This window comes from Rhineura floridana, chromosome 4, assembly GCF_030035675.1.
Source record: "Rhineura floridana isolate rRhiFlo1 chromosome 4, rRhiFlo1.hap2, whole genome shotgun sequence".
NCBI classification, from domain to species: domain Eukaryota; kingdom Metazoa; phylum Chordata; class Lepidosauria; order Squamata; family Rhineuridae; genus Rhineura; species Rhineura floridana.
This window is the reverse complement of record NC_084483.1, coordinates 151,944,569-152,088,404: the sequence shown is the minus strand read 5'-3', so window position 1 is coordinate 152,088,404 and position 143,836 is coordinate 151,944,569. Positions and strand designations below refer to the sequence as shown.

General features: G+C 43.6%; 4 protein-coding genes across 9 annotated transcripts in view; 2 read left to right on the top strand and 2 right to left on the bottom strand.

Annotated features, from left to right (window-relative positions):
* TMEM151B (transmembrane protein 151B) overlaps nt 1-13,178 on the bottom strand; it is a 23,080-nt gene extending 9,902 nt beyond the window's left edge. Inside the window, exon 1 of the mRNA XM_061626418.1 lies at nt 12,447-13,178. Within this exon, the coding sequence (XP_061482402.1) occupies nt 12,447-12,542 (96 nt within the window). The 5' untranslated portion in view covers nt 12,543-13,178. The remainder of the gene's footprint in view (nt 1-12,446) is intronic.
* A 33,599-nt stretch (nt 13,179-46,777) lies between these two features.
* Nucleotides 46,778-92,600, top strand: NFKBIE (NFKB inhibitor epsilon). Of its 4 annotated transcripts, none has more exons than XM_061624853.1 (8): nt 46,809-46,969; nt 53,109-53,196; nt 59,102-59,658; nt 86,521-86,623; nt 87,707-87,938; nt 88,041-88,129; nt 89,036-89,275; nt 90,744-92,600. In XM_061624853.1, exons 3-8 carry the CDS (start codon nt 59,264-59,266, stop codon nt 90,807-90,809), a joined length of 1,125 nt encoding a protein of 374 aa, XP_061480837.1. In that variant the 5' UTR covers nt 46,809-46,969; nt 53,109-53,196; nt 59,102-59,263; the 3' UTR covers nt 90,810-92,600. The 4 variants fall into 4 exon arrangements, with proteins under 4 accessions (XP_061480841.1, XP_061480837.1, XP_061480838.1 ...); XM_061624854.1 differs by lacking the exon at nt 46,809-46,969 and adding an exon at nt 47,135-47,218; XM_061624857.1 differs by lacking the exons at nt 53,109-53,196; nt 59,102-59,658 and adding an exon at nt 46,778-46,799 and having other exon boundaries at nt 46,897-46,969.
* Nucleotides 92,601-97,764: 5,164 nt separating this feature from the next.
* On the top strand, nt 97,765-122,194 carry SLC35B2 (solute carrier family 35 member B2). Of its 3 annotated transcripts, XM_061624850.1 has the most exons (4): nt 97,890-97,983; nt 111,169-111,362; nt 112,134-112,294; nt 116,080-122,194. In XM_061624850.1, exons 1-4 carry the CDS (start codon nt 97,973-97,975, stop codon nt 117,013-117,015), a joined length of 1,302 nt encoding a protein of 433 aa, XP_061480834.1. In that variant the 5' UTR covers nt 97,890-97,972; the 3' UTR covers nt 117,016-122,194. The 3 variants fall into 3 exon arrangements, with proteins under 3 accessions (XP_061480836.1, XP_061480834.1, XP_061480835.1); XM_061624852.1 differs by lacking the exons at nt 111,169-111,362; nt 112,134-112,294 and having other exon boundaries at nt 97,765-97,983; XM_061624851.1 differs by lacking the exons at nt 97,890-97,983; nt 111,169-111,362 and having other exon boundaries at nt 112,218-112,305.
* Nucleotides 122,195-122,320: 126 nt separating this feature from the next.
* Nucleotides 122,321-141,989, bottom strand: HSP90AB1 (heat shock protein 90 alpha family class B member 1). Its single transcript, XM_061624849.1, has 12 exons — nt 141,880-141,989; nt 140,438-140,584; nt 136,656-136,862; nt 135,433-135,592; nt 133,569-133,702; nt 131,707-132,018; nt 130,688-130,853; nt 129,324-129,514; nt 125,572-125,719; nt 124,198-124,466; nt 123,750-124,083; nt 122,321-122,526 (listed from the first exon to the last, which is right to left on the bottom strand). The coding sequence occupies exons 2-12, from the start codon at nt 140,582-140,584 to the stop codon at nt 122,417-122,419; spliced, it is 2,178 nt and encodes a 725-aa protein (XP_061480833.1). The 5' UTR covers nt 141,880-141,989; the 3' UTR covers nt 122,321-122,416.
* Nucleotides 141,990-143,836: the final 1,847 nt, after the last annotated feature.

Here is a 143,836-nt window from a genome sequence, read left to right as displayed (position 1 = left end):
TAATTCTTGTCTTTGCCCTGTCCGTTTCTCGCGGTGGCGAGAACGGGGAGACAGGGGACGCGCCTCCAACTGCTCATCCGAAGACACCTGCTCCCGAGCAACAGGCTCGAGGTCAGGAGGCGGTGCCACACTGGAATCCTCCTGGGAACTGCTTGGAAAAGGAGGGACTGGCACTGACTCTGAAGCTTCCTCCCACAAGTTCTCTGCATCAACTGGGGGCAGTGCGGGCGGCTCCTCGGAAAGGGCATTACTCATGGGAACTGGCTGGAGAGAAGGCTGCCCCCCTCCCGTACGCTCCTGCTCAGACACAACAATCCCTAACTCTGCTTCTTCTGACTGTGAAGGAGCTTGAAACTCATGCCTCCCCCCTTCCTGTCTCTTCTGAGTTGGCTGCAGCGCAACAGTCGAGCCAGCTGGCCCCCACTGACCCCGAGCATATCCAGCATCTCCATAGCCTCATGGCAGCTAAGGAACCTGAGCAAGAGGTGAACGAGAGGGGCAGAGTGCGGGGGTGGAGGGCACTGCACAACATGCTCACCAGGATGCCTCATGGCTTCAACAGCAAAGATGTGTTTTGTTTCCATGCCAAAGCTGATCCATCCGTGAGCTGTTTCATCACCCCTGCTGAACGACTAGCTGTCCTTGCCCTCCCCAATAGCCACCATGCTATCAGGCTACCTGCTTCCATTCCATCTGGTCATGATAAGAACTGTAATTTAAGAACTGGTGCCTGAGCATGCTTTTCTCCTTGTTCTTCCCTGTCCCTTTTCCCTCATGTGTCGTGCATCTTACACTGTTAGCCTAAGAGCAGTTATTTAACTTTTGTAAATTGTATTTTGTAAATTGTATTTTGTAAATTGTATTATTTTATTGTTGTATTTTATATTGTATTTTTATATTTGTGTTTTTTGTAAGCCGCCTTGAGGGCCTTTGGCCAGAGGGCGGGGTATAAATTAATAACAACAAACCACAGTTCCCAGGATTCTTTTGGGGAAGTCATGTCCTTTAAATATATGGTGTGTACGCAGCCTCAGAGAGCTGAGGTTTGGGGCTCTGAAAGCTCAAAGAAAGGTCTTCTTGAGTAGCTGCCTCTGGAGATCTGGTGTGGGGCAGTGAATTTAGCTGTCTGTTGGACTATTATTTTAAGCTGCGCTTCTATCCAACAAAAATACATTAGACATGAGAATAATGATAGCTCAGTATAAACACTCCCAGTTTCCCTGGGTCTCCATATTTCTAGTGTTGTTCGGTTTTTAAAGTATAGAAGGTATCCAGTGCAAGCCAGATTGCCAGGTCTCAGGGCCATTATCATCCCTCAGTATCAACACAAAATAAGATCAGTCTCTTGGGTTGAGTTAATTATGTCTCCAGGCAACATCTCACTCTCAGAAAGCAAGTGGTTGGCTCTGTGGCTGATGAAGACTTGCTTCGCACCAGAAAGAGCATTGAAAGAGAAAATCAAGCAGATGGAAAAGGCAAAAGAGCACTTAGTAAGAGTGGCTGAGCAGATCTGTGCTGAGTAGTGCTGACTGGCTCAGGCCACCTACAGTATCAAATATAGCCTACCAGTTTAAAAGAGTAAACATAGCTAGGCTTGACTCCTCCTCTCATCACCACGGGAGGCTAAACAACAGTGCTGCTGACTTCCTTTGGCTTTCCTGCTCCTGTGCTTTTGAGAAAAGTGCTCTCCAATTTGGAGACTCTCAACTGGATTCCTAGGGAAGCGCAATAGGGACATTACAACTGCATATACATTCTGGCTAAGGTACGCAGCTCGTATTTCTCAGACACTAGTTGCAAGCTCTGCCTGATACACAATAGTAATTCCCTGCTATTCTTGTTTGCCCAGCTCAGAACTACATCTTGTTTCTCTAGCCCAGCAATATCAAGGAACTGGCTCTTCTGTCATTCAAATTTACAGGAATATTCCTGCTGCAAAATTAAGACTACAGGACCAGGTCACTGTGAATCTCAAGATATAGGAGATGACATTCTTTGTATGCTGTACCTCATAACGGCAGAATAAAAAATAACAATGCATGACCAGTGTGTGTTGAAGGCTTGGAAATCCAAGGGGGCCTTGATCAAGACTTCTATGCTCAGGATCCTGGATCTCTGTGCCTTGCAAACTTCTCTGTCCTAAAACACAATCACAAATCTCTGCTCTCTAGTGCCCTCCTCCTCTTCTAACTCCTGTGTTTAGTCTTCGCAAAACCATTCTATATTCTGAAACAAAAATCTAAATATTGCAATGAAGCTAATGATGCCTACTTTGCTATTATGATCATTTCTAAAACAATTTTCAGACTACAAAATGCAAATAATCAAGTATTTATTACTAGAAGTCACCACTCTGCACTGGCCTGTGCTTATGCATTATTTGCAAAATTTATTCAAGTACTTGAGTATTGCCATATACGCATGGCCCTTGAAAGTACAATTTGCAACAACCTCTTTCCAAGAGAAACAATATGCATTATCTACTAAGAAACAGTCTTCAGGCCCCTACAAAAAATTAGGAAACATAGCATATCTGTTGAAAGTACTTTTCATTTATTCAAATATTATCCAACAAATCATTGCAGCACTGAGACACTAGATTTCAATCCTGACTTCCTAAGCCATTTGGGGGTACGGAAAGGTAAGCATTAAGCACCACACTCATCAACCAACAGTTTGTTGTCATTTAGTAAAGAGTGCCTATTTGTTCTGAAGAGCTTGCCCAGTTCAGGCTGCCCAAACGGTATCCACTGTAGTTTCTTGCAGAAACCCGTCCCTAACAGCAACAGATCAGTGCAACAACCCACGTTTGACATAATAATCATAAGCATAGTGAAATTCCAGTAGAGTGATTAATCAATTACTAATCTCTTGTCATTACGTGCTTATACAACGCAAACCTTTATGGGGACTGATTTATCCTTCCTTCACGTTTGGGAACTTGGGTGTTACTAGAACTTTCCAGTGCCAGAATTTCCCTTCTTAACAATGGAACAGAAACTGGCTGAACTTTTAAGTAAACTGCAACATCCATATAAGGCCAAAGTTTAAAGTCTAATCCCACTAGGGACTACAGTAACTTGCTCTCCTGTCTCGTAGAATCATAGAATAGTAGAGTTGGAAGGCCATCAAGTTCAATCCCCTGCTCAATGCAGGAATCCAAATGTCTCAAATGTGCAAATTATTCCCTGCCCAAGAAACGACAGATATCTCAAATATATCAGAAAGATACTGAGGAAGACCTCTTAGTTTAAGCATTTACTCAGGAGGAGATAAAAGGCATGAAGAATCACAAAACAAGCAAAGCTTAAGAGGCATATATAGTGGGAAACATGTAGACTGCATTCCGTACCAAGAACTGCTTCACTAGGTAGGTTGGAGGGACCAAAGCTCAGTGGCAGAGCACATATTTGCATGCAGAAGATCACAAGTTCAATCCGTGGCATCTCTAGGTGGGGCTGATAAAGACTCTTGTCTGAAACACTGGAGATCTGTAGCTACTCACTACAATTCACTAACAGGCAACCCCCTTCGCAGTTTCAGACCTACAAATATTTCTATCAATCTTTAAAAAGCAGGGAAATTGGGCAGCTATAGTGAATGCACCAGGGGAGCAGGAGACCTGACCTCTTCTCTGAGATATTGTACTGCCCTACAAATATGTAAAAATGCAAACACAATTTGGGTTGGTCTTTCACAGTCCAATCCACTTCCTGTGTAGCTTGGAAGAATTTGATAACATTTGCCTCTGAGCATATAGCTTTTTAATTCTGGAGTTGAAAGGGGATCCTGTGCAAGTCTGCTGAGAATGAATTGATCATTTGCATGTTTCTTGAGTTCAATGGGATTTATTCCCCCTCCCCCCCAATCACGCTTAAGAGAGCCAGTGTGGTGTAGTGGTTGTTGGACTATGACCTGGGAGACCAGGGTTCGAATCGCCACATAGCCATGAAGCTCACTGGGTGACCTTGGGCCAGTCACTGCCTCTCATGAAAAACCTATTCATAGGGTCGCCTAAGTCCAAATAAACTTGAAGGCAGTACATTTACATTTTAATCATGCTTAGGATAGGTGAAACTGACCAGAGAGGAGGGAGGGCAGGGAGAAGGGGAGGGAAGAGGGAGAGCAAGGGGGAACAGGAGGAGGAAGGGAGGGGACCAGGTGGGAAGGGAGGGGACGTTTGATCATTTGCAGGCTTATTGAGTTCAGTGGAATTTACTCCCTTGCAATCATGGGTAGGACAGGTGAAACTGATCACCGAGGAGGGAGAGGAGGAAAAGGGGGAGGGGGAGGAAAGGAGGAGGAGGGAGGAAGCAGATATCAGGGAGGAGGAGGGGGCAGTCAGGTTTGATAATTTATATGCTTACTAAATTCAATGGGATTTATTCCTGTGCAATAATCCTTAGGACAGGTGAAACTGCCCTTGGGGAGGGATAGGGAGCAGGACTGGCACCAGGCATGCTGGGACTCTTGGATACCACCCTGACTCAGGCCCTGGCACTTGCACACACACCCCCACCTACCTCTCCATGAAGGGCCTCTCCTTAGGGTGGGTGGGTAACGTTTCCTTCCGCGATCCACGCACACATCCCTGCCATCAACCAAGATGGCAGCAGAGGCATTAGGTCCTTAGGGAAACCTCGGCCACCATCTTGGTTGATGGCAGGCTTGCGCCCAGTGCAACAAGCTCCGACATGCCTGGCCCTGGCCCTGGCCCTGGCGACCAGCATTTACATCAGGGAAGAGGTAGGTGGAGCATGTTGCAGGCAGCCATTGCGGACCTATGCAGCAGTGGGGGGATGCCTGGGAGCTCCCTCCCATGATCTGCGCCACGAATCACAGAAGGGAGCGCTACTCACCCTAAGGAGGGGCCCTAATTTAAACCAAAGCTGACCCTGATCAGCCAAGCCAAACATCAGTTAGAATGTTTTTTAGAACACTGACAGTTAGTTCTTACTGAGCATGCTTGCGCTATCATAGACTCCAATGTTAAATTTCTTAAATTAATTAAAAATCAGTCAGGCATTTTTTTAACTTTTAAACTGCAGAAGATGAAGGTCAGAGTAAGGGGCAAGGTCAGTAACAAGATTACAGGTACTCTGTGAATATGGCTGATTTTAACTAATTTCAACAAATTATGAGACCTTTGACGGAAAAAAGTCCAACAGGGGTCTGGATTATTTTACTCCTGTTTCATTACTTTAAACTCTGGGCCTTTTCTTCTTGCCTTAGCCACATCCACTGCAAATCTTTCATAGTATTCTCAGGAAACTAAGGAAATATATTTTTAAAAAAGACCAACAACTTCTGTCCCCAATTGAGCTAGCACTCTCAAGTAGTGTAACTGATTCTCTTTTCCCCTTTAACTACTGGCTTGCTAGGCAATCTGAAGGGTAATTCAAACACGCACCTCCTGAAATGGTACACTTTCCCAGGGGACTGTACTGCATCTGTTTTCACAGGGGAGGGAGAGGTCACTGGTCTGAAAGGGCTCCCAAGTCAAAATAGCATACACCTCATGTGAAATGCTTACAAGTCAGGTGCAATCAACTTTCCTTCGTTTCTGGATTATGACCACTGGGGATCTACTTACACGATGCTGTGCTTGAAAATCTCATTTTATAAATAAGCAAGATGCTGAGAGATTAAGATATTCCCACAAACAGGGGAGTAACGGGCTGCTTCTCTGAAACAGAAGCAACAGTGGGTTGCAAGTTAATGCACTGACAGACATGTTCAAGTGGTACTTTCCAGAGTTCTGACTTACGTAGGGGGCTGCTTTATATACCAAACTAGGCCATTGCTCCATATACGTTCAGAACTGTCTACACTCAATGCTGGTGGCTTTCTGAGTCTGGAGTTGTAAGGAATTGAACCTGGGACCTTCCACATACACAGCATTTGCTTTACCACTAAACTACGGCCCTTGTCCTTCCACATTCATTTGGAGAAGGGAAAAACATAATATGTTCCATTTTTCCCCTTCAGTAACAAAACATCAGACTGGGCACATATCAAAGTGGGCACATAACAGGTTCACCTTTTCCTTAAATAAGCCCTAGGAAAAGACAACACTTTCTGTAGGCTTGTAAACACTTGATCTGTTGTGTCTTATCTAAGGAAATTACATCACATCAATGGTCCCCAAAGGTAATGCCTACTTCATTCCAAACTGGTGCTTCTAACTGTATGAGGAAAAAAAAGCATGAGCTGCCGAGCCTCTGTTGGAGATGAGGAATACCTCTGGCTCAGAGACTGTCAGTTCTACTCATGGCCCACTTTGCACAGGAGAAATTAAAAGTACACTAACCAAGAGACAGTGTGTGAATCAATGGATTATTTGATTATGTGTTCTGGATATGGCACTTGGAACTAGATTTAAATTAGACATGGATTGTCTTGTGGCCTTTGGCATCAACCTCAGTTCCTCATATGTAAAATGAAAATAATGGTGATCTACATCGCAGGGTTATTGTTGGGACTAGCAAAGCCCTCTGTACATAAAGTGTGCAAAAGGATTTTAAATTAAAATAAAGTTAAAGTAATATTTAAGGGAAAGGCTGAAGCTCAGAGGTAGAGCACATACTTTACAGGCCCTATGTTCAATACCTGTCATCTCCAGACAGAGTGAGGAAAATCTCCTAAATGAAACCCCCAGAGTTGCTACCAGTCACTAGAGAATACAAAGCTAGATGGATCAATGGCCTCACTCTGTATGAGACAATTTCTAGGTTCCTGTTTTTAAACCCACAGCTCATTCCTAGTTTCTGTTATTACCAGGAACAGCAGAATGAGTTTCGGGGGGGGGGGGAATTAATCTCAGCTCCTTCTCACTAGCCTAAGGAGAGGCACTGAAGTGCAGAATCAGTGCTTATGTACCCGTGGCAGGCGTTAGAAAGAAAAAGTGGACTATGCTTTGGAGTGGCATCTTGTCTGGCCTTCTTTGTGGCAATGCAATGGCTCAGACACAGTAGGGCCCCGCTTTTACAGCAGTTTTCAATTAGAGTAAGGCCCCACTCATATGGCGCTTGTTCCGCTTTTACGGCGTTTTTCGGGCGTCAGGCATCATTTTATTGACAGAGTTCCACTTTTCGGCAGGTTTTGCTTTTAGGCACCTCCCAGAATATCAGAGTGACAGCAGCTTCCCTTCAGATTCATCTTCTTATTTTCCAATTTCATAATGTTATTTTTCAGTGCCTCCCTGTAGGTTTTGACCATGAGGGACTCCAACCCTCGTTACTACAACACTGACTTAAGCAGCTTTCCCTGTAAAGCCCAAAGGAAATGAGAATGCTTAGGAACTGTCTTGAACAGAGGCAACACTGCAGGGAGAATGAGGACATCTCAACTAGGTGAGTTTCCCCCCACTATTCATAACATTGAGGTTTTATTCCTGTACCCAATTACTCGTGCATCTTGCACTGAAGTTAATGGGATTTGTGCAATGCACAACAGATTTGAAGAACTGCATGTTTATTTAATTCCAAAAATGGAGTGCTCTGTACCTCCATGCTTCGCAAATAGGAACTCACTTGGAACCTGCTGTGAAGCCCCAACACCCTCTCAACTACCCCAGGCCAGTATTTTATGTGTCTGGGTGGAATCTTTCCTCTTTCAAGTCCACATCTCAAGGACTACGGGACAAGACCTCCAGCCAGCACCTAAGCCATCTTTCCTTATTTTGTGTTATATTTGAGCAGGTTCACACTTCTTTTTTTCTTAAGCAAAGATACTCCTTCACAAAATAATTCCTATGCTTTATATTAGCATGACCTAAATTCAATTCCATCTCAGCAAGGAAAAAAATGATGGACTATCTCTGCATAGTCTATCCAACACTGCAATCAGATAAGACTGACCTGGGAGTAAGCCTCATTGAACTCAATGAGGCTTACTTCTGTGTAGTCATGTACAGGATTGTACTGTAAAACACATTAACATTGAATTGTGAACCTAGTGCACATTGCCCCAATTGCAGGTTGTCTGTCCTGAGGGTTTTAAATGAGAACCTTTTCACCAGGCACATTTATCTGAAAATAGAACTGAATAGTAAAAATCATTCAGCCAGGAATCTGGGTTTTTTCCCTGAGGTAGTCACACTAGGTGACTTTGTCATCTGCAGAACTGGCAGTCACATACTGTTCAGGTCAAAGGAGGTCAAGATCTTGCCTCAACCTTAGAGTAAGCATTAGCCTACATTACACATTGATCCCCATAATTTAGCTCAGTGTTTCTGACTTTTAACCCATGCCCCCCTTTAGCTGACATAAACATCCCACACATTCCTTCAAACCTAGCTCCCCCAATTATTTTATTTAAATGTTCAGAAGGATTGAACTATTGTAACTTTCAATTATAAATAAAAGTTTAGGCTTAATAATAAAAATCAAAGTACTTATAATTTTTTTTTTTAAATTGCATGCTACTCAACTAAAAGGTTGTGCTAACACAGTGGGATTCCCCCCCCACATGCTGCCTTGCAGCATTCCAAATCTGCTTTGGAGGTTTGGGGGGAAACCCAGTACAGATTTAGGGGGCACGCGGGGGAGTAGAGGGGATCATTCCATTGTGCAAGGATAAATCCTTGTGCTGATGGAACAATCTGCTTGGAGCTACATTGAATACAACCCCTTAATTCAAATTTTACTTATATTGTACATATTTCTGGAAACACACGTCCCTCATGAGATGGTCATATGCCCCCCTGGGGGGATACTCCACCAGTTGAAACACCAATTTAGCTGGGGGGAAGCAGTGTCTTTTCTGGAGAGGCCAAAGTCTTACACCTCAATCCTATGCAACATATAACTGATTCGAATGGATTTAGGAATGCCTAACACTGCACAGGATTACACTGTTAAAAGTAGAATTGGCCAAGGCCAAGTAGTGGTGTTCAACTCCCAAGTAGTGGTCATCTCCGACCTTAACAACTGCAATCTTTTTTCTCTTTGTCCTTCCCTTCTCAAACCCTGGATCCTCTTTACCTCTGTTCAAAAAGGCAAAATAAGTTCTCTCCCCCATTGCTCAATCCATGTGATGTTGCTTCTATTCCCTACCCTGTTTTTCTGCTCCCTTTCGTATCCAGCAAATTTGCCTTCTTACCTGGAAAGCTCTCCATTGCTTTATTCCACCTGATCTTTCTGCCATTATTTTCCATTATCTTTGCCAGTCACCTTCAGCCGTCCATTTCTACCAAGCAGCTGGACAGCTACCTGTTGGTTATGCTTTAAATTGGATTGAGCATGGAGCAGGGGGTTGGACTTGGTGGTCCAACTCTACTATTCTATGATTATACCTTTGGCCCTCCAGATGTTGTTGGACTACAACTGCCATCATCCCTGACCATTGGTCACAACATCAGGGGTTGATGTAAGCTGGAGTCCAACATTTGGAGGGCCACAAATTCCCCATCCCTGTGCTATGCTTTTGATGCCCTCCTAGAATACCCAACAAGGTACAACTTCTCTCATCTTCAAACCCTACTCAAAACCCACCATTTCTGTGAGGACCTTGTCTTAACCTTTTGGTCTTTATCCTTAACTGAGTTGTGTAGTGTGCAAGTGCCTGTAACTACATGTGCCCACATTCATCCTGGTTCACCCTTGCTTCTTCCCTCTCTTGTCATCTCCCACACTGTCTAAAGTTAGATTGTAAACTCCTTAGGTCAGAATAAGGAGCAGCGTCAAAGCTTCGTAAAAAGATCACTAGTGGAATGGCACTGGAGGGAAAACACTGGTCAGTTCTGTAAGTGAATAGCTGAGTTAGATGAGAAGGAGGCTTACAGCGCTATGCATGAAATACCAAGTAGCCATGTGTGTGTGTGCTGGAGAAGTCTAATGAAATAACTGCTTGTGAGAAGTCCAAGACCAAATGAGTACAGGCAATAAATATACATTGAAGAGTTATGGGAACAGGTGAAGGACAAGTCTAGATTAACAGAGACTTGGATGGAGATGGACTATGTGTATAGTTTCAATTAATGAATCTACTAGATTGAAAAATTAACTCGGTAGTAGATGCTCATATCAAACCTTCACTATAAATAATAGCTGGAGGCGATCCACTAGCAACAGCAGCCATCCCCATGTACATACAGTTGTGCTATGGCCTGACACATGCGTCTTACTAAAGTAGGAAAGCAATCCCAACTGCACTATTTCTGAGACTTCCCTTTCACCTTTCTTGGGAACGATTCCCATGGAAAAAACTCTCACAATCCTATCCCAATTATTTCATAATCAACATCACTGCCATTGAGTAGGGGGTTGGACTCAATTGCCTTCCAACTATACTATTCTATGATCATATATTAACTATCCTGGAGTGTTCTAATGATCATTGAAGTAGATGAGATGAGAACTTCTGTCCCACAGTTTAAATATCTTTCTTATTTTTAAAGGGTGAACAAAATTCCACCATTTAACTGTTTTTAATGTATGAAGGGCTCCTGCTGGGAGGGAGGGCGGGATATAAATGAAATAATAAATAAATAAATAATGTCAAATCAGTTAGAGCAGCCTTTCCCAACCAGTGTGCCTCCAGATGTTGCTGGACTACAATTCCCATCTTTCCTGACCGTTGGCAATGCTGGCTAAGGCTGATGGGAGTTGTGGTCCGACAACATCTGGAGGCACAGTGGTTGGGAAAGGCTGAGTTAGAGCATCATAACTAAGCCTGCTTAAATTATCATGAGAATGATTCAGAAATCCTGAAAGTTGGTGAGCTGTTATCGTATAGTGTTTTTCTCCCACTGCCACAGATACATAAAATACATAAAACATGGTGACACAACCATCAGTAATCACTAACTAGCTGCATCTATGCATACAAGTGCTGCCCCAACTATCTATGATGCATGGAAAGGAAGAAGAAAAAGAGGTCCAAGGAGACATGCGTGGTTTCCTTCCTCATTCCAGTGAACAAAGGAATGCTGACAAGATACTCACCATTATAACTGTTCTCATGCATACTCAATAGCACAGGGATGCTGGAAAACACCCACTGCCACCTGATACTGTGGTGTATACCCGCCATCTATCTTGCCACAAACCTTCTCCTGATATTTGCACTGGAACTGAGGAGAAAGTTCTAAGGAATGGTTAGGGAAATACACAGTTGTTCAGTGGTAGAACCCATGTTTTGCATGCAGAAGGTTCCAGGTCCAATCCCAGGCATCTCCAGCTAAAAACAATCCAGTAGCACATGATGTGATGAGAAAGTCAGTGTTATTTTTGCCAGAAACATACATGTGGACCCCCTCAAGACAGTCACACCCCTCACTTCCTAGGTCTCAGTTTTTGCAGCACCAACTTAGCTTTACCTAAGCCTCAAGGTTTGTTCGCAGTTACAGATACACTTTGTGGTTTCTGTTTAGCATATTAACCTGTTGCAGTTTTATAACAACAACAAAGTACTTCAACATGCTTATAGATGGCTGAGGGTTGATCACTGCAATATGTATTACTGGTGATGCTAGTACTGTGGAGATCACTAACATTTGTAGTATGTGAACAGTGCAAGAAAGTGTCTTAATACCATAACATTCCAAACTCTGTGTATCCACTCCTAGAAACATATGAAGAAGCCACCTCAGGGTTGCCTCTGGCTCCTTTTATACTCTTTTGCTGCCAGAGCCCTGGATCCCTGGCTTCTACAACTCTCATCAAGAAGAAACACAATCATAACCTCTCAGTAAACAGATTGCCTGCTCCAGATCTGTTTAGTTACTTCTTTTTACATCTCAGCTATCCTTTTGTAGATAAATTCACTGTTGTGCAAACCCACACACAAATCATAACCTTTTACCCCAGATTAATTATATCTAGAATCATAATTTATCATTCCCAGGGTTGAAAATCCCCAGTTCTCTCATATGCATGTAGTGGAAATGGTGGGACAAATCCATCTTTTCAGCGGTCAAAGTATGTCAAGAGGTAATTTAATCTGTGCCGGGCAATTCCTAGAAAGACAGAAGGTTGGGATAGTCCAGTGCCCCACCGCCACTACCAAGCTTTGCTGCTTGACAAAGTGAATATTCTGATCTGTTAGCAACTGCCAGGACAAGACCGAAGGGCACAGTATTCCGGATGAGTTAATCTTGAGCAGACAAATGAGACAAGGCATAACAAATACCTCCACCACCCCCTCCCTCGGTCTACAAGGAACGAGATGAGGAGCGCCTGCTCTGCTCCCGGGAGGGGGATGAGGATCCCCGGCTGAGGCGGCGGACAGAGGGCAACGGTGCGAGCGAAAGATTGCGTACCTGTGTATGCAAAGCGCATTGGCCCGGTTAGAGCCGGGGTGCAAGCCAAGCCCCGTGCCGGAGCGGAGGGAGCCTCATCGCGATGCAATGAGCGTGCCATGCAAAGCCGGTCACATGCAGACGGTTACAACGTGTTTTGTTAAGGGCCGCCCGGGGAGGGCAGGTAGCTCCGCTCTGTCCTCACCTCTTCTCGGCCCACCTCCGCCTCCTCCTGAGGCACCGAGGTGCTGCTGCCTCTTTCGCTGCTGCTGGCCGCGGCCGCCGAGGCTGGGGGGGACATGGCGGAGACTCGGGGCCTCTCGGATGGGCGACCAGCAGGCGCGGCGGTGGCGGCAGCGACGACAGCACATCATCCCGCCACGGAGAACCGACGAGCGCCACCCGCCCAGCTACGCCGGGGCAAGAACCTGAAAGCCCCCGGCATGGCGTCCTCCAAAGCCCGGCGCACGCCGGCTGGGGAAGGAGGCTGGCGGACGGGCACGACGTGGAAGAGCCAAGCAGCACCGCAACCCTCCACGGCACGCAGGCTCCTACTGCTGAAGTGCCGGCGAACGCCTCCTGAGGAGCCGGTGGTGGCTTCGCGCCTGGCGGACTCTTGGCCGAGCCGGAGCAAACCTCACGCAGCCCGCCGGGCGCGCACGCACGGAGCGAGGACGGGCAGGGTGGGTAAAGGGGGCGGGAAGCCGAGAGGGCTGGTTGGGGACAGTCGGGTTGCGAGGCGCGGCAGCTGCTCGGTTGCAAGGCGGAGAAGCCGAGGGGCGCGGAGTGGGGGAGAAGAAGAGGGCAGGACTGGGAAGGGGTACTCGGTGCTGGAGGAGGGCGGCTTCGTTCCCGCGCGCCTTTTCTCTCTCCTCCTTTCCTAGGGAGGGGAGCGAGTGACCTTGAGGCTGCAGAGCTCCCTCATTCTCCCTCTCTCGCCCCCTTTGTCTGCCCGGCTCTGCATGGTAGGCGAGCAGCAGCAGCCAGTCGCTCGCGCTTCGTTCCTCTGCTCCCTCCCCCTCCAGCCGCCGCAGCACACCCTCGCACCTCCCACTCCCGCATTCGGATCCGCGAAAAAAGTGGAACTCCCTTCCAGGCACACCAACAAAACAGCTCTTCACACCAAGAGCAGCGCGGGAAGATACACCTTCGCTTCTGAAACCACAAAGCCTTCTGGGAAGGAAGAATGAAGGAGAGGGCTGAGCAAAGACGACGCTTCAGTTGTTCCGGCAACAGAAAGAGCTCAAAACTTGCTTTTATTCTATTTCTGTATGGAGCTGATCAGTTCCACGCACCGGTCAAATATGCGGGTTAGAGTTTCCGAGTAAGTTCCAAGGATAAGCACAAAGACCGTCAAGCCACACAGTCAGAGCAAGCCTTATCCCATAGAATTAGCTGATATGCTAAATCAACGTCTCCTACTCTCTGCAGACAATTAAAGTTCCTGTCAAGAAGATGAGAAGATACTCTCTAAGGCTCCATTAGTGGTCAAGATGAATAGCTGTAATGCCCAGATGTAAATACACACAGCACATACATACAACAAGCAACTAGTACATATAAAAAAATACTGTACACACGGGTGGAAGTCGGAGGAGTTCAGGCGAGAGTATTTTAGAAGGACTTCAGGACATTTAAAATAATTGTTCCATTGGGCTTCCAATCTTTGAAATGATTTGGCCAAGCTTGACTTTTGTACTTTCATTGAAACCAAAATCTCATGGCTGGGATTCTTCTCCAGAGCTTTCCAAACTCTACTTCTTAGATATGTGGATATTAATTAACTAGGGGCTCAGCCCCAGTTTGCTTTGCTCGCCAACCCTGCCTACTGTTACCAACCTCCCCTCTTTCCCACCACCTGTCGCCAGTGCTCCCCCTTCCCTCCCCCCGAGTTGCCAGTGCTCTCCTCATCCCCCATGGGTCCCCAGCGCTCCCCCCACAGGTTGCCAGTGTTCCCACTCCCCCTCATGGGTCCCCAGCACTCCCCCCTTCCTGCCGGCTCACCAGCACTCCCTCCCCCATGGGTTGCCACTTCTCCCCCTCCCCCCACTGATCACCAGCACTCACCCTTCCCCCCCAGGTCACCAGTGCTCCCCCTCCCCCCCATCCCCAGGCGATTCAGCCAGCATGGCCTTCACCTCCCCCTGCATGACCTCCACTGCCATCCCTGCCGCTTCTGCCCTTCTTGCTGCTGCCCTCCCCCTCACTGCTCTTGCTGCTGCCACCAGCATTGCCACCTTGGCCTGCCTCACCTCTAAACATTTACAGGTAGCGTGACACTTAGAAAAATATTATATAGGAATACAACATCAGGGCACAAATCCTGCTGTGGAGTCTTTTCCTTAATTTAGTGGTCAATTTAGTGGTCAATTTATCTTTTCTTTAACTGTCCTGTACATTATTCATTTAAAACAAAAAAAGAGTAATGCATGGCCTATAAGTCATATACAACATTGTTGTATCTTATTAGAACATTCCAGCTTCTGTTTAAAATCAGAAGCAAGTTTATAGTTCTCATGGCTGCAGAGATAAATTTGAATATTTTATGATGAAAAATGCTGAAAGATTAAAGGAAAGTGTTCTGAGACAGGTTTACCATCCCTTTTCTGCGAGAGGACTAAGAGGACCTGTGTTCCAATTTTACTGAGCTATGAAGCTCACTGGTGTCCTTCTGCAAACCACCATCTTTCAGTCTGACCTATATCACAGGTTGTAAGGATGGGGAAAGAAGAATATATGCTGTCCTGAGCTCCTTGGAAGAAGGGCAGGATAGAAATAAATAAATCCATATCACATTTTCCAAGCACAAAATCAATTGCTTTATATTAAAATATAACATTTTCGGAGGATATGTGTGTATATATGTCTAATGTAATCTATACCATATAACATTTTTGTAAGCCGTCACACTTTCATGTGTGGAGGTGGGGCACAGCAGCAGGATGGCAGGCAAGCGAGGCAAGGGAGTGAGGGAAGCAAGGATGGTGGGTGATGAGCAAGGGGAGCAAACGAGTGGGGGCAAGCGGGTGGCAGTGACAGTGCAGGAGGTGGAGCGATGGCGGCAGCCTGGGCAGATGGGAGGCCAGTAAGCTGCCTGAAGGGGGGGGCAACAAGTGCCTGGGGGAACATTGTGAGAGTTACCTGGGGGGTGGGCACTTGCTGCCACCCTGTTTAGCCAGCTTACTAGCTTCCCATCTGCCTAGGCTGCTGCCACCACCTCACCTCAACCACTCGCCTGCCTCCCATGTTGTTGTTCCTGCCCACTCGCCTCCCCTGCTGCCTGCTTGCTCACCCCCCTGCCTACCGATCTGGTCCTCTGGCCCTCCATTTGTCTGCCATCTGCCCCCCCCTACCTGCCATCCATGCAGAAGCACAGGCTGGAAGTTTTTTCTACTACTTATACAGTCATGCCATGAATAGCTTCACCTGTTTAATTTCTGCATGTCAGGCTGCTGTTAAAGGTACAAAAGGGGAACCTGTAGAAAAAGTGGGAGGAAAGTGGCTTCACCTATTGTTGGCTCCAGGTATTTTAATCCCTACTAGCTCCCTCTACTATTCGCTGTCCTGCTCACTGCCCCATCAGACTGAGTAGGGACCAACTACCTGTTTGTGTGTCTCTATGTGGGTGTGGGTGTATTTGTGTGTGCGTGTGTAGAACCACATTAGGGCAATCAAAATGTCAAAAAAATAGTCTGCAAGCTTTTGAGTTCTCCAGAACTCTTCTTCAAGCTACATGGTAAACAGAATGCTGGGAGAGGAAGAGAGGGAAAGACAAAACATTTTGGCTGACGTTAAAGTCACAGAGTCTGCATATCTGGTCATGGTCACAGTCTTAAAATGAAATATGGGAAGAGGTAGCAGACATTCAAATGAGGCTCTTTTAGGTGCTATGCAAGTATCAAGTTGCATTAAGAACTGCAGGGAACAAGAAGCATAGCAACGGATGATTACCCATCTCTGGAAACACAAGAACTGGGCTGTAACCCAGGTCTGTCTCCGTTCTTGAGTGAGACACACAGGTTCCTTGATATGTGGAAAACGGGAATAAAGAGAAACTACGCAGCCCTCATATTGACAGAGCTGGGAATTGATTTTAGGCAGTGTGTCAGGCAAAAATGGAAAATAATTTTATGGCCAACACAGCTACCTTTACTTTTTGTATACCTTACAAGAAGTAGTCCTATCCAGAAAGTGATGAGGGCAATCAGGGATGACTTGCCCCAGGTCCCACTTATATAGAAGTCCTATTGAGCTTACTAGAGTCAGTAAGCAAACACTGAAAGAGCAGGGACTTGCACTAATAAACGGAAGGAGCGTGAATTCAGCAGGCTATACCTAAAGGCCCAGCATTCACCTTTTCAACCAGCACCTTTTATTATCCTAGATGAAATCAAGAAGTTCCCCTCATCATATCATTTTCATTGCCCCTGAAAGAATCTGGCCAAGCACAGTTGCATTGGCCCTTAGCTCAGAGTGGTCGCTTTTTCATCTGCTTAACCAGGCAAGTAAAGATTCCTAAGTAACACAATAGCAAACCAGTCCAATGGTCCTGATAAGCCAACAGCTGGTTTATACCTGCATAAGACAGCATCCCATGTACCCCCAGCAGAAAAATGACAGCACTGACAACTCCAGAGAATGCAATGACTGACAGCTACTTTCCAGCATGCATAGGGCAATGCAGCCAGCATCAAGGAATGGCATGCTGATGATATCTCTGCATCACACATGGTTCCCAGACACATGGAAGGACTGTATGCTTTCTGCTTTCTGGCAGGCTTACTGGTTGGCACATATTCACCTGAAGTCAGGTGATTGACAGATGGGTGGGTCCACACAACTGTCAAAAGTGGCTCATGAGAAGCCGGCCACTTTTGGATCTGGCCTGACAGACCAAAGTGGTTTCCCACCCCTGCAATACATACATAAGAATCAGGGGCACAGAACTTTATCTGGAATCCTATGTTTTGTTGCAGCTCTGTGGGCAGAGGGTAGTTTTAGTTTTCAGATCTCCATTTACTTCAGTGCAAGTGCTTTACTTTTCCCCTTCTCTTTTGCAGGCATAATGTTGACATGGGCTGTGAACAGGGTCTGGGGGAAGTTTCAGATTCCAACTCATTTTTCCCTGCTGCACCCCCAACCCCACCCATTTCAGCCCCTTCTGCTAGCTGTGTGCCATACTGGTGGCAGCGTAATCCCAAGGTCTGGTGGTGGAGCAGGGGACAAAGTCAGAATCCTAAAGCTTTGCAGCTGGCATAGTTTGGAGGATAGGATCCTCTGCAAGAGTACTGTATTTTGAATTGGCTGAAGGTTCATAAAAAGGCATTTTGATCCCTCTATTCCTTCCTTGTGTGCATGTGCGCATGCCTTCTCTCTGTCTCTAGAATCCTCAGTTCTCCTGACTCCTGTGGTCTCCCATTTTCTCCCCTGCCACTTCATTTTCTCCTCCCCTCCCCCCCCCCGACTCTCCCAGATTGCTCTCCCTTCTCTCTTCCCCTCTCAGTTGCTTTGCTGCCTGTTCAGCTGCTCAGGTGCTGGTATGAACCTTGAAAAGTACATAGAGCTGAAAGAGGAAAACAGGAAAGAGCATCACTCTTCAGATGTCTTCCTTCAACTCTATGTGCTTTTCATTATGAGGTTAAGAAAGAGATAGTGAAGGGAGGGTCTCAGAGACTTCGCATTCACCAGGTAAGTCATCAAGGACACCATTTTCATGCGCACTGTGTTGGTGACCCCCAGATATAGATCATATCAGTTTTACTTTTGTTTGAGTTCATTACATTTCTCTACCTAGGGCTGGTTCAAGTTTTCTTTTTTGCTGGCCCAGCTAAATTAAAATGTTGCAGTCTATCCCCACAGCACAGTGCTTTATTGTATACTGAGCAGCATAATAATTGTTGTTTATTGTTATGTGCCTTCAAGTCGAGTTTAACTTATGGTGACCCTATGAATCAGCAACCTCCAATAGCATCTGTTGTAAACCACCCTATTCAGATATTATAAGTTCAGGTCTGTGGCTTCCTTTATGGAATCAATCCATCTCTTGTTTGGTCTTCCTCTTTTTCTACTCCCTTGTATTTCCCAGCATTATTGGCTTCCCTAGTGAATCATGTCTTCTCATTATGTATCCAAAGTATGATAACCTCAGTTTCATCATTTTAGCTTCTAGTGATAGTTCTGGTTTAATTTGTTCTAACACCCAATTGTTTGTCTTTTTTGCAGTCCATGGTATGTGCAAAGCTCTCCTCCAACACCACATTTCAAATGAGTTGATTTTTCTCTTATCTGCTTTTTTCACTGTCCAACTTTCACATCCATACATAGAGATCGGGAATACCATGGTTTCAATGATCTTGACTTTAGCGTTCAGTGATACATCTTTGCATTTGAGGACCTTTTCTAGTTCTCTCATAGCAGCCCTCCCCAGTCCTAGCCTTCTTCTGATTTCTTGACTATTGTCTCCATTTGGGTTAATGACTGTGCCAAGGTATTGATAATCCTTGACAAATTCAATGTCCTCATTGTCAACTTTAAAGTTACATAAATCTTCTGTTGTCATTACTTTAGTCTTGACGTTCAGCTGTAGTCCTGCTTTTGTGCTTTCCTCTTTAACTTTCATCAGCATTTGTTTCAAATCCTTACTGGTTTCTTCTAGTAGTATGGTATCGTCTGCATATCTTAAATTATTGATATTTCTCCCTCCAATTTTCACACCTCCTTCATCATGGTCCAGTCTCGTTTTCCGTATGAAGCATAATAATAGTGTATTAAATTATGAAGAGTTGACTGTGATATTACTTTCCTAGCTTCATTTTTAACATCTATAACTTCTTCATGTCCCCTTCTGTATAAGTGTGTGTTTGTCCTGAGCACCTGTTAGAGATCAAAAGGCTCTCTCAATCATGTGCCCTGGAATGCAAGGGATATAACTTTCCTCCATGAGCTGCTAATCTGTTTCTGTACACCTTCTCCAAAACTGCAGGCAGCAGTTCTCTCTTCGAGACATAGCTCAAGCAGAAGCCTATCAAATTTTGGTCCCCCAGACAGTTGCTTTCTTTGCTCTATGGTTAGGCAGGCTGGTCCTGAGACCCTGTTTATCTGGATATTAATACGTGGTAGAGCCATAGCAACTACAGTTGAGGCTAGTCCATTAGGGAAGATGAGGCACTGCCCCTCCAACCTCAGTCTACCTTCAGCCAGCCTCCTGCTTGCCTGCCTTTTTACCAGTCTAAGGGGTGGCATTGGCTGTAGGCCTCCTCCTCCTTTGTCTCAGTGTTGCCGTTGTAGAGCTCAGCAGGGAGGAGGATGGGGCAAAAATTAGAATTAGTTGGTTCTATATGTCATTCGCTCTGGCTCCACCTACTGCTGGGCAGCTTTCCTTCTGTCCTCCCAGTCCCAATGGACATCAGGCAGCACTCCTGCTTTGACATGAGCACTTGAAAATTGATTAGTTTAAAGAAGCTTAGAACAGTAGCTTAGTGTGAGGGGAAAGGATGCACCAATTCTCTGCCCTTCCTGTCCACCTTGCACGTCTCCCAATATATTCCAGACTTTACGTCATTGTAGAGCAACACAAAGAGTTGGGTTCTTGAGTATCCTGCTGCATGTATCATGCAGTACTGTAGTTAGGTAATTTTAGACTCTGGACTTAATGATCTTAAGGGGGATCCCTATTTTAAAGGAGAATGAGTATTACTTCACTTACTTCAAGATATAGTCAGCAGAACCCACTGCTGCATTTGGTGGTCCTCCTGCTAATTCTGCTGAGTGGAGCCCTGGACTTGTGCCCCCAAATCCTGTCATGACAGCACTACTGGCATCATGTAATGTCCAGATTTGCCCTAGTATTTCTTAAGAAGTGCTGAGCCCAAACTGGAGTGGTTTGCGTTTTGTGAACGTTTCCTCCTCCATGAAATAAGTCTCCCGCCCTATTTCACCATTTCCCGTTTATGCATCTGGTTGGCCACTTTGTATACAGAATGCTGGACTAGATGGGCCTTTGGTTTGATTGAGAAGGGTTCTTCCTATATCCTTAGTTTTATTTTTCACACCTCCTTGGTGAAAATGTGCACTGCTAAGTTGTTTGCAAGAGGCCTGGAGTTGGGAAGGAGACTGGGAACCAGGGTACATCTGCATGCAGATACTGTTCCCCAGCATAGTACTGCTTTCAATTGAATGTTCATCCCAGTGTGAGGGAGTGTCAATCCAGTTGCCCCAGCAACAGGGAGGAGTCATTTCTCTTTCCCCTCCCCAACAGTGGCCCCAGATCTTTTGTACTGCTCACAAACGAACCCACTTTGTTTGCAAAGAGCTTCCAGAATCACCATTTCAGGATTGCCACAGATGGCAGATGGGGCTTCCACCATGCCCTACCCTAGCACCATCTTTTTTTCTCACTCAGCTTTTGTTTCTTTTTATTTTTTTAAACAGGAATACTGAGGAATAGAGTTCTGTGAAGCTCAAAAGCTAGCTCACTGTTTTTGAGATTCTTAGCTGATTGCAATAAACACTGTTCCTGTTCAGATTTTCTTCTTCTTCTAATCAACCAGTGTAACTGCCTACATTTTTGTCTACTTTACAGGCTTTCTCACCATTATAGGGAAGGTGGGGCTGGATTTCATCTCTGCCTTTCCAGGGTTTCCATGGGAACAGGGGCAAACTGGAGAAACCTATTCCGAGATTCACAGTCTGACACAAAGCCACTTCCCCTCACCAACGCAGATGTAGCCTGGATCCTCTAAGAGAAAGAGGGACATGCTTTGTCCTTGAGCACCCTGAAATGAAGTGTGCAAACTAAAAATGAGAAATGAAGACAGACAGGCAAGGTTCATTTGCTAAGCATGATATGCTTGTATAGAATCTGCATATTTTAAATAATTCACACGTGCATGTGTTTTAAATGGATGAATTTTTATGAAAGTGTACCATTTCACTTTGGGTGGCGGCCTGTGGAAGGGTGTTTGCTGTGAAGGCACAGCAAAAGCAGAAGTGTCATTGTGTTTACCTATAACACCAATAGTTCTGTGGTGTGAAGATGCTACTGCCCATTCATCTCAGGCACAGGAATTCTTAATGGATAGGGAAGCTGTGGTCTTCAGATATTGTTGAACTCTTAACTCCTGCCAGCCCAGGCCAGCATGGTAATTGTCAGGGATGATGGGAGTTGTAGTCCAACATCTGGAGGGCCACAGGTTCCTATCCCTGCTTTAGACATGACAGTAGCAGCCTGAGAGCCATCTCCCAAAAGGTTCATCCCATGGCATTGCTCTAAACATCAGTGTTATGGAATGAACTTATGGGAAAGAAGCTCCACTACTACTTCTATAACATCTACAGGGTGCTCTAGCTGACCTACTCACAATAGAAACTATTTTCAGTTTCCTCCACCACAGATAACTTTAGCCTAGCTATCCCTGGCATTCCTAGGGGAGGGGATGTGGGTTAACCTGGCTTCCAAGTGAGAGGTGGAATTCTGGGGACCTGTGTCTGTGGAGATAGCATGAACGCAGCTCATGAATGTGATTAGTGGGTATTTGCTGATTTGCTATTTTATACTGTTTTGAATGATTTGTTGTACTTTTATTGTATTTTTTGTATTCATATGCTGTTCACTGCTTGGGGGGGCTTTGGGTAAAAAAAATGCAAATAGACCATAACATAACATTTAATTTTCATGGTGCTACTGCAGCATTTCTGAGACTGGCTGACTGTGTCTTAGTCCCACACCAATCTTTTGCTCTCATGTACATCAATGATGTAAAAATATATAGTCTTGAGATGATACCAGAAGCATATAGCCTGAGACAATAGGTGATAAGGCAAGAGCACACCTAAATGTTACAAAATATTACATCACCTAACAGTAATTACAGTACTTGGGATATAATGTGAGTAGCAGGAAGTTCTGACATCTTAATTGACAAAAATGCAGTTGTTAACATCTCTATCATTTCCTTAGGCCTGGAGACCTGCTTGACAATTTCTCAGGTTGGCCAGTTATAATTATGGCTGTTTCGTTCCACATTCTGCCATGCAGTGGAGAATGCCCCATTAGGGCCAAAGGAGCATTGCCCCAACAACCTCAATCTGCACTCAGCCAGTTCCACCTGTCTCTCTGCTTACTTACAACCAGTCCAGGTAATGGCACTGGCTGTCAGCTTCCTCCTCCTTAGTCTCAGAGTTTCCTTGTATAACTCAGCAGGGAGAAGGACGGGGACAAAACTAGAATTAGTTGGCTTTGCCTGTCTGGCTTCATCTAATGTTGGTTACAGTTTTAATAGTGCTTTCTTTGCTAACAGAAGACAGAAACCTGCTTGCTATAACTAAAGCTTTATTAAGAGAATGCTTACAAGATCTACCATGCATGCTCAGGCTCCTTCCACCTGACCTTTACACTAGAACTCAGCCTACAGATCTCCATGGCAGTCTCCCTGCAGTTCCCTCTGCTGGTGGAACTGCTACCTATTATAACATCCCCAATGTCATATTTGTTATAAGAACATACAAACAACATAAGTATAACTTCTCAAACTAAACAATTAACTTGAAAGTAGCCCTGGTTCTGAATGACTGATAATTAAACTGCCTATCAGTCATCCAATACAAAATCTGTGTATCATTTAGGTGGCTTGATATGATTGCGGGTATGTGTGCTCTTGACACGGTCACTGTTCAGTGTTGATACAGTTACATGTGTCTCTTTATTTTGTGGTTCAGGGCCTGGAGTATGGTGTGCATCTTCATGAGCGCATGGAATGGTGGAATTATCCTGTATATCATCATCCACCACACCTGAGGTGTCTTTAAGTTCCTGAGGACTCATTAGGTGAATGAACTTAAGATTCCGTCAATATGAGCGCCTATTGACTTCAACAATGTAAGTCCAGGGATTTATTTGTCCCATGCATGTTCCTTTTGTGCAAGGACGTGTCTTGTCTTGAGGAAATAATTGGACACATACAGAATCTCCAGTGTGCAGAGGTGGTAGCTCTTTTGAATCCCTGTCATAATAGCTTTTAGTTTCATTGCATTTGTGTTGCAGCTGATCTGTGTGCAGTTTTGGGTTTCAATAATGCAAGAGCTGTAGGTAGAAAGGATCATGTGCGTCTGGACATAAGTCTTTGCACTGGGCTGCTATTCATGCCAGCAGCTGGAGTATTTCTCCACTCCAGGATAGCTTGCCATATGTTTTCTTTATTTCTTGCTGTTTTCTTTAATAGAGTTCTTACAATTTTGATGGCTGATTCAGCTTTGCCATTAGACTGACTGTTGTAGGGAGATGACGTTATGTGGTGAAATTCCCAGTCTTTTGAAAATGTGGCAAATTATTTGGAAGTGAACTGTGGTCCACCATCTGAAATCACACAGTCAGGTATGCCAAGTCTGCTGAAGTGGTTCATGATTCTTTCTATTACAGTTGCTGATGTATCTGGCAGTTTATCCATTTCCCAGAAGTTTGAATAGTAGTCTACCAGAATGAGATAACTGCTGCCATTTTCTGTGAAAAGGTCCATCCCTACCTTACTCCATGGTCTGTTAGGAATGCCGTGTATCACCAATGGTTCTTTTTGCTGACTGGCTTGGAACTCAGCACACACATCACAGTTGTGCACAAGGTCTCTGATGTCATTAGTAATGTTTGGCCAGTATACCACATCTCTAGCTTTCCACAAACATGCTTCTATTCCAGAATGACTGCGATGTATTCTTGATAATATGTCTTTTCTCATGGTCTTTGGAATGAGTATTCGGTGTCCTTTGAATATGATGCCATCTTGGACACTTAATTTATCACAATAGTTCCAGTATTCTTGAGTAGACACTGGAGCTTTGTCCTGGGTGTCTGGCTAACCTGCTAAGACAACAGAGATCAATACTTGCAGCTCTTTGTCCTGTAAAGTATGTTCCTGGACTTTTTGAAGTCCTTGATGTGAGATGGGCATATAAGCAGCTTGATTAATGCTTTCTAATTCCTTTTGTCTGGCTTGCGCTTCAAGGGAATTGAGTATCTCATAGTATTGCTTGTCAGTGTGCCTGTCATGTGGCAAGGGTGCTCTGGATAGGAGATCCACTATGTACATCTCAGCTCCTTTTTTATACTGTACTTTCAAGGGATAGCATTGTAGCCTAAGAAGCATGCGTTGGAGGCGTTTTGGAGCTGATAGCAATGACTTCTTAAAAATAACTTCTAGAGGCTTATGATCGCTGTCAACCTTAATGCATTTCTGACCTCATATATATTGGTCAAATTTTTCACAAGCAAATACAGTAGTACCTCGCATTAACGTACTCAATGGGACCAGAGCAAGTACGTAAACCGAAAATGTCCTTAAAGTGAAGCACTACCTTTTAAAACTTTTTTTACCTCTCCTTCATGCGGAGCCTCAAAGCCCGGCGCTAAAGCCTCTGCTGCTGCGCTGCCGCGCCTCTCAGCTGATCATGATCCCACCTCCCAGCTGATTTGCTGTCTATTTCCACCCCACTCTAAAGCCTCTGCTGCTGCGCTGCTGCGCCTCCCAGCTGATTGTGATCACACCTCGCAGCTGATTTGCGGTGGCGCATCGCGTCTATTTCCACCCCCAAGTGCTAAAGCCTGTGCTGCTGTGCTGCGTTTCTGAAGAAATACAGGCATATGGAGCGTGTACGTTATAGCGAGGCGACGTTAAGTGAAACAACGTTAAGCGGGGTATGCCTGTACTATTGCTAAGCATTCTTTTTCAATTTGGGCATAATGTCCTGCAGTCTGTGATAAAGACCTTGATGCAAAAACAACAGGCTGTTCTTTTTTGCAAAAGTACAGCACCCAGGCCGGTTTAACTGGCTTCACATTGGATGGTGACATCTTCATGCATATCATAATACTTCAACACGGGATGTCTAGTAACCAAGTCTTTGATCTGTTGGAGGGCTGCATCATGTTGAGGTAGCCACACCCAAGTTGCACCCGTGTCCAATAGTCATCTGAGAGGCTCACAAACATCGGAAAGGCAAGGAAGACATTTAATCAGATAATTAACAAATCCCAGTAACTGCTGAAGAGATTTGGTATTGGATGGTTTAGGCATCTGCCGGATATCACCTTTTCTGGATCTGGTTGTAAGCCTTGAGATGTTAGGAGGTGTCCCATATAGGGTACTGCTGTCAGTCGTAGCCTCATCTTATTTTTGAGTTTCAGATTGACTTTTCTCACCCTTTCCAGGAGAGATATGAGGTTGCGATCATGGTCAGCTATGGCATTCGCCATTGAATCTCCACAGCCATATACCAAAATGTCATCTGCAATTACACTGATTCCATTAAGACCTGCCAGTGCATCTTGTTGGCGGCGCTGATATTCTTCTGCTGCTGGCTTTATTCCAAAGGGCATTCTCAGCCACCTATAACGTCCTTCCAGGATCCAAAATGTAGTAAGGTGGCTGCTTTCTTCATCTAATAAGATTTGCCAATACCCATCCTTTGCATCTAAGACAGAGAATATTTTTGCCTTGGCAAGGTCTGGTAAGATTTCTTCTATGGTGGGCATCTGGTAGTGAGCTCATAATGCCTTGTTTAAATTACTTGGATCTATACAGATGCAAAGTTTACCAGGTTTCTCTATGGCTACCATGCTGCTTATCCACTTGGTAGGTTCTGTCACTTTGGCAATTATTCCATCTTTTTCCATTTGTCTTATTGCAGTTATGATTTTTTCTTTTAATGTGACAGGGACTTTATGTGGCATATGTAGCACTGATTGCACAATGTCATCCACTTTGAAATGTAAGGTGCCTGGAAGACAGCCAAGTCCCTCAAAGACATCATGGTAATTTGTAAGAATTTGTGCCTTTGCTATGCCACCTTGTACTTGTCCCATAGCCAAGGTACTGTTGGCTTCAAGTCTGAGTGTATGGATGTCTTGTGTAGTATTTAATGTTACCAGTTTCATACGTTCACTAGTGCTTGCTGAGAGGAGGGGCTTTTGCCTGGAATTCACAATCTGGAATTCTAGCTGATATCTTTTTCCTTGATATTCTCCCTGCAGCACACATTGACCTAGTGGTGTGAGAATTGTGCCATCATATAGTCTCAGCTTAGCTTTGCTTGGTGATGTCTTTGTCTCTCCATCTTGCATGATATTGAGATAATCTCTGTAACCCATTACATTTACAGATGCACCACTGTCTATTTGACATTCAGTGTCTTGCTTGAGCCAGGACTGCAAAGCCAGGTGCTAATACAAGTTTGACAAACCTCTTTTTTGTCTTAGTATGCACTGTTTTGATGTCATGCATGTAGAAAATATCACTGTCTGATTTACTGTATAGATCATCATTGCCTATCTGTTTCACATGCTGTGCAGATTTTTTCTGTTTAGATTGTTTGCAAACTCTTGAATAATGATTTCTTTTCCCACAGCTTTTGCAAATAGTTCCAAATGATGGGCATTTGCCAGGATCATGAATTTTGCCACAGTATCCACAACTCTCACTTTGAAATCTTCTGGGCTCAGCACTGTTTTTGCATGATGGCGTATGCATGTTAGAATGTTTATTTTTGCTGATATAATGCATGCTATGAGCTTCTGAAGGGTGCATTTCTTGCATTCACACAAGGGTTTGTTCACTAGCCTTGCATATGTCTATGGCTTCCTGCAGAATCAAGGCAGGCCTTCGGAGCATTCTCATCTGTGCTGTCTTGTCCTTAATGCCTATAACCAATCTGTCTCTAATCAATTCTTCTTTCAAAGTGCTATATGCACATGAATCTGCCTTTTGGTGTAATTTAGTAACATATTGATCTGTAGTTTCGTCAGGTTCTCGGGCACATTTGTTAAAGAGATATCATTCATATATAACATTTCTAGTAGGTCCAAAATGCCTTTGAAGTGCTTCTAGCAATTTGCAAAGATCTTGTTTGTCTGCTGTTGTAATATCAAGGTGCTGCTGGAGCAAATGACATTCTTTTCCCATCACTGATAGCCGTGTTGGAACCCTAATCTTTTTATCTTTGCTATCCAATCCTGTTGCTATTTCAAAATTCTCCCATTGTGCTTTGAAAAACATCCAGTTATTAAAAATATCACCTGCCATGTCCATGGGCCCTGGAACTGGAATCATGCTAGCTGCCATTGCCAAAGTGTCTTCTTCTACCACCAGTGTGCTTGTTGCCTTTGCAAGCAGTGGTGCTTGAGCCCTCCTTTTCTTCAGAAAAGTAGATTCAATTCTGATACCATGTTTTAATAGTGCTTTCTTTGCTGACGGAAGACAGAAACCTCCTTGCTGTAACTAAAGCTTTATTAAGAGAATGCTTACAAGATCTACTGTGCTTGCTCAGGCTCCTCCCACCTGACCTTTACACTAGAGCTCAGCCTTCAGAACTCCATGGCAGTCTCCCTGCAGTTCCCTCTGCTGGAAGGAACTGCTACCTATTATATGTACTGCCTTCAAGTCAATTCCGACTTATGGCGACCCTATGAATAGGGTTTTCATGAGGCTGAGAGGCAGTGACTAGCCCAAGGTCACCCAGTGAGCTTCATGGCTATGTGGGAATTTGAATACTGGCCATACCTATTATAACAGTTAGCTTGTCTTTCATCCCCACCAGCCCCAATGGGCACCAGCCACCACTGCTAGCCATGTTGGTGTTCCCACAACAAATCTGTGTAAGGTCACCCTGGAGCCCATGATTTGGTCATGGGAATTCAGACAGCACTTTGAATGGATATCAGTCCTATATCTGAGTTGATGCTGAAGAAGACAGACTACATTATTTCCCCCCTACAAACAAATGCCTTACCATGATCCCTTTTAGAAAGATAAAACAGCTGCCCTGAATATGTGTGTCTTACATGCTGTAATATGAAACAGGCTTTATATTGGAATTGTTGCATGATTTCCTTAGTAACACTGTCACCCATGTTCTCATAGGATTACGATATGTTCCAGTACTTTAACAGATGCATCTCACCCATTGTTGCTGATCTGTACTTGCAAGTTTGAAGCCATTTGTTACATCATTGTGCAAACAGACACTCAAAATGTAATTGCATCTTGAGCTTTGTAGATGGGCATCTTTGTTGGTAGCAATAATCTTATAATAGCTGCTAGCTAGCTAGATTCTTGAGTTACAGATTAGGGCACACCCAGTATATAGGAATTTCTACCAATCACTTCTACAAAATTTAAGTTATGAGGAAATCACAATTACAATTACCAGATGCTGCTGGTTCAAACTAGCCTTTAAATCTATCAGCAAAATAATAATAATAATAATTCACCCTAAAGTCCCAGGGTGGGTTACAACAACTTTAAAATACAATCTCAAAAACAATTTAAAAACAATCTAAAATTCCAAAATAGAGAGGGTCCTAAAAGTAACAAAAGGATGGGAGGGCTAACAGTGAGTTACCCACAAACACCATAATCAGAGGGATTGCCCCTTTCCAAATCTGCCTGCCTGTCTCCTCTCCTGGCATCTCCACAGCTAATAGCAACATTGGGAGAGTGATTTAAATTAGAGAAATAGGAGAGAAGAAAAGGGTTAACCACCTTCTCCTAGCACTGATACAAATCCCCCCTCCCCCATGGCTGCTCTTGATCAAAGGTGCTGGGAGATTCAGTCATGGATCCCATGTTTGGCTGTAAAGTGGCCTGACTGGTTTTTAAATAAGCAGATTTGAGGCAATCCAAGCAAACCACCATAGCCCATAGAGGAGGCTGGTGTTTTGGGTGTGGGTTGGTAAGCAAAAAATGGCTTCCATCCACTTTACTTTTAAAGATGGATGTGAAGTGAGGCTTGCTTCTTTGTAGTTATCCTAAACAGAACAACTGGGGTGGGTGGAGGCTATGGAATTGTAATGCATCCAGATGAAGGTGATAAAGCATGTGAAGGGCCTGCAGACCAAGCCCCTGGAGGAAAGGCTGAGAGTTGGACACGTTTAAGCCTGGAGAAGAGATTATTAAGAAGCAATACGATAGACATCTTCAAATAGCTGAAGGGCTGGCATATAGATGATGAAGCAAACTTATTTTCCATGGCTCCAGAAGGCAGAACCCAAACCAATGGGTACAAATTGCAAGAAAAAGGATTTCAGCTAAACACCAGGAGGAACCTTCTGACAGTAGGCACCGTCTAACAGTGGAACAGGCTGCCTCAGAGTGTGTTGGATTTTCCTTTCTAATGCTGCATACAAACCATACATTTAAAGCGCATTAGTTTCCCCAAAGCATCCCGGGAACTGTGGCAACCGTACCTCTGTATAGACAGCCACAAATTGGATTTGCCAAGGACCTACATGTAAAGTCCAATGTTTGTAGAACTGAATATCCTGGTTGTGCCCCAAATTCTTTTTTGTTTGATTTTTAGGTTAATCTTTTTTATGATTCCAAACCTGGGTTCCCTCCTCCAGTTCAAAACTGGGAGCTGACAGGCTGGAGAGAAACTTTTTAATTTGTTTATTCTTTATCAATATCATCTTTATATCCATTCCACCTTTCCTCCAAGAAGCTCAAGGTGGCATTCCTGGGCCTCCTCTTCCCCATGTTACACTCAGAGCAACCTTGTGAGGTAGGTTATGCTGAGAGACGGTGACTGGCCAAAAATCACACAATGAGCTTAATGGCTGGTTTTAGCCCTGATCTCTCAGGTCCTAGTCCACTTTATACTCCTCTACCTTATTCCACATTCTGGAAAAAAGACATAGAAATTAATAAGCTGGGGGAGGGGAATAATATTTTCCCATAGGTCTGGAAATTTATGGGGGCCTTGTTAACACACAGGTGACTGTGACACCTTTAAGATTAATCTGACTCCTTTAAGATTAACCAATTCAGGCTGCAATCCTCTACATACCTATCAGGAAGCAATCCCCATGGAATTCAGTGGGGCGTAGTTCCCAGTAATATACAGATTTTTTTATTTGAATCCACACTGGAAATGATGATAGCAGAGACCCCTTCTGAACCAAGACACAAGTGCTAAGAACTAATAAAACAGCAATGTTTAAGTGTCCACTGTCTCTTTACAAAGGAGGCCACACCACTTTTGTCCCAGCAGAGAAGCAACAGTTATAACGGGGACTCTTCTGAACCAAAGTAAGACACTTTTCAGTTTAGGTAGGTGCTACTTAGGGTTGCCAGGTCTCCAGTTTTCACCCGGAGACTCCAGATTTTTGGGGTGCTCTCCAGGTCTCCCAATGAGTTACCTTAATCTCCAGACTCTCAGTTTTCATTTAAAAAAAGTTTCTAGGTGGTCTGGTTCCCAAGATATACACCAAAATGTCACCCCCTCCACAACTTCAGTTAAATGAGCTCATCACTGGCTGCTCTAATCCCGCCCTTTCAGGTTTGTAGCCAATAAGTGAAGTCAGGGCTGTGATTGACAAGGCATATCTACCTTTGCAAGTCAGAAGACGTTTCCCCCCCTACTTTTTTGAAAATCTCGTCAATTGAGTAAGTATATAGCTTGCAGTCTTTTTCTCTCTTGTTAAGTTTAATTTTTTCTGGGCCTTTGAAGAGGACACTTCTTTGAAAACCATCCCAATATGAAGGTTTAATCCAGTACTTGCTTTTCTGGGAATAAAGCTGCAATGCTAATCCCACATACCCAGAATAAACCCCATTGAATTCAATAGGACTTACTTTTGAGTAGACATGGTTAGGATTTTACAAAAACTCAAACTAACAAAATTATAGCATTTCTAAAAAGCATCAACAGCTATCCAAAAGCATTCATCTTGTATGGAGTCTTTCCAACAACCCTGTGAGGTAGGGTTGCAGACTGGAAACCAAGGCACCTCACAATAAGAAATAAATCCCTTTAAAATCCAATAACCATAACAACAAGTATAAACAGTTGCAAAACAGCTTAAAGTGGCATGGTTCTGAATTTTGGGTTGGGTGAATTAATTTCCTTATCATTTGAGGTTGCAGTTCTGTGCATGCTTCCCTGTTTGAGTAAGCCCCACTGAATACATTGGGACTTGCTTCTGAGTAAACAAACACAGGATTGTACTATAAATATCTTTACAGGTTGTGTAAATAATAAATATATTTCATAGTCATGCTTATATAAATATTTCTTCCTTCTATGTCCCAATAAGTATCTGAGTTCACACTATGGTTGTACAGTATTATTTCCTCTACATTTTCAATGTGCCCTTCTTCCTTGGGGTGTTCATGTTTCCCCTCTGTTGTTTTCATCCTGAGGGGAAGATTAGGCTGAGAGATGGTGAATAGCCCATAGCTGATTTCCATTTTAAAAAATAATTAAAACAATTTACATGCAGGCAAAGTTTATTAAGTAGATCCACACAACACATTTAAAGCATATCCAATTTGCATTTAAAGCACATGACTTCCCCTAAAGAATCCTGGGAAATGTAGTTTCCCCCTCACAGTTATGGTTCCCACCACCTTTAACAAACTACAGTTCCCATTATTCTGTGGTGTCATTCATATGCTTCAAATATGTGTTAAATGTGCTTTAAATTAATGGTGTGGATCTGCACTAGGTATGATGTGCATTCATTAATGAATTGAAAAGAACAATAGCAAAATATATATTTTTAAACAGGAGAAGGGTTGTAGCTCAGTGGTAGGGTATATGCTTTGCATGCAAAGGGACCAAATGCAATATCTGGAAAAGACTATTGCCTGGAATCCTGGAATGCCAATGCTAGTTCATGACATCGGTACTCAGCCAGATGGCATCAAAGGGCCTGAGCGGTATAAGGCAGATTTCTTTGTTCCTAAAAATGGAAAGAGACCCAAGGGCCACAGTAACTCTAAAATTTGTTTATGTATTTTAATTACAACATTTATATACCAATTTATTGTAAAAAAAATCTCAAAGCAATTTTTAAAAAGAATTAAAACAATAAAATTATTGGCAAAAACAGTTAAAGACAGGTATTTAAAATATTCAAAATAATAAAACCAACAATGAGTTAAAAATAGGTAAAAACATAATAGCTTCTACATGCCTGGGTAGGCTTACCTAAACAAAAATGTTTTTAGCAGGTGCCAAAAAGAGTACAATGAAGGCACCTGCTAATGTCAATAGGCACGGAGTTCCAAAGCGTAGGTGCTGCCACACTAAAGGATTGATTTCTTACAAGAGCAGAACAAGTACTATGTGGCACCCATAAGGTGGAAAGCACACCTTGAACTTGGCCTGGTAGCAAATCAGCAACCAGTGCAGATTTCAGAGCAGAGATATTATGTGCTGATAGGGTCTCACTCTTGTCAGCAATCGTGCCACAGCATTCTGCACTAACAGCAGCCCCCAAGTCAGGTTGTCCAGCATGAGGATTTCTGTGACCTTGGCTAACTGGCTGCTAGGATTTTGTTAGTTTTGGTTTTTGGTTAGGAATCCTGACTGGTTGTGGGATGCTGAGTTTTCTGCCTTATTCATAGGAATCTTGTTGTGGTTGGTATGGTATTGCATTTAGGAAATCATCACTGTCTTTTGTTTTTTTTCTTTTGTTTGCATTTCATTTACCTTTATCCTCACTCCTTTCATCCATAGAAGCAGCAACAGTGGTTCCATGTGCTCTGCCCAACCCCCTTCAACCCACTGATGATACACCTTGTTGTTTGTTTCTTGCCCAATAGTGCTAAAAGAGAATTCACATACTGGGCAGCATGACTGCAGTTGTTGTTGTTCTCCAGCTGCTGTTCATGAAGGTAGGCAAAAAACCATGTGTTTTCTCTCTGTTAATTATTATTCACTGGAATTGGGTTAGCTGTCAAAGTGAGTTTATAGTAGCCCACAGGGTAGACAGAAAAGAGTAGAGAATCATCTTACTCTTACTCATTTCTCAGAGACCTCTTTCTGAAGTGAAGGGGCAAATCTGTAAAGAAATTTGGAGTAGCCATGTTAAAAGATAGGAGCAGGGCATTACAGGCAGGGGGTTGCCAGCCCTACTTGGATGTGGATATCTTTGCACAGGATCCCTAGTCCAGCTTTACCAACAACACAATCCAAACCATATCTACTGAGAAGTAAGTCCTACTGAGTTCTATGGGGCTTAGTCCCTTAGTAAGTGTGTTTAGAATTGCAGCCCTTTGGGGGCATCCATCTTTATTTCTGAGTGCTCCCATCTAACTGTTGGTGCGTGTGGAATTGCGTGTCCGGCACTGTACAGGTGAACAGCGAAACGTTCAAGAAATCCAAGCACAGACAGAGATCTTGGTTTAAGAGTCCTTTACTGTGGAAATTAAGGCAGCAATACAGCATACAAGACTTCTCTCTCATGATTACAACACCTAGCAAGAACTGCTTCCCCCACAGAGCTTCTTTTGGTTTCTCTCCAGCCTTTTGTAGATAAGATTGGTCTCGCTGGGCACAGCTGCCTGCCAACGTCCTTGGTGCTCACCCTGGCTGGATTAACCCCATAACTACAGTTTTTGCTCTCTTACTCATGTGAGGCACATATGCACATACACACATATCCAACAGCCCCCACCTGTGTCTCACATGTACATAATAATAACATATGGGTTTTATCATGCATTTCTACAACTAATCATAACATTCAACTTTCAATATTAGTTGCAGCCACTCCAAGCTTTATTTATTCACTGAATTTTGGTTGTACACATGTTGCATATAATGTTTCTGTGTCCATTTCACGTTCAATGTATGCACGCGGGCCGCTGACTATACCCACTGTGAATCTGTCCGGCGGCCTCCCTATGTTAGACCTCTCGGAGCGCCTCAAGGGAACTGGAGCTTCGGCTCCCACTGTACCACCATTATCTGTACTTGTACCTGGCATGGCTTGTTCAGGTGCAGTCAGATCATCAGCTTTTCTTTTCTTAGTTTTACGTTTGCCCCATATTAATTCATTTAGAGCATCTTTCAACGGTATTTGAGTCTCTTCTGTTTTCACCCCTTGCATTGGTGCATTGTCTGACCCATTTAGGACAACAGACTGGTTTTGGTCCCATGGCTTGACTGAGATCTTTATGCTCCTACTCAGTACGACTTGCTGTGTCTTAGGAACCCAAACCCTGTAAAAAGCATGTTGGAAACCCAGCACAAATGCTTCCTGTGCTCTGGGAGCCAGTTTTCCATGCCTTTTTCCCTTTGGAATATGTACCCAGCACCTAGCCCCGAACCGCTGAATGTGTTGCACCCTCAGCTTTCTTCCCATGAGTTTCTCATAGGGTGACATACCAATGACACTGTGTAACACCCTGTTGTGTATGTATGTTGCATACAAGATGCACTCTCTCCAAAATGAGCCTGCTAGGCTGGAATCTCCCAACATGGCTCTCATCGATTCCTGAGGGCTCTATTTTTTTCTCTCTGCCACCCCGTTAGAAAACGGAGAAAATGGAGCTGTGAAGTTTTGATCTATTCCCTTGCTTTCCAGGAATTCATGCAATGCTCTGCCCGTGAATTCCCCCCCCCCGATCTGAGCATATACGTTTCACTGTAATGCCATGCTGTGTTTCAATCCTCCTGATAAACAGATGTAGCTTTTGTTCTGCCTCATCTTTTCTTTTCAGTAAATAAACATGACAGTACTTCGTAAAGTCATCAACCACGACCATAAAGTATTTAGCACCCCCTCGTGAACTTTGTATCGGCCCTGACAGATCAACATGTATCGGTTGGTAGGGAGCGGTTGTGGTGCATTCCACCTCTTTATTGATGGGTGCAACTGTAGCCTTCGCTTTACAACAGGCATCACAACCCATCAGTTGCCCACACTCTGTCAGTTTCATGTTTTCACTATGTGTAGGGGTTTTCTTAATAGTCTCATAGTTGGCATGTCCTAACCTTCTGTGCCAATCATGCACACAACCGTTATGTGTCTGCCTCTCTGCACTCAACGCAGCACACCCTGCATTATTGCTTTGTATTATGAACTGTGAATCTGTTAGGCACCCTTACATGCAGACCTCATCCCCCCTTTGCACAATACATTTCTCTTTATCAAAGGTTACAGTATAACCTATATTAACTAACTTCTTCACAGATAGAATATTGCTAGCTAACTGGGGTACATACAAAACGTTTGTCAGAATACCCAGCTTACTCAATTTCACTGTGCCTCGTGCCAGAACGTCCCTCCTGGATCCGTCCGCCAACAACACAGAGTCTTTTACTGCTCTCGACGTGTGAAATAAACTTAGGTCCTTCAAAAGACAATGGGAAGCACCGCTGTCACACACCCATTGCGTAGCGATGGTTTGAGGTTTTTCTGCACTTACAAAGTTCACACTTGACTGCTTCCAGCCACTGTCTCTGCTTTTCCGCCTGGCTGCACAGTTCCTTTGTATATGACCCCGTGCTCCACAAAAATAACAGGTTTTCAGCCCCTGCTGCTCCTTGAAGTTAGACTGCCTGCTTTTGACAGCTTCCTTCAGCTCAGTTCTTTTCGTCTCCTGTCTTCTTTGCCATTCTTGGTTCAGTTTTTTCTCCACAAAGTCCAAATTCAGATCTCCATCTGGCATAGCCTCCATGGACATCACAAGATTATTCCAGGTTTCGTCAAGTGAAGACAAAACTAAGTACACCTTTTGAAGATTGCTGTGCTCAATCCCTCTGTCCTCCAATTCTGCAAACAAACGTCTGAACTCTGTTAGATGCTCAGTCATGGTGCTTTCCTCAGTTAGACGCATCTGGTACAGTTTCCTCACCAAGCAAAGTTTGCTCCCCGCTGTCTGTTGCACATGTACAGTTTGCAACACATCCCACATCTGTTTCGCCGTGGGTTCGTCTCTCACATAGAGCAATTGAGAGTCAGAGAGTGCCAACGTAATAAAAGCCTGTGCCTTCTCATCCTTACACGTCCAGGCCGCCTGAGGGACTGCCGGTGGGGTGGTGTCGATAACTTCAAACAAGTCTTCTTTAATCAGGAACGCTCTCATCCATAGCTTCCAGCTGGCGTAGTTAGTCTCCGTGAGACGTTCCATAGGCATGCCTGCAGACATATTTACTGCCATTCTTGCTCACCTCTTCAAGGCATGATCAAGCTGCCTTCCGGAGCACTGACTTGGATCAGAACGGATTTCACTGCACTGTAAAGTGCGCCGGATCTGGGCCCATAACCCTGTTGGTTCATGTGGAATTGCGTGTCCAGCACTGTACAGGTGAACAGCGAAACGTTCAAGAAATCCAAGCACAGACAGAGATCTTGGTTTAAGAGTCCTTTACTGTGGACATTAAGGTAGCAATACAGCATACAAGACTTCTCTCTCACGATTACAACACCTAGCAAGAACTGCTTCCCCCACAGAGCTTCTTTTGGTTTCTCTCCAGCCTTTTGTAAATAAGATTGGCCTCGCTGGGCACAGCTGCCTGCCAACGTCCTTGGTGCTCACCCTGGCTGGATTAACCCCATAACTACAGTTTTTGCTCTCTTACTCATGTGAGGCACATATGCACGTACACACATATCCAACACTAACATCTCCACAACATTAGGCTCCTTTCTTCCTACAATGGCCCTCTGGTGACTGGCCTGGCCTGAGGACACTTAAACCCTTTTTGCCAGAAGCAAGTTGGCTAGATGAAATATTTCCTACCCAGGCTCCATCTTTCAGCTAAGATTTTTATCTTAATTTACAATCAGATAATTTTTTTGTTTGAACTGTATGCACCAGTCAGGTGTGGTTGAAGCTTAATGTATCATGCTTAATGACATAACTTGGGCCCACCCCATGACATAACGCAGGCACTCCCCTATGACATCACTAGGGCTCACCTCCAAAACCTCAGGGTTTCGGATGATTCTGACCTGACAACCCTAATGCTTTTGTGAAATTGTAATGGTTGAGTGTCCACAGTAGCTTTGCACAAAAAAACAGGGAGAAAACCAGAACAACTTGGCCATACCCCTATGACCACCATTGGCCATGACTTCCTAGCAGCCATACCAGATCTAGTGGGCACCAACTGTCACTGAATATTGTTATTTATTGATTTTAATGGCTTTAGATGTATTGTGAACCATGTTGAAATTTATAAATTTATAAAGGAAAAGCAGTATGTAAGTTTTAAAAACAAATATATATATAAATAAACATATTGTAATATTGAAGTTTTGGACAGGAAAGGGTTAATTGAGTTCAAAGTACTGTTGGAGACTGCCTTAATGTCCCTGGCAAAGTTGACAAGCATCTCATTTGCTAGATGGCCCACAATGATTTAAAAATAGCTTGAGACACCTTTGAAAGGTGAGAGCCAGATGTGAATAGGGTCTTCAGCTTCAGTCAGACACGGAAGGAATGATAGAAAGCTGTGTTTAGGCCCTGTAAGTCTCTTTGTAGATCTGATGTGGGTCCAGTGGACTTTGGCTGTTTTAAGCTACACCTTCACCTACACTCAAACTGTATATTTGTAAATAAACACAAATATTGCAAAACACTAAATCTTCAGTGACGTCCTTCCAAAGTTAACCAAACCTAGCTAAGCGCTGTTTCCTGGAACTTCTCACTGCTCAGAGAAGTAGGGTAAGTATCACAGTATCAAATCTGATGCCTTATCTAAATCGTCCTGGCAAGAGATTTCTGAAGTTAGGGGGCCACAACCAAAAAGGCCCCATCTCTGCTCACTATCTGCTTCATCTGTGACAGCAGTAAGACTCAGAATAGGACGTTTGAGGATTCTTAATTTATGGGGCAGGCTCATGTGGAAGAAGGAGGTCTTTAAGGCACCTAGGTCCCAAGCTGTTAGCACCACCTACATGGATGGTGCATGAGTGATCCACAAACACAATGTTACTGAGTCCCCACAGCTGAGCTGCATATAACATGAAATAAATATATTGAGGCGGCCTCGTTCCATCTCCAGTGCAGTCAGCAAAAAAGAAGAAGAAATATATTGGTGAAAAAAACACCAGTGCTGAAAGGCCTTTAAATGGCATTAGCTCCAGGAACAGCCGGTTACCTGGGCAACACAGCACAGTTCATCACTTATTAATGGCACTTTGGTGTGGCTGTGCTTTGGAGCCTTTGCCTAGCACAGTCCTTTATCTCTAGGGATAACTACCCACCATCTTCACAGCTTATTTGTTTTCATCTGTTTATTGTTTAAAGAAGCAGATGTGTCTTCCTTTCTTTTCTGAACCAGTATCTTCAGTCTGGAGCTACATTCTTCTGGTTGCTTTATATTTCCTGACCCTTTACTGAGGTCCAGAGCCAATACTGAGAATTTCCCATGGTTTTTTTAAGGAAAGAACCAAATATATGGGACATCTGGGGATGGTAGGTGAAGATGGGATATAGCTACTAAAGATAAACCCATCAAGTGTTTAGACTGTATGCATTTTTGGACAGGGACTTGTTTTTATTGTTTTCTTTTATGTATAGTGCCATGTGCATCTGATGGTGCTATATAAATAAATAAATGATGATGATGATGGTAAGTATTGAATCCATGGAGTGTGTCTATTTTGTCAGCTATGGTAGATGATTATTTAGTGGGATTCTTTGCTTTGCAATAAAGTTTGCTGACAAGAGGCTGAGAATGCCACATGAGCCATAAGGTATACTCCAGGATCCTGTGCAACATCAAAGATCCAAGGCAGCTATTGGCTGATGCCAAGGACACAGTGCACAATCCAAAAATTATGTCGCAAGATACTTTTGACATCACAGGCAATTTGCAGTTGCAACTCATTTGCTACTGCTGTACATATTGCAATAGGTGTGCTCTAGCATTCTGTGATGTCAGAAAGGGCCCTAGAGCTTGCTTTTCAGATTGTGTGCTGTTTCACTGGTGGTGGTTGCATGCAAGCTGAAAGAGGCACCCCAGTATCCTCTGTGACAGAACAGAGGATTTGGGGACACAACTGTTAGGTGACACATTTTCACTTCTCTTAGCTACCTCACCCCGAAGGATGATCATACCAAGGATGGGGTAGTTCTTCAAAGCCATAATGGCTAGGCTGAAAATGCTTTTGATTCTAGTTTGTGTAAAGCACATTCTGGTGGTAACTTCCCACTTGAAAAACCCACATTGGATTGACTGCAAAGCCTGCAAGGATACCATGCCAGTTTCTGTTAGCTGTTCAGTAAAGTGACACATGTGAACACCTTGAATATCAACAACTGTAGGGATTAGGAGTGCTGTAGTGATAGGTGTGTCGGGAAAGTGGCTCTGCCCTACTACACCAGCAGCTCTGGCAAAGGCCTAACCCAACCAGTTGTCTATAGGAGGCCAACAAGGAACACTTGAGCACATCACTTCCCTGATTGTGATTCCCAGCAACTGGTATTCAGTAGCATATTGCCTCTGATTATACTTAAGATAATATAGCCATCATGACTAGGAGCCATTGATAGTGTTATCTTTATAAATGTATCTAATCACCTTTTAAAGCAGTCCAGGTTGTTCTTGCTATGTGCCTTCAAGTTGATTGCGACTTATGGCAACCCTATGAATCGGCGACCTCCAATAGCATCTGTTATAAACAACCCTGTTCAGATCTTGTAAGTTCAGGTCTGTGGCTTCCTTTATGAAATCCATCCATCTCTTGTTTGGCCTTCCTCTTTTTCTACTCCCTTCTGTTTTTCCCAGCATTATGGTCTTTTCTAGTGAATCATGTCTTATTGTGTGTCCAAAGTATAATAACCTGAGTTTCATCATTTTAGCTTCTAGTGACAGTTCTGGTTTAATTTGTTCTGCCACCCAATTATTTCAATCAATCAATCAATCAGTTTATTCGACCGGTTGGTCAGCATGAAACATGATAAAATAAACAATACATGTCAAATAAATATTAGATGACAATTTTAATACCATCAATAAGTTTAAATTTAAAATAGGTGTAAAATAGATATAAAACAACAAGATTATAAATTTTTTAATTTAGTTTAATTTTTACGGCTCAAACATAGGTTATACTTTAATAATAATGTTCATCAAGATAAAATCCAAGCAATCTCAGTTAAAAGATTTTTTTAGAATGTTGCATCTTAGGTTTTGAGCAGCGGCACTAAACTTAGCTACTTGGGCAGTTATTTTTGAAGATGTATCACCTAAGAGATATTCCGACCAAAAATGTTCAGATGCGTGTGGAAAAGAGGACAGCAGAAGAATGATTAGTTGATGCCTTAAGGTCCTATAGAGAGGACAATAAAGGAGTACATGTATATTATTCTCAACTACATCTTCCCCACAAAGACACACTCGATCTTTATATGGTATTTTGGAAAACCTGCCATCCATAACAGCTGAAGGTAAGACGTCCAATCGATTCCGAGAGAAGGTTTTACGGTATTTGGGGATTTCTAAATTCAATAGATATGACATTGGGGTAAAGAATTTAGAATTGTGCCTTTGGTTTTTAATTAATAATAACTGATGTTGGTAATCAATGTCTTTCAGACGCTGACGTATGTTAACTAAGGCTGCTTCAGGTCCCATAGAAGAAATAAGTTGAGAGGAGAAGCCTATCTTTAAAAGTTTATCTATCACTAGTTCCGCCCAAGGAGAATGGAAGTTATCATTTAAAATATCAGGAGCAAGACCGATAGGGTTAAAAGTAAGTTTTAACCAGGTATTAATCCTTAGGAGCCATATCTTAGTTTCTACTGATTGGACTCCGGCTTCCAATCTAAGAATATTATTGGAAACACATGTGGGGATTGCCATGATATATCTCAAGAAAGTGGTCTGAATTGATTCAAACTCATTAAATTTCAGATTCTTATTTACTTGAGAGCCGAAGATCAGCTGAGATATTATTTTGGCATTAAAAATTTTGATGGCTGGTAGGAAAGCTTGTCCTCCTTTGGAGAAGTAGAACTCCAATAATGCTTTCATCGTTCTCCTTGCATTGAGAATCATAAGTTTATTATGGATCTGATGGTTACCTGACGCTTGAAAAACATATCCCAAATATTTTAAAGAATTAACTTGTTCGATTTTATGTCCCTGAATCTGCCAATGATGGTTAGTTTTTTTACGGGTAAAAGCTATTATTTTAGTTTTCTGATAATTTATCGTCAGTATTTTCGTAAAGCAGTAGGTTGCTAATTTGGTTAGAAGGCGTTTCAGGTCAATTGGGGTTCTTGAGAGTAAAGCTACATCATCCGCATATAGTAGGATGTTTCTCGGTTTCTTGGCTAAAATAGGAGAATGTGCAGCTACTGATGATAGGTTATGTACAATATCGTTAATATAGATATTGAATAGTGCAGGAGCTAATACACAGCCCTGCTTAACTCCTTTTGATGTTGGAACAGGATTAGATAGATGGCCATTAGTACTGCATCTTATTTGCAGAGAGGTATTATTATAGAGGCCTTGGATTAAGGCAATAAGGCGTCTGTCCATACCAAGATGATTTAGTTTCGACCAGAGGCGGGGGCGGGATATTGAGTCGAATGCAGATTTCAGATCTACAAATGCCGCATAGAGAGTTCCTCCTTTTCTGCCCGCATATTTGTCGATTAAATGATGAAGTACTAATATATGATCAAAAATTGATCTTTTTGGGCGAAAGCCTGCTTGTTCAATCGCTAGTACATCATTCTGGTCAATCCAATCAGTTAATTTTATGTGAAGGTGGGCTGCATATAATTTGCTAATTATATTTATTAAACTGATCGGCCTATAATTAATCGGATCATTAGCGGGACCTTTTTTGTAAATAGGAACAATTGTGGCCAATCCCCAGTCCTTTGGTATTTCTAAAGAAGAATCAGTATGCGTAAACAGTGAAGCTAGGACAGGAGCCCACCAATTTACATTAGTTTTAAAAACTTCTGGGGGGATATTGTCTGGCCCAGGGGCTTTGTTAGGTTTCAGTTTAGAAATTAAATAAATGCTTTCATGTTTATTAACTGGGGGCCAATCCTGAGTACTCTCATTTACTGAATAAAGTACTGGGCTTAAGTCCGTTCGATCCAGGTATAAGTTGTAAAAATATGATTCCCAGATATGAGCTGGAACGTTTGCGGAATTTTGGAATTGGGGTTTTGGCCAGTAAGACGTAACAAGGCGCCAAAAAATATTGGTATTTCTTGATTTTGCAGCTTCGAGTAAGTTCTGCCAAGAGATGTTTCTTTCTTGTTGTTTTTTGTTCTTAATTAAAGATTTGTATTTTTTCTTTGTTTCACAGTATTCTTGTAAGTCTTCTTGGGACCCTGTGGCATTGGCTCTCTGGTAAGTATCCATCATTTGTCGTTTGATCGTTACACATTCACTATCAAACCACATCTTGGATTTTAAACGATAAGGGATAGTACAGGGACGTGTATTTTTTATAATGATTGTTTGTAGATCTGTCATAAGTTTTTGAAAAATAAGGAGTGAGTTGGTGGCAGGGGTGGGTTCTAACAGTTCCTCTTTGATTTTAACGATGGGCGGAGAGATTAATACATTAGATATCTCAGTACTGAGCTTAGGTAACCATTTAACCCTAGTTGGACGTATTTCTATTTCATTATTAGTGAATGTCCTGTGAGATAGATGCACGTCAGTTAAGTTAAAATTAATATCTGTGATGACTGGCAAATGGTCACTTTCCGGGCGATTCTCAATATGAAATTTATTTATCAAAAAGAAAAGTTCTATTGAAACAAAAACAAAGTCAATTAGGGATGAACCATTGCATGAGTGATAGGTGAGATCCCCTTTGATGTCTCCAGGGGTTCGACCATTCAGCAATATTAGGTTTACTTCCATACACATCTTCATTAGCGATAATCCGGCATAATTTATACCACTATCTTTGGAGGAGCGAGAAGGTATATTTGTAATCTCCATTGATAGTAGGGGCAATTGATGATACTTTTGGAATAGAGCCGTGTCTGAAACACCAATTCGAGCATTAAAGTCGCCATGTAAAATCAGTTTTTTTTCAGGATTTTCAGTCATCAGCTTAGTGATAAAAACCTCAAGTGAAGAAATTCTTTTGTTGGCTATATTATTGCTTCGTGCAGGAGGTAAATATACATTAATAAGTATTATTGAAAGTTGAGTGAATTCCAGAATGAGAGCAATGGCTAGATCTTGTAAAATCCCGGAAACTGTAGTTTTGGCCTTCAGGGAAGTTGAGATGAAAGTGCAGACCCCACCTTTAGGCCTGCCTCCCCTTTCACTAGGAGTTGCTTGGAGGTGGAAAGATGTGTAGCCATCAAGAGTTGGCTCATTTAAAGTCCAAGTTTCTTGGAGAGATAGTATATCGTGAGAAGTCAAGAAATCTATCGTATCCTGATTAATAGAATTGCTATTCCATCCAGCAATGTTCCATGATAGTATTTGTAGTTCTTTCATTTTTGACTTGGGTTTCAGTCAGTTTGATGAGGAGTGCAAAGTTATGTGTCGCTGTGACATCATTTCTCTATGCTCGCTTTCCCTGGTTATAAGAGGTTGAGGCCTCTTAGTTGTGTTATCATCTGGGGATCGGGTAGCAGAGATAAAAGAGATAGCTGGTAGAGGAGGATTTGAAGGGCTAGTGTATAATGATTGTATCATAGTAGAGTCATGTAATGAATTTGCATCGTCCCGTGCATTTGGTATAATTAGGGATTTGTGTGATTCAGGTAATGTGGGCAGTTTCCTTGCATTCTCCAAGGTCTGTATTAAATTTTTCAATCTGCTGATAGTCTCCAGCTGCTCTTCGGAGTTAAAGTCAGGATACGAATCGAGGAGCAACAATTCTTCCAGGAGAATGTTCAATATCTTAGACTTATTGTGCATAGTTGTCGAATGTATATTAGAATCTTTTGTCATAAGGTGTTGGTCTTCTGACACCGTAAGGGGGTTGTTATCCCTCTCTTTCTGTTGAGCCTTCGTTGTTGGTTTTGATTGCGTGCGTAAGTTCATATGTGACGGTGGAAAATTGAGAAGGCTTTGTGGCGAAGCATAATTTTCAAAGTATCTTGTTATCCATAGTTGGTGGCACGCGAATTTCTCCTTGTTTTTGTAAAAGAGATTTGTAGTCCTCGTATCTTGAAAAGTAACAATTGCTCTGGCCGAGGTGTAATTATAAAAAAGATATTGCACCGCTGTGATTGAATTTATATTGATGAGACCGGGAATGATTCTCTCAAGTAGTTCCCATAAATGATGTCTACGTTCAGTTTGCGGCAGCCATCCCTTAATTTTGGGAAAATTTAAAAGTACCAGTTTCCTTGGATTTAGAATCAATTCCCAATGTTGTTTCTGTGTTTGGTTTGCTATCACCTCATTGTTGTTTTTGTATTCCGATTGGATCTGCTTAGGTATGTTATAATTCAGCTTTTCTATCTTCTGGATTGTAGTCTCTTGAGGTAAATTTTGCGTCAGTGTGGCGATGTTTGGTTCTCGGGAGAGTTCAACCTCTCGAGGATTCACAGATTGCTTCTTTTCAATTGCTCTCCTTTTCCTTTTTTTCTTTTTTGTAGCTCGTCGCGGAGGGTCTAGTAGCTTATATAGATTTCCAAAGTTCATATGCAACTTCCTGATTAGTTTGGAGTTTTTTATATTTTTGCTTTTTTTGCCTCGTTGCACTGGTTGTGATTTCGTATGGACCTTATTCTTTATGACGGCCTCCCAATCCTTAATCCTAGTTTGGCAAGCTTGTGATCTATGTATTGGGTTGCCTTTTACAGGGTTGGTTTGTAAGTCTATTTATGTAGTAAGTGTTGACGTGTGTGCGTTGTTGTGTGAAACAGCATACATTACGTTGGAGTTAAGTTGAGCAAGAAACTTCTTCAGAGCATTAGATCATGTTAAGAGTCTTTATTAAGACATTACGGCCAAAGGCTTAAGAGTAAATACATGTAGAATTTCTTCAGTCACCCCCCTTCTGGTACATCTCTCTCCAAAGGTAAACACAGAAGAGAACCTCTCCGTTCAGAGGCAATACACAGAAGACACAGCTTAACACAGATAGCTGCTAGAACTTTCCCCAGTCTATCGCGATGGTTACCATAGCAACGGCCTTGGCAGTCCGTTCCCAGACTGGGCAAAGACATAACTCCCCCTAGTTACAGTTTTTCAGACTTGATGGAAAAACAGACTCAGTGACAGTGCGGTTCAATGGTCAACAATCCCCCCTTTTCCCCATCATGTCTGTAACTCATTACAACAATAACAATAATACATTTCTACAATACACCTTGCAATACAGTTCCAAATTACATCTCAGTACATTACAGTACATTTCAGAACATCTCTGTACATTTAGCTAGAACTTTATTCAATCAAATTTCAACTCATTCCAAGCCTTGTCACCAGTTTGCCAAATTTCTCCTCACACAAAGGCTTGGTCATTATGTCAGCCACCATGTTGTTAGTGTCACAAAATGTTAGGTTAACAAACCCCTGCTGCACACAATCCCTTACGTGAAAGTATCTGACACTAATATGTTTTGTTCTTTTGGTATGAGCTTCTGATGTGGCTATCTTGATGCAGGTCTGATTGTCTTCATATACAGTAATCGGAAATTGCATATCAATGCCTATCTCCTGCATGAGCATTGCGAACCATTGTAGCTCATTACAGGCCTGTGATAGAGCCACATACTCTGCTTCTGCACTTGAGGTTGCCACCACATTTTGTTCCTTGCTGCTCCAGTCAATGCATGACCCGTGCCACATCACAACTATGCCAGAGGTTGACTTACGACTGCTCAGTTCCCCTGCATGATCTGCATCCACAAAACATTCAAGACCTCCTGTCTTTGCTCCTGACAAAACCAGACTCTTTGTCTTCGTGCCTTTCAGATTTATGTCAAGATCTGGTTTAAATGTTTGTGCTTGTGTTTCTGGACACCAAACTCTCACATATGCATTCTCTTGTGCTCTAGGTGCACGTTTGCCACGTCTCTTACCCTGAGGCTTGTAAACTCGGCTGCGATGCACTCTTTCAGGCATCAGCCTGACTGCATTACATGAATACTGTGGCTGTGTGCTTTTAACAGCTGTCTTCTTACAGCTCTGACCGTCATTCTCTTTCCGCCCCATTAAACTCAAGGCATCAGCACACTTCACACCCACGGTCATTCTAAACTGCCCCTGTGTCATGAATCCCTGACAGACAACTTTGCCTCTTCTTTGCACAAAACATTTTCCTCTATTAGTGTTGTTAATAGAGAGCTTAGTTCGGCAACATATGTAACAATTTGTGAAAAGTATTGTGTGACTGCTGAGATCCATTCTGCCATTGGTGCATTGTTCCCCCACTTGCCTTGTGTCACATGAGTTGTGATGCTTTCGCACAAGTTGTGTGACTCATCGTTATTTGCTTTTTCTTGCTCTTTATATATAGCATCAATGAAGTCTGTAAAGTCACAAATGCTAAGATCAGGATATTCTGAAGAATTCCTTTTTAATGGAGGGGCCAGGAGTGATGTTAGAGTTTCCGTGCTTCTAGATGTCAATGGCTCCGATGTTACCTCTCTGTAGGAGGATTCTAGTGAGGGCATAGAGCTAGCGGTAGATCAATTAACTGCAGATTCTTTTGGACGTAGGGCAGAAGAAACGATGGGAACATCACATTGCTCCGCTTGCTTTAATTCTTCGGCTAAGTTTGGACAGGATGAGTCCTCCCACTTCTGAGCCAGCACTTCTGTATTGCTTAAAGAGATATCGAGATCATTCCTATCAGCCCCTGACATAGGAATGGAATGTAAGTCCGGTATTGTTAGTTCATTACTTTTCTCTCTTTCATTTCCCCTATTTTTCTTTTTGTAATACTGAGTAATTTCTGTTTGTTTATGTTTGAGATGAGATTTTCTGGAGGAAGGTGTCGGCAATTCAAGTACGGGAGAAATACCCAGCATTTTATAGCCATTCCTGGTAAGAACCATTCCTATTTGACTTGAAATTCTTATAAAAGGAGTTTTATTCGCCTTAACTGTTTTTGAAGTAGAGTGAAGTAGAATGAAATGGTGCTCTAAGATTAGCTTCACGTCCTTGAAGTTACTTACAGTTGGCAGGTTAAATCACAGCAATGACTCAGCGTCTCCGTCAACCCTGGAGTTAATTAAGCTTTGAAGTTGTATCATAAAACAGAAGTAAGCCAGCCATTGAGGTCAATCATCACGGGTAAGAAGTAACTGTTATGTAGTTATATAGTTCTTAAGAGAGATGAATGAACAATCTTAACCTTAGAGTGAAAGTCTTTGGTCAATTATCTGCAGAGGTCCAAACTTAGCGTCTTTCTAATTCGCCATCTTGCCATGCCATGACATTATTTGTCTTTTTTGCAGTCCATGGTATCTGCAAAGTTATCCTCCAACACAACATTTCAAATGAGTTGATTTTTCTCTTATCTGCTTTTTTCACTGTCCAACTTTCACATCCATACATAAAGATAAGGAATACCATAGTCTGAATGATCCTGACTTTAGTGTTCAGTGATACATCTTTGCATCTTTTCTAGTTCTCTCATAGCTGTCCTCCCCAGTCCTAGCCTTCTTCTAATTTCTTGACTATTGTCTCCATTTTGGTTAATAACTGTGCCAACGTATGAGAAGTTTAATGTCCCCATTGTCAACTTTAAGGTTACATAAATCTTCTGTTGTCATTACTTTAGTCTTCTTGATGTTCAGTTGTAGTCTGCTTTTGTACTTTCCTCTTTAACCTTTATCAATGAGTTCAAATTGGCAGGGACCGATAAACGGCATCCTAGAGTATTGAAGGAACTGGCTAAAGAACTCTCCGAAGCACTATTATCTTTGCAAAATCATGGAGGACTGGTGAAGTGCCGGATGACTTGAGGACAGCTAATGTCCCTATCTTCAGAAAGGGCAAAAAGGAGGAACCGGGAGAACTACAGACCAGTGAGCCTAACATCAATCCCTGGAAAAACTCTGGAGTAGATTATAAAGCAGTCATTCTGTAAACACCTTGAAAGCAATGCAGTGATTACTAGGAGCCAACATGGATTTATGAAGTACAAATCCTGCCAAACTAATCTTATCTTGTTTTTTGATTGGGTAACCTCCCTGATAGACTGTGGCAATGCTGTGGACATAATATATCTCGACTTCAGCAAAGCTTTTGACAAAGAGGCCCAAGATATTCTGATTAGCAAGCTAGCTAAATGTGGGCTGGATGGAACAACTATTATTTATTTATTTATTATTTGATTTATATCCCGCTCTTCCTCCCAGCCCAGAACTATCAGGTGGATCCACAGTTGGCTCCAGAATTGTACTCAAAGAGTGCTTATCAATGGTTCCTTCTCAAAGTGGGTGGAAGTAACGAGTGGGGTACCACAGGGCTCGGTCCTGGGCCCAGTGCACTTCAACATTTTTATTAACGACTTGGATGAGGAGGCACAGAGCATGCTTATCAAATTTGCAGATGATACAAAATTGGGGGGCACAGCTAATACCGTGGAAGACAGAAACAAAATTCAAAGAGACCTTGATAGGCTGGAGTATTGGGCTGAAAACAACTGAATGAAATTCAACAGGGATAAATGCAAAGTTCTACACTTAGGAAAAAGAAACCAAATGCACAGTTATAAGATGGGGTATACTTGGCTCAGCAATACGATATGTGAGAAGGATCTTGCAATTGTCGTTGATCACAAGCTGAATATGAGCCAACAGTGTGTTGTGGCTGCAAAAAAGGCAAATGCTATATTAGGCTGCATTACCAGAAGTATAGTTTCCAAGTCATGTGAAGTATTAGTTCCCCTCTATTCAGCACTGGTTAGGCCTCATCTTGAGTACTGCGTCCAGTTCTGGTCTCCGCACTTCAAGAAGGATGCAGACAAACTGGAACAGGTTCAGAGGAGGGCAACAAGGATGATCAGGGGACTGGAAACGAAGCCCTATGAGGAGAGACTGAAAGAACTGGGCATGTTTAACCTGGAGAAGAGAAGGCTGAGGGGAGATATGATAGCACTCTTCAAGTACATGAAAGGTTGTCACACAGAGGAGGGCTGGGATCTCTTCTCGATCGTCCCAGAGTGCAGGACACGGCATAATGGGCTCAAGTTGCAGGAAGCCAGATTTCGACTGAACATCAGGAAAAACTTCCTAACTGTTAGAGCCATACGACAATGGAACCAATTACCTAGAGAGGTAGTGGGCTCTCCAGCACTGGAGGCATTCAAGAGGTAGGTGGACAGCCATCTGCTGGGAATGCTTTGATTTGGATTCCTGCATTGAGCAGGGGGGGGGTTGGACTTGATGGCGTTATAGGCACTTTCCAACTCTACTATTCTATGATTCAGCATTTGTTTCAGATCATTACTGGTTTCTGCTAGTAGTATGGTATTGTCTGCATATCTTAAATTATTGATATTTCTCCCTCCAGTTTTCACACCTCCTTCATCTTAGTCCAATACTGCTTTCCATATGATATGTTCTGCATATAGATTAAACAAATAGGGTAATAAAATACTCCTAGAGCTTGGAAGTTATTCATTACAAGTAATTCATTACTTTTTTGAGCAACGAGTGGGTAATTCCTTTATATTTTGATTGTAATAGAAATAGGAGTAATTTTATTACTTTTGTGGAGTAATTGTAATGTTTCCAGCATTACCTTTGGGCATTACTGGGGGGGGGAAGGAGCAGGGCCAGATTAAGCTGAGGAGGACTCCTAGGCTGATTGGTGTTTGGGGGGCCCTTCTCCCCTGGGCCCCTCCGCTCCCCTTCCATGATTCACGGAAACAGCCACAGGAGGGATCGCAGGACAGGAGCTTCTGAGCCGCCCACTGTCCCATCCCATCCCCCCGCTTCACCTACCTTTCCGCTTTTTTTGTGGCTGCACGCACTGCATGCGCAGGTTTGCCATGAATCAAGATGGCAGCAGAGGCTTCAGCCCCTTAGGGAAACCTCGGCCGCCATCTTGATTCATGGCAAACCACAAAAAACAGCGGAGAAAAAGGTAAGTGAAGTGGGGGGATGGCAGGTGGTTTGGAAGCTCTATATTAAAAAAAAAATTAGCTTATGCAGTGGCCCCCAAGAGCTCCGGGCCGCTAGGCTTCAGCCTACTAAGCCTAATGGATAATCCGGCCCTGGGAAGCAGGGGAAGTCTACTGCTCCTCTGATTTGTGGATGAAAATCATGTGCCTCAAACTGGGCTTCTGTGCAGCTTCGCTCTTCCCTCATTCTCTGTGGGTGTGTAGGAGGCAATGAGGGAGAACGTGGAGAGTGAGACAGGGAGGAGTGGAGAAAACAATTCTTTAAAAAATGGATGGTGGTGGTGAAGAATGAATGGAGTGAAGGAAAAAAGGATCCGGAGGGCAAGAACATGGATAAAAGAAGGCAGCAGCAGCATGGAGATAAAGAACTGTGGAGGTGAAAGATGACATAGTGTGTGTGTGTGTGAATTCTGTGTTTGCACTTGGCGCACAAAGTGGCCTCCACCACTACTGGCTACTGTGCTGCATTTGCAGTATTTTAACTTTTTTGCATCTCAGAAGAAAATGTTAGCTTGGATGAGTGTTCCTTAGTTGGTGGCAGGGCTGAGTCTGGGAGGTGGTTAAGTGAGAGAGATTATGCTTGCTGGCTGAGTGGGGGAGGGGGTTGCACTTGGTTTGACGTGGAAAGATCTGAGTAATGGCCTCTGCCTCCCTCCCCACCTCCCTTACCAGCAGAGAGACTATCATTGCTATCTTGTGGATAAAAAATATTATTCTACTACCTCTATTTGTGTGTGTTTATTTTTAATGTTGTTTTAGGTTACTTAGATGTGCAGCAGCCAAGGCCAGCACCTTGTGGGCATTTTTTTAAAGTAACTGAAATGTAATTGTAGAGATTACTTTTGAGAAAAAGTAATCAGTTACTTTCAGAGCAGTTGTAATTGCTATGGTAATTACTACATTTTTGTGCCATGTAATTGTAACTATAATTTATTACTTTTTAAAAGTAATCTTCCATGCTCTTTCCGATGGGGAACCAGTTGGTTTCTCCATATTCTTGTCCAGAGTATAGGTTGACATCAGGACAATCAGATGCTGTGACACCCCCCATTTCTTTTAAAGCATCCCATAGTTTTTCATGATCTACACAATCAAAGACTTTGCTGCAACCTATAAAGCACTGGGTGATTTTCTTCTGAAATTCCTTGGTCTGTTCCAGCCTTTCCCAACCAGTGTGCCTCCAGATGATGTTGGACTACAACTCCCATCAGCCTCAGCCAGCATTGCCAATGGTCAGGAAAGATGGGAATTGTGGTCCAACAACATCTGGAGGCACACTGGTTGGGAAAGGCTGGTCTGTTCAATTCCAATGTATGTTTGTGATATGTTCTCTGGTACCTCTTCCTTTTCTAAATCCAGCTTGGACATCTGGCATTTCTCGCTTCATATATAGTAAGATCCTTTATTGTAGAATCTTGAGCATTACTTTACTTGCATGGGATATTAAGGCAATAGTTCGATAATTACTAGTGACCATCAAATTCCACAGTTTATGTACTGATTGAAGAAGTATTTATTTTTGTCTGTCTTGAATCTTCCAACATTCAACTTCATTGGATGACCCCCAGCTCTAATATGAGGAATAAAAACTTATCTCTATCTACTTTCTCCAACCATGCATAACTCTTTACACTTCTGTCGTGTCCCCCTTTTTTCTAAACTAAAAAACCTCAGGCATTGCAATCTTTTCTGATAGGGGAGTTGCTCTGGTCCCATCAGTTTGGTTGCACTTTTCTGCTACTTTTCCAGTTCTACAACATCCATGTTGAGCTGTGGTGACCAGAACTGTACACAGTATTCCAAGTGTGGATTTGTATAAAGTTATTATGATGTTGGTGGTTATTTTCTCACCCATTCCCTACCAGCAGGAACAACAGCCAGCGGAAAAATACATACTCACAGATCAGAGGAACCAGCTGCAGGGAGGTTGTTTCCCCCTCCATCCCACAAAAATTACTACTCTTAGCTTACTACAAATGCAGCTAAACAAAACCTGAAACCCTGGCAGACCTTTGTGTATATTATTTGCATGATCTCCTTACTGCCAAAGGTATATGAATACATGTAGTGATTTGGTCATAGGAACGCTCCGTCCCTGGATAATAATATTTTAACAGCTGTGTTGTTTGAATATATATATAAAAAACTTATGATGATAGTAATGCATATATATGTACCTATGTTCTAGTTACTGCCAAACAAATGGCCACTTACAGTACATCAACCAGGCAGCTTTTGCTCTGTGCAGTGATGGTGTGAAGGTTAAGGGTATTTGTGGATTTGTCTCCCACCCTTGTGTCCTAGGATGAGGTGCCATCTACTGGGCCATTTGTCTCCCACCCTTGTGTTCTAGGATGGGGCGCCATCTACCAGGCTATATCTAGTAGAAAGTTCATTACAACATTTTCATTCTATAAAAAGAAAAAAATGTGTGGAAGGTAAAAAAATGTAAATGTACTGCCTTCAAGTCGATTGCGACTTATGGCGACTCTATGAATAGGGTTTTCATGAGGGCAAAAGGCAGTGACTGGCCCAAGGTGACCCAGTGAGCTTCATGGCTATGTGGGGATTCGAACCTTAGTCTCCCAGGTCATAGTCCAACACCTTAACCGCTACACCACACTGGCTCTGTGTGGAAGGTAGGCCCCTATTATTTACATTTTACAGATCAGGAAGGGGAACTGAGATTGCCTATAGTAACTAGCCCTAGGCTGGTGGAGTCAGAACTTTAACTCAGTTCTAACTTTAACCCAGTTAATAATAAACCATGATGTTTGAAGAACCAATTGAACAGAGAAAGCTGCCTTTATGCCAAGTCAGACCATTGGTCCCATCTAGCTCAGTATTATTGACATAGACTTATAGCAGCTTTCCAGGGTTTCAGACAGCTGTCTTGCTTAGCCCTAAATGGAGATGTCAGGAATTGAACCTGGGACCTTTTGTATGTAAAGCATGTGCTCTGCCACTGAGCTACAGCCCTTCCCTACAATTCTTGGTGTTTATACATATTGCACAAATTGCATGCGCTATTTTATTTTTATTTTTATCCAGACAAGGCCTTCTGAAAGCAGGAAGGTATGGTAGTTTCCTTGAAGTAGCAGCTTATTTGGACAATGGCCACACTGGAAAAAAACTGAAGGTAACCAATGTTCTTTAATATTGCACTCCCCTCCCCTCCAGGACAAGTTAACTTAAGGAGAGGATACTAATAGAAAATATTATAAGTCTGCTTTACATGACATACTTTTCTGCCTATAATTAAGTATATATTTTATCTATGTATTTTTTATTTTTGACATTTAAATTATTTCTTAAAGTGTATTTCTTTAAAAAAAGGAAGCAGTCTAATGCTTACAACCATGCAGACATATTTCAAATGCTTCCATCAGTAAACCACTGAGAAAGCAGGAGAGGGAAATGCAGCCCAGAACAATTAATCACTTTTAGCGGTAGGGATGAATGTTTCTCTGGAAGGAGAGGTGAATATGACACCATGAGATTGGATCATCCCATATTAAGTGTGAATTGGTCTTCTTGGAGATGCCCCATTTTTTATTTTATTTATCTAACAAAATTTATATACTGCTTACTTGACAAAAAGCCTTCAAGTGATTTTACAATGCAGATTCAAGTTAGGTCACATCCACACCAGACCTTTATTTCCCTTTGGACAGTCATGGCTTCTCTCAAAAAATCCTGGGAAATGTAGTTAGTGAAGGGTGTTGAGAGTTGGGAGATGCCCTGTTCCCCTCACAGAGCTTCAATCAGAGCAGCTGACTGTTAAACCACTCTGGCCACTAGAGCTCTCTCAGGGGAATAGGAGTCTCCTCTGAGCACCCTTCAGAAACTACACTTCCCAGAATTCTCTGCGGTAAGCCATGACTGTCTCAGGTGAAATCAAAGTCTGGTGTTGGTGTGGCCCCCTGACTAGGCAAGCCAAGCAGCTGTGAGTCTGGCTTTAGAACACTGACAGTTGGTTCTTACTGAGCATGCCCGACATTATCATGCAGTTCAATGCAAAATTTATTAAATTAATTAAAAATCAGCCAGGCATTTTTTTTAACTTTTAAATTGCAGAAAACGAAGGTCAGAGTATGGGGCAAGGTCAGTAACAGGATTACAGGTCCTCTGTGAACATGGCTGATTTTTAATGAATTTCAACAGATTATGAGAACTCAGAGAAAAAAGTACAAAAGGGGTCTGGTTTCCCCCCCCCTCTCTTTAGACTTTGGACTCTCGATGCTTTCTGACTGTTTTGTTTATCGCCATTAAAATTGAGAGGGTTGTTAAGCATTTCTGAGTTCAGGACTATAAGTTTTGTAAGGTTTTGTTTTGAAATGAGTTTATGGGAAGCATCAGAATGGCATGGGGGTTATTTTCAATTTAACATTGCGGAATGTGAAAAATCCACCCTGGCTATAGCATATAGCCACTCTTGTGGCTGTATAATAATAGTGGAATAAATGTATGGTGTGAATGTGGCCTTAGGCTGCAATCAAATACACACTTACCTGGAAGTAAGTCCCACTGAACCCAATGGAACTTACTTCTGAGTAGACATGTATTGGATTGCAGCCTTAGTCTTACTGAATGCAGTTATGACACTGCAGTCTGAGAGTGAGGAAAAACTGCATATTGAAAGCATGTTCATGGTGACTTAAGCCCTAATTCAGGGATTTGGTACCCATGTGAGTACTGAACATGCAGAGGGAATGTGTTAGCTGCTGGGTTAGCTCTGCTCCCTGGATGCCAACTTGCATGCAGGCCAGCTATGCCCCACTCCACTCGACCCAACTCGACCCTATCCCACCCCATGTGCATTCAGCTTTAATCTGAAAGGACCCTACTACGCAACAAAAGATGTATGCATGTACGACTAACTCCAAGAGGGTGGGACCCCTGTTAGGCCCCAGCTCCGCTAAAGAGTCTGCTTTAGTAGCAGTATTATTAGATTTATATATCACTTATATGCCAAAATGGCTAGTACGTGCACGAGGTCCCAGTTTCAATCCCTGGTATCTCCAGGTAGAGTTGGGAATGTTCCTTGTTTGAAACCCTGGACGGAGACTGCCAGTCAGTGTAGACAATACTCAGCTAGAAGGAGCATTGGTCCGACTCAGTATAAGGCAGGTCCCTATGTTCCTACATACCCTCTTCCGCATTACTGTTAAAGGTGCAGGAACTTTGTCTGCTTTTGCATCTAACTACTCAAGTTCTTCTCATCTCTTCCCATCCATCATATGTACTTGCATGTGATTCTGTATGTTATGTGCCTTCAAGTAGAATATGACTTATGGCAACCCTATGAATCAGCTGTTGGAATGTATGGGGTTCAACTCCAACTTGGTAGGTTGAGGCTGCATGGGGTTAAAAAGGGTAGCTAGGGAGGAGACCCCTTTGTTGCTAGGCTATACCTGTCCTTTGATCCTTGGTCTCTCCCCCTCCTGCTAGACTGATATGCAAAGCATGTTGATCCCAGTTCCTTCCCGCCTTCCCAGTTCCTTCTTCTCTCTCGAGAGGGGAGCAGACATCTTTCCTTGTCTCTCCCTCTCAAACAGCATGAGAGCTGCACTGGGACCAGTGCAGACTGCTCCAACATAGTTAGTTAGCTAGATGTAAGGACTCTTTCCTATCAAGCATGTACTTCCAGAATAAAGTAGTTGTTCCTTATTTTACAGCTTAAAGTCTCTGTCTGACTAATTTGCAGGGAAGGTAGAATCTTAGCAAAGATTCAAACACACACACACATAAGCTTGCTCAATACTCTCCGCTCTGCTATGCAACTCAGTAGAATTCCAACATCAGCAACCTCCAGGAGCATCTGTTGTGAACCACCCTGTTCAGATCTTGCAAGTTCAGATCTCTGGCTTCCTTTATGGAATCAATCCATCTCCTGTTTGGTCTTCCTCTTTTTCTACTCCCTACTGTTTTTCCCAGCATTATTGTCTGTTCCAGTGAATCATGTGTTCTCATTATGTGTCCAAAGTATGATAACCTCAGTTTCATCATTTTAGCTTCTAGTGATAGTTCTGGTTTAATTTGTTCTAACATCCAGTTATTTGTCTTTTACGGGATCCATGGTATCCACAAATCTCCAACACCACATTTCAAATGAGTTGATTTTTCTCTTATCCACTTTTTTCACTGTCCAACTTTCACATCCATACATAGAGACCCGGAATATCATGGACTGAATGATCCTGACTTTAGTGTTTAGTGATACATCTTTACATTTGAGGATCTTTTCTAGTTTTATCATGGCTGCCCTCCCCAGTCCTAGCCTTTTTCTGATTTCTTGACTATTGTCTCCATTTTGCTTAATGACTGTGCCAAGGTATTGATAATTCTTGACAAGTTCAATGTCCCAATTATCAACTTTGAAGTTACATAAATCTTCTGTCGTCATTACTTTAGTCTTCTTGACGTTCAGCTGAAGTCCTGCTTTTGTGCTTTCCTCTTTAACTATCAGCATTCGTTTCAGATCATTACTGGTTTCTGCTAGTACATAAGAACATAAGAAGAGCCTGCTGGATCAGGCCAGTGGCCCATCTAGTCCAGCATCCTGTTCTCACAGTGGCCAACCAGGTGCCTGGGGGAAGCCCGCAAGCAGGACCCGAGTGCAAGAACACTCTCCCCTCCTGAGGCTTCCGGCAACTGGTTTTCAGAAACATACTGCCTCTGACTAGGGCGGCAGAGCACAGCCATCATGGCTAGTAGCCATTGATAGCCCTGTCCTCCATGAATTTGTCTAATCTTCTTTTAAAGACATCCAAACTGGTGGCCATTACTGCGTCTTGTGGGAGCAAATTCCATAGTTTAACTATGCGCTGAGTAAAGAAGTACTTCCTTTTGTCTGTCCTGAATCTTCCAACATTCAGCTTCTTTGAATGTCTATGAGTTCTAGTATTATGAGACAGGGAGAAAAACTTTTCTCTATCCACTTTCTCAATGCCATGAATAATTTTATACACTTCTATCATGTCTCCTCTGACCCGCCTTTTCTCTAAACTAAAAAGCCCCAAATGCTGCAACCTTTCCTCATAAGGGAGTCACTCCATCCCCTTGATCATTCTGGTTGCCCTCTTCTGAACCTAATAGTAGTATGGTATTGTCGGCATATCTTAAATTATTGGTATTTCTCCCTCTGATTTTCACACCTCCTTCATCTTGGCCCAATCCTGCTTTCTGTATGATATGTTCTCAGGGCCGGCCCCAGGCATGCCTGGGGCCCTTGGACACTAGCCTGCCCTGGGCCCCTCCGCTCCCCTTCCGCGATCCGCAGAAGCAACCGCGGCTTGCCAGATGGGAGATTCCAAGCTGCCCGCCATCCCTACTTCACCTACCTTTCTCTCTGCTGTTTTTTGTGGCTGCGCGCACTGCGTGTGCAGGTTTGCCATCAATCAAGATGGCGGCCAAGGTTTCCCTAAGGGGCTGAAGCTCTGCCACCATCTTGGTTGATGGCAGCAATGGGCGCGTGTCACACGCTTGCGTGCCATCAACCAAGATGGCGGCAGAGGCTTCAGCCCCTTAGGGAAACCTCAGCTGCCATCTTGAAAAACAGCAAAACAGCAAAAAAACAGTGGAGAGAAAGGTAGGTGAACCGGGGGGATGGTGGGCGGCTCAGAAGCTCCTGTCTGGCGAGTGGAGGGGCCTCTGTAGCTCCAGGGGCCCTCAGGCCAGTGCCCCACCTGGCCACCCTTTAGAACCAGCCCTGTATGTTCTGCATATAGATTAAACAAATAGGGTGATAAAATACACCCTTGACTCACAGCCTTTCCATGACTCACACCCTTTCCAATTGGGAACCAGTCTGTTTCTCCATATTCTGTTCTTACAGTAGCCTCTTGTCCAGAATATAGGTTGTACATCAGAATAATCAGATGCTGTGGCACCCCCATTTCTTTTAAAGCATTCCATAGTTTTTCATGATCTACACAATCAAAGGCTTTGCTGTAATCTATAAAACACAGGGTGGAAGTCTCTCTCCTACTTCATTCCTATCTCCTAAGCCCCATTTCCCCACAATTTCTAGTTCTTCTTTGTTCCCTACTTTTGCATTCCAGTCCCTCATGATTATCAGAGCATCCCGTTTTGGTGTGCAATCAATTTCTTCCTGTACTTCTGCATACAATCTCTCCATTTCCTCTTATTCTGTGTTTGCTGTTGGAGCATGGACTTGGATGATGGTTATGTCGATAGGTTTCCCATTAAGTCTCATTGATATCACTCGCTGACCTTACGTTATAGCTCCAAATTGCTTTTGCTACATCACTTCTCACTATTAAAGCAACCCTGTTTCTTCTTAATTTGTCATTTCCTGCATAAAATATTTTGTAGTTGGCTGACTAAAAGTGTCCCATTTCTGTCTAGTTTAATTCACTCATGCCAAGTATTAATATTAATATGTTCCATTTCTTGTTTGACAATTTCTAACTTTCCCTGGTTCATGCTTCTCACATTCCATGTTCCTATTGTCTATGTAGTACTACTGCGGACTTTCTGTTTGCATCTGTGCCCTTCAGCCTCGGGACTTCCTTTCGGCTTTGACGCAGTGGCGTCGTTAGTCACAGTGCTGTTCTTCCCCAGTAACTCAGTGAGTACCATCTGACCTGGGGTCTCATCTTCCAGCACTATACCACTACTATACCACTAACAGTACTTGCGTATGCCCCTCCAAACTGAAGCAGAAAGCCAGGCAGTAGGGGGCGTGGCCCGTATGTGTGTCGGCGTCTTAGGCCTTTCACTCAGTTTCAGTACCTACAGGTTCAAAATCCAGAACATAGCTTTAGTGTTGATTCCTCTTGTTTATGCGTACAGATAGTGTTAAGGCCTGTACAGGACTACTTTTACACATGAACGTGACCGTACGAGTACGCCAGACACATTGCTTCGGAGCGAGGGAAGATTAATTTTTCACAGCTTTGTAGCTGGGTGGCGCCTGTGGGCTCAGTCCCCAGGCAGAAGGAGGCGGGTTATACTTCGACGGAGATGGGAGGAGCCCAGCTAGTTAAGGCTCGGCATAGCTCATTTCGCTTCTCTTTCAGACGCTCCGGATTGACCTCTTTCGGCATGCGACCTCCGCGGGGTTTCCCTGCTGCGTTTTCTAGGATGCTACTTGCCTCGAGCCTCTAAACACCAGTAACCGAACTTTTATTAGCCTCGCATTGTGGAGGAAAGGCTCCCGGCCCTCCCCGTGCTGCATTACCATGTCGGATAGACGGAACTACGATGGAAAGAAAGAGGCACAGGTGGAAAGGGGCGGCTCGTATCTGGAAGAAGGGCAGTGCGACTCGGGCATAGGTTCTATCCGCTCCTTGCATGGCCAGCTTGCGGAAAGCGAGCCCCAGTTGTCGGCAGCCCGAGGGGTCCCGTTGGGCACGGGTGCCGATCTCCCGTGCGTAGGCAAGGAAGGACCAGCAGACACCTCCTTGGAGCCCGACGAAAGGCTCGATTCTAGCTACGGCTCTTCATCCTTGGTCGAGGCCCTGGCGGGACTGGGAAAAATCCCTAACCTTAAGAAAGAGGAGGAGGAGGAGAAAAACGAAAGAGCCAGGCAGCAGCTGTTGGAGACGTTCGTTTTCATATCCGAGGACGGAGACACGTGAGTGGCCCCAAAAATTTGTTCTCAGAAGCTGATGTTTATTGCGTGCACGTGTCTTTAAGGAGCAGCGCCCGTCGGAGGCTGGAAGAAGCCTTGAAGGGAGGAATCTACTGCCTATTTTGGAGGGGTGGAGGTGGTGCCAAGGGTCTGCTTAAAGCTGTGCCTATCACTTATTTGTGCACTCAAAGTATGCACTCTGGCGCGCGCACTTGCATAAGGGCACACACTTGCGCACTTGCTTTCTGCACTCTGGGAAATACAGGGAAGATCGAGGGAGGCGAGAGTTGGTGGAAGAGTGACGTTACTAGTTCAGTCAACATTTCAAAACCTGCGGGCGCTTCCAGACGGGTATTTATTGTGGAAGCTCTTCTCATCCGGACTAGGGTTTTTTTGGTGGTGGTGGGGATAGCATCGGTATAACGTTGCTAACTTCAAGTGCCAGCCCCTAGCTCTCTCTCTTCTCCCCCTCGCCTCCCATTCAGTTTTTTTCTTTATGGGCAAAACCTGATAAGCTTAAAAAAAACAAAATCCAGTTGCCAACGTTCCATTTACAATATTAAGCCCCTGCCTGGAAGTGTCATGTTCTCTAAAGTAAAAGCAGCCCATAGGATCATGATGTCTTCAAATACAGTGGCAGACCTTCAGATTAAGGGGAAGCTGTGTCGTGTTGGACAATGTCAAAACATGCATTTTGTCAATCCTATCCACATTAAAGCCTTGCCAATATGATGCAGGCTGCTGAAAATGTTACTTTTGTCTCTTGCACCCTTTTCAGATTCTTTATGGGAAATTCTTTAATGTGGGATGTAGCTAGGGTTGAATGGATGTTGGGAGGAGGGGGCTTATTGTTGAAATCTGTTTTGTTCCTCCCCTCAAACCTTCTGTGAATTTTGTTGGCTGCAGTGTTAGTATCAGTTTTGTTCTTTCATGGGGGTTGCTCAGTTCCTTACATGCTCTATGATAAATAGATTAAATGTATGAGCTCTTATAAATCTTGGCACAGCACTCCTCATTTTTTAATGGCTTCCATCTGCACAACCTACCTGTGGAGTGGGCAGATGGAAGGAGCAAGAGGTTCAACATGAATTGACAAGACTGTCTGAAAATTTGGGGGTGTTGACCCCCAAATCCAGGGTTCTCTTGGATCACCTTAGTACTATGACTGAGAGATTCATGGAGCTGTTGAAAGCAGTAGATTGCAATTGCAATTGCAAAGCCAGCTGAACGCTGGGGTGCTCGTTGGTAACTGCCCCTCTGGCATGAAGCCACCAGCGGCCCCTGATACTTTGGTTCCAAGCCTATACTTCTAAGCAAAATGCTTTTGCCTTTTAAAAAATATAGAGGTGAAATTGTGGCATCCATTAAGTTTTCCATAACCTCTAAGCCATTTATGATTTTTATAGCCTGCTTTGTAGCTTTAGAGTAGAGGCGAGTCTGATGACTTATTAGTGTGAAAAGCCAATGTCTTGGGCTGTGGGCACACTAGTCGCTTCAAAAGCAGTGAGAATGGTTTTTCTGGCTGCATTTTGAAGCGACTCTGCCCTTGGCTGGACACACTTCCGTTCCTCACTGCTGACTTCAGGCCTTCCAGGACTGCCCACAGCAAAGTGTTGGGCCAGTCACTGTCTCTGCCTGAGCCTACAGCAAAGCTTTCATTGGTCACACCTAGAGGGACAATGGGTTGATCCACCAATCGGCTGCGAAATCTGTCTGAAGCTGAATTAAAAAAAACACTGGAGCTGATCTGACCAGGTTTTAGAGGGAAGAGGGGCAGAGTTTGACTAGTGTTGTGAGCCCCCATTTTTAGAAAACAGAGATGGAGTTGCACTGGAACCAGCTCAACAGTAAGTGTGTCTCTACCCTTAATCTCCACTGACTCCTACTTCTCTGATGTAATACTGCTAGTTTCTCTCATAGCCTCGTTCTGAGGCATGTTCCAAGTTCATGCTTTCTTGTAGCTTTTTGGTTCACTGTGGGTCTGCTCCATATAAAATATAATCTTGTATACGTGGAGGGGAGTTGTATTGTGCAGGAAGTAATAGGCTTCGCTCTGCTCTTTGATCCCGTAAGTAACACACCATCAGTGGCCTCTTACTTCCTGCTTATTCTCTGTCCTGAATGACCGTCTTCTCCTTTTCCCAGCCTGCGAATTCTTCCAGTTTCCACTCTGGCTAACTAGACATGATGGCACCATGGCCTGTGCCATGGCAGGATTGGGGACAGCTTTGTGTGAATGAGTGGGGGGTGGTGCTGAATCCTTGTCCCACTCGTGTTTTTTCCCCTCAGTTCCCCCCCATTGCTTTTTTTCTTAGATGGGACATGAGAGAAGTATGCCCCACTGGGGGAAAGTGTGGCATGGGGAAGGGTTCAATACCTCCCTTCTGCCTCCCCTTTACATTATCAAATCACTTCCTCCCTCAACTCTATTTGTGTGGCAGGAGACTGTATTCTGAAACACAGGACTGCTGCCATTGTGCCTGGTCATTGCTGATTGGCTCTTCTAGTTCCAGTGTTCATGTCAACTTTGTGATGTGCATCTGTAGCTATGGAGGGAAACTGTCAGTTTGAACAAGATGATGCCGAGAGGCCTTCAACCTGATCAAACATTTATTTGCAGTGGTGATGGGAAGGCAAGTAGACCCATCTTAATTTGCAAGGGCTTCTTGGCCTCTCCTAGTTTGCACGCTTGGGTAGGAGCAGTAGTGCATGACTCCTCCCCCAGTCTAGGCAATGACAACAAGTGATACAGTGAGTATGGGATGACTCCAGTGATGAAGGTATCCTGCTCCCCAAAGTGTTGGGTGCTTGAGCTTGAAGCTGGTAGGCTGAAAGTGGGAGAGTCTAGTCTGGTTAACCTTCATCTCTTCCTAGAACCTGCAGTGTCCATCTCTTTCTCCTGTCTGATGAAACAATTTGTGCAAACCTGAGAGTTTGCATGTCCTTTCAAGAGGAGAAGTTGATCCATTCAAGCTTGTTGCCTATTTTGTTTGCTTTTTGTTTCTTGTTTTGCTTGAAGGAGCAGTAGCTGGCCTTGTGTCCTTTGGCTGAGAGCATCCTGTGTGGCAGAGCTGGGATTATTTTATTCACTATTTCTCAGCAATCTCCACTGGGGAATATCACTTCCTTGTAACAGTTCTAGTGATGAAAGAACAGAACTTTGTGGCTTCAGATTTCTGCTTCCTGTTTTTTATAGCTCCCATAGTCAGATTGGAGATGGTTCTAGAGTGGATCACTCCCCCCCCCTTCTGATCATTCCAAATTGGGGGCGGGTGGGCAACTGTGTTAGCCTATTGCAGCAAAAAATCACATACCCAGTGCTGGTTTACATATGTGTACAACATCAAGTGATGACTCCCATGTGTGAATTGCTTATCACAAATAGAATTTTCCTATACCTTCTACACAGTGCTTCTCAATGGAGTATATTCACAAATTTAGCCTCAAATGTATTTCTCATTTAGTTTGGGTGTTTTTTAATGTGAACGTCCCAGCCTTTAAAACAGTGGCCATAAGCTGCAGAATAGGTTTGTGATCTCACCTTTTCATATAGTTCTCCAAATTCTTTTCTGTTACTTCTCTAAATGTCAGCTCTCCAGTTCATACATCTGTTTCTTCCCCCTCCCCTGCTTGATCCCTGTCCAAAACTTCTGAATTCTGTGAGTCTAGTGTATTACACAACAGATACACAGAGGGGAATTAAGTAGATCTGTGTACATCTTTGTATGATTACATTTTTCCTGAATCCCTAATTTTTGGAGGGGTTTCTGGGCAGAGTTCATCCATATTTCCTGGAAATGAAACTTTCGAGTCAGTTTTGAAGAGCTTTGCCTATATATTCCTGCTGTAGTCAATCTCTATGGATAGTGGTATTGATTCAAGCTAGTTAAAAGTCCTTTTGAGCTGCTATACCTTAAGCCCTTTAAAATCTCTCTCAAAACATGATAATAGGTTGGTTCCTTTTTGTTCTGCACAGAACCCTCTTTGTTTTGGATAGAGCTGCTAATACTCATTCTGTTGGCAAGTGCGGTGAAGAGCCTTCTTATTCAAGATGAGGTATCTGTTAGACAGGTAATAGGAAACCTGTGACCCTCCAAATGTTGTTGGGCTACAACTGTTATCAGTTGTCAGGTGTGAGTTGTAATCCAGCAGCATCTGAAGGTCGACGGTTCCCCATCCCGTGCTGTAAGAGGTCAGTTGGCTACACAGTGTGAGGGGAAAAAGATTGCTGTGAAAAAGTAAAAGGCAGCCTCTGGTCCCCACTGATGGGAAATGAGACTCCACTGTGAGCAAATCTTCTAATCTGACAGTGGAATTATGGCTGATCTGCTGTTCCTGAAATGTGGATCCCAGAGACCATTTGAATGTGGTGGCCATTTTGTTTTAGATCATGCAAAAGATTTGACCTTGTCGCTCCTTGTTCTAGTGAAGCACGGGATTCCTCAGCCTGGGCTGCAGTCAGGGAAAAAAACTGCCTTTTGTTCTGTATGGAAACAGTTGTAGCTATTTTGGTAGGGCTGAATATGTGTGCAGTCTCTAGTGGGAGGAGGCGGTGGGGAAGCCTAACTCTGTGGCATGTGGTTAGTGCCATATGCTCTACTGACTGATGGTAAATCACGTGTCAGTGACTTCTAGCCTGAGGTTTGAGTAGACAATGGGAAAGTCAATGAGTATATTTAAAACTTGTCTTGGTGTGTGAGTGGGTTGTTTACTCTTCATGTGGTGGTGCCTGTAGGCAAGCAATAGTTAAGACTGCTTAAGCTTTCCTGCGTGGCCTGGAACATGCAGCTGTTGAGGGATGCACACATTTACATCTATGTCTTGAAGAGAGGAGGGCAATAGCTTTGTCAGGAGAGCTGCAGTCTTTAATTGATTTAGATTGGATTAATCAAAGTTGTTTTTAATTAACCAAAGAGGCATCTCAGAATAATTGGTAAATACTTTTTTAAAGAAAGTTAAAATTACTTTTATAAAAACTTGCACATGGCAAGTGTGTGTTTCACACAGAAGGGAATGCCTTTTTCTCTCCCCTCCCCCTCAGTCTGTGTTCTCTTCCTCCAACTTTCTTGCCAGAAGAAGGCAGAACACAAGAAGAACCTGCTGGATCAGGGCAGTGGCCCATCTAGTCCAGTGTCCTGTTCTCATAGTGGTCAACCAGATGCCTGTGGAAGACCTGTAAGCAGGAAGTGGGTACAAGAGCATTCTCCCCTCCTACTGTTTCCGGCAACTGGTATTTGGAAGCATACCACCTCTGACTGTGGAGGCAGAGCATAGCCATCGTGGCTAGTAGCCATTGGTAGCCTTATCCTCCATGAATCTGTTTATTCTGCTTTTAAAGCCATCCACGTTGGTGGCCATCACTGCCTCTTGTGGAAGCGAATTCCATAGTTTAACTATGAGTGTGTAAAGAAGTGCTTTCTTCTCTCTGTCCTGAATCTTCCAGCTTTCAGCTTCATTGGATGTCCACGAGTTCTAGTGTTATGAGAGAAGGAGAAAAACTTTTTGCTATCTCACCTTTTCTCTAAACTAAAAAGCTCCCAAACTCTGCAACTTTTCACAGCAGACTCACTCTATCCCTGATAATCCTGGATGCCCTTTTCTGAACCTTTTCCAATTCTACAATATCCTTTTTTAAGTGAGGCAACCAGAAGTGTACACAGTATTCCAAATTGGTCACACCATAGATTTGTATAATAGTATTATCATATCGGCAGATTTATTATCATTTCTTCTCGTAATGATCCCTAGTTTATAGTATGCCTTTTTTGCAGCTGTTACACACTGGGTTGATAGCTTCTTTGAGGTATCCACTATGACCCCGTTCTTGGTCAGTCATTGTCAGTTCAGACCTCATGAGCATATATGTGAATTTAAGATATTTTGCCTCTGTACGCGTCACTTTACACTTATTTACTTTGAATTGTATTTGCCATTTTACCCCTCATCCACTCACTTTGGAGAGGTCCTTTTTGGAACTCAATGCAATCTTTTAGTTTTAGCAGACCTGAACAATTTAGTATCATCAGCAAACTTGGCAACCACACTGCTCACCCCTAACTCTAGATCATTTATTAACAAGTTAAAAAGCACAGGTCCTAATACTGATCCTTGGGGGATACCACTTTCTATACCTCTCCGTTGGCAGAACTGTCCATTTATTCCTACTCTCTGCTTCCTGCTAGGTAACCAGTTCCTGACCCATGAGAGGACCCTCCTCTTATTCCATGCCTGTTAAGCTTACTCAGGAGTCTTGTGAAAAGTTTTTTGAAAGTCCAAGGTACACTATGTCATCTGGATCACCTGTATCTATATGCTTGTTGACATGATCAAGGAACTCTTAATAGGTTAGTGAGACAGGACTTACCTTTGCAGAAGCCATGTTGGTTCAGCTTCAGCAAGGCTTGTTCTTCTCTATGCTTGGCAATTTTATCTTTAACAATACTTTCCTCCAGTTTTCCTAAGACATATAAGCTAACCGGCTTTTAATGTCTGGGATCCCCCTTGGATCACTTTTTAAAAAGATTTGAGTAATATTGGCCACTTTCCAGTCCTCAGATATGGAGGTGGATCTGAGGGACATGTTCCATATTTTTGTTAGAAGATCAATAATTTCACATTGGAGTTCTTTGAGATTTGTCAGTTTTTATTTTTGCCAGTTTTTATTTTGTCTATTACACTTAGTTCTTCATCTCTCATCACCACTATCTGCCTTAGTTCCTCAGACTCCCTTCCTACAAAGTGAGGCTGTGAACACACTAGTTGGCCACACCTGGAGGGGGAAATGGATTGATCTGCCAGTCAGCCGTGAAATTTCTTTAAATTAAGAAAAACAATAGTCAAGCTGATTCTATCAGGGTTTACAGTAAAAAGGGGCAAGGTTTGACTAGCATCATGTGCCCCCATTTTCAGAAAAGGGAGGTGGAGATGGACTGAAACCAGCAGAAGAGTGAGTGTGTTATGTTATGTTATGGTTTATTTCTATGCCACCTTTTGGTCTTTGTGGCTCACAAAAAACCAACACAAATACAAAATACACATCAGAAAAGAACAATACAGTTTACAAAAATTTAAATAACAAAATATCAACATTGTTAAAAAAGCAACAGCAACATCTTTCAATATCAATACAATAACAATCAGTACTTTCCTAATATTTTGACGATGTCTATTAGTTCTTAATTCAATGTGTTGACATCAAATCATGGTGCCACTGGGGTGTCCTTCTGGTACTGCACCTGCCAGTCCTGGTGCAGGAAAGGGAACAGGAGCAACCCCAGCTTTTTGCCAACATAGCCGGTATCCACAGCAAAGCAGTACTTCAGCTTCAGTGTGTGTCTCTGTCCTATATCTTCTGCTGTGAAGACAGATGCAAATAAGTCAGTCAGTTTCTCTGCAATCTCCTTATCCTACTTTAGCTCACTTTTGACTACCTTGTTATCCAAGGGTCCAACCGCCTCCATAGGTGGTCTCCTGCTACTAATGTATTTAAAGATTTTTGCTGATGGTAGGCTTTGTTTTTAGCAATATGATTCTTAAGTTCTTTTTAGCATCCCTTGTTTGCTTGCATTTCATTCACCAAAGTTAGTATTTTGTATTCCTTTTTTTTACTTCAGTTTTTTGAAGGAAGCCTTCTTACCTCTGATAATGTCTGACTCTGCTAGTTAACAACATTGTCATACTCTTGGCCCTGGTAGTACCTTTCCTTATTTGTGGTATTCACTCTAATTGAGCTTCTAATAGTGTGATTTTAAACAATTCCCAAACAGTTTGGAGTGATTTGGCCCTCTTGACTTTGTCTTTCAACTTCCTTTTTACCAATTCCCTCATTTTTGGGAAGTTTCCTCTTTTGAAGTCAGATATGGCCGTGTTGCATTTTCTTGGCAATTGGCTATTTACATGTATGTTTAATTTAGTAGCACTATGGTCGCTGCTCCCTAGTGCTTGAAAAACACATCTCACATCAGGTCCTGAGCACCACAAGCATCAATAGAAGACAGCAGCTGCAAAAATGCAATGCTGCCCACAAGATAACACTTTGACTCCTCCTCGTGGTTCACTCAGCCAGTCACTTGAGTATACTTCTTTAGTTTCAGTTTGACATTATAGAAATGATCCCTGAAAGTATAGGGAATGCCTCTTCTAAGAGGTACCTGCTGCAATATATATGAGCATATCTATGACCTTGTTTTCGTCAAACTCAGTGCAGATCTAATCAATTGATGATAAGCCAGCTCTGGTGAAGCAACACAGTTAACTCTGTTACATGTTCAGAGTTAAGAGAATCATTATTGTCTTCAGAGAATTCATGTTGCTTTTCTAGCAGAATCCTAAATTAGTCTAATATTGTACATCTGGAAAGGATTGTATTGCAGACCCTGGGTTGTTTCAGAGTTTGTAATCTGTCATTGGAGAAGATGCTGAATGTTGTAGTATATGCATATTACAGGTAAGCATTTAGAAGCCACTTCATACATGTCAGGTAACAGCTGGAAATTTAGCATGGGACAGAGACATAAATGAGATTTGCATGATCTCCTTCATATATTGAAAGGGTGCATGAATGAATTGTGCTGAGTAGCCCTGCCTCATCTGCCACTAGCCATGCCTCCCCATGTTGGCTTCAGGTGAAGAGGCTCTTGGGCCAATTAGGAGAAGCCATCATGTGGTGGAGCCTTATGCAGACATGCAAACAGGTGCAAGTACAAGAAAAGTGCCTAATGTGCATTTGTGGATTAGGCTAGGCAGCATAATCCCCTCGCACATGCTTTTAATGCATTGAGGAAGCAGGATCATATGAATTCCCCACCCCTCCAAGGTTTTTGCACAATTAATCCATTTAATTGTCTAGGCAGGAGCCTGAGCAAGTATTCATAATGCACGATATCAAATGTGTAACTCTCCTATGATTGCAGGAGAGAATGAAATGGGAAATATATGATTAATATCTAATTTATGTAAGAAGGTATTAAAGCAGAGGGATTCTTCTAAGATGAAGGCTTCAGGAAATCTTGATGTTTTGCAAGAGAAAGTCCAAGAAAAACCAAACACCCATGTTACATAAGAGTTCACTGTAATTTGGTCTGAATAGTGTGATAATGTTCTCTATTATATTCTTGCCTTTTATAGTGTATACTCATCACGAAAGCCACTGAAGAAGACTAACTGTCAAAACGCATCTGGCTATGGTATACATTGTGCATTCTATGGGCATTGATTTATGTACATTGGCCACTGTTCACAAGTTGCCCTTGATTTTCACACTGATATTGCCTTGATTATATTATATATTTTGTATTTTATTGTGTTTGGGCATATCTGTTTACATATTCTTTGGCCATCTTTTTAATACTATATGAGAACACTTATAAGGATTTTATTGTTTATATGTATTAAAATTTTGATATTATTTTGTAATGCATTTTATGTCTGTACCTTAATTTTGTTTTGGAGCACTGTTTTTGCGTTAAGGTGGATTTTAACTTCACAGTTCTTGTTGTGGTAGAGTGAATGTGCCACTTCAGACTACAAGTGAGGGATACCATGTAAAGTAACCTTCCTGCAAAAGAACTAGTATAATAGGGAAGAAGGCACTAGCTAAGCCTGTTCTCTGTTTTGCTAGTTTTCTGTTTTGCATGGGATTTTCACATACAGAATGGCTTGAATTTATGGTCCGCATTTGCAGTCAGAAGTGATATAGGCCATTCTGCTGCCTTATTTCCACCTTATTTTGCTGATGTGTAGACTGGACCTAAAGAAAATTATCCTAGTACTTTGTAAAGGCCTTTACCCTGGCCTTTGACACCTTAGATATGTGTTTTCAGGGCCCACCCTATTCCTGTGATTGTAGTTTGTATTAAACTGCTTTTAATACTGACTTTTAAATTGTTATAACCCACCCTGGGACCTTTTGTTGAAGGTAAGAAATCAAATAAATACATGGTGGGGTGGTGGAGGGAGAGGAGGGAAGAACAACCTTACACCGTGGAATCTGTTACAGCGAATGAATGATCACCTGCTGGCTCCAGGTGGATGGTGGGATTTTCAGACGGCAGGAACCATTTTGAGTGCTGATATCTCCTAGGGTGAGATTCTCAGGTCAGGTCTCAAATAAAGCCAGGGTTTAAACTGTTCAGTGTTTTAAAAAAGGAAAAGAGACCAAGAGCCATCAGTATCTGACTATTATTTGGAATGTTGTATTACAGAGATACAACTTGCTAGGATATGTTACACCCCCCCTAAAAGCAGTTACTTCTATGAACAGGTTTTGTCCCCCCCCACCCCCACCAGTGGAATAAGCTATTCTGTATTTCCACTAGACCAGGGGTTCCCACACTCTGGTCAGTGGACCCATAGTGATCCATAAGCTTCACTCAGGTGGTCCACAGTGTATTGGTGAAGAACAATAAGAGCAGCAGCTGTGAATGGTGGGCGCAACATATTAAATATTTGTGTGGATTTTTAGTTTATTTGATAATATTTGTATACTGCTTACATGAAAAGAAATCTTTAGTTTACAAAAGTTTACAAAAGTAAAATACATATTGACCAATGTCACAGATTATAGAGCAGAAGGGTACAATACTAGTGTTCCAGAAAAGCCTGAGCAAACAAATATTTTTTTACTAAACAGCAGAAGCACCCAACAGTCAGTACCTGCAGAGTAATAGGAGGGCGTTCCAGGGACTAGGCACCACCATGGAGACAGGCCGCTTCCATACTGCTGCCGATGACACCCAAAAGGTCGTAACAATATTAGCAAGGCCTTCTCTGATGATCTTAGTGATATTATATTAGTGAAAATCAGATTGATTTTTAATTGTATTGCTATTTATAATATATATTATATTATAAAATACAATATAGGGAGAAAAGAAACAATAAAAATACAATTAAAAATAATGCAGCATCTAGCACAGTGTATTACAATTGCTACAACAGAGAGAAAATTCATTAAGTGGTCTGCCAAGTCCCTCAGCAATTTTCAAGTAGTCCATGGAGAAAAAGGTTTGGGAACCACTGCACTAGAACAACAGATTGTGTGGAGTAATTTTGTACTCCTTCATGGCAAGTACCTTTTTGGCTTACTATAGAACAATGCAAAAACCCCCAACAACTTGGCATTCCCTAGCATCTGGGAGATAACTAGATGCCAGCGAGGCACTAGGCCAAGAGCCAAATGAATAAACTAATTACTCAGTTCATGGGAATATTGCATCGCCAGATTGTGCCAGACATATTGGCGTATTCACAAGGTAAGGTGCTGGGACAAGCCATAACATGTTGCAATATGTCACATTAGGGCTTCTGTGAATTTTCTAGCTACGAAGAGCCAGTGTGCTGCACTCTTCAGTTACTTGGACTTTACCTTGGGAGGCCTAGACTTAAGTACCACCTCTGACACTGATCCAGCTAGTTTGGGGGAAACTCACTACCTCTCACTCTTATTTCATGTATAGGACAGGGTTTGTGTTTGAGTGAATGAGGAATCTTGGCAGGACTTGTATCCAAATACATAGCCCTTCCTCACATGTCCAGCAATAGGCAGATGTGCACATCTTTAATTCCCTTTCCCGTAATTGGATGGGCCATTGATTAGAACAAACCCAAGGGGCAGTATTCACAAGCAAAGGAAAAACTTCTAAATGTGATTATTTTTTAAAAAAATCAGTTGCAGTTATATCCTGTCATTTTAAAAATTAAATAGTTTTTATATCCTGCTCGTTTTTCCTCAAGAACTCAGAGCAATGTATTTTCTAAAGAGAGAACAGGTATCTGAACCATGTCTGCAAAGGAAGAATTGAGAGCACAATCCCGATTCTTCCTTTCTAGCTGTAATTTTCTGCTACAGAAGAAGGCACCAAATTCAAAAGGTGCTGAATTCTTTCTGTTCAATTTGGCCCCATAGATGAACCTGTGACATGCCTGACATCATAAGATCTCAGGTAATGGACAGGTGGGTGTGGTTTAGGGAAATCTACTCCATGAGCCAAATGGGGAGGCTTGGTGGGGCCTAATTAGGTTACTGGGCCAAAGGGTCCCCACTGGTATTATCCAGGGCTTTTTTTTTTCCTGATGGTACTCTCTGGTACAGAGTACCATCATGTCTTTTTTTGCTGCCCATGGCAGCTATTTTGTGGTGGCACCCACAGCGCTTTTATCAAGATATGAGTACTGACACCTCATTTTTTAGGGGAAAAAAGTGGTGTTATCCCACTTTTTCCTAAATTAGAAAAATGTACTGTCCATCCCTTTGTTTCCCTTGGATTAATGAGTGCACCCAGAAGCTTTTTCCATCTGAGTGAGATCCAATGCTATAATCACAAGATGAGTCTTGATAAATTGGGAATTTGCTGCCTTTGTAGATTTGGTGCATGTACTATTAGTTCACTTCACGTGTGCACCTCTTAAATTACACAGCAATTTGAGCTTGTTATGCAAGAAACTAGCACAAATGATCCTGGATGAGTGTTAAACAGCAAGCCAAATGTAGCTTCAGTCCTAATACTTGAAAGCCTTCTAAGGTTGTAACATCATCTTTTCGCTACTAGTGTATCTTGGACTTCTTCAAAAGGACAGCTTCTGTTCATAGATTTTCTCCAGCAATGTGAAAGACCCAGGCACTCTTCACAAATGCCCCGTTATGTATTTATCCTTGATACTCATTCCTGTAGGAATATCCCATGTGATATTTGTTTCCTGAAATGGATGGGGAATTCCATAATATGAAAAAGATGGTGGTAGCAGTAGGAGCATCCAAACAGATGGCTGAAATAGTTCAGATTGTTTTTGTAGGGGAGGGAACAGATTTACGAGATAGGCCTATGTCCCTGTGGGCACGAGCAATTCTCATGTCTTGCCTTCAAGATACCTACACTCTGAAATCTATAGCTGCCCACTTGATAATGTCAGGCCACCAACAGCAATTAGGGAAGTAAAGTACAGTATATAATACTTGGGGAGGCTCAAAAACTGGAATAGCAGAGTTATATTGTAAAAGGTTTTCTGTTGTCCAGTTTCGTTTCTTTATAAAAGGGTCACTAAGGGCAGTTAAAAAAATCTGCATAGAACAAGTATGGAATTCTCCTATTTAATTTTTTTCTGGGGAGGAGACTGATTTCTTGCTACCTCAGCCATGTTTTTACTTTGTTCTGTTTCTCAACCATCTTTTTCCTTCTTTTCATAGCTAATGTTGGATTAATGGCTCAGTTGCACACATTTCCCAGCTCACTTCCTAAGGAAACAACATGAATAAGTGGTAATGGATGAGTAGTGTGATTGCTTTTATTTGTTTTGTTTCTGTTGGTATAAGAGCATGCAAGTCTAAATCTTCCATACTCTTAAGCCAACAATTTCAGTGCTAGAGCACATGCTTTGCTTGCATAATTTCCCTGGTTCAATTCCTGGCATTGCCATTTAGAAGGATCAGGGGAAAAGGTCTCTCTGCTCTGCCCAAGCTTCTGGGGAAAGGGTCAGTGATGGGCAGAAAGAGTAGATCTGGATCTACTGATAGATCTCTGTGTGTTTTGCAGTAGATCAGCAAGAATTTGACTCCCAATTGTTTAGTAACAACAACAACAAAATGACACTCCTTACCCTAAAATTATAGTGCTGGAATGAAACGTTTGTGGTAACTAGAAGTGGGTTTTGCATGGGTAGATTGTAAAGTAAAGTACAGTATATAATACTGTTCAGTTTGTTACTTGAAACAAATTCCTTGGATCAGAATTATTTTAACTGCATGTCTTGTGCATGAAGTTCTGGCTGGTAGATCTTGGGTTTTTAGTTAAAAAAAACACAAAGAAGATCTCTCAAGCCTCATGTCTTCTTCAGGGGAGGACAGATAATCCTGATCTAGTTGGGCAAATAGTCTGATCTAGTAAAAGGTGGCTTCTTATACGTAAATAGAATGAGAATATAGGCCCGCATTGTACTGATCCCCATCAGCTCATGGCTGCTTTAGAGAAGAGAGGACCAGCCTCTCTGCATATTCCTTGGTTGTACAATGCAGTGAAAATGAAGCATTGGGAAGCTGTTGTCTGAACATCCCAGTTAAAGGCATATTCTTTATCACTCTGACTTTTGAATAGTGAGTTGTGGCTTGAAGGTTGGTTAAAAGGCACAGAAAGGAATGCACAGGATTTGGAATTCGAGAGGCCTAGGTCAGGTTCCAGTCTCATTGTATATACTCAGTGGATTCAGGCCAGAGTTTCCCACATCTAATACTATAGTGGTGGCATTGCACCTGCTTTACAGAAAGGCTGCAGGAAATGTACGGAGGAGGTGATAATGCCCAAGTACTTTATGCATTTTATTTAAACAAGTTTCTGTTTGCTGCTGTCAGTGCTCAGTTATGTACTGCTAGGCTGAGCTGAGGGGATGGAAAGAAAGAAGGGGGGAGGAGCATAAGCAGCATAATAAACAGGTCCCAAGATTAGAACTGGACTCAATCTGTGTGTGCTTTTCTCTGCTTACCTGCATCATGTTTGGGAGGAAGGAATTGAAGCTATAAGTTTGGCCTGGAAATAGGGTTATATTCCTAAGTGAAGTGGAGAGGCATTAAAATCCAGGCTAAGTAAATAGCAGCTGAAGCTTCCCCACCCCTTCTTGCCTCATGATATGCATGAGCAGGGACTTCCCACATTGACACCAAAATATCCCTACTCCTCTGTGCAAGTGCATATTAGTCTTTGTAGTGACTAGGTAGACACCGTTCTCCCATGACTCATGCTCAGACCTGTGCATGTATGTGTGCACTCTCAGTTTCAAGCCACTTTCCTAACTACTGGGTGTCCTACTTAGTCCTTTTCTTTCCTCTCTTCCCTCCCCCTCAAGATTTGATATTTTACCAGGTGTTGCAGACAATAAGGACTAGAAACCACATTCCATTTATTTTGGACATTCAGAAGTGAATTCAGATTCTTGTGCAGCCTAAACAGTTCCACCCATGCACATAAAGGAGGCACTGGAAGGCTTGGGGAATCCCAAGTGTATGTGATGGGGGTGGGGAGATAACTCTAAGGCTGCATTGGCAATGTGGTGTCCTTGAGGGCCTCTGACTCCCACAAAGCCTCTGAGGGGCTCACTTCCCCTCTCTCATGAGGTGGTGTGAATGGTTACGTTTCTCCTACCCCCAGCCTCACCCCCACTGAAAAGTATATGGAGCTGAAGGAGGAAATTGGAAGAGTGATGCTCTTTCACCTGGTGGTGTGTCTCCATTCCATTTTCTGTGCTGGTACAGCTGTGTTCTGTTAGCTGATACAGGCCATCCATTTACTGCTAAGGTAATATTCACATTAGCATGCAGCTGGTGGGTTGCCATTTAACATTTTGTGAATGTGTGGCTTTTCAGGCTGGTTCTGTACGTAGAACAGAATGAGGAGGTAAGCTGGGCTGTGCCATTTCAGGCCAAAGGTAGTGGGCACCCTTTTTAAATTGCTATATATGGAAAAGAAACTTCCCTGAGAATAAAATTTTGAGAGATTGTAGCCTAGCCTACTCCCTGCTCTGCTGATTTTCTATTTGAAACATAACAGAACATTGAAAACATAATTGCTTACCTATAGTCTGAAGTGGTACATGCCATTCTTCCTCCTCATTCTACTGTGTGGATAGGCTAAACTCTATTTCCTCCATTGCAAGGGGGGCAGCTGCTTATATTATTACTATTTATATAGTACCATCAATGGGTGCTTTGCAGAGCCACATAAGCAAAAACAGACAGGTCTGTGCCCCAAAAGAATTTGTAACCTAACCACGTGCTTGAGTCCCATCCCTCTCTGCCGAAGTATGAAGAAATGGGAATCATATGGGACAGGTGTAATGGCAGGGTTCCTGTTTACATACAGTGCTTGAATGACTTGGGACCAAATCATCTGGAAGTGCCTCCTCCTCTGGACAAGTTACATTTGGATCCAGCCCGTCAAGTGAATATTTGGAAAAATCTTTCAATTTAAATGTTGAACCAGATAATGCTGCTTGGTTATCTCATGATGGCCCCCCTTCCCCCAGAATGGGAATGGTTGTCTTTGCTAGCTCTTGTGGAGAGTTCTTGGGGAAAGTGGCTTGCTAGAAGAGTCTCAGAGAATCCTGTGTGCTGTGTCAGATAAAAGCAGCAGTGGTTAAAGTTCAGTCCAAATGGCTTTGGAAAGTCCCAGCTCCTGAGAGTTCTTATCTGCTGTGTACTTGCTAGGGAGCAAGAATAATACACTTAAAGCCAAACTAAGGATAATTAGTTTGACTTAAAACACAGTCAACCCTCTTTTTTAAAATCCAGGTACATATGATGTTCCCCACAATCTACTGGTTTCTTCTGAAACACTGTGCTCTGATGTACTGTGTTCTGATGTGGTATCCCCAAAACCAGCTTCAGTCTGAATTTAAAACTGTCTGAGTGGTGAATCTGAGGTGTATAGAGTGGAAATGTTTACTGGGAGTGGCCCTATATGCCTGACATCAATCCTACTTATGTTTATTCAGGTCCATTGAAACCAGGGCCGGGGAATCTGGGGATGAAAGCTCCACCAATAGGAGTTGGGGTGGGCGGAGGAGTGGGGAAACTGGCTGAGGACACCAGGAATTGCAAAATCAAATTGAAAAACAACCTTGCTGTGTTTTGAGCTTGTAATGTGCATGTAGTCTGAGAGAGACAGAGTGTAGAAGAAACTGACAAGAGTGTGTCTGTGGAAAGAACAATAGATCCTTGAAAACAAGAGCAAGCAAACCAGCAGTAATCTGGCACCAAACAGTGCCCAGGCTGTGAACACACTAGCTGCCAAAGCAAAGCATTTCCATTAGCCACACCTGGAGGGGGAATGGGTTGAACTGCCATCAGCTGAGAAATCTCTTTGAAGTGAATAAAAAAAATGCACTCAAGCTGCTCCCACCAGGTTTTTCAGTAAAAAGGGGCATGGTTTGACTAGTGTTGTGTGCCCCATTTTTAGAAGAGAGAGTTGGTGACTCACTGGAAGTGGCAGAACAGTGAGTGTGCTTCTTCCCATAGTTATTGGAATTGGATAGATGTGGAAATCAATGATTTGATCATGGATGAATAGGCTCACCTGGCATGTATTGCCGAGACCTGGGTGAGGGAGCTGGGTGGCACATATCTGACTCAGATCAGCCCATCTGGGTATTCGGTATGGCATCAGCTCAGCTGGAGGGGCGGGGAGGAGGTTTTGTTGTAGTGCTTAGGAGTTCACTACCTATCACCGCGAAACCCCTCTCTCTTGGAGCTGGCCTGGAGGGCTTGCATCTGATCTTGGGCAAAAGAGACAGATTAGAGATGCTGTTGGTGTACCACCCTGCTGCTCAACAGCCTCCCTGACCAAGCTGGCTGAGGTTGTCTCAGGTGTGGTGTTGGAGGAGCCCAGAACAGTGATTTTGAGTGACTTCAGCATCCATGCTGAGGCTGCCTGAGGTCCAGCTCAGGAGTTCATGGCCTCCATGGCAGCTAAGGGCCTGTCTCAAATGTTCATTGGCCTAACACATAGAGCAGGGCATACCTGTGATCTAGTTTTTGCTCCGTTTGGGGAGGGTGGCGGTCTGGAAATTAGTGGGATGGCTATCACCCCATTGTCTTTTTTTTTCATTAATTTTTATTCAAATTTTCAAAGACAAAAAAACAAAAGAAAACAAAAACAATTAAACAATAAAATAAAATGTTGACTTCTGATTTGTCGCAGATCAGTTATAAGTCTACAATATATAACAATCCTATCTCTAAAATTATATTATAAAATCACTTTCCTCCAGTAGTTATCTTAATTAATCCTCAAATCTCATAAACATTATTTTATTCTTTCCACAAAAAGTCAAAGAGAGGTTTCAATTCCTTGAGAGATACATCTTTCAATTTTTCTCCAAATAAACATGTCGCTTAATCCATCTAATTCAAATCTGTTAGGCCCAATAATTTCAATAGCCATTCTTCCATTATCTATATTAATTCCATCTTCCATCTTCAATAATCCTGTTAAGTCCAGTAATTTCAGTAGCCATTCTTCCGTTATCAGTATCCCATAATAATCTTGTTGTCATAGCCATAGTCCAAGTAAACATATCAATTAATCCATCTAGTCAAATCTGTTAAGTCCAATAATTTCCATAACCATTCTTCCATTATCAATATTAATTCCATCTTCCATCTTCAATAGTCCTGTTAAATCCAGTGGTTTCCGTATCCATTCATCCATAATCAGTATCCCATGATGATCTTGCTGTCATAGCCATAGTCATATAACAAGAGTCTGATGGGAATTTCCCCCATCACAAATATGTCCTTGCCATCAATTCTGAATATGTTGTTGAAATATTGTTGTAAGGTCACATCTCTGCTCTGGGTCTATCTCTGCTCTGTCACATATTTGTAGTTAATTCCATAAATTTTTTCTATATCAAGCCCCATCACATCATTCCAGTCAAGAATTCTGAATATGTTGCTGAAATATTGCGGCAAAGTCATATCTCTGTTCTTCTTTTTTACGAAATGCACTGGCTCATCTCTTAAGAGTTTCTCCACTGTCACATATCTGTAGCCAACTCCATAGATTTTTTCTATGTCAAGCTCCATCACATCATTCCAGTCCAGAAAATTATCCAAGACATTGATGACTTTACCACCAAAATCTTCATTAATTTCTTGAGAGACAATGTTGAATTCCAAACAGTAAACTTTATTTCTAACATCCATAAACTCCAAATCTTTTTCCAATTTCACATTTGTTCCAATCTCCAGGGCTTGTAGCTTCCCTATCCCATCAAACTCCTCTCTCACAGAATCCACTATTTCTTTAAGCTCCTGCGTCATTTTATTAAATTCAATTTTCATCTCCTGTCTACTCTGTCTCAGGGTTTGTTTCGTTATCTCAATCTCATCCATTATTTTCTGAAACATAATTTCTTCCATGGTCTCAATCACTTTCCTGGCTGCCATTCTTAAAACCACAGAAACAAAAATTATTTCAGCCACAATTGGGTTAATATTCCAGGCTTGCTTATATCAGTGTAGACAATACAGCCTGCCTTATCTCTATGTGTTCAGGAATACAAAACAAACTTAGTTCCCAACATCAAAACAATTAGTGGCGTCGTGAACAAGCAGATTCGTCAAAATGAAATAGACCAAAATAAAATAAAATAAAATAAAAATTTTCTCCTTCCTCGAAATAGAAATCCCTCTTCCGTTGGTATCTTTAGAATGCACCTCTAGGACAGCTTTTTGTGATAAACAAAGATAAGCTTTTTTGATTTCTTTCCTCCTTAATTTCGTTAGTGAAAGAGAAAAGCCATAACTCACCTAAAAAGTTCTTCACAGCTGATTCATTGACAAATCTCTTTTTTTGCTGCACCAATTTAAATCAAGTGAAAAAAGAAAAAAGAAAGAAGGATGCTTATCTGCCTGTTAAAGTCCGTTATTCTTTAAAGAAAAGATAAACGTGTCGCTGTAATCAGCTAGAGCTTGATGAAAGTCCATCCGGCATTGCAGTTTGAACCTTCTCTCATAAATAAATGAAATCCAGTCCTCCCCACAAAAACAGGCTTTGTGGTTAATCTCTTACGTTTCTCCCTGCCCGGGAGAAATCTTTACCAGTCAGTTGTGACTGATTTTAAAGCTGAAAAAGCTTCTTCTGAGACAGGAGCTCGGCTCAGAGGCAGCACAGACAAAGCAACCCTTCCCGGAAGTCAGCTATCACCCCATTGTCATGGTCAGACTACTTCCTGGTGAGGTTTGGTCTTGCAGCGGCAATTCTCCCCTGCAGGAGTAGGGGACCAGTTAGGATGGTCTTCCCCAGAGACTGATGGAATATATTAGATTCCTGAATGCTCTGAGGGATTTTCCACTGGATAGAGCAGGTGATCTTGTTGAGGCCTTAGTCTCACTATGGAATGAAGGGGCTCATAGGGCCATTGACACAATTGCATTTGATGGCCCTCTCTGGTGCCATGGAACCAACTTTGCTCGTTGGTATACTGAGGAGCTGCAGTTGATGAAATGGACCGTGTGAGGGCTAGAGCATAAGTGGTGTAGATCTTGCTCCAGAGCTGACAGAGCACATGTTTGGACTCACAGTCAGGCCTACCACATGGCAGTGGTGATAGCAAAGAGATCCTATGTTGCTGCCTCCTTTGCATCCTTGAGGAACCGTCCGGCTGCATTGTTCTATGTGGTCCAGAGGTTGGTCACTCCTGACCAGGGGGATGGACCTCTGGAGCACACAGTGGCTAGCTGTAACTGGCTGGCTAAACACTTTGAGGGCAAAGTCTCTTGGCTCTCAGTGATTTAAGACACTACTATTGTGGCAGTGCAACTATCACTAGAAGCTAAAATGATGAAACTGAGGTTATCATACTTTGGACACATAATGAGAAGACATGATTCATTAGAAAAGATAATAATGCTGGGAAAAACAGAAGGGAGTAGAAAAAGAGGAAGGCCAAACAAGAGATGGATTGATTCCGTAAAGGAAGCCACAGACCTGAACTTACAAGATCTGAAAAGGGTGGTTCATGACAGATGCTCTTGGAGGTGGCTGATTCATAGGGTCGTCATAAGTCGTATTCGACTTGGAGGCACATAACAACAACAACAATTGTGGCAGTGCTAGCCAAGCTGTCCAGTGTAACATTGAACCCAGTGTTGTGGGATCAGTTCCAGTTAATGCGGCCTGATGATGTGGACAAGACCTTGCAGTGATACACCCAGCCACCTGCTCATTAGATCCTTGTCCATCCTGGCCTCTTAAAGCTAGCTGGAGTGGGATGGGTTGCAGGTGTAGTAAACGCATCTTTGTGTGATGCCCACTGCCCTTAAAGGGGCAGTGGTACTTTCACTTCTTAAAAAGCCCACACTGAACCCAGTGGAGTGTAAAAACTGTAGACCAGTCACAAACACCCCTTTTTTGGCAAAAGTGGTGGAGAAGGTGGTTATAGATCAATTGCAGTTATTCCTGGATGAGAGTGATTATCTAGATCCATCACAGTCTGAATTCAGACCTGGTTTTGGAACAGAATCAGCCTTGGTTGCCCTGATGGATGACCTTTATTGTGAGAGAGACAGGGAGAGTGTGACCCTGTTACTTCTGCTCTATCTACCAGCAGCATTTGGTACCATTGACCATGGTATCCTCCTGGACTGACTCAGTGGGATGGGTATTGGAAGCACTGTATTACATGTGGTTCTGCTCTTTCCTTCAAAGTTGTGTCCAGAGAATAACACTGGGTGAGTGTTCCTCAGATCCTTGGCACTTGTGGTATGGGATTCTGCAGGTTACTATTGTCTCCCCAGTGCTTTTCGACATCTATATGAAACCATTGGGAGCTGTTATTTGGAGTTTTGGAACAAGGTGTCAGCAATATGCTGATGACACACAGCTCTATTTCTACATGACATCTGAATCTGGAAAGGCTGTAAATGCTCTGGATCAATGTCTGAATGCTGTAGTAGACTGGATGAGGGCCAATAAACTGTGCTTGAATCCTGGAAAGATGGAAGCTCTTAGGGTAGGTGGTTCCCATGTCCAGCAGATAGGCAGATTGCCTGTTCTGGGTGGGGTCATGCTCCCTCTGAAGGACCAGGTCCATAGCCTAGGGGTACTCCTGGATTCATCTTTGTCACTAGAGGCCCAAGTATCCTATGTGGCTAGGAGTGCCTTTTACCAGCATTCTCTGATTCATCAGCTACAGCCGTTCCTGGACAGGGATAGACTATTTCTGTAGTCCATGCATTGGTAACCTCAAGGCTGGATTACTGCAATGCGCTCTGTGTGGGGCTTTCCCTTGGCCCTGGTTTGGAAGCTCCACCTGGTGCAAAATGTAGTGGCCGGATTGCTGATGAGAGCACATAGCCAACAACATGTGACACCACTTTTAAAACATCTGCACTGCCTGCCCATCTGCTACCAAGCCAGGTTCAAGATCCTTGTATTGATTTACAAAGCCCTGAACAACTTAGGTCCAGGGAATCTTAGGGATTGCCTGAACCCTTATATCCCAGCTCGATCGCTGAGATCATCTGTAGGAGTAGCTTTGATTGTCCCCCGAGTTGGCGAGGCTTATTTAACATCAACATGAAATCGAGCCTTCAGTGTCATCGGCCCAGTTCTCTGGAATACTCTGCCAACAGACACTCAGCACACCTCTTCTGTTTTAACTTTTAAGCGCATGTTGAAAACCCTTCTGTTCCACCAGGCTTATGTAGGCAAATTTTTTGCAGCTGTTGACCTTTGCTTTTAATGTTTTTTATTCTATGGTGGTGGTGGTTGTTTTTAATGTGTTATAACTGCTTTGATGTTTTTAACAAAATAGCGGTATACAAATATTTTTATAAATAAATAAATTAAACACGAGTCTTTCCTGGGTTCCTGTTTGGGAACACCCTGGTGCAGGTACCATCCAGTATAGTGTTTTGCCTTTCATTTAATTGAGAATATTCTAGTGTACAGTAGTTGTTTTTCGATACTGTCTAATTCTGAAGTGCTGCTGGGATGTCTCTTGCTAATTTTGCTATCTCTTTATTCTTAGTTGCTCAGAGGCTTGAGAGTGCTTTCTGTACAAGTAATAAATGAGAGTAATATGTCTAAATGGGAAGGGATCATTGTTCAGTGATAGAGCATGTGCTTTGCATGCTTAAGATCCCTGGTTCAATCCCTGGCATTTCCATTTAGGTGTCTAAAAGATGGCTACTCTCTTGTGGGTTGCACACATCCCACTTTTGTCTCTGGTTAGCCAGGCTTTGAAGGCTTTTGTATTGTTCCCAAACCCAGAGCTGTTTGACCACAGGCTGTGGGGCTGCACATACACCATGGAAAGAGTGGCCTCACTCAGACCACATTCCCCTATTAGAAACTATTGCCTGTCTTCACCCATTGGCTCTACCTCCTCCTCTTCCTCCCCCCCATGCTTCCACTGTTTTTTGCTTTTATATTAGCCATAAGAAAAATAAATGCAGGAATATCCAGTGTTTTAAACTATATGCCTAGCTGTATTTAAGGTGAGCCATATCATTCTATTTTCAGGATAAACAACAGTTTTGAGACGTCTGTAGAAATGCAAATCTAGGTGCTTCCTTCTTTGCTTAGAGAGCTAGTTTGGTAATAGTTAGGAGTTTACCAAATCTAAGATCAAAGGTCTTGCAAAATCTGAATATGGAGACTGGTTGCAAAATGTGCAGATCTTGCAGGGGAGGCTGTGCTGTGGTTTCTAAATATGCTTTGTGTTGGGCAATTTGTCTTAGCCAGGCTTAACCCATTGCCTAGCAAGGAAGGTTTTTGTAAATCCTCAGAGTTTGTCCTTCTCTTTCAGACTGTCAAATGAAAATACAGGTCTGTGTGGGCAGGTGGGCCATTTAAAAGGTTTTTGTGGTCTCATACAAAACTGATTTAAGGTCTTGGGCCATTTTACATTGCTTTGGAAGCCACAACAAGGATGAAACTTGTCAGCAGATCAGCCAAGAGTAGGAGGTTTTGGGGCTATGCATATTCTGGTCAGCCACTTATGGTGATAACTTGAATGAAAAACAGAATTATAAAGGCAGGGAAGAGTCTAGAATAAAGCAGATCTATGCATAGGAATTTGGAGTGATAGCTAATCTTAAACATATTCAGACTAAATGCATAAAGTCAAAGAACAAGCAATTTCTATTGATTTCAATGGGTCTACTTCAAGTATGACTTAGATATAGTCTTTTATCCCCTAACACCCTGCCTCTTTTCTACACAAGTTCCCTGTTCTGTTTCTGTATTCCTAGAGAACATCCTTTTACATAGAGCACCTGCAATTTTACCGGTGCACTATAAATAGAAAGAAACTGGCACCACTTTAAACTAACTGTACATACGAATTAAAGGATCGGTGACTTACAGACCAGTCCTAGCATGTTTTACTCAGAAGTTTAACGGCAACTTTTTTTATTGGCCTGGTTCCTGTGCCTTTGACATAAGCTGGACACTTAGAAATTTAGAAGGTGGAATTTTGAGGCTGTTCAAAAGGTAGCAGATTAGCTGTATGGGGTGCGGTATGTGTGTTTGGCTGGATTGCCATCTTAAAAAACCAGTCACTGAATGTGAATGCAAGGCCTAGGAACAACCCAGCCTCTCTTCCCACAGTGGGACTGTGTTCAACCCTGTACATCAATAGTAGCTGTATACAGTCTCCTTCAGCCCTCCCCCATCTGTTGCTGAGGCAACTGTGGGTGGCCGCTCATTTGGTGGGCAGGGAAATTCCCCGTGCCCATGTGACCTCGGGCTTCCCCTGGGGCCCTGCCTGCTGCATGAACCACAGATGAGTTCAGCTGCCACATGGCAGTCTCTTCAAACGGTTCTTGGACAGTTTCCTCTCTGCAGCTCCAGCCAGAGCTGCTGTTATGGCATTTTGGTGCCTTGGATGAGGGACTGTGTGTCTGAATTCTTTTTCTCACCCCCCCTTTTCCTGATTGCTCTGTGACCTACCAGTGTCACCTCCCATATCCCTCCTCTTAGCCTCTATGGAAATCCCCTTGGTAGACTATCAGAGACAAGAAATGCTTCATGATAATACAGTAAAACCATTCTCAAATTTAACAGACTCATTTTCAAATGCATGATAACTTTGAATAGGTTGGATAGCTTACTGGAAGTAAAATGAAAAGTTCTGTGCTCATGTGAAAACAGTCTTGTGACACCTTGAAGATAAACTATATTGTGGCATAAGCCAGGGTGGGGAACTATGTGGCCCTCTAAATGTTGTTGGACTTCAGTTCCTATCATCCCTAACCATTGGGAATACTGGCTAGCACTGATGTCCCACATCTGGAGGGCTGCAGTTCCTTACACCTGGTGCAAGCTTTCCTGTACTAGAGTCTTCATGTTGTTCTGGGTTGCAGATGTGTATATGCACAATGTTGGGGGGAGGAGGCTGAAGAAGTGAAGTCCATGAAACCTTATGCCATAATAAGCTTGTTAGTCTTGAGTTTAAGGTGCCATAAGATGCTTCAGTGTGTTTGCTGCAAAAAAGTTTTTGCTGGAAAACATTTATGAAAGCATATCCTTTTTATCAGCATGGAACATACTGATGCAACTTATATTTATTCTGGAATTATTTCTGGATATGGGGAGGACAATGGATGACTTATTTTTTAAAAAGAGAAATCATGGGGTTTTAAAAAACTTTAATTGGTTTTTAAATCACTTTTTTTTGTGTATAGTGTGTGTTTAATATATATCGGGCTTAATATTGTTTCACAGCAGCGAAAACTAGAAAGTTACTTTTCTATCCTTTGATCTTTATAAGTAAGTTTATCTCTTGCATCATAACTTCTATATGCAGACCTTTGCGCATAAAACTTTACTAATCAGTGATCTATGTCTGCTTCAGTTGTGGCCATCGTTACTTTATTTTTATGGCAGCTAGATATTACTTTTTTAACTGGTATATCAAGTCTTAGTTACAGTATGGATTTAATAGCCTTGTTAACTGAAAGGATTGCTTCTACACTTTGTGGACCCCACCCTGGTGAGGTTTTATGCATGCATCCATATTTTTTCAAATGCATATTAAAAAGCGGTCTTTCTTATCCCAGGTTGGTGGGAGCACTTGTTTCTATCTTTTAACAGCTAGGAACTATTGGATATTGCAGGGTGGTAACAACCTCCTTGGGCCTATTCAATTTGGAAGGCAATTAACCTATTCTGGTAGGAATGTTCATCTGGTAGAGTTGCATACAAGTTGTAGGCATGGAGTTAAGATTCTTCTGAGAATTTCCATCAAACTTCTGTTCTGACTGGACAGGAGTTGGTGAGGACTAGTGTGAAACTTCTGTCACGAGTGCAATCTCTCTGTGGTATAGCCAACTGGCCATGCTCTCTGAAATCTTGATGGAAGATTCTGAAAAATGTGCTCTTGATGGAGAGGGTCTTGGCCTGAGTCTCTTCTCACAGACCCCTGAAAAAAGGCCCCTGGAAATGGCTGCTGACTTCAGCCATCGCCTGCCTTTCACTGGACCAGTTGTTTGAATGGCAGTGCTACACACTATAGTCAGCACAGATTAGCTTTTGCCATGCCATCACAGTTGTCACTTTTTGAGTAATTCAATGGCATTCTAAAACTGGAAGGAAGCCACTGATAACCACAGCTGCCATGTGCTGCCTTAGAGGGTTGTCAGAATTGGCTCTTAATTCAAGAACATGGGTGTGACTTGAGATCTTGATGATCATCTGTTTCATATTACTAAATAGAAGAACTCAATTGAGCCACCTCCATTTCTTGCCAATCTTGGTTGGGCTGGGATTAGATGCCACACAAAGGCAGTTGGAAGGTTTGGCTCATCTCCCTGGTACCTCCCAATGCAGCCTCATGACATGCTGCCTGCCCTTGAAAAGAGAAACTTAATTTTTAAAGAGAAAGCAAAGCCAGCTCTCTTCCTGGGTGCAGCTTTGTCTTTGATTCTAGGCTTGGTTTCCGGCAGGATTGTATTTGCCTTGTGAACTACTAATAAGGTGGTGGTACACTTGCTGGGAATCTACAATGAGTTCTGTGGCTACCATGCATTTAGAGGTACATGTTTCTCCTTCAAATGTTAGTGTTCACCAGCAAATATGTGGTTGGCAAGTTGCAAGCAGTTAACTCGCTTGCTGTGGAAAAACTGTACATCAGCTTGTGAAAAGGTGGAAGCGTGCAAAATTGTTCAGGAAGGGGCATCACTGTATGCATGTGGAAGTCAAACTGAATCAGTTTTCCAGTAAACTAATGTGTATGTGTTCTAAGAGTAAAGTGCAAGCAAGTAGCTAAGTACTTCAGGAATAATCTTCAGGAATATTTTGCTTGCTGAAAGGGAGTGTATTCTTCACATCACTTGGACACTGCAGCAAAAACTAATCTCTCTCTCTCCTTCAGGTTGCTGCATCTGGCGATCATCCATTGTGTACCCTCTATAGCACTCTGCTTCATTTCCCAGTTGCCAGTGGAGGTTTTAGAGATCCAGAATGATTTATTCCAGGTGTGTGTAGAATGTCAGTGTTTTTCCCATTCTAGCTGGAAGAAGGAAAACTGCTTGGTAGTGAGAATCTGGGCCATTCTGTCTTGCTGGTGATAAGATTCTAATGTGTCACTGGTCATAAATATTTCCCTTGTACTTCTTGCATCTTTCTTGACTCACTTTTTCTAAGTCCAGCAGGTAAGCATTCACAAATCTTTTATGTTGCTTTTTGGTGACCTCTTTGGAGGTTTTCCTTGGGACTTGTAGCAGCTGTTTCTCAATGCCAATTTTTTGTTGTAAACTATCTTGGAAGGGCATGCAATTTAAAAGGTGTGCTAGAAATCCATTCAATAATGAGTAATAATAATTCTCGGTAGCCTTATTGCCAATGGCCTCTAGCTTTAGTTGCGTATAATAACTTGAATCTTTTAGACCTTGTTAGTTATTGGGAACTATGGGTTGTATTCAATATAGCCTTAAGGCAAACATTCTGTCAGGGCAAGGATTTCTTCTTGCCCAATGGAGTGTTCTCTCCCTCTCCTCCCCCAGCGTGCCCCCTAAATGTGGTCTGGGTTTTCCCCTAACCCTTTGGATCAAATTTGGGAACAGTGCAGGCACAAGCGCAGGGGAAGAAAGGAGGAAAGTCCCATTGTGCTAGAGGTAATCCTTGCACTCATGCAGTTCTTTAGCTGAATACCTCCCCATATGATTTTGGGGCTCTGGACTTCTATGCATTCTACTGATGCAAATGTGCATCTAAGCCCACCTCCACATGTGGACTTAACTTGATGGTAAGAGCACTTTTTAATGAGAAAAAGGACATGCAAGCTTTTGAACTGAATTAGCATCCACCCCTCATTTTTGTTGAAGGTTGTGTATTCTCATTCTTTTTTTAAATCTAAAGTCTTCACAAGGGTAATCCAAATTCTGTTCTAGAAAATACTGCATTCTGCAAGCTGTATAAATTATGTAAACCTGCATGACTGTTTGTTTGGAATTGATTATGAATCCATTACTAAATTCTGTGTGTGTGTTCTGTAATGCAGTGGCCCATTCAGCCTATGTCACTCTCTTGCAATAATCTCTGGTATTTACCATTCGCAGACTCCGCTTCACTTGTCCGTGTACCTGGAGCAACCTAGGGTGGTGCAAGCGCTAGTCCTGAGAGGGGTGAACACAGCACTGCAAGACCGCAATGGAAACACCCCACTGCACTTGGCTTGTGAGCAGCAGAGTCTGGAGTGTGTGCAGCTGCTGTTGCTGCAGGAACCAATCTCTGACAAGAACTTGGAGGCTAGAAAACACCTACAAGATCTGCAACTCCAGAACTGGCAAGGTGAGGAGTAAAGATTGATCAGGGTGGTGTGTATCTGATGAGTGCTGAGGTTGCGCTTGGATGCTTGCTTTGTAGCAACTTCCTGGATATCTTCTTCTCCAGGCTTGACTTGCCTACACATCAGCACCTTGAAAGGGAACCTGCAGCTGATGGCATTGCTGGTGAAGAATGGAGCTGACATTAATGTTCAGGTATGGAAGGGCAGCTGTATCAGGGCCACGTGTGTTCTTTACGTTTGTGATCAGACCATAAAGAGGAAGATCTGGTATTAGATACAGAAAGTTTCAGTATTCACTTAAAGAAAAGGCTTGTCCATTGTGGCAGTAGAGATTAATACTGAAAATATGTAGGCAGCGCCTAGTGAAGTCTCAAAAGGTGGGGAGTGGAGGCTGAGCAGGAGTTAATGAACTGCAGCTTTGCACAGTTCCTTCCATTTAGCCCATGTCTAGTAAGGAGCAGAAAGCATGTATGCAAATTAAATGTCTACAAAGATACTTGGTGTGTATAGCTTGTTCCAAGTTGCAGAGTAAAGCTTTTTGTGGGACAAAATTTGGATTTAGTTAGAGCAGATTTTAAACAGTCCTGAATATGTCCCAGTCTAGTATACAGAAATTATTTCAGCCTCCCAGTGAATAATCATTGCACAGTGTTGCAGCTGCAGAAACAGAACATATAGTGCAGGAAGTCATCAGATCCTGAACAGGAACTTTCATGCATTTGTGATCCCCACCCAAGATCTTGGGAATCTGAGCAGGTTCGTGGAAACCCACAAATATTTAAAATCTCAGAAAGAGCTCTCCTTGCTATGTTTGGAGCCTGTTTTATTGTGGTTTCATTTGTGGGGAGGTTTAGGAACAGTGTGTCTCCATGTTGTGAGTCCTAGTGTTAGTGACTTAGTGTAGGACAGTGTTCTGGAGTCAGAGCTTCCATAATCCCTGCCTATTCACCATGATGGCTGGGTCTGATGCGAATTGAGGCGAGCGACATCTGGCCACAAGTTAGCCATCCCTAGCGTAGGAGGTGTTCCATCCCTTTAGGATTTTGTTTCAGAGGTTTATTGAAATGGCTGATCTAATGCCCTGCTTTCATGGTCCCAGGATGGCACAAGCGGAAAGACACCCCTGCACATGGCAGTGGAGAACCATGATGAGATGGCTGTGAAGCACCTCCTTCAAATGGGGGCTCAGGTGGATGCCCAGATGTACAACGGTTGCACCCCCCTGCACCTGGCAGTAGGCAGGAAGGAGGCTGCCATTGCTGCCATCCTCTGCCAATCAGGGGCAGACATCTTGCTGCGGAATATGGAGGACGAGACAGCTCAGGACTTGGCTGATGATGTGAGAACCTCTCTGGGTCTGGCTGTGCTAGATCAGGGTCTTGTAGGAGTTAGCTTAATAGTCCCTTCTAGAAGCAGGGCAGAGGTGCAAGCTGTGTGGGGTAGTTCTGAAGAATCTTTTGTCTATCTGTAGAAGGTACTCCATGAATAGGGTTTTGAGTTCTGGTGGCAATGAGTGATTGCAATTGCATGTCTCTCTTCATGCTGCCATTTGCTGCGCCAAATTCCAGTTCAGATTAGTCTGGTATCTTCTTTTTAAGGCCATACAGCAGGGAGGAGCTGCTAAACTGGCAAGACTACTTCCTGTGTCTCCAGTGCCATAGCACTGTTGTTGCTTCTTCAGTGGCAAGCAGTTGGGGAAGACTGCAGCAGCTGTGTTGCAGTGGAGATTTGGCAGCTTTCCACCTCCTTTGCTCAAGGGGGGGGGGGATTAAGCAAAGCCAGAGCTTGTAGGTCAGAATGATGCAACAACTCTTATGGCTGATCAATGCTTGCCTCCATTACCAACACGCAACCAACTGGCTGAAATGACTATACTAAGGAATCAATCCATTGAGTCTCCTTAGCCTATACTTGCAAAATCTACAGCCAAATAGGCGTGGAGCAGGTTCTTTCCCTTCTACTCTGTGAAGCCTGATGCAGTTCACAGAGCATGGCTGTTCTCTTCTGCCTGTTGTGCTGCAGTGTTTGTACTGTACTTTATAGAGCTGGATTCAAGCCACCATTCAGCTATAAATCTCACTGGGTAACTTGGGGCATTTCCTATGGTAGCCTTACTTACCTCACAGGATAACAGTGAAGATCAAACGGGACAACACATGTACTCCACCCTGAGCTCCTTTGAGGAAGGGCAGGATACAAATATAATAGTTTGGGACTTGCCACAGCTAGGAATAGGATAACTATTTTCTTATGTAATGAAGTGATAACTTCCATGTTCTTGAGCTGGAGGCAGTTGCTAGTGCAGGAGCAACTGAAGAAAACTGGAGAATGCCTAGTTATTTGTGTCAAGTTAAGCTTCCACTTTAACTAGGGCCCTGTTCTATAAAGTGCCTGCCTACTGCAGTTAGGCAATCCAGCGTTGTGGTGAAAGCTTGGACTTTATGCATAGGTACTTGGACCAAGTTAAATGTGTTTTTTTCCCTGTACGTGTAGTCACATTTAGAGGATCACTCATGGTAATTTGTCTGCAGATCCCATGTCACCAAAAAGCATATGGTATCTGTAGATATTATCAGAAATTATATTCCTGCATATAGGCCTGTGATATTAAGTAGGGCTTAACAATAGGAGATATTGCCCATTCTGGCATGGTATATGCTACATTAGATAGTGGCAATTTTGGATGAGTTGTGGCTGGTCTTGCACACTCTCTACTTCTGTAAGACATTAAAACCATAATATGAGCTTCTGAGCAGGCTCTATCCCCAATGCTAACCCTTTTGTTTCCTCTACTTTTGCCTTGACAGATCCTTACACTCTTGCCTTTTGATGACCTGAAGATCTCGGGAAAGCCTGTTGTGTGCTCCAGTTGAGCATTCTAAGACTTGAATCGGATAGTTCATTTTTGGGTGATGGAGCCCAATGCTGCTGCAGCTTCAAGTTGACAGAAGCAGAAGTGGTCACCATTAAATCATTCCCCTTCTTGCAGAATCTGAGCCTTTTGTGCTTCTTCATACACTTGCACAAGACTTTGGGGGAGGTGGTGCAAGAGGAAAATTGTTCTTTGTATATTTAATTTGATCCCTGGATGCAATTCCTCATTGAGGGATAAAAGTTTAGATAGACAGGGCCTATGCTTACTTGCTTGTCTATAATTGGAGACACCTGTAGAGACCAGAAGCTTTAAGAGGATGTCTGTTTTTCCCAGACTACACCAAACTTAAAGGTGGTGTCTAGCCCTTATTTTTCTTTCCTCCCCACACCAAAAAATCCCAGTGTGTCTATGATGGAACTATGATAAGGGGTTTTCTGTCTCCAGTCTGCCAGAGTTATTTCTGTTTTTTAAAATGCTCTCTCTCCCTCCCACTCCCTCTTCCCCCCTTCTTGATCTAGCTACTGTTGCTTAGGCCTTGGGTTCTACCATCAGTTGCATTTGAGGCTGCAGTGTTACTCAGGCTTCTAGTTCTATGGCATCCTGGACTGAAGAATTGCTCCATGCTCAACCTTTAGCCCACCTGTTGCCTCCCATGGAGGATAACTCTTGCAAGCAGAGTTGACGGGACAACTCTTTAGTTCTACCCTACTGCCTCTATGATAGATGGAACTTGAAGGCTGAGCTCATGGGGACAAAACATACCTGGCTCTTTTGCCTCAAAATAATGGGTGTTCTTGGGACCAGACCCAAGGGAAGAAGCCTTGTTCTGCTTCAGCTTTGTTCAGATTTACTAGCTAATACTGCCATGCAGGGAAGTGCCAACTTATTAAACTGCTGTCCTAAAAATGCCACATTTCCGTAGGTGTGCTGGCAACATGAAGTTCCACTCGTGGAGCAAGGGAGAATAGGGAAATGTCATGGTCTGTCCCGCTTCTTCATTAAATGTTGTGGGATCTCATCTTACATATTGCTCTTGTTCCTCTTGGAACATAAGATGTATAATAGATGTGTTACAAGTCTCTTGCCAGGAACCACTTTTGTTGTTCTTGCTGGGAGAAGCTGCTTATTGGAACATTTCCTACATGCTAATTCTTAGCATTTGAACAGTGCTCCTGCTTAGGAACAAACCTGTAGGCCTCAGCCAGTGGGTGGTCAGATTTTCTTGCTTCTCTCTGTATTCTAAATGGTGAGTTTAGTGATCCTAAGCCACTTGTCATTACAAGACTGCAAAATAGGGACTGCAGAGTGAGAGGGTTCAAGATTGTAGGATGTACGTGTGGTGGTATTTCCTCTGTTGATGGTTATTGTGTTCCACTGGTTATGCACACCCTGCCTCTCACCAGCTGCAGCAAGAGTAGAGAAGCATTTGGGTCATCAAATGGCAAAAATAAGAGTTGCTTACATGCAAACTTCATTCTGGACTGGGGAAATTCCCAGCTCTCTCCCTCCCACTATTTGCTGCCTGGGAGCGGCTGTTTGTAACGTGGCAAGTCCTGGATGGCGCAATCTGCTGGGATGTTTTAAGGAGAGGTTTTTTCTCCTTCCTTCCCTGTTCTTTAGAAGACAGACCTAGAAGCAGCAGTGACTTTATGTAATGTTTTCCACCAAAGGTTTCCTTGATTTTTGTGTCTTGTTTTTGCCTTGAGACTGTAGCTTTCCCCCCTCCACCCAGTCATGTTTTTGTTAACGTTTTTGTTTCCAAATAACAAAATAAAGATTTTAAACTGGATTGATCTGCTGCTGTTACAAGTTGCATGGTGTTTCACTGGTCATTCTTCAATTAATATCATTGTTCAATACATCTGGGATGGAAAAGGTTCTTCAGCTGTTAATGGCAAATGGGTACAGCAGTTCAGGTTTGATCTACAGTGCATGGACAGTCCCAACATGAGAACAGCAACATGCATTTGGACAGTTGAATGGAAAGTGTGCATTTTAAAAATCATTTTTCTAATGTGACTTTTGAGTTGGTTAGATGTAAATTGTGCTGCCACCTTGTGGCTACCCTTAGCAGCAGCTTTTCCTCCTTGTGGCTCCGTAAGAAGAGCCTGCTGGATCAGGTCAATGGCTCTTCTAGTCCAGCATCCTGTTCTCACAGTGGTCAGTCAGTTGCCCATGGGAAACCTGCAAGCAGGACTTGAGTACAAAGACCGCTATCCCCTCCTGCAGTTTCCAGCAACTGGAATTTGAAAACATACTGCCTCTGCCTATGGAGGCCGAGCATAGCTATCATGGCTAGTAGTCATTGATAGCCTTATCCTCCATGAATTTACCTAATCCTCTTTTAAAGCCATCCAAGTTGTTGGCCATCACTGCCTTTTGTGGGAGTGAATTCACAGATTAACAGTGCACTCTGTGAAGAAATACTTCATTTTGTCTAGCCTGAGTCTTCCAACATTCAGCTTCATTGGATGTCCATGAGTTCTAGTGTTATGAGAGAGGGAAAAAACTTTTCTCTAGCTTCTTTCTCCATGCCATGCATAATTTTATACACTTCTGTCACATCACCTCACACTCGCCTTTTCTCTAAACTAAAAAGCCCCAAATGCTGCAACCTTTCCTCATAGGGGAGTTGCTGTATCCCTCTAATCATTTTGGTTGCCCTTTTCTGAACCTTTTTTAACTCTACAGTATCCTTTTTGAGGTGAGGCTCCTGCGGGGAGGAAGGGTGGGATATAAATCAAATCATAAATAAATAAACTGCACAGTATTCCAAATGTGGCTGCACTATAGATTTATATAATGGCATTATGATATTGGCAGTTTTATTTTTAATACCTTTCCTAATGATCCCTAGCATGGAGTTTGCCTTTTTCACAACTGCCACACACTGCGTTGACATCTTCATCAAGCTATCCACTATGGCCCCAAGGTCTTGTTCCTGGTCAGTCACCGCCAGTTCAGATCCTGTGAGCATGTATGTGAAATTAAGATTTTTAATCCAATATACATAACTTTATACTTTTTACATTGAATTGCATTTGCCATTTTACTGACCATTCACTCAGTGTGGAGAGGTCCTTTTGGAGCTCTTTGCAATCCCTTTTTAACAACCCTGAACAATTCAGTGTCATCAGCAAATTTGGCCACCTCACTGCTCACCCCTAACTCTAGATCATTTATGAACAAGTTTAAAAGCTCAGGTCCCAATGCTGATCCCTGGGGAACTCCACTTTTTACAGTCCTCCATTGGGAAAACTGTCCACTTATTCCTGCTTCCTGCTATTTCACCAATTCCTGATCCACAAGAGGACCTCTCATCTTATTTCATGACTGAAAGCTTACTCGGGAGTCTTTGGTGGGGTACTGCAAAGCTATGCTGCAATATAATGAACCTCACACAAAACACATAGGAGCTGAATTTTCTGCTGCCTTTATTGGAAGAAGCAGAACTGGAATATTTGTGTATCCCAAAAATACAGGTGCTTGTATAATTGCTGGAACTGATTAGTTCCCTGCCCTCTTATGTGAACTTGTATGTAGAGGGGGTCCAGCTTAGCATTATGCCAATATAGTGTAAATTTATATTCACAGAAGTGAACAGCACTGTGTGTACCTTTGTTTGGGGTATGGATTACTCAGGAATAAATGATTTGTACGTTGCATGTGTATTCCTTACCTACTTCCACAAAGGAGATTGTGTTCAGTGAAGACCTGTGAGGGTATTCTAGATCACTCTTGTGATGTTCTTTCTGCAGAGCAACCAGTCTTCTCTTCTGTGATGATACTGTAGGAGAAATGAAGTGTGCTCTGTTGAACAGACCTGTGAGCAATCAAGAGAGGAGCATTAGTGTGTCCCTGCTACACTCTCCTCATGACTTCCTTGTTTTTTTGGAAAGCAGTTGATATATTCACTCTTACAACATCAGATCAATGTTCAGTCAAAGTAGCCAGTTTTAGATTCTTCAAGGAAGTATAAATTGCAGAAAGTACTAATAGCAAGTCCCAATCTGTATGTAGAACCAGAACAGCCAATAGTTTTTGAACAGCCAGGCTCCAAGGAACTGGTAGTACACCTTCCTTGCTGATACTATGATTATGCAACTCCTAGTAATACAGTGTGTTTGTGTGTGGAAACAGATATCCATTGCACAGATCTGGTATTCTAGAAAAATGGGCAGTATTTTTCAGAATATAGAACAAATAGTAATCCATAGTATACACAGTTGCAGCAGGCTCCACTTAGCAGCCCACTCAGAGCATGATATTGACAATCTTGGCCCCCAAATTCTCTATCAGGTTCAGCTAATTGCTGTGTGGGTGAAAGAGCCATCTTTAACATAGGAAGCACATTGTGAATTTTAAATTGCTCAGTGGGTTGTGGCACAAATGTCCACAACTGTGGGAGCAAATTCTCCCTTGGGGCAATTCCCATTATATTTGAAAGTCACCAGTGTAAATCTGAATATTCAGTCAAGGTAATACTGGCTTTTTTATACCATGCACTAACTTTCGAGATGAAATGCATAACTTCCACTTACTTTGGGAATTCTACTTTTCTCCCACATATGTTACTGATGCATGAATTCTAGTGCTAGTGAAATGTCATACCATACTTGGTTGTGACGCCCAAGAGTGCACCCATTTATTTCAGAAATAACATTGCAAACAGCCCACACACTTTCACATGCCTACACGTCCGTTTCAGGAAGGGGACACACATGTCACCCTTAAGTAGCAATAGCAGACAAGCTGCCTCTGTCCTTCTGTCCCAACTACACAGCCAAATGCAGCAGGAGAATATTTATTTATTTATTGCATTTATATACTGTCCCTCTGGGCGGTTTACAAAAATTAAAAACATTAAAAACAAGTATACAAATTTAAACCATTAAACCCCATAAAAACTAATAGATGTCCTTTCACCCACATCAGTAGCTGTTTCTGCAGCAAATTGCTTGGGAAAGCACCAGTCAGCTGCTGAAGTAGACAGAGGCGTAAGGTCACATGGGCTCTATTCTAGCTTTAGGCCAAATGCAACAGTTCCTGCATCTGCTAATTATAGAATCAGAGCTAGAGGAGGCCTATATAGATTGTTTAGTTCAGGTTTCCAACTACAGAGGACTCTCAGCTCATCAACACTTATATGTCTACTACTGTGTGCCATTAATAATGTGCAGAGATCTTTGGCTGGGTTGAGCTAAGCAGCCTATTACAGAGAAGCCTTTAGTTCTGGACAAAAAATTGTTCTGGCCCAAAGATAAAAGTTAACCACTTTACTAAGAAGTATTGACAACAGAGTAGCTCTTTACTTGGGGAAACATTAGAGCAGGCATGTTTCCAAGAATTTGATTTGGTGCTTTTTAAAAATAAGTTATCCTGCTTTTCCTGTGATGCTTTAGCGCAGCTTCAAGCCATTTGGGACCTGCTGGGCAGCTGTTAGCGTGGAAGAGGAGGAATATGTGGGAGCAGTCTGCAGAGAGGAAGGCATACCTTAAAACACTCAACAGGAACATAAGATCCGCCCTTCTGGATTCTATTTCCAACAGCAGCTTGCTGAATGCCCCTTGGAAGCCTACCGGAAGACCTGCAGCTGTTTTCAGAAGTTGTTGTCTGACCAAAAAAGCTCAATATAGCTAACTTGATTAATAGCTGTGGATGGACCCTCTCTCCTTCATGGACTTCTCTAAACAGGTATCCTAGTTTGATGTTAACCAGTTTCTAATGTGCTACTGCAAAAGCTAATATCTTCTCTCAATGGCCTCACTAAATATATTTTTGGATAGTAGCATGCTTGCCCTTATAACCCAGAAAGCATGTTGCTATAGTTAGATGCCATAAATCACACTACATTCCCTTCATGTAGGAATTCTGAAGCTCTTGTTCTAAGTTCCCCCATAAGGCAGGGTGTGTTGTTACTGTAATGGGTACAATTGGCAAGTAAGCTACATTACCAGATTCAATTATGTACGTATCACTTATTTTTACACACGGTTGGCAGAGAAGGTGACAAGACATCACATGATCTTGGAGGTGCATATTATTGCCCTCACTTCTGGGTTTGTGCAAAGGTAGGGATGGGTAACCTGTTGGACTGCCAACTAGCCCTTGTCAGCATGACAAAAGGTCAGGGATTATGGGACTGGTAGTCCAGCAACATGAAGAGGGCCACAAGTTCCTCACTTCTGATCTAAGGTGACAAGGCAGTAGTGGAGAGGGGCTGCCCTTTTTCAACTGCCACCCCAAGATTAGTTTGTTGGAACTTGGTACCTGATAAAGCAGCCACTGAGAGAGTGATGGTATCTAACTTTTCCCTGGCTGAAAAAGTGAAAAGAAAAATTAACTATTGTTTGAAAAACTTATGTGAAGTGTTTAAAAAAGTGGGGGAGAAAAAGAGTAGAGGAATTGCCATGCTTAGTTGCTTGTGTACCTGTTTGAGGTACACAGAGGTCGATTGAAGAACTGTGCCTCTTGGCTATAAGACTATCCGTTCAAAACTGGGCTGGAGTCAGAATTTTTAGGGTAGTGAATGTTTTTAGGGATGGCGCCCAAGTTAACTGCCTTTCCCATAGAGCACTGACATGTCTGAAAGGAGTCCACAATCCTCTGCAGAGGGGTATTTGGTATTAAACGAAGCTTAAATAGAGAAGTTGGGGCTGAAGTCCTTTCCTTTATAAGAAGGATTATTTATGGTGGTTACTGTGTGAGCACTCTGTCCATCCGCAGAGGCACCCTTTTTTAAAACGTTGCAATCATATTTCCAAGAATTAATCTTGACGATACACTCAGATTCTGGACTTGAGGCCTAGGTCATATCGATTTAATCCTTCGCGGTGCCACCTCCTGTAACAGTCCTCCTTGTACTTCTTTGGCTTCCTGCCTGCCTGAGTCTGCCTTACTCAAACATGGGCGGGAACTTATGTGGCTTTACCCTCCTGTTTTCAGCCTGGGCTTCCCCTTCCTCAGAACGGAATCCGTTGCTGGGTGGGCGCAGGGGGATAACAGCCTCCGGACCGGCAGACGGCGCTGTGGGGCCCCTGAAGTCCCTCTTTGGCTGGGGCGAACGGCCGGTTCCGGGCCCTGTGGCGCCGGGAGGGAGGCGCGGCTGGGCTCGACGAACTGCAGTTGGGGGGAGCAGCACCCACCGGCTCGGCCGGCATCATGGGCCGCAGGTGGGCTACTCCGTGGCGCGGTGGGTGAAGAGGCTGCCGGGTTGAGGGCCGGTTCTTTGCGCCGGGGATGAGGCGCCCGTCACCGCTCTCTCGGGCCCGTGACGAGCGAGAGAAAGCAGGGAGGCGCCAGCACATCCCGGCATCTTTAGGGCTCTGGTCTAGCCGGTGCTGTGAGGCAGACAGAAGCAGTGGACAGAGGAGTCCTTCGCGAGGCTTGGCTGCCTGTGGAGGAAAGGGAATCAAAGGGAGGGTTTCTTAGCCGGCCGGGGGAGCTCAAGGAGAGAGCAGCTGTTCCCCTTTCTAAGCTCTTAGGAAAGCGAAGGTGTCTTGCTTGCCAAGTTCAGGTTAAACGGGGCTGAGAAGTTAGATATAAATAATATCTGGGGAGAATCCAGTGGTATAATAACTCGAGGGGGAGCGATATAAAATCTGCTCCTAGGTTTAAAGCAGCCATGGGAGACTATGTAAATGAAATGATAACGTCTAGTGTGTGTGAAATGTTTTCGGTTACAATTCTTTGTCCCTGTATTTAGGAGTTAGTCCAGTTGATATCAGTGGGACTTCTCAGTATCAAACACCTTTTCTTGACTGGCCTCACGACAACTGTGTGAGGTAGACCAGTGCTAGTTACGCCGCCGCCCCCCCGGCTTGGTCAGCTTGAATCTATGAGATAATGAGTTGTCCTAGGGCACTCCGTTGATTTCGTGTTGATATAGAATTGGTATCAAGGTCTCCTTGGTATTCAAGTAGATGACATTAAACTATTTGGCTTCAATCCTATACCCAATTTGCTGGGAGTATGTCTTGTTTTACTAAGGCTGCAATCCAACCCTGCTTACTTAATTCAGTGCTTCTGACTAAGCATGGTTAGGATTGCACTGTAAATGGGCTTCACAGACTAGGCATGTATAAGATTTCACAGATAAAATCTGGATTGATTAATTTCAGGTAATTTACCGGTTCTGTATTTTAATGGTGCAGAACAATTTTAATGCAGCTACAATTATTTTTTAATCTTTTTTACCCTGCTGTAAACCCTATTCATAGGGTCGCCATAAGTCAGAATCGACTTGAAGGCAGTACATTTACATTTTTATAATCACAGTAAATGGTAAGGATGTTTTTTCTTCTCCCTCCACTTCTTTCTTGCACACTTATGGATAGAATGGGGATTGTAATCCACACTTGCAATTGTGAGTAAAAAAATTGTGGTGGGAATTATTCCAGGATTATAAATGTAAAGTAAAAGGATGCAATCATTTACAGTAATCAACATAGAAAAGAATCACAGCTCGTCCAGACAAATATGCACTTACTGCTCTGTTTGTATCTGCACGAGTGTGCAAAGTGAAGGTTAAGTGCATCCGAGATAACTCAATATTTCAAATGAGAATCTCCCTTAATGCTCAAAGTTTACAGTATAGTTAGTTTCATGACAACCTTGTGTGGTTATCCCCTACAGAGATGGGGAGTCTGTGGCCCTCAAGATATTCTTGGACTATAGCTCCCATTATCCCTGCATATTAGCTGGAGGTTGGAGTCCAGTGATGTCTAGAGTAGTTTGTAAATGGATTTGAATCCAGGTCGCCTAGATCAAAGCCTGCATTTGATTATTTGGACTACATTGGCCACATTCTGATATTATTCTAACTAAACTGTAGTTTAGCATGATGAGAATGAACCACAGGGAACCTTGAAGTGGTGTGTTCCTCCATCCCTCCCTTCCTCCAACGCAGTCATGTAGAAGAGATTGGAAGCATTTGCTTTCAATTTTTATTAGCTACAGTTTAGTGTGTTGTCTGACCTATAATTAATATTAACTGTGTTTAGGTTAAATAACCCAGTTTTTTAACACTGTCTTATTTCAAGGAAACCATAATTAAGATTAAACACAGTATTGTCAGTTCAGAAGATGCAAAATGTAGCTAAGTTAAAACAAAGTGAAAGCTTCTGAACTCAGGGTTATGCTGGAAAGGGGAGCATGCAAACGGAAATCTCACTGTGGCTTGTTCTCATTACACTTAGCTATCGTGTATTGTGACATCTGGACCAGATCACTGTATCTTAATACAGGATTAGATAATCTTGAATATACATCCTGGGAGTGGGGTGGGGTAAAAAGATTTAAGCAGGGCTGTGGAGTCGGTACGCCATACCTTTGACTCCGACTCCTCTATTTTTCTACTGTCCGACTCCGACTCCTTCATAAATGGCAAATGTATATTAACGAGGCCAATCCCTGGGGCTGATGGGAGTTGTAGTTTAAAAAAGTAACTTTTCCAAGCTCTGGATTCACGTGGTGGTGATGAAATGCCTTGTGCTACCATTTAACTACAGTAAATTTGTTATTACTAGTTAATATACATTTGCCATTTATGAAGGAGTCAGAGTCAGTACATTTCTACTGACTCCGACTCCACCCAAAATTGCTCATGACTCCGACTCCACAGCCCTGGATTTAAGGATATTTTAATCTGACTTTTTTGACTCAAACAAATGGACAAAGCAGTTTACAAAAATAATTTAATATCAGTAATTAAGAAACAGATTAAGAGTGATAGAAACCAAAAAATCTAATAAGCAACCAGCAGCTAAAAGAGAAAAACAGTCACCCGCTGTCTAAAAATGAGCAGAGAAGTGGGAAGAATGAATAGAAGTTATGGAACTTGGTCCTGCAAGGGGAGCAAGTTCTATATCCTCAGTGCCACCATTGAGAAGACCCTGCCTTGTTTCACTACCCTCCATATCCCAATGGAGGGCAGAGATTGCCAATCTCTTTGGGCCCCATTAGGAATTTTGAGAAGTGGTGTGGGCATCAGCTACAAAATGGATGCCTTGGGGCCATGGCATAGGACAAAATGGCCACTACATCTTAAAGAGCAGAAGAAGACAGGACCACAAAATTCTGCATACATTAGCTTCCTCATCAATGAGAAAAAGACACCTACATCTGTCACTGCAAGGCTCATTCGCAGAGGAAGCCCTTTGTACTTCTTCTCTGTTCAGAACAGATGGTAGGGTGGGTGTCCAATTCTGGCATCCAGTCAAATGTGGACATGCTTAAGAGAATGAGTTCAGTGTAGGAAAAACTGAGCCAGTGTAAACAGGAACCAAGCAAGAAGAACAAATAGTCTCTCATGTACTGTGGATTTTTGAGGCTTTATTTATTGAGACCTTTCATAGATATCATAGGTGGGCAGCTTGAATTGCAACTGGGAACTTTCTGGGAGCCAGTGCAATTAACAATACTGATTACATTGCTGAATGTTTGGTTCTTACTGTAATGTGTGTACATAGAGGAGTGTCAAGTTGGCTGGCTATGCAAACATACGGTTTCATTCAAACTTGAAGATAAGGAGAAAAAAATCTGCCAAAGACTGGCTAAACAAAAAAGTTCTTACCTTTTTTCTAAAATTTGTAGAGCAGTCCAGGCTTAGGCAAACCGTTAGAATAAGTTGCTACAAAGCAGGTGTGGGAAACCTTTCGCTCTCCTGATGTTGCTGAACTACAGTTGCCACCATTCCTGGCCACGGACCATGCTTGTTGGAGCTGATGGGAGCTGCAGTTCAGCAACATCTGGCCAGAGATTCTCCACATCTGCTACAGTTGGATGCAGGGCCGGTTCTAAAGGGTGGCCAGGTTGGGCACTGGCCCGAGGGCCCTGGAGCTACAGGAGCCCCTGAGGAGCCCCTGAGGGGCCCTCCGCTCCCCTTCCGTGATCCGCACCCCCCACGCCCCCCACTTACCTGTCAGCCGGCTTTTTAGCATTGCCCTTAATGAAGATGGCGGCCGCAGCTTCTCTAAGGTACTGAAGGCACTGCTGCCATCTTAGTCGATGGCAGAGATGTGCACACGTAGCATGCACGTGTGCCATCAACAAAGATGGCGGTGGAGGCTTCATTCTCCTTAGGGAAACCGCGGCCACCATCTTCATTAAGGGCAATGGTAAAGACTAGACAGGTGGGGGGTGCGGAGGGGCACGCATGCGCACACCCACCCACTCACCGGGGGGCCAGGGCAAGCTGATGCCCAAGGGCCCCCGCATGCCTGGAGCCAGCCCTGGTTGGATGCTCTGTCTAAAATAGGTCTTCCTCCTAACCCTTCAGAATTTCACTGAACAATTTGATAGACTATGGAGCAGGGCTACCACACCTGAAGATCCTGAGTTCAAAGGGATTTGGGGGAGCAAAGTTTTTTCTTAGCCTGAACCCAAACTAGATAGGGCTTGGTCAATTATTACCTGCAGTTGCCCAGAACCTGATAATCAATGCTACAGAACACAGCTGTCATATGCTCTCAGTCTCTGGCTCTGTTAGACCACAACCTGCTATATTTTGGACAAGATGAGATTTCCAAACAGTTTTAAAAGGCAGCCTCATGTATAGTTATTTGCAGTAGTCAAGCTTCAGAATTAAAAAGATATGAGCAATGGTTGCCAGGGCCTTCTTTTCCAGGAAAGATGTAGTTTATGTATTGGTTATGATTAACAAGAAGTCTCTAGCCAAAGCTTAGAGTTACCATGCGCAGAAAAAAACAGGGCTCCTGTACTTTTAATAGCTATGTAGGAGGGAATTTCAGCAGGCATAGCTTGGCACATAGTAATGTTGCAGGCATCCTGTCCGCTTTTCCATCTGGCTGTCCTGCCACAGCTGTTCACTCATTAGCAAAGTCAGGTCCAGGAGTAAGCTGAATATTTGTTATTTCAGGGACAATGAGACACCATATAAAAACACATCCCCAAATCACATGGTCCACTCACTATAATCGGAACAATCTGATCAGAACAATCCAAATGCCGGGAAGCTCCATGGGCTCCTCCTGCTCGGAAGCCTTGGCCTGGCTGAACACCGCCTCCATTGGGAGCCACATGCACAAGCTGGCTGGGAAGTGCCAGCTCCGATGAACAGGCCTGGAGAGTGAGCACTCCCCGTAGGCCACAATGGAAATTTAGGGAAATTATTTTACTGTGCCAGCCTTTTGGCTGACAGAGTTTGCGGGGGTATCGGGACCCAGGCGAGGGGTCTGAACGTGAGGAGGATCACTCGTAAGTTCCCCCTGCTGTTCCTCCTCCAGAAAGCCCCATTTTCGGGGCTTCCGCTGGCCTTCTGTCTGCCAGGCTGGCCATTCCCAGCAGACTTCTGGCATTTGCAAGCTCTTGGCGGTGCTATGGCTCAGCCACAGCAGAGGGCTCCTGCTGGTGGAGGCCAGCAGAGCCTGGCACCACTGGGGATCAGCAGCATTCAACTCACTCCAACCAGGTGGAAAGGTGAGTTGGATTGTGCCCTTAGTCTGGATTCACCTTCCACTTGGTGAATCTATGCTAAAATAGCCTCTAAGTACTGGTGTAACTTTAAGACTGTTGCTCTTAGGTTAGATAGAAAAGATAGAGCTGTGTGCTGTCAACAAAATACAGATGACACCACACTTCAGATCTCCAGTTGACTGCAATGTTTCATTAGATATAAAAAAGATAGTGGTAGAATGTAACCCCTACAAGAAATCTCTCAAGTAGCAAATATAAATCTCCCCATCTCCATCCTGTGATTTTGTCTGATTGAAAAAGGATGCCATTGAAGGGCAATAACTTTCTTTCTCTCACTCTGCTTAACAGGCTTCTATAAATAGCAAGTGACCTGAAAGGTCATTGGGGTGCTTTTGTGCGTGGGGATGGTGTGGTAAATTTAATTTTAGCAGGTGAAGCCGCAGTGGCTCCATATTTTTAAACAGGCAAACCTAGAAACCCAACCTTCAGTGTAATTGGAATTCTTAGCTGAGGGAGTTTTAAGAGTTGTATTCAAAGTAGAGCTAAGTTGCTTGTCCCATCAGCACAAGGATTTCTCGCTGCACTGGGTTTCTCCAGCCCTCTGGAGCAGATTTGGCCCTTGAGTGCATCTGGGGAAAGGATAGTGGGGGAAAGTCACAGTGTGCTAGTGATAATCCTTGCACATGTGCAACTGTTTAGTTGAATACCTCTCTAAGTACACTATCCTAGTGATAGCTTATATTGTGCTGCTCTGGTGGCCAAACTGAGAGTTTTTTCATTGCCCACCCAGGCTCTAATCCAAAGCTGTTTTGGTATTTCCAAACCTAATTCTCTTTCCCAGCATTCTTTAGATTTTAAATTAACAGATTTCATTTCTAACAGTAGTTTACAATTAGTGGATAACAAACCTTCCATTTTTGAAAGGGTTGTTTTCTCCCATGCAGTCTTCCTGTTGGATCTTGGACCTAATTGTGTTGTCAAAAAAGGCCTAATCTGGAATATTTAGTACCGTGGAAGGCACCACCCATTAACAAGTCTTTCTAACTCCTCATAAGTTCATTTGACCATTCTGAATCTGTTAACCAAATTGACATTCCCTTCCTCTCCTAGTCAGTATGATCAACCAGATGAATTGTGCCTCTGTAAATTCCTATGTCTTGTGACATGAAAATTTGGAGATATCTGGGCTTAGTTTATGTTTATATATATATCCCATGTTTTGAATAAATAACATGAGATGACATGACGGGGTGAGGATGGTTCTCTGTCATATTTTGTTGACCACAACGTATTTACTCATGGGTAAGCTGTATATAATTGTTCCAGTGCATATAGGTCTTCAAACCCCTTTTGATTAATCCACAGACCCAGCCACAGCAATTGGGCAGCTTCATAGTTTAACTGTAAATTTGGAAAAGTCAGTCCACTCCTCTTTTCGGTGGCCTGCATGGTAAAGATTTTGCCAGCTCTTTGTTTCCCTCACATCAGCAGTCAGAGGTTATGCTATAAAGAGGAACAAAAACCTGGGAAGAATCACAATTTTGACTGTGTTGATTCTAGCAGCTAGGAAAACTTTACCTTTTGCTACCTAATTAGGTTTTGTTTCACCTGTGCTATCCATTTCATAATTAACTTTAGGGTTTTTCTGTATCTTCCAATTACTTAGCTCCTATATATCGAGTTAGCTTCCCTGCAAATTTGATTCCAAACCTTTGAGTGATATTCTTCTTCTCAAGATCTGTTAAGTTTAATGGTACGATTTCTGTTTTCTGTTTATTAATCTGATATCCAGATATATTTCCAAAAGAATCTATGCTGTCAAAAACCTTGGATAGTGACAGGAGTGGATTTTGTAAAGAGAGCCTAATATCATCTGCTTATAGACTGACTTTTAGCTGACATGTACTGACATCAGAACCTGATACAGAGAGGTCAGACTGTATTGCTATAACTAATGATTCAATTGCCAGAGCAAGTAAGAGTGTAGATAGCGGACATCCCTGTCTTCTGCCTCGTTGTAATGTCAGTTCTGTCAAATATTTATTCACCTGCAGTTTTGCTTTTGGGGCTTGATACATAGTTTGTAAACATGTTTTAAGTTTAGGGGGGAAATTCATTACTGTTAATACTTCAAATAGATAGGGCCATTCAACCCTATCAAAGATTTTTGTTCCTTCCTGTAATGAACCCCGTCTGATCTGGGTACACATAATCATAAATTACTTTATTAATCCTTCTTGCCATTATCACTGCCAGTATCTTGTAGTCTGCATTAAGGAGAGATATAGGTCTGTACAATCCCATTTTTGTTATATTTTTCCCTTTTTTCGGAATCAGGACTACCCTTGCTTTATTCCAGGAGTCTGGGATTTCCCCCCTTTCTAGGCAATGATTAAAGAGGTCTTTCAATTTGGGTATCAAGATATTCCTATATCTCAGTCCCAAGCCCATTGAGACCAGGGGCTTTGTTCTTCTTTGCCTTTGGATAGATTCCATTATTTCCATGGTCATAATTGATTTACTCAATTCCTCATAGTGAGCTTGGGATATTTTTGGTATTTGGAGGGTTTCTAGAAATTGTGTTATCTCTTCACTCTGGAGATTTTGAGAGCTATAAGCAATTAATAGTAATTGACAAAAGCCTCTTAGTTTTTCCAAGTTACTAGTTACTTGTCCTGTGTGCTTTTCTACCATCTTTATCATAGATTGGGCTTATCTTTTTACCAATTGTCATGACAGTAATTTGTCCTGTTTAGCACCTTTTTCATAGTAGGTCTGCTTTAAGAAAGTGAAAGCCACTTCTGACTTTTTTGTATCTAACATATCGAGCCTCCGTCTTGCCACTAATAATTGGCCGTGTATCTGGGCCAATTGGGTCTATGTTGTTCCTCCAGTTCTCCAATTTCCCTCATCATGTCATTTCTCCTCTCCCTAGATCTTTTATTTTTTCCTCTGACAATATTGATAATCTCTTCTCTGAGTATGACTTTAAATACTTCCCATAGAATAATAGGATCATCAATACTATTCCGGTTGGTATAAAAGTACTTATCAATTTTCTTATGTATTTGATTCCTAACCTCTTCCTGTAGTACTATTGGACTGATATGCCATATCCTGTCAGATTTCTCTTGATAGCACCTAGTCCTTGCTTTCCTGTGAGTGGATCATCAACGTGGCACTGCCCCTCTAGTGCAGCCCCTGGGCACCAATCTTGATTTTATGCGGTGGCATTGGGCATGGTCCAGCTGAGTGCACTGTCAGAATTGGTAACCTCCAAGTGAGACATAAGCTGTGGGCGGGAGCTAGTCCCTAAAGTTCCCTCTGCAGGAAGAAATGTGCACAGTGAATGTCCCTTGTCCTGGAATCAGGAACTCCTGGGTCCAAGGCAAGCATTGGCCATGATAGTATGGAAGCTGAATACCTGCCTCCTGAAGGTTAATTTGAATGCTGATTAATACTTTAATGCGTTAAAGCGTTTAATGCGTTAAAGCAAGTTGCATTTTATTCATATGCATACAATTTAGGAAGGTGCCATATACTGAGTCAGACCATTGGGCCATCCAGCTCAGTTTTGTCTGCTTTGACTGGCAGTGGCTCTCCAGGGTTTCAGATGTGAGACATTCCCTGCCCTACCTAGAGATGCCGTGGATTGAACCTGGGACTTTCTGCATGCAAAGCAGATGCTCTGCCACTGAGCTACAGCCCTTCCTCTAAATAGGTGGGAATCAACCAATCCTTTTGCTGTTCCTTAACCACCCTGATTGTTAGTGAGACAATATTGTTATATAGACCTAATAATGTAAGGTGCTAATACTTGGAAAGTAATTCTGACTGTGTACCCAAAGAAGGGAGGAATCCTGGGTCTTGAGACTGAAGCTAAAACTGAGTGTCTACAGAACTGCAGCTGCAGGAGAATTGCAAGTGAAGGGCAAAGGGGCATTTGCTCTGATGATTCTTTTGTGCTCCCCTTTCTTGTCACTAGTATCGAGAACTGAGGTCTAAGGGGACTTTTACTCTTTCTGATTTAGAACCAGCTTTTGAGTTGCCTGAAGGACTGAAATTGAAAGGTCTGCCAAAGGAGGCTTTGTCCCAGACCACACTTGCCCTAGCAGAGAGCAGCCAGTCTGTGGGGGTGGTGTTTGTGTCAAAACGCATGCCTGTCCAATGTGAATGGGAACAGTAGATGCATATATGAGCTCCAGCTTCCCGGTTGCTTTGTGGGTTTGAAGCTATGAAAGCTTCTTTCATGCCAAGCACTGATGCTGGTATTGCTGGCCTGGCAGAAGTGAGAGCACACCTGTAACACTAGCTGCCCTGTCTGAAGGAAGCTGGGAGAGAGAAACACAGTGTGAAAGTACCTCACAGGGTGGGGGGCTGCCACTAAAGTGGGAGAGAGAACTGTGGTTTGGCTGCTTTATTTCTTTTTGAGGGGGGAGCCAGTGGTACCAGAGCTTCCGCTCCAGCCCAAGGCAGTTGAATTGAGCCAGGTGGAAATGGATTTGAACCATGTTCATTGGAGTGGCTAATCACATGGAGAGGTGCCCAAGGGCAACAATGCAGGGCTGTGGAGTCGGAGTCGCGGAGTTGGAGTTGGAGACAGAAGCAATTTTGGGTGGAGTTGGTAGAAATGTACCGACTCTGACTCCGGCTTCAAAATAAAATTAATATATTAATATTAATAAATTAATACGCATTTACCATTTGTGAAGGAGTCGGAGTTGGACAGTAGAAAAATAGAGAAGTTGGAGTCAAAGGTTTGACGTACCGACTCCACAGCCCTGCAACAATGTCTTTAGATGTTCACTTAATAGGGACACAGGAAGCTGCCTTTCACGGAATCAAATCATTGGTCCATCTACTGTAGTTCAGTTTTGTCTACACTGACTGAAAGTGGCTCTCCAGGGTTTCAGACAGGGGTCTCCCAAGCCTACCTGGAGATGTTGGGGATTGAACCTGGGACCTTCTACATGCAAGGCACATGCTCTACCACTGAGCTGTGGCCCTTCCTGCTTACTTGTGAGCAAAATAGGCAAATCAAGCATGACCAGCTTCCTGCCTTCTTGCTGAAAGGGCCAGGGGCTGGTAAGACAGCTAGCCACAAAAGGAAATAATATTTCCAGGTGTCATAAATTATCCAGGTGGTAGTGTCAAAACCTGTCCTTGGACCAATTTTTCTAGATTAGTATTACATATTTCTAGTGTAGAAAACATCTTACAATTCTGTCTTCACAACCACCTTGAATGGTACACAATACTGAAGACATGGCTCTTGGTGAATGTGTCTGAGCTATGGGAGACCACTAACAGTGACTTCCCCAAAGACCTCACTGTTTGGGCAGGAATATAAGGCTGTACGCAAGTTATTAAGGGGCTTGTAAATTAATACAAAAACTTTGAACTTGGCCCAATAACACATGGACAGCCAATGGAAGATTTTAAACAGTGGAGTTGTGTGGTGGCTGTAATCTGTCCCCACCAACAGTCTAGCTGCAGCGTTTTGTACCAGCTGGAGCTTCCAGATTAGGCTCAAGGATAGCCCCACAAAGAGCGCATTACAATAATAGAGTTTTAAGGTTACCTATGCATGAATCACCATAGCCAGGTTATCCTTGTCCAAAGATGGCTGTAGTCTTTTGCATTAATCTGGAAACTGCCAGGCTATTATATATTCAGAGTTTGAAAAAATATAATTTGAAATTCCTAGGTGCCAACATTACATTTTTATGCAATTAGATGTAGGAATTTGTTAGCAGTTGTTTCTTTAATTTTGGTCACGTTTGCTACAGCATGAACTACTATTGCAAGAGGACATGCACTGAAAGTTACCACAGAGAGAATGGGCTGTTTTAAGTCTTCTTTGGGACTTACTCAAAACCAGTTTTCTGTGGTTTCATATTTTGCAATAGGACATGTCTGCCCAAGGCGGTTGGTGGGTAAAAAGCAGTTAAAGGATTGAAGTTGTCAATAAGAGGGTATTAATTCTGTTTTGGAAGCTCCTTCAGATTTTAGTAATGGGACAACTTTTCGTTAGGCTGGAATCCTACACATCCATACTTGGAAGGAAGCTCTGCAGAACGTACTGAGACTTCTAAATAAATAGGCATACGATTTGTGATAGCTATGATGATTTTCTGGCATCCTCAAAAACAGCACAAGTTAAATGTTACTATTCCATCACAGCTTTTTTCCTTTAGTTGGAGAAGGGGAGAGAGAGACACACACAGAGAGAGAGGCTTTCTTCAGGCATTAATGGCCCTCGCATCATGATAGGGAGAGTAGGGATGAATGCTCCAGCTACATCAAATCACCATGCCAGTACCTGTTACCCTTCACATGTTGGAGGGCAAACATCTGCAGCGGAGAGCCAGCTATACTTGTGTAGGTTCCCGATACAATTTCAAGTGTGCCTATGCAGACCTTTGCCTTCCAACACATGGAGGGTGATGGGGACGGTGACTTGACAGAAGGGACAGAGCCGGTGCGCTTGTTCCCACTCTTCCTCACAGGGTTCTCATCATACGAGGTAAACTAACAAATATGGTTTCTGTCTCTCCTAGTTGCAGAGAACAACTTTAAAATGTGTAAACAGTGTCTGTTAGACTTAACTGTGACAGTGAGGAGTGGCTGTATAGGTGTTCTGAAGGTCAAAGGGTAGGTTCTTAGTGTTTTGTATACACTGAGAACTCCTTGTGGCCTTCAGCTCTGCATCTTGCTTCTGAATATATTTCTCTCTCCAAATGAGCATAACAGAGTTTCATATCTTTGCTGGCTGAAATTCCTGTTGAGACCCTGTGGATTTCTTTTCTGCTAATGGAATGAAAAGGTAATTGACAACACAGTCATTAATCTGCCTACTCGTTTTGAGTGTTACCTCTTTGTGGTGCAGCTGCACTTTGGCTACCCCAGGGAGACATTAGCTCCTTCTCTCATGTGTCTGTGGTGAATTTTTGCATGACACATCTGTTCATTGGCTCTCACTCTGAAGTCTGGAAATACGCCCTTGTGATTTCACTATAATAGGTTTTAGTGAACGACCCAGTTCTCTGCTTCCTGTGCTACACAAGAAAGTAGTTCTTAATATCCCTGTTCTCTGATGTATCTTGGAATTATGTGTTGCCATATGGCAGGGGCTGTCCTTTTTGCATAAAATGTGTGAATGGTAAGTACTGATGGAGCCCTTTGCTGCTACAGTTGTTTGCTTTGTGGGATGGTCACTCTGGCTTTGGTGCTCAGGTGATGCTAGGATCTGCTTGTTCCAGGATATTGTATGTGTTCTCGCTAATATGCAGAGCTTGACTGAGATCCCAAAGGAGGATGTCTAGAGTTTGCTCTGTTTGCCTATGTCTATTGAATCCTAATTCTCCAGTTTTATTATATTTAATCTCTCAACTGATTCCAAGGAAGGGTGTTTGAAAAGGCTGAAGGTCTGACAAATTGCAGCTCAGATAGGCTTCTGCCCCTGGTATCATGCCAGATCAAGTGAAAGAGGCAATAGTTTCTCAAATAGGCATGGAGATTACATATGCAAGAATTTCTTCACTCAGCCTTGAAGTTGCAAGCAGTTCTGGAGCATTTGCATTGAAAATCCTGAGCAAGAAGTCACAGCTATTTTGTTTCTGCTGTTCCTGATTTTCTCTCTCTCTAGAGCAGCCTTTCCCAACCAGTGTGCCTCCAGATGTTGTTGGACCGCAACTCCCATCTTCCTGACCATTGGCAATGCTGGCTGAGGCTGATGGGTGTTGTGGTCCAACAACATCTGGAGGCACACTGGTTGGGAAAGGCTGCTCTAGAGGAAGGAGGTGATGGAAGAATATTTTTCCGTATGTGTGATGAGAGATGTGGCCTTTTTTAAAAACAACACCCCTTACCATTGGGCCTGGGGATTCCCTTAGGCTTATGCCTGCTCTTCTTTTTGGCAGGTTCTGCCTGGCTCTTGCGCTTACTGCTCTCCCCATAGTCGCGGCTAATGAAGAGGTACCTGCTGTTCACCAGGACTCCTGGGGAGACTTCTGGCTGTTCCGGTTTTTAGTCAATGCTGCAGGCTATGCAAGCATTGCGGTCCCGGGTTTCTTGCTTATACAGTACTTCAAAAGGAAGAATTACCTTGAAACTGGTAAGTAGTAGGAACGTGCAGCCTCTTTAGACATGCAGCGGTTTCCTAAGATTGTTGCTGAGATAGCTTATTCCCAGACATAGCCTCTTCTTCAGTCTCTCAGTTATGCTATTCCAGACTAGAAACTCCCCCAGAGCTCATTTATTCTTGACTTGTAAGTGCACAATATGTCCAATTGATCAACTTTATTGTATTGCCAAGCATGCAAACTATAGCCATTTCCATTTGAGGAAATTTGGGGGATTTGCAAGTGATACTTAAACTGTGGCATCGGAGGGGTGACATGTGCATCAGTATCTCTTTCATTTTCTGTGTCTTTTGGAGCTAAAGAAGTTTTCCTTCTCTTAGCTGGGGCACACGCTGTGAGCAAAATAGAGTAGAACTGGGCTAAAAAAAAAGAGACAAGTAACATTTTTGAAAGTGCCATCAAGAAACCAAACATGACTACTAGCTATGTTCTGCTTCCACTGTTGAAGGCAGCATGTCTCTGAATACCAATGGCTGGAAATTGCACATGGGGAAACTGCAGTTGCACTCAGGTTCTGCATGTAGCCTTCCCTTTGGCATGTGGTTGGCCATGTGAGAACAGGATGCTGGACTGTGATGTGCCTCTGGCCTGATTCAGCAGGGCTTTTCTTGTTTCTAGGGTGGTGATTGTGGGGGCACCATTGGTAGTCACTTGAAATGAATGTAGCTTCCTTTCTCCCACCCCCAGTTGGTGTGATTCAGTGCTGTGGCTAATGTTCTTTGCTCCTTTCCCTTTTGTCTTAGGCCGTGGTATTTGCTTTCCTGTTATCAAATCATGTGTCTTTGGCAATGAGGCCAAATCAGCGCACCAGGATGATACCTTGCTAGCTGCTCGGAATGAAACTGTAGAGTCTTCCACAGCCCGGCAGTTTTTTAAACTGCTGTTTTGTGCAACTGGCCTACAGGTAAAGAACAGGTATACTTTGCGCCACCCTGCTTCAGCGATATTTGTGGGGAGGAAGGCCATAGACTACTTCTGTGATTACAAGAGCTGAGAGCTGGTAGTCTTCCTTAAGTTGGCTTGCCTGGTGCTGGTATGCTTCTCATTTAGAGCAAGTGTAAAAGAGACTAAGAGCATGATTGGCTCAAAGTTCAGTTCATAGCTAGGCAAGGTTTTGAGTCTGGGTCAAAGTATCCTACCCCACTTGTCACCAGACTGCACTGGCTTTATGTGTAGTGGGACATATTAATTGATTAACCAATTTGATTTATATCCCACCCTTCCTTCTGAAGGAGACCAGGATGGCAGACACATTAATGATAAAACATTTTTTAAAAAAAACTAAAAACAGTTAAAAAACATTATATTGACTAGTGATCTTAGGCTTGCCGAGAACACTGTCTTTCAGTCATCAAATGCCTAAGTAAACAGGAATATTTTTAAATTCTTCCTAAAAATCAATATTGAGGTAGATGTGCCTCACTAGGGAGGGCATTCCACAGATGGAGAAATGGCACTGAAAAAACCTTCCTGAACTGCAATTCCCATCAGGTAATGCTACAAGCTCAGTGCTTGTAAGACTTGCAGATGTTCAGTGAATTAGAACCTAGATGAAACCTTCAAAAATTATTTGACTTTTCAAACTGTACAGAGGCCATAGAATCTCACCCAGTCATTTCTGAACTGGGGCCAGAAGACTGGGCTCAGTCAGATTGAGGGATTTCTGAAATTTTAGAAAGATAAATAGTTCTGTTCAATTGGTATCTGCTAGATTAGAAATATTTTTTATCTTATCTCACTCCTTCCTGCAGAAGATAAAGAGTTTCTTGTAGTTGGCTTTTTGAGCAACTGTCAATCCAAAATTAACTCTGGGCTGCAGGCACCAGAATGACATAGTTTAGCAACAGCAGAACTTTATATAGCAGACCTTGGATTATATGTGTTATGGCTACCTATAGATGATATATGTAGGAAATGATGCACGTCCTTGATGACTTTTGAAGCAAAACTGAACTAAAGTGGGTTTAACTGTTCATCAAACCTGCTGAATGCCCACAGGCAAGCCATGTAATCTTTCTGACCCAGATCATTCTAAATTTCCATGGCAGGGCAGTGATACTTCCCATGATGCTGAGGGTATAGGGATAATTGCTTCTGAAGTTGCAAGGAACTGGGAAAATAAACAAGGAAGAATGGTTAATTCTGCAGGCCTGATGTTACACTAAAAGCTGCTGTCTGCAGAAGCAAGTGCTCTTTTGGCAGCTGTTTTCCTGAAGTGTACTTTCCAGTAGTGTAGTGGCAAATTGAGAAGTGCAGGGACCCTTTGTGAGTCATGCCATGCCTCCCACTGCCACTCCTAAGGTTATACCACTGACTCTATTGAGGCCTGCATAATTGACTTGGAAAGCTACAGCAATAAAGAAAAAAAACACCCATGATGTTGTATGGAAGTTTCACCCTCTTATCTCAGTCCTCATGGATGGATCCCTTCCCATTTGATTTACCGGCACACATAGATTAACCAACCCCCTTGCACACTCCCTTAGCCCCATAATTACCTATCAGCCTTCCACAATATAATCATCCCCCCCCCCCGAAACAACATTCAACATTCAACTGCACAACCTGCATTTTTGTAATTTCATATAGATAGCAAATAGGAGTTTTGACAAGTCTCTGACAAACCACCTTGCATGGCTGATAGGCTTGTTTTGGTCACAGACTTCATAAGCCTGCCTGCCTTTGTCAGATGAGACTTCTACAGGTAACTTCTATTTTTCTTTTTTTTGGAGGCAACTCTTTGTCAGTATATTAAAGAAAGAAGTTAAGCACGTCTAGGAAGATAGGAAATAGCCTTGTACTGCCTTATACATCTTGCTTAGTGTTTGTCTACACTGATGGCAGCAGCAATCCAGGGTTTCAGGCAAGATTCTCTTCCAGTCCTACCTGGTAATGCCAGGAATCCAAGCTGGGATCCAGGGCCAGCCCCAGGCATGCCGGGTGGGCACCACCCGGGCCCTGGTGCTCCCCTACTGCAATTCATGGCAGAATCGCTGCTGTGGATCGCAGAGCGGGAGCTTCAGAGCCCCCGCCATTCCCTCTCTCAAATTACCTTTCTCGGCTGTGTTTTGTGGCTGTGTGCACAGGGCTGCCCTTAACCAAGATGGCGGCCAAGGTTTCCTTAAGGGGCTGAAGCCTCTGCCGCCATCTTGGCTGATGGCAGGGATGCACGCACTTAGCATGACAGAGAAAGGAAGACATTGCTTTGAATAATCTGTTGCTCATATAACAAACTGAGGCAAGAATCAACCATTTTCCTTCTGCATTTGCAAGTTGTAATGCTTTGCATCAGGAATACTTTCAGATGTGTTGGAGGGAAGGGAATCGGAGGGGGGAGAAGGTGGGAAGATCTCACAAACTTCTAAATCCTCTTTTTTTTAAGAGAGAGATAAAAGGTACAATTCTTCATCCCTTTCAAATGCTTTGCAACTAATGTGCCCATCCTCTTCTGAAACCTGAACTGATCCATCACCTCTGGGAGGGGGTAAAAAACCCAAGAAGCAAGCACAACATCCAAATTCCTTCCTAGGCTGGGTGATTTGAAGTCAAAATAGTAATTCTTGGGGTCGCAATTGCCTTCTACCCCCCCCCCATGTAAACTCTTTCTCTCACCCTCCGTCATCCTCGCCACCGTTCTTCTATGTAAACCTCTCAAGTGCAGAGTCCCTTCATGCCATCTCCCTCACATACACACAGATACTCACTCTGTGCCACTACAGCTCTGCCACCTCCCCCCGCTACCATGGAGAAGGAGGAGGCAGGAGCCCCCCCGGGCACATTCATACAGTGGGGGCTGCAGCAATATCCTCCCCAGGAGTGCCAGCTCAGAGGAGGAAGAGGAAGAGCCAGAGCCACACTGTGGGGCAAGAGACAGGCTGTAGGCTGGAGTGGGCAAATATCTGCTTAATTCTGACCCACTCCCCACTGGAATTAAGCAGATTTTTTGCAGGCTTCTGCCAGCAGCCTGTCTCTTGCCCTGTGGTGTTGCACTTCCTTTTCCTCCTCCACCTGCTCAGGGAAGCTTTGTAGAGGCCTTTGCTGTGTGGTTTCACTGGGGAGCCACCTCCCCTCCTGACTCCTCCTTCACCCTGGTGTGCGCATGCGTGTGAGTGGGTGGCGGATTGGAGGGGGCCGGCTGCGGAAAAAGTAATGGGACAAAGTCCCGACGCATCCCCCCTCCAAAACACAACTGGTACTTTTATGCAGTGCCTGTTTTTTCTAGTTCAAAAAAGTGAAATACATAATTGTTTATAACATAATGGTCATTTCAAAAAACACACACCAGATGGCGCCCAAATTGTTGGAGCTGATAGGAAATGCCAAGGCGAATGTTGTACCATGTGGCTCAGTTAGCATTTGATTGCTGCAATTGTAAACTGTAGGTGGTGCCCTAATATAGCCTAGCTTAGAAAATAGTCTTTGTGGGATGAAGTGCAGTACAAATCAGGTTATATATCCTGTTTGGGAATGGAAAGAGAATCTCAATCAGGTCTGTCCCTTGGCTTCCTGTTATATGTATGTTGATAATGTAGGAAAAGGTGGCACCGCACAGCCTTTTGTGAGCTTCTCGGGTCACAGTGACATCCAAAGTTACAAGTTTCTCACTTGTTTAGCTCTTCAAGAGGCTGTTTTCCCTGTGTGCCACTGTGGCTGCCTTCTTCATCTGTTTTTCCCCTTCCTCTTTTGCAGATTTCCTACCTGACATGGGGTGTCCTCCAGGAGCGTGTGATGACCAGAACGTATGGAGCAACCGAGTCAGACCCTGGAGAGAAGTTCAAGGATTCTCAGTTCCTTGTCTTCATGAACCGAATCCTAGCCTGCACTGTGGCTGGCCTTTACTGTGCCCTGATCAAACAGCCCCGTCACGGTGCACCCATGTACAAGTATTCCTTTGCCTCTCTCTCCAACATTCTTAGCAGCTGGTGTCAGTATGAAGCACTCAAGTACATCAGCTTCCCCACTCAGGTGTTGGCCAAAGCCTCCAAGGTGATTCCAGTCATGCTGATGGGCAAGCTGGTGTCACGCAAAAGCTACGAATACTGGGAGTACCTGACGGCCGCACTCATCTCTGTGGGAGTCAGCATGTTCTTGCTCTCGAGCTCCCATGACAAGCACCTCGCCACTGTCACTACCTTCTCTGGTGTGATACTCCTAGCCGGCTACGTTGCCTTTGACAGCTTCACTTCCAATTGGCAGGATGCCCTCTTCACCTACAAGATGTCTTCGGTGCAAATGATGTTTGGAGTGAATGTCTTCTCGTGCCTCTTCACTGTGGGCTCACTGCTAGAGCAGGGTGCCTTGCTGGAATCGCTGCACTTTATGGGCCGCCATTCTGAGTTTGCTGCCCACGCTGTGCTTTTGTCTGTGTGCTCGGCATTCGGGCAGCTGTTCATCTTCTATACCATCAACCAATTTGGAGCAGCTGTCTTCACCATCATCATGACTCTACGCCAAGCTTTTGCCATCCTCCTTTCTTGTCTCATCTACGGTCACGCAGTCACTGTGATTGGCGGGCTGGGAGTAGGTGTGGTCTTCACTGCACTCTTCCTCCGTGTCTATGCCCGCAGCCGCATGAAGAAGCGAGCAAAGAAGCCAGCTGTGGAGGGCCCAGTGCAAAAGGTTTAGGGGCTGCAGGGCAACTATGCCCCCCCAAGCTCCCACCTGACTGTAGGCACTTGCTTAATATCTCTCATGAATCCAGCAAAGAGCTGGAAAGGGAGAAATTTTGATCCCCATTCTCCCCATCCCAGCAGATTCTTTGAAAAATGCTGCTGGGATTGGTTTGAAGGATGTGAGGGACACTTTCTTCCTGTTGTCTTAATGTCTGAGCATTTCAAGTCTACCAGGACTTTCTGCTAAAGAAGGGGCTATTGAGATCCATTTTCCAGTGAAGGGGTGCAGTGCCCCACCAACACACTTTGGGGGAAAGAAAGGTTATTTATGATCAGATCGAATTGGAGCTTTTTTGGTGGGTTTTTTGGTTATTTTTGCTTTTTGATGTGGTTCACCTGCTTACCACCCTGGAGCTGCACATAAGAGAACAACAAGACCAAGACTTTTTCCATTTTCATTTTTTTAAAATACCCCAAACATTATGGTTGGACAGGAAACCTGGCAGCCCCAGCTTTTTCTATAGAAAATCAGCACTGACTGAGGTGTTGAACCTATTTTGCGGGGTAATAGCCTTTCTTAAAGCACAGCCTCTGACTTTCTGGCTCAGTATACCCATCTGTTCTTTTGCCTCACTGTTGGACCTGTCAGGCTGTGCCCCGTTCCCCAACGTCATTCGGTTCTTGCTTTTCGCTAGTTCCCCATCGACCATCCTCTCACTGCCTTGAACTACAATCCCAGAACCCCTTGAGGCCACTTTCTTGGGATTTACTGTTGCTGCAAACAGAAAAGCACAAATACTGCCTTTTTGAAACACCTCTTTGGAACCAGTTCAAATTCTTTTGCTGCTTTAGGCTAAATGGAGAAGGAGAGGGTAGCCTCATAGTAAAAGAATGTGCATCCCAATCCTTTTCTCCTCTTCCCTCCCCGCTCCCCAGTAATTTTTGCAAAGGTTGGTGGAACGTGCTTGGTTCATACGGAGAACCAGCCCTATGGGAGTAGTATGTGAGTCTGGGCCCATATGCTGCTTCCAGTAAGGCTGGGCTCTGTGTTCCACAATCTCTTGGGTGTTGCAAAGTGTTTTGTGGCACCTTCCCATTTTACACAGCAAGCAGGCCAAGCTGGAAGCAGTGTGTGTGGGGCGCAGGCTCTGAACTGAACTGTGCTGCCTCTATAGTCAGCTGGCTTTACCATTTTTCATTTTGGAGCCAGGAGACAGTATCTCTGAGCCAGCTGCATGATGCAGGATAGTTTGGTGCTCAGAGGCTGAATCTTATCCTTTTATCCAGTCAGCTGCTCTCAAAACTGGATGCAGGATTGGCATTGTTGGCTCCACCCAGAAAGCCTGGGTTTTACCCATTAACCCGTTTGTTGTCAAGCTGACATTATCCAGGGGAAATGGTTTGGTACTCTTGACACACAACTCTTATTTTATTAAATATAAACTATGCTGCAAATAAGTGGCCAGGATATGTTTTATAGCCTTTGAAATGTGTCCAGGAGGGATGATGTTAAGCAGGGATGGCTACCCTGTGGTCCGCTGGAATGTTTTTTGGACCAAAAAGAGATTCTCAAATATATTCAGTTTGATTTGTCCAGTACAGTTTAATTGCATTATTACCAAGTGGACCTCTTTAAATCTAATGTGCCAAATTAATGTTACCTTCTTGCCTTTGAGCCAGGAAAACATCATTCTTTTCTTTGTAGATGGAGAACAATTCTAGAAGTTTTATGGGTCTTCACAGTTGCTTTTAACTAAGATCAACTATATGTGCAGAACTTGACTTCTGTCTGAGCTATAGCTCTCTCCTACCTCTCTGCTGCCACAGAAGTAAAACCTCACAATTGAAAATGCTGCCAAAAGCTGCATTCTGTGGCAGCTTGGTTTCGGTACTTTTTCTTGCAGAGGTAGTCTTTGGGCAAGGTTTTCTGCTGCAGAAAAAAACACAGCTATTTTAAATAGAGCCAAAAGGAGATAGCTGAAGTGCCATTTAGTCTCTGGTAACAGGTAGGCAAGTGTGAAAAGACTGACAAAATACAGGTAAGTTGAAATGTTTTATGACGCCCCTTTAGCTCATTTCTTCAAATGAGCACGTGAGGCAAGTGAATCCAGGGACAAGGGTCCAGACACAAGAGCCTCTGCTGGGTCAGGCCCCTGGCTCGAGTCAAGCATCTCAGTGTGGCCAACCAGATGTCTATGGAAAGCCTACGAACAGGACATGAAAGCAACAGTGCTCTCCCCTCCTATAGTTTCTAGCATATGGCAGTCAGATGCATACTGTGTGATAATGGAGATAGAACCTAGACTTGTCCTCCACAAACTTGTCCAATCCTCTTTTAAAGCCATCCAAGTTGGTGGCCATCATAGTTAAACTAAGACACCAAAATCGTAATCTGTGGCTACAAAACAACATGTAGATTTGCTATTCAAACTGTTGCAGAATTTGTAATTTTATTTCAAGGAGTATAAAGTGGATGAACATAGAAAGTAGGTATTCACACACAAGTTTAGCTTCAGTGGGTTTTGTGAACCCTGGGTACCATGAGGCCTAGATCCTTGAATTTAACTTTAAAATATGTGAAAAAGACTTAAACTATCCTGCTCACTGAGATTTGTACTGTTTAGTAGACTACAGAGCTGAATATGATGTTCTAGGAAGATACAAGGAATAAGAGGCTAACTCCTAGGACACAAAAGATCAAAAGTTACACTTGACAGCCATGCTCCATACAAAAGAGAAAATTCCTATGGTAGGAAATTCAATGTTGCAGTCTGAGACAAATATTACCATCCTTGGCTGATCAACCTGTGGAATCCACTGCTATGAACCTGCATAATTAAGACGGAAATAGGAACTGATTGTTATAACTAATGGATATATCTAAAGGAAGATATACACAGTTTGGTGCATTTAAGTCATGTTTTAGCAGCCTAAACTGCTGGATTCTGGTCAGAGTACAGTGTAACTTTTTATGTTGAAGTTTATCATGGGCATGACCTATTGCTACTAGCAATAAATCAAAAAATCTTTATTCCAAGAAGCACAAGGTCCTGCCCTACATTACCTTCAGGAAGACAAAATTACTTACAAGAATGCTCTTTGTTCAGTGGGGCTTGCTCCATTTTAAGGGTGTATAGCAGGATGGAGAACTGCTTCCATCCTACCCTTGTGGGCCAAATTTGAAAGGTAGGCAGAGCCACCCACTGTTTTGGGGATTTCAAAGCCAGGGTTCTTTGCAAGCCACTTTGATCAGCTGATCGCTATAGGATTATGGGAAAGGGTGGGAGGGAATGGGTTCAGCAATCTTCCCTATCTCCATGCTTAGGTACTGGTTAGTTGGTGGTAACCTTCAAGATATTTTGCATGTTTTAGTGTTTATATATAGGCTACTGCCAGCTCATTGCTCCTAAAGATCATGCCTAATATACTGTACTCATCAAGCAGGGCTGGGGAACCTCTTTCAGGCCAAGGGTCATCTTCCCTAATGTGCAATCTTCCAAAGGCTTCATGGCATGGCAGAGGCAAAAGTGAGTGAAGTAACAGGTGCCCCTTTACTTTTGCACACTAGGCTATATTTCAGCTGTGCAAAAATCTGAAGTTCCTACCCGTGCATGCTTGCATTTAGGCAAGAGTCACACATTGAACACATTATGGCTAGGCAAAGCACTCGGAGGGCACAGAGCAGAGCCAATGCAGGGTAGGCCCTGGGTAGCACCCTGGACTACATAGAGGCCTGGAAGGCCACGCATTCAGCCTCTCAATAATGTGCCATCTACTGGCTCCCTGCTGAAATTAGATTTGAAAGGGTTCTGTTGTAGTCAATAGAATAGGTTGTGTGTGTGTGGGGTTCCACAACAGTTTTTTCTGATTTGCAAATGCATGCACAGGCGCCAAAAGGTTGATTACCCTTGCTGTAGTGTGACTTTTAAGCAGATGACTGTAAAGGAGAAGCATGGAGGAAACTCAACGCCCAAAATAAAGACCCGTTCAAGCCTAAATAGCAACAAGAATTCAGCACAGCATTAGTTATCTTAGTACTTACCAACTTCAAGAGTGGAAACTAAGCAGAGTGCGTGCACCCACCAAGACCTTTCCTGTTGCCCATGAGAACCTGAACCCACTGAAACGAATTAGATGACTGGAGGCTTCTTGATTGCTCAGAGTATTTCCTCCTCACTTTTTTGTGCAAACATTTAAGCATTCCCCCCCCCAAAAAAACCCTATGAGTGGGTGACCTACCTTCTTAATGCTAGTCTGAGGAGAGTGTGAGCTGCAGGGGGTCTGTGCACACACATGTATGTTAAAAAGGAAGCAAACTGGGCAAAGAGAGACCTTTTGGAGCACCATGAAGAAAAGCACAAAAAAACCCACTATCATGGAACCCCTGAAAACCACTGCCAAATCAGATTGCATTTGTGTCCACAGATGTTTTGTGGTTTGGGTATGTGCATCCCATAAATATCAGTGCCTTAGCTTTCATACTATGCAGCTTAAATTGGTTGATAATTTGAGGAAGGTGCCTTGTAAAAATTGTAAGGATCTGCTGATCCATGTTTTGTGACACAGTGGCACTGACAAGTGCTGAATCTATGATTTTCAGATTGAGAGTCCACGGAGGCAGATCTGATCTGCAACTGCATGGTGGTTTAGGGGAAGACCCCAGTAAAAAATCATGCAAGTGGAGTTGTTTTTAACCTTACTTTTACATTCTTCCTTTTCCATGGCCTGTGGCAGCCATTTTGTGACTTTCTCACAATTCCACATGTACCCACAGGATAGAGAAGGCTGTGGGCCCCTGACTTACACTGCATTGCTGGTGCATTCTGGCATAGGACACCTGAGCCAGGAATCAGTGTCCTCTCCACTCGTTGTCAGCTGGGGTATTGTTGTCTGTATCACTCTGTAACAAGTTCCCTGTGCTAAGTGAGAAAAGAAATCCTTCACAATACCACTTCATTGTAAACCACATTCTTTGTTGCTTTAATTCCAATAAAACAAAACCAAATACAAACAGCCAACAAGAGTACAAGTCCCTGCTCTCTGAAGACAAAGGGCAGCAGTGAGGGAGGGTGGCAAGGAGTCAACTCACTGCTCTATTAGTGGGAAGGACATTCACTTTATGTTCACCTCAGCTTAGGCAGGATGGATGCTTGGTGGCCCAATAGAAAGAGGATGAAACCTAAAACCAGAGGGCTAGTCCCTTTCCCCTAAAGCAGCATTCTCTAAACTAGCAAAAAGACAGACCAGAGAGGTATGGAGGCCCCTTGCCACACTGGCTACCCAAGTATAGAGGATGTCGTGAGAGACTGCACGCAGGAGTGCCAGCAGCACTGCGGGAGCCAGTCTTCCTGAGCAAGGCGATGGTGCAGGGGATGGAGGGGGGGCAGGCCAGAGGGGAGATCACCACCCTTCTTTTAATCCACCTCTTCCATGCGCGAGGCATCCTCATCTCCCTCCAGTGGAGGGATTTCTTCAGATACAGCAGCACTGGGCTCTTCAGCAGCAACCTCATCTTCATCGATACCTGAAAGAATTGTATACGGAGAGTCAGTTTTGGACCATTCCAGATTAGAAAGGGTCTTTTAAGAGCTATAAAGGCAGTCAATCTCACATGTAAGCAAACACAGGCGCAGTAGCACAGGCACAGTATTACACCTTGCCTCATTTCGAAGCCTTCGCGAAGGTCTAAAGAACCCTCTTTTAACCCACTTCCAGAACAGAGGAAGCTCCCTGTTTCAGACCTTCACCATCAAACTTGCGGGGGTCTCAAAACTGTAAGAGTGATTTACCAGATGGGGTGGGGTTTGGCAACTTGCCCCTGCATGTTTGCTTACACAGGAAATTCAGTGCCTGAATAGGGCTTGAATGAAGCTGAAGGCCTGCTGGGGTACGCTGCACAACTAACAGAATGCTCTTTTTGGAAGCAACCAGCATTGGCTGGTGCCCATCGGGGCTGGCGGGGTGGACAGCAGGGAGACCAACAGTAGGTGGATCGAGAACCAATGACAAGCAACAGCTGGCTGAGGTTGCTGTGGCAGCGTTCCATTTGCCTTAACTAACCAGCCTCCACTGGAGCCATCACAGTTATATCTACAATTCAAGAATGGGGAGATGAACCTACACTTTCAGAATAGTTAAGCACAGTAAGGATTTGCTGAATCCCACAGCAATCTCAGTAATGCTGGTAACAACCTGTAACGGTGTGTCAATGTTATCTCCAGTTTGTAGAGGCAGGGGAAGAGAAAGGGCTGAGAGAATAGGGGCTTCCCTCAGTAACAACTTTACTGCCAAAGTGAGATCTTAGCCTGGGCTCTTGGCACACTACAGGTCCTTCGCCAGAATATATTGCAGGCTAGAATCCTTTCTTGGTACTCCAAGTTCTTTGACATGTAGGCCCCAAACCTGCTTTTTGTACCAGATGCAGGAACTTCACATCCTTCTGCCCATGAAGCTTAACTTAAGACACTTCCTGCTGCTATACCCCCCCACTTTATACAGCAAAGTCACAACACTATGTGAGTAACCCTTGTGCCTGCGTTTGCACTTGTGGGTAGAGTAGACCAAGTAAATCTGGCCTTCCTGAGGCACACACACTCCCTAGCTGTTCAACAAGCCCCAGATTGAGTACAGCAGGGCCAAAACACAAAAAGCCTGTAAAGCAGTTTTTAATTTGCCATGTTGTGTCTTCTTAATGGCAGAAAAATTAAAACTCTGAGCTTTGATGCTCTCCATCTCTCAACAACTCACCTAGCCCCAGCTTAATCATCCTATAAATACGATTGGAGTGAGTCTGTGGATCCTCCAGGGAGAAACCAGAAGAAAGCAGTGCTGTCTCGAAGAGCAGAACCACTAGGTCCTTGACGGCCTTGTCATTCTTGTCTGCCTCAGCCTTCTGACGCAGAGTCTCTACAATGGGGTGGTCAGGATTGATCTCTAGGTGCTTCTTGGCCATCATGTAGCCCATGGTGGAGTTGTCTCGCAATGCCTGGGCCTTCATGATCCGTTCCATGTTGGCTGTCCAGCCATAGGTGCTGGTGACAATACAGCAGGGTGAAGACACCAGCCGGTTTGAGACTGTCACCTAGATGTACACCAGAAGATTTTAAATGGAAATTCATGGGCTTTCATCAAAGTATGTAGTAGGGGCACAGGTGTGTTGCCAGACACATAAGGGGCTACAGCATGGCACACTCACCTTTTCAACCTTCTTCTCCAAGATTTCCTTCATGAGTTTGCAAAGGTTCTCAAACTTGGTTTTGCTCTCCTCCATCTTCTTCTTCTCCTCGTCATCCTCTGGAAGCTCCAGCCCTTCCTTGGTGACAGACACCAAGGTCTTTCCATCAAACTCCTTCAGCTGCTGAACGCTGTACTCATCAATGGGCTCTGTCATGTACACTACCTCAAAACCACGTTTCCTCACTCGTTCCACAAAGGCAGAGTTAGCCACCTGCTCCTTGCTCTCACCTGCAACATGAGATTATAATCATAGCTGCACATCTGGCTGCAAATTATGGGCTCCAACGTAGCTCCATTTTTCAGTGTAATGCTTCTCTCATAGGAAACATGCTTTAGCTGGCCTCGCGCTTTGCTGAGCCTCATGGATGGGTCCAAAATCTGGCAAGGCCCTTGGACATGGACGGATGGTCTGGTATTACAGCAGCAACAAGCCTCAACATTGTCATTAAAGACCCCAGAGCCTCATTAATCTCTGCACTCAATTACAGGAGTAGCAAATTGTTATACGACTTCCCAAAGGCTTACAGCTCTTAAAGAATGTAAGCTTCAGTTCATATTATGAATGCGTAGCCTTTTGACTCAATCAGCACACATTATGCGAAGTGCGCAACTAAGGACCCTTGAAGAGTGTGCTTTTCCATTTTTCATCATGCAATGAGAAATAAGGCTGAAATGGGAGGCTAAGACGTATAAAAGCACACATTTGGAGGTTCTCAAAAACAAGTCTCATTTCCTAACACTTAGTCAAAACTTCTGAAGAGATTTTTAGCTCATGCCTCTGGAATCATGAAGATTAGAGACTGGTTTTTCATCTCTCTATTTAAAAACAGCACCCTCACTCAAGATCCAAGGAAGGCCATCTATTGAGCAGCATTGAATAAAGGCACACATTGCTTATAGGAAGAAGCTAGGCAGGTTTGGGTCTGGTCAGTGTCTGGATGGGAGACTGCCTGGAGACCACATGTATGCCGCCATGGGTTTCTATGATGAAAGAAAGACAGGGTATAAATGTGACAAATAAATAATAAATAGGATGATACTGAAGCTTTCCTTAGGAGCTAGGACAGCCTTTCCCAACTAGTGGGCCACCAGATGTTGTTGGACCACAACTCCCATCAGCCTCAGCCAGCATTGCCAATGGTCAGGAAAGATGGGAATTGTGGTCCAACATCTGGTGGCCCACTAGTTGGGAAAGGCTGAGCTAGGGTGACTAAACTTCAACTGCAACAACATCTTCAAGGTCTACTAATACCAAGGCGATTCCTGCTCAAAGGAATCATCATTCCTTTGGGGGGTTTGATCAGCCCTGTCTTGCCAATCAAGTGTCACTCACCTGTGATGTAATAGATACTCTTCTGATTGTCCTTCATACGGGACACATACTCAGAGAGGGAATTCATCTCATCGCCAGAGTGTGAAGTGTGGTAACGCAGGAGCTCTGACAGGCGTTTCCTGTTCGTAGAGTCTTCATGGATCCCCAGCTGAGGGGAAAAAAAGTGTTTTATTTATTAATTTATTATTTTAATCCAATAAATAAATAAATAAATAAATAAATAAATTTGAATTTGTATCCCGCCCTTCCTCCCAGCAGGAGCCCAGGGCGGCAAATAAAAGCACTAAAATCCCTTTAAAACATAAAAACAGACCTTAAAATACATTAAAACAAAACAACTTTAAAAACATTCTTCAAAAAAGATTTAAAAAATCTTAAATAAAAAGGGTTAAAAAAATACTGTTTAGAAAAAAGATTTTAAAAAAACGTATTAAAAAGCAATTCCAACAGAGACACAGACTGGGATAGGTCTCAACTTAAAAGGCTTGTTGAAAGAGGAAAGTCTTCAAAAGGCGCCAAAAAGATAACAAAGATGACGCCTGCCTAATATTTAAGGGGAGGAAATTCCACAGGGTAGGTGCCGCCACACTAAAGGTCCCTTTCCTATGTTGTGCAGAACGGACGTCCTGATTAGATGGCATCTGCAGGAGGCCCTCACCTGCAGAGCGCAGTGATCGACTGGGCATATAAGGAGTAAGACAGTCTTTCAGGTATCCTGGTCCCAAGCTGTATGGGGCTTTGTCCACCAAAACTAAAACCTTGAACTTGGCCTGGTAGCAAATGGGCAGCCACTGCAGTTCTTTCAGCAGCGGGGTGACATGTTGGCGATACCCTGCCCCAGTGAGCAGTCTTGCCCCTGCATTTTGCACCAGCTGCAACTTCCGGACCAACCTCAAGGGCAGCACCACATAGAGCGCATTACAGTAATCCAGCCTGGAGGTTACCAGTGCATGGAAAACAGTGGTCAGGCTATCTCGGTCCAGAAACGGCAGCAGCTGTTTTATCGGCCAAAGCTGGTAAAAGGCACTCCTAGCCACTGAGGTCATCTGGGCCTCTAGTGACAAAGATGGCTCCAGGAGCACCCCCAGACTACGAACTTGCTCTTTCAGAGGGAGGACGACCCCATCCAAAGCAGGCAACTGACCAATTATCCAAACTTGGAACCACCAACCCACAGTGCCTCCATCTTGCTAGGATTCAGACTCAGTTTATTAGCCCTCATCCAGCCCACAGAGTCCAGACAGCGGTCCAGGGCTTGCATGGTCTCTCCAGATTCAGATGTTACGGAAAAATAGAGCTGAGTATTGTCAGCATACTGTTGTCACCTCGCCCCAAATTTCCTGATGACCACTCCCAAGGGCTTCATATAGATGTTAAACAGCATGGGGACAAGATGGTACCCTGCGGCACCCCACAGCATAACTGCCAGTGGGCTGAAAGACAGTCACCCAATGCTATTCTCTGAGAGCGACCTTGGAGATAGGATCGGAACCACTGTAAAACAGTTCCTCCAATACCCATCTCACCAAGTTGGCCCAGGATTCCATGGTCAATGATATCAAAAGCTGCTAGAGATCAACTGAGAGTATCAGGGTCATACTCCCCCTGTCCTTCTCCCGATAAAGGTCATCCATCAGGGCGACCAAGGCCGATTCAGTCCCATAACCAGGCCTGAACCCAGACTGGGATGGGTCAAGATAATCTGTTTCATCCAAGTACTTGGAACTGCTGCACCACAACCCTCTCAATCACCTTCCCTAAAAGGGTATTTGCAACCGGTCAGTAGTTGTCACAAACCAATGTGTCCAGGGTGGGCTTTTTCAGGAGTGGTCGGATCACAGCCTCTTTCAAGGTGGCTGGAACCACTCCCTCCCACAATGATGCATTGACCACACCCTGGATCCACTTGGTCAAACCCCCTAGGCAAGCTTTAATAAGCCAAGAAGGGCAAGGGTCGAGAGGACATGTTGCTGGCCGCATCATTGCAATATCCACCTATTTGGATTGACAGATTGCCCTATTCTCAGTGCTGATTAAAAATATCTTAAAAAAAAGACTGACCTCGATCCAAACCAAGTCTTATTTTTTGAAATGGTTCCATTACTTAAATATCGAAGGATGGACCAGGTCTTAGTGAGAGTATATAAATTGTGCCCAAGAACTTTTGAAAAGATCCATCCTCTTCCAGTACAATGAAGATATTTTCTACGCACGCGCCTGCCTGGTTTTGTTCAGAGCATAAACCTAATTTTAAAACTTCCCACGAGAGAAAGTGGCATTACGAAGCGATTATGTTCAACCGGATCCCCAGGAATAGGAGGAGGAAGCCTCTCTCTCTTGCCATCTTCCACTGAACATCCTTCTCTAATCCACCCTAAATCAGCGGTGGGGAACCTCTGGCCCACAGGCCTAACCAGGCGACCTCCAAGCCTCCCCATTTGATCCACAAGCCCGTTTTAGCCAGTCCACACGCACCCGCCTGATGCATGTCATCATATATGATGTAAAGAGGGGCAGAGAAAAATGCGACTGGCCAAAAAGGAGGTTTGCAGACACCCTCAATCAGCAGTCCAGGACAAAGCCCTCAGCTGATGGTTGGGGGTTGCATAGCGCTATGTGTGGGGCTTGGCAAACCGCACTGTCCTTTGCCCGCATGATTTGATTTCAAAGTGGGTGGGCAAAAATAGGTCACCTGACATCATTGTCACATCATCTGACTGATGAGTGACCCAGTGAGGGCAGGAGAAGACATAAAGACCGGATGCAGTTCCCCACCCCTACCCTAAACAGTAAACTGGCACCAAAGTGGCCAGATTCAGAAGGCAACAGGCCTTCAGGCAATAGATACTCAGACAGAAGAGTTAACCCTTCCGATCCCTTAAAACGGCTGGTTAGTTTCACTCCACTTTTCTGAGCAGATAGATGCTCACCGTCTGCAAGGTTTTCCAGTCTGTTCACAATCATAAGGATCAGAACATCTTTTTTAAAATCAAGAGGCTTTCCCAGAATTTGACAACAATAATCACCATCTCTGTTATCTTTTCAGTGCCTACTGAAGAGCTTCCTCTTTCAACAAGCCGAGACCTTATCCCAGTCTGCGTCTGTGTTGGAATTGTGCTGGGACCATCAAGGGGCAAGCATTTCCACCTGCCTTGCCCCACCCCTCTGCCTGGGCCTTATCAGGAGGAGCTGCAGGCTGACAGGTGCTGCTGCAGGGATGGGACTGTGCTGGGACCATCAAGGGGCATGCTTTTCTACCTGCCTTGCCCCCCACCCCTACTCTTAGTGACATTTTCCTGGGGACTGCCCTTTACCAGGAAGATGAATGCTTTTGGTTTGCTGCTCCTGTTTTTTAGAGAGGTTAGGACTTTGTTAGTTTGATTTTTTTTTTTGGTAAATTGTATTGTTTTTATTTGTATTTTGTATTTGTGTGTAAGCCGCCTTGGGGGCCTATTTGGCAGAAAAGGTGGCCTAGAAATAAAACATTACATTACATTTTTAAAGGTGTTTTGTTTTAATATATTTTAAAGTCTGTTTTTATGATGTTTTAAAGTGTTTTTAGTGCCTTTGTTTGCCGCCCTGGGCTCCTACTGGGAGAAGGGGCAGGATATAAATCCAACAAACAAAGTGGTAGAAACACAACAAGACATTAAGGGAGGATTACAAATCTATGCTATAACAGTTTGCTGTGCTACCCAAATTACTGAAGGATGCTCAACCCAGTCCCAGGTAGTGGGCTGACTAGCTCTCACCTTGAGGTTTTTGGAGAAGGCTTCGTAAAACTTCTTGTAGTTTTCTTTGTCCTCAGCTAACTCTGCAAAAAGCTCCAGGCATTTCTTGACAATGTTCTTGCGAATCACCTTGAGAATCTTGCTCTGCTGCAGCATCTCACGGGAGATGTTCAGGGGCAGGTCCTCAGAATCCACCACACCTCGGATGAAGTCTGAATTAATAAAAGAAAGGAAGAAATAAAATCAGAAGCTAAAATAGTCATGGCAACTGATGCAACTCTGAGAAGGATGGACCATTCTGGGTAAGTGATCTGGGGAGAACAGACAAGCCACTGGGTCTACACACAGTGCTTGGAGATTCTCCCTTCCCCATAAGTGCCTTTTGCAGAACTCAGGCCAAGGCCTTTGCTCATATTCATTGTCCCCTCCCAGCAATCACATTGACTAGTAGCGGCTTTGTAGTGGTGGCTCCATGTCAGTGGGGCAGTGGCACCCACAATGGGATTTAGTCTGAACTTTCAAGGAGCTGTCCAAGGTGCTCCAAGCCACCAGCTACCACTGGGTTTTTGTATGGTTTGGTTCTTTCTTGGATCACAGTGCTGCAGGAATTTTATTTAAAGTAAGAATAGGCTGAACAGGTGGGTGGTCTTCACTTTGGGCAGAAGATTAGGCTAGGTGACCTTCCATCCATCCTACCTCACAAAAGCATTTTGTAAGCAAAACAGCGGCCAGTGAGAAATCCAAGCCTCAAACCTTTGGAAAGAATAATGCAAAGAGGAAGGCTAATCTGCTTTGTGCTCCCCTTGCACAAATCCTCCCGCACCCTTTGCTCCAGCTCCACTAACACCAGAGCAAGATAAAGGAGTACACTAACCCGGGCTGACTGGGGGGGGGGGGGAAACAACTCCGTAGCAGAAGACATGTTTTGCCAGAGTCAGTCTTTAGATCAGGGATGGGAAACCTGTGGCCTTCTTGACGTCACTGGACTCAAACTCTCATCAGCCCCAAGCAGCATGGCTGATGGTCAGGAACAATGGGAGTTGTAGCCTAACAGCATTTGGAGGTCAATGGGCTCACCATTCCTGCTTCAAAGAATTAAAACTAGCAAGACTAGGGAAAGCCTTAGTTTGAGGTCCGAGACAACTGCTGATACAACAGGTAGACGCTAATGGGCCAGATGGCCCACAGGCCTAACTCACCATCATGCCACTCACAACCTTAACACAATCAGGGTGGGTTGGAAAGATGCTGCCCCATTCTGTGGTTTCACCCTTTTCTTCAATCACAGTATCCAAGTATCCCTCCATTCTGATTTTTCAAACAAGGGGGATAGAAACAGCCCATTATTCTAAGTGAGGCCAAGCAGGAGCAGGGAAGAAGCTTACTCAGGTACTCTGGGATGAGTTCATCGCAGCTGTCCATAATGAAGACACGCCTGACATACAGCTTGATGTTGTTCTTTTTCTTCTTGTTCTCAAAGAGGTCAAACGGGGCCCGGCGCGGGATGAAGAGAAGGGCCCGGAATTCCAACTGCCCCTCCACAGAGAAGTGCTGTCAAGTTTGGGAACATCAGAGGAGTGAGTGAGCAGCCCTTGGGGGAAACACGCACGTCCTTCTGGGACTAGCAGCAGAAGTAACAAAAGTACCAGGACTTGGACTGCAGAGGTATTCCTGGCTGAACTTGTTAGGCAAGAGGACGCTCCAGAGTCTCCACCATGCTGGGATTTCTTGTGCCCCAGCAGAGATGCCAGAGGGCATCTGGTTCCTTTGAGAGCTCTGACTGGGCAGCAGCAAGATCAATAGGTGCAGCTTCTCTCACTAGTGCTGTAGGGACAAGAGAAGCTGCACCTGCAGCCCTCATATGGCTGGAAAGGGACAAAATCGTGCTCCCGCATGCAATCGGGCAGCCATGCACCTAGTTCCTGTTATTTCACTCAAGATACCCTTCTCGTCTGCCCTGAGCTATTTTTTTTTAAATCATGGCAGGCTTTAAGCCTGAAGCTGATGCTTTAGTCATATAGCAAGCTTAGTCAATACTTTTAAAAATACCATAAAATATTCCCAGATGTGCAGACAAGAAAACGTTATGGACAGAACTGGGGACAAAATGGAAGCGGAAATATCCTGTGCCTCAGCAAAGCAGAAGACATTTAACAGGAATGCTGTGCTAGGAGAAACCAGATGCCAAGAGACACTGCTATACTTATACCGGCCAACAATGCATGGCAGCAGGGACTGGCCAGCTCTATGAAAATGTCTCCTCTGTCCCCTTCGCATAATGACATATCCATTCTTAAGTGCTCAGCTTCTCCGTTAACAATCACCACCACCCTGCTCCTTTTGCCAATACCAAGGACCTCGTAAGATACCAGCTGAGTGGCATCAGCACCACCCAAAGTCTCACCTTGACAGCCAGGTGGTCTTCCCAGTCATTGGTCAGGCTTTTGTAGAACTCGCCATACTCCTCCTGAGTGATGTCGTCGGGATTTCGGGTCCAGATGGGCTTGGTCTTGTTCAGTTCCTCCTGATCAATGTACTTCTCTTTGATCTTCTTGGTCTTCTTCTTGGTCTTGCCACCTTCCTCCTCCTCATCGGAACCCACATCCTCGATCTTGGGCTTCTCCTCCTCATCCTTGGGGGCTGCATCTTCATCCTCCTCCACTTTTTCTTCCTCTGCTTCATCGTCGCTGATCTCCTTCTCGCGCTCCTTCTCCAGCTGCAAGAAGAAGCTTGTTACTGCAGGTTCACGGGGAGTGCTCAGCTACAGGGGTGCGAGCAAGCAGTGACGGAGCCACATTTGGGGGTAGGAACTAATGTACCATGCGCCAAGCACTTCTGTGCGCCCTCATACAGGGACAGGGACCCTTCATCTTGCCAATTCCATGCCTGAACGTGACTGCATCGATAGTGCGGCCATTCTGCTCCTCATGCTAGGCAAGCGGGCAGGGCTTTAAAATGGCCTCCGCAATCCTTAACAGGGCCACTGCTTTTGCAAAGCTGATCCCAAAAACTATAGACCCATTAGTCTTACTGATATTGCTGCAAAATTGTACGCTAGATATTTACTAGGGAAACTACAGCATTGGGCCCAGGAGCAAGCGGGTTTTGAGAAGGGTAAGTCTACTTTAGACCATTGTTTTACTCTTGCTCATTTAGTCCAGAAATATGCTCTCCGTAAGAGAAGAGAGCTGTTCGTAACGTTTGTGGACTTTTCTTCGGCGTTCAACTTAATTGATAGAGCGAGACTTTGGGAAAAACTGGCCTCTACAAATATCGATCGCAGTCACATGGTTAGTTCCTGTCTTGAGATGTGGCAGGATTTTCAAAGAGCCTGCCACGTGACAGAGGTGCTCTACATTGCACCATACTAGAGCCACACTTAAAACTGGAAATCCACTTCACTTTAACACTCTAAAAGCTTTAACGTGCGCAAGACTGAGCCCACAGATCTTCAACTGGTGGGTTGGGACCAAACACCAGGCGAGAGCCTGATCTGAGGTAGGTCACAACATCAATACTACCACCATACAAATACATGGTAAACAAAGTAAGAAATGGGTGCCCAAATGCACGTTTGGGCTAAAGCTGGGTCCCGGGTCTGAAAAGGAATCCAAATAATAACAGCATTCTAAAAACACCTCACAGCCCAGTACAAGACTCATAAAACCAATCTAATCAATTAAGAAGAAACAATTTAAAACCAACAGCACTACAAGCTGTTAAACAGTGAAAGCGTCAATTCAACATCTCAAGTAAGAGCAGCTCAAAATAAAGGGGTTTTCAACACCCATTTACTGAGGGGAGTCCCACAGATATGTGGCTACCACTGTGAAGGCACCGTCTCTAGTTATAATTTGGGTGCTAATTGGGTGCTAATTCTTGGTTAAGCCTGTATAACTCATATTATCAATCAAGCCAGAAGCAGACCATTAGCCCTGAACTGCAGGTGCTTGTCTACTCCACTTCTGCAATTTCAAGCATGGGAAACTGCCCCTCCCCAGGTTTATCAAAGCTTTGATGGATCACAAGATGTGGCAGCTGGGCCATGTTCAGCTTGGAGGACTACATATTATGCAGGACTGCTCTACAAGTCAAGGTGGAATACGAGTTGTCCAGCCCTATGTGCTTTGCATGCTATGCCTGTGCTTTCCCTTGGAGAAACGTCAGCATTTCAGCATTGCAATGTGGAATGACTTCCAGCATAAAGGCGGCTGTGGAAATTAAGCTCCTCTTATCCCACCGGAGCACCTCCTCTCATATACATACGTAGAGGGTGATGGGGTAGCCGATGAACTGAGAGTGCTTCTTCACCACTTCCTTAACACGGCGCTCCTCCAGATATTCTGTCTGATCATCCTTCAGGTGCAAGATCACTTTGGTGCCACGGCCAATGGGCTCACCTAGAACAGAGAGAGAGAAACCAAGCATGGGGTGGGAAGTCACACTCCCAAACGTCTGGAGGGCACTCGAATGGGAAAGGGTGGTCTGGACTCAGAGGGCTGGTGGGTCACTCTGGAAGGCTGGCTGGGAAGCATCAGCCCGCGGTTCCTTGAAGAGTGTTTCTAGCGAGAGCCAACATCAGAATCTCCAGCAGGTGGACAGGAGAAAGCCTGGACATAATCAAGGCTGGGAGCCCTTGCTTTGGAAGGACTGGCATAAGATTTCAATCACTTAGTTTTTGTCTTTTAAAATTAGCAAGTCGCTAGTTCTTATAACTAGTAAGATTTTGTGTGGGTTTTTAATGTATATGCAGTCTTAAGGTTTTATTGTTCTGAGAAAGAACTACATCCTGTGAGGCAACTAGAGAGATCATGTCCTCCCCCACCAACTCAAGCTGCTTCCCGACCCAAATGCCTTTCCTGTTGCTCACATAGCACTTCTTGTTGCAATATTCTACTGTTACAACACCCCAAAATCAAGGGGTTCAGAAAATAAGCAAATACAAGTTAGTGAGATGTGTGCAAGTTCATCTGCACCTATTTGAGTGAAGAATTTGACTGGTTCTTACATGCTGGACATCTATAGTCCTGGGTCCACTAAAGCATCAACTGGCCCAGACCCTGCTTGACCATTTTACCCAGCTTAGCTTAGATGAGTATTAGGGCAACTTTGTCCAACAGCTTTTGAAAAGATGAGGGCCCTGAAAGCAAGCTGCTGCTTAAAATCTCAGATGCAGGCTAGATGCAGGGTCATCACTTCCCTTCTGTATTCCTACCCCCAGCCCACCAACCAGGCCAAAATATGCATCCCTTAATTTCCACATGGACTTCTCCACTGCAATGCATAGTTTTTGGCAGACCTGAAAAGCACAGCCTCGGTCCAGTAATAGCAGTTATGATTAAGTCCTATTTAAACCAATGGAACAACTAGCAAAAACTAACTTCTGTCCTTTTGCTTTCACTAGGACATAGTCATGACTAACTTGAACGTAATGTGTGTGTTCTTTAAAATCATCAAGAATGACCTTACAGCTTGATCTGTCCCATGGGGCAATACAAACGCAGATAGCTCCAAGGCACTGCAAATGATGTGGGGAGACCTGTCAACATGGCACAGGGATTTTGGGATGGGTATGAATGTTGTGCCAACACACCATGAATGATGTTCCAATCTCTGTGCTGTTTTGGAAAGATCTGAAAGGTGTCCTAGGACTTGAGATGGAGGGTAAATGGGAAATGGACTGCCTTCAAGTCGATCCCGACTTATGGCGACCCTCTGAATAGGGTTTTCATGGTAAGCAGTATTCTGAGGTGGTTTACCACTGCCTTCCTCTGAGGCTGAGGCAGTGACCGGCCCAAGGTCACCCAGTGAGTTTCATGGCTGTGTGGGGATTCGAACCTTGGTCTCAAAGGTTGTAGTCCAACACTCTAACCACTATGCCACTCTGGCTCTTGTATGGAGGGTAACAATCTTTTTTTGCTAGTTACTTCCCAACCTCACCAGTAGGGGGCAAAAAAGGGGGCGAGTAAATGTTGGGGCGGGAAAAAAAAAGATTTCTGCAATTCCTATTTTTGAATAGCTTCATCTAGCTATGAATGGGACATGGCACATTCCCCCTTCCACTGCTTATTCAACACAACAGTTGTGAACCCATGATCAGATCCTGTTGGGGGCACATGGCATCACATACCATGGTCAGTTCTGACAGTGAAGGAACCTCCTGCAGACGATTCCCAGGCATACTGTTCATCATCATTGTGCTTGGTGATGACTACAACCTTCTCTGCCACAAGGTAAGCAGAGTAAAAGCCCACACCAAACTGTCCGATCATGGAGATGTCTGCACCAGCCTGCAGAAGGAAGGAAAGACATGAGATGTCTGGAAAGGAGAACTAACCTTATATATACATACACATGCGCACACACAGAGAGGAATTCAGATTTCTAAATGGCTAGGAAGGTATGTTCTAGCCACAAGGAGCTGGCATGCAGCAAGGCAACATTCAGGTCACATGCATTTAATAATGAATTAAAGTTAGTTTGGTGTCCCCCCCTCCAAAAAAAAAAAAAAAAAAAAAGCAATGGGGCAAAATGCTGCCCCAGGTTATGGGCAAAGTGCTGGATTTTATGTGATAACACTGCAAAAATGCATAGTAGGCACAGGATTCAACATCCCGAGAGCCTCTGCAGCAGCCCATTCATAACTAGGAAGGGAGTTCAAGAGACTGTCAACTCCATGCTGTGAGATACCGTACTCTAATAAAATGCTATTTTAGGTTGCATTAACAGAAGTAATAGCTTCCAAATTGCATGAAGTATTGGTTCCCCTCTATTCGGCACTGGTTAGGCCTCATCTTGAGTACTGCGTCCAGTTCTGGACACCACACTTTAAGAAGGATGCAGACAAACTGGAACGGGTTCAGAGGAAGGCAACAAGGATGATCAGGGGACTGGAAACGAAGCCCTAAGAGGAGAGACTGAAAGAACTGAGCATGCTTAGCCTTGAGAAGAGAAGACTCTTCAAGTACATGAAAGGTTGTCACAGAGAGGAGGGCCGGGATCTCTTCTCGATCATCCCAGAGTGCAGTACACAGAATAATGGGCTCAAGCTGCAGGAAGCCAGATTTCGACTGAACTTCAGGAAAAACTTCCCAACTCTTAAGAGTGGTACAACAATGGAACCAATTCCTAGGGAGGTGGTGGGCTCTCCAACACTGGAGGCCTCCAAGAGGCAGCTGGACAGCCACCTGTCAGGTATGTTTTAATTTAGATTCCTGCACTGAGCAGGGGGTTGGACTTGATGGCCTTATAGGCCCCTTCCAACTCTACGATTCTAACGATTTAACTCAGAGAAGGAACCAAGCCCGATGGACTCTATACCCTTGCCAAACCTCTAGTCCATCAGCCTCCCACCTGCAGGGCTTCCATGAAGGCTTTGGTGCCAGACTTGGCAATGGTGCCCAGGTTGTTGATAAGATCTGCCTTTGTCATCCCAATGCCAGTGTCCACCAGAGTGAGGGTGCGGTCATGGGGATTGGGGATGATGTCTATCTTCAGCTCCTTGCCACTTTCCAGCTTTGAGGGGTCTGTCAGACTCTCGTAGCGAATCTTGTCCAGCGCCTAGGAGACAAGAAAAGACAGATAAGGAGGGAGTGACCTACCAGGCCTCATCGCCATTTAGGGACCTGTATTACTTCCACAGAAATGCACTTGAGGAAACAAAGTAATGGCTCATGATGATCTCAGTTTCAGAGTTGCAAGTCTTTGTTACGGCGGATGGTGCTGCTGTGGACTCCAACAACTGTTTGAAATCTACAGAAGCTTTTTTTTTGTCAACCCCCATCACTTTATATTCCGGGCACTTCTCAACAATTATGGTGATGTTATCCTGTGATGTTTAAGCACCCCCCCTTTCATTTTTTAAAAAATGACATTTAACTTACAAAGCTATCAGGGATCCAATTTACCCTTATTGAAATAAAGAAAAACTTGTAATTGCTGAAGCCAATGGAGGTCCACTCTATCACCGGCAGCTTCTTGAAGTAGGGTAGAGAAGATTTTAGCATTTTGCCTGCATCATAAATTCAATTTTAATGTGGCTATACCACTTCAAGAACACCAGAGTATTTTTTTCCTGTTTTTGTTAAAAATAATTGTACACCCGTGTGTACAAAAAAATAATCCCCATTACAAAGTACTGTAGGAGACCATTAGACTACAGGAGTAAATTTCACCTTAAGGAGTTCATTCGGATCCAAGTTGATTTTACCTTGACATAGAAGTTAACACCCTCATAGAGCAGATTTGCCACAGTGATTTCTTATTTCTAATACTCTCTTTACATAGCCCAGTATATATGGAGTATATTGGACCCTTAAAACTATGTACTTGGAGTTGAGTAATTTACCTAGGCATTTTTTCGTTTGTTTCGCACTCTCATAAGTTTATCATTATGGGATCCAATGTATCCCAATAATTTTTGTGTGTGTTATACTCCTTTTTGGAATGCATTACCAATAAAACACCCCCCACTAGAATAGTTTTAGGACTTTAAAGGGGTCTGTTGGACCAAAAGCAAACTGATACTGTAAATAAAAAAAAATGGTGGTGGAGGCTTGAAGATCAAAAGCTATTCAGAAAGATGAATCTCAGAGCAGCACAAAGGACACATTAACCAGTTCCCCAAATACTTGCTGTATCACATGACTACCCCAAAGCAGCTTCTCTTTGGGCAAGAGAAAGACATTGAATGAATATGCACAACTCATTCAAGAACTCTGCTTTTGCACAAGCAAGTTTTGCTCAAACCAGGTCCCAAAGCAAACCTGGCACCATGTTGCTGCTCTCATGAAAAGAATAATATGCAGCATCTCTCTCTCTCTCATGAGTTCATAAACTAAGGAAGGCAGGAGGGGCTCAACTGATGGGGCAGAGCCATAGCTACTGTCTCCTAGAAGCAGTGTCCCTGTCGCTTATTGGAAGGGACAAGACAGTGGTGAGATCAGGGTGGCGCAGTGCACCAGCAGAGCCAGTCTGGCACTCCCATGGTTGCACTCACATAGACCCAGCTTTGATCCTTCCCAGGAAGCAGCAGTTAATGTCACTGCTGGGAGGATATTGCTGCAGCCCTGCCCCACAGGGTGAGCTACTCCCAAAGAGAGGATATGATGGAAGTTTATAAAATGATGCATGATGCGAAAAAGTGGGGATCTGGAAAATCTCTCTCTTTCTCTCAGTGCTAGATTTTATGATCACCCAATGAAATTGGTAGTAGATTGAGGACAAAGTACTTCAGCATACAATGCATAGTTATGGAATTTGCTGTTATAAGATGTGGCAACAGCTACTAGCTTAGAGGGCTATAAAAGAGAATTAGACAAATTCATGTAGGATGGATCTATCAACAGCTATTAGCCATTAAAGCCACACAGTTGCCCTGTTGTAACTTGTAAACAATAGAGACTTGTCACACCTTTCTTTTGTTCTTGGGAGCATCTGGCTACCCAATGACAGAAACAAAATGCCAGAGTAGATGGATCTTTGGTCTGTTCCTACCATTTTGTTTTCAATGGTAGACATCTGTCAGTATGACTATTCTCCTTCCTAAGAATCTCTGTAGACTGCATGCCATAATGCAGCCTTCTCCAATTGGTGGCCCTTCAGGTATTATTCGACTACAACTCCTATCATCACTGGCCACACTAGCTGGGGCTGATGGGAGATGAAGTCCAACTACTTCTACAGGACAACAGGCAGAGAAGGCTGCCCTGATGGATCAGTCATCTAAGGTCACCAGTCCATTTTTCTCCAAGGCTAAGGCTCCTTTACCAAGCTGGAAAAAATATCAATTAAAATATTTAATCTGATTTTTTAACAAAAAATGTTTCTTTTTCTTAAATAGGCTGATTAAAGTTAAATCTTAATGCAATCATGTAAAAAGTCAAATATATTGACAGGAAGGCTGCCTTTCTATGTAAACAAAGAATCATGGTATAAATATATCTTTCAAGATCAATTACTACAAAATGACACAAAAGGTCATATACCTGGTGATTACTATGAGTTTAGGGTTGTACAAGATTCCATATTATATTGCTATTTTAGATTTGATACAGGGGGCTGGGCTCCAAATGTCATTATGTCTACCACCAGGAGAATCATCCCACGGCGCTCACCTGAGTCTTGTACAGCAGGGGCAGGCAACCAGATTGGGCCACCCCTCCATGGGCCTCTTTCGACAGGTGGGTGGGGCTACCCACATATCAATCACCTGGCCTCATATGAGGTCAGGTAATCGAGCTTCAAATATGGCACTCCCAATTCTTCCTTTACACCCATAGTCTGAATTCAAGCCGAGGCTGTAAAGATTCCTCCTGGAAGTGGAGCTTGCAGTCAGGATTGAATCTAAATTCTGTGCTGACTGCATCCCCTGCTTGGGCATGATTAGCTCCATTTGGCAGCTTCAAGTGGTCCAGCAGGCCTTGCATTTAGTGCCAAATTTAAAAGACACTGTAGGCGAGCCCTTCTTGCAGTGGAACAATCAGCAGCACATTCTAAACTGTTCCTCTGCGGCTTTATCTGCCTCACACCTGATGTCATGATAGCAGGTGGGCATTGCTGGAAAGAAATGACCTTGCGGGACAAACTAGGACCCCTGGCAGGCCTAATCCCCCCCCGACCCAAGGTTTCCCAAACCTGTTGTAGAGCTTGCTTACTTTAACCACCTTTACTTTGCAATTTACTGAGTTCCCAATATTAAGTATATTTAGTTGTGACTAAAAAAAAAAAAAAAAAAAAAGCCTATTTCCAAATAAATTACTCTGCCCAGGCCTTGCTTTTGGAAAGTTCTGAGCAGTTAGTTGTCCATAAATAGACAAAAACACACACAAAGGCAGGCTGCAACAAACAAAAGGTTTGTGTTTCTGGGGTTGTGGTAAAGCATGAGAGTCATGCATCTAGGAGGATAAGTGACTGGCAAGAAGTGTGGCCTCCTAGAGACCTTAAACGGTCTACTTACTTGTGGATTAGGTTTTTTGGAACAGTTAACCAATTAGTGTGTATCATTGTTAAGGAAACATATGAATTTCCAATGAGAAACTCAATGCAAAACAAATATTTACATTCTAGATTTCAGTCAATCTACCCCAAATATTATTCCTCCTCTCGCAGACCTCCATCTGGGTCACCATACTCACATCAGAGGCATTGGAAATTATCTCCCGCATAAAGATTTCCTTGTTGGAGTAAAAGGTATTGATTATCAGGGACATAAGCTGGGCAATCTCTGCCTGGAAGGCAAAGGTTTCCACCTCCTCTTCACCATGCTGGATTTCTTCAGGCATCTGGAACACAAATCAAGATCTTTGTAACACCTCAAGGTTCATACAGGGATACTAACAATTACCATTTAAACAACCTTATAAAGCGTTTCCCATATTATATTCATCATTACAGTCATCGGGCTGAGATAGCAGCCTCCTGAAAGCTACCTAGGCAGTTCGTAAGAGGCGAGATGTAAACCATGTCTCTCTCGGTTCACAGCTGAGCCACTACACTACTACATAGCTGAATATGGTGCTTATACAGTATTCAGTTATGGATTACAAAATCCATCTATACAGCAGAGATGGGGATCCTGGAACACATCGTTATATTTCATCCTCAGTTGCCACCAAGAACAAGAACTTATTCCTAGCCAGGATTGCAACAAGGATAAACAAGATCAAGGCCACAAGCAGGCATCCTGTTATGTCACCAGGGCATATTTTGCAGTGCTACGTGGGTTCAGCAATTAAACTTCCTAACAGTTTTTATTTACTGGTATACCAACCCCACTTCAGCCCTTGATGTTACATAAATGGCTAAGGAATGATACAAACCTTATCTTGAAACAAGGAAATTCCTAGATCAAAGTTCCCCCAAAAGATTTTTTTCCTATAGCCTCTGGAATAAAAACTGGCTGCCGCTGCTGCAGCAAGCAGGCATGTTCAAGCCTAAGAATATTCCCTTTCAGCACAACTCCCTCAAGAGCCGTTGTTGAATTGGCCCCTAGTCGTTACAAGATGAGCGCCATTACGCCAGCAGCAAGCACTGTGATGCGTATTTTTTACAGCCTTCCCCCGAGGCACAACGCTCAGCCCATCTATGGCCGCGAAGCCGATCAAAGGCAACGGAGAAAGGGAACCGCAAGGCCTGGCCGCGAGGAGATGGAAATTGGGTCGAGAGCCGCAGCCGTTAGGCCCAAGAGAAGAGGTATCGTGAGGTGGTGGATGGGCCCTGCGCATGACGTGATCTAGCATCGGGCCTGGCTAGGCCGAAATCCGTGACCACGCGCGTACTATTCAACGGATATACCAGCCGAGGCTTAGTCCCTTCGTACCACAGTCGAACCCCGATATCGGGTGCGCGCGGGTGCCGGATCCTGGCAGGGGCGCAGCCAAGATGCCCTCAAGGGCCCGCCGTTCAGGGAAATCTCGGTCTCTCTCCCACCTAAGCGAAGGCACTCGGCCCCTGGAAGGAAGCAGGTGCTCCTTTCCTCCCACCCAGAGGCCATTTCACGCGGCAGAATCCCGAGGGGGGGCATGCGGACACACCTCCCCCTTTCCCTCTTTTAGGGGGATCCGGGGACCCCGCTTACTTTGATCGACGGCGGGAGATAAGCCTGGAGCACGGTGCGATATTAACGACAGAGATCGCGGCACAGCCGGGAGAGGAACTGGGACCGCCTCTAACACTCCTATATAGGGGCTGATCCCGGAGCCACTTGTCCGTTTGCTCCCTCCGCCTTAAAAGGGTCGGGAACGTTTGTCAATAGCTGCACTATTGTATTTCAATAGCCCGTCTTGCTTCTTTCGTCAAGGACTCCGGTGTTCCAGTTGCTGGCGCCTCCTATGTCTTCTCGAAATGAATGACTCTGAACACAGTGATTATTAAAGAAATCTTAGTATTCGCGTGTAAGTAAAAACTATCGTTCTACATCAAACATCCCATTTTTTATTTTTAGATGATGGAGGCATGTGCCCTCACATTCAAAATATCAGAGAAGGAATCCCTTCTTATGTGATAGGGAACAGGGAATGATTCTTTTAAGATGGTGCACATCACCTATAGTTTTTATAAAGGCTTGTATCGAAAACATTTTTTTTAAATCTGCCCAATTTCCGTTGAAACCATAGAATCAGAGTGAAAAGGTACCTTGGAGGTCATCTAGTCAAACCTGTGTTCATTGCAGGGCCTGCAATGCAGGATGCAACCGTAGCAATCCCTTAGAGGTGGCTGTTCAGCCTCTGCTGAAAAATCTCCAGCAAAGATATTTTAGCCCACTGCCTTCCAAGGCAGTCTGTTCTGCTGTCAAATAGCTCTTTCTTAGGAAGCTTCCTCTAATGTTTAACCGAGATCTGCTTCCCTGCAATACCCACCTGTTCCTGTCTTCTGTGCTAACCTTTTAGATATTTGAGGACTGCTATTAGTTCTCCCCTTCACCAGGGCAAACACACCCATCAATCTAATTGGTGATGACTTTTTATATGTTGATATTGTTATTGTGGTTTTGTAAACCAGTTTAATGTTTCTTGTAAGCTTTCTTGGAGGGATTTGTATCCCAAAAGGTGGGATATAAATAACTGCAATAGTTAAATAAATAAGCACATAAAGTCCAAGATGGCTGCCCAGAACCCAGACTGAGTGGATGCCTAACTAGACAACGCTATGGGTCAATTCAGATCGCTCTTTTTTTAACAAACAAGTGGACATAAACATGAATTGGCGCTTTCAGTTCTTTGCTTTGCACATCTGAATGCTTAACACATGTCCCAACTCAGGATTCACCATGTGTTGGTTCGATCCACCTTTCAAATACTGTTGCGTGCAGCCAAATCTCCAAGTGGTGAGATACTTCCAGTGCTTACCCAGCTTCGGTTCCTTGGAAGATCACTTGAGTCTATGATGTCTTAGGATATTTGGGTTTTTTACACATGTATGTAACTTGAGCATAAGATGAAAGGGCTCACAGCACTAACACTCCAACAGATCCTGCTTCCCCATTAGATTTCTAGGGAAGTCACCAAAGCCCTTGCTTTGGGTTCAGCACAGAGAGCAGTCAGGCCTCTGTCTCTTTCCAGCTTTCAGGGTTTGATGAACTGCAAGCTGGAGGACTCAGGATGAAGTATTCACAAGATTACTACTTTTACTGACCAAGTGGGTGCTAAACACTTTAAAAAGCTTAAAAAAACAGACATCACTTGGAAAACATTTAAAATTGCTCAAGTGAAATTACCTGGTTATACGTACAGTAGCATATATAGGAACACAGGAAGCTGGCTTATACAGAGTCAGACCATTGATCCATGTACAGTAGCTCAGTACTATCTACACTGACTGGCAGCGGCTTGCCAGAGTTTCAGGCAGGAGATGCCAGAGATTGAATCTGGGACCTTCTGCATGCAAGGCAGATGCTCTACCACCCAGCTATAGCCATTCCCCAAAATATACAACACACACACACACACACACCTGTCTATCTAACAAACATGTCTCCCCCTATGTTGCTTCGTGAGGCCCTGAAAATAGCTGGCATGAATGAACGAAATATCTGT

Coding starts and splice junctions, on each gene's coding strand:
- NFKBIE (XM_061624853.1), top strand. CDS start 59,264: ATGTCGGATAGACGGAACTACGATGGAAAGAAAGAGGCACAGGTGGAA. Junction 87,939..88,040: donor GCAACTCCAGAACTGGCAAG/GTGAGGAGTAAA, acceptor CTTCTTCTCCAG/GCTTGACTTGCCTACACATC. Junction 88,130..89,035: donor GAGCTGACATTAATGTTCAG/GTATGGAAGGGC, acceptor TCATGGTCCCAG/GATGGCACAAGCGGAAAGAC.
- SLC35B2 (XM_061624850.1), top strand. Junction 111,363..112,133: donor GAAGAATTACCTTGAAACTG/GTAAGTAGTAGG, acceptor CTTTTGTCTTAG/GCCGTGGTATTTGCTTTCCT. Junction 112,295..116,079: donor TTTGTGCAACTGGCCTACAG/GTAAAGAACAGG, acceptor CCTCTTTTGCAG/ATTTCCTACCTGACATGGGG.
- HSP90AB1 (XM_061624849.1), bottom strand. CDS start 140,584: ATGCCTGAAGAAATCCAGCATGGTGAAGAGGAGGTGGAAACCTTTGCC. Junction 130,854..131,706: donor AAGACCACCTGGCTGTCAAG/GTGAGACTTTGG, acceptor CAAACTTGACAG/CACTTCTCTGTGGAGGGGCA. Junction 122,527..123,749: donor GATGATTAAGCTGGGGCTAG/GTGAGTTGTTGA, acceptor CAATTCTTTCAG/GTATCGATGAAGATGAGGTT.